This window comes from Pecten maximus, chromosome 1 (genome assembly GCF_902652985.1).
Source record: "Pecten maximus chromosome 1, xPecMax1.1, whole genome shotgun sequence".
Classification (NCBI taxonomy): domain Eukaryota; kingdom Metazoa; phylum Mollusca; class Bivalvia; order Pectinida; family Pectinidae; genus Pecten; species Pecten maximus.
Window position 1 is genome coordinate 25346320 of NC_047015.1, and position 126506 is coordinate 25472825.

The following is a 126506-nucleotide window of genomic DNA, read 5'->3' on the forward strand; positions in this document are numbered from 1 at the left end:
TTAGTGTGACACATCTTTGGGGATGGGCAATAATATTTTATATAAATGAGGCTGATTCGACCCCTAGGGCCAGAGGGGCGGGGCCCCAAAAAGGAAACTTTGGCAAATTTTTGCTATAAAATCCTACTTCTCCTTTACCCTTGGGTGAATTACAACTAAATTTGGTGTAAACATAATTGGGGGAGGGCAATCATATTTTATATAAATGAGGCTGGTGTTACCCCTGGGGCCAGAGGGGCAGGGCCCAAAAAGGGGAAACTTTGGTGAATTGTTGTTTAAAAACCCTACTCCATCTTAACCCTTGGATGGATTACATCCTAATTTGGTGTGAAACATCTTTGGGGAAGGGCAATCATATTTTATATAAATGAGGCTGATCTGACCCCTAGGGCCAGAGGGGCGGAGCCCCAAATAGGGAACTTTGGTGAATTTTTGCTATAAAATCCTACTTCTCCTTTACCCTGGGGTGGATTACAACTTAATTTGGTGTGAAACATCATTGGGGGAGGGCGATCATATTTTATATAAATGAGGCTGGTGTTACCCCTGGGGCCAGAGGGGCAGGGCCCAATAAAAGGGGAACTTTGGTGAATTGTTGTTTAAAAACCCTACTCTATCTTAACCCTTGGATTTTTATATAAATATGGCTGATCCAACCCCTAGGGCCAGAGGGGCAGGGCCCCAAAAAGGGAACTTTGGTGAATTTTTGCTTTAAAATCCTACTCCCCCTTTACCCTTGGGTGGATTACAACTAAATTTGGTGTGAAACATCATTTGGGGAGGGAAATCATATTTTATATAAATGAGGCTGGTGTTACCCCTAGGGCCAGAGAGCGGGGCCCCAAAAAGGGGAACTTTGGTGAATTTTTGCTATAAAATCCTACTCCTCCTTTACCCTTGGGTGGATTACAACTAAATTTGGTGTGAAACATAATTTGGGGAGGACGGTCATATTTTATTTAAATGAGGCTGGTGTGAGCCCTGGAGCTAGAGGGGCGGGGTCCAAAAAAGGGGAACTTTGGTGAATTGTTGTTTAAAAACCCTACTCCATCTTAACCCTTGGATGGATTACATCCTAATTTGGTGTGAAACATCATTGGGGGAGGGCAATCATATTTTATATAAATGAGGCTGGTGTTACCCCTGGAGCCAGAGGGGCAGGGCCCAAAAAAGGGGAACTTTGGTGAATTGTTGTTTAAAAACCCTACTTCATCTTAACCCTTGGTTGGATTACATCCTAATTTGGTGTGAAACATCTTTGGGGAAGGGCAATCATATTTTGTATAAATGAGGCTGATCCAACCCCTAGGGCCAGAGGGGCGGAGCCCCAAAAAGGGAACTTTGGTGAATTTTTGCTATAAAATCCTACTCCTCCTTTACCCTTGGGTGGATTACAACTAAATTTGGTGTGAAACATCATTGGGGGAGGGCAATCATATTTTTAGCCCACCATCATCAGATGGTGGGCTATTCAAATCGCCCTGCGTCTGTGGTCCGTGGTCCGTCCGTCCCTCCGTCCGTCCCTCCGTCCGTAAACAATTCTTGTTATCGCTATTTCTCAGAAAGTACTGAAGGGATCTTTCTCAAATTTCATATATAGGTTCCCCTTGGTGCCTAGTTATGCATATTGCAATTTGAGACCAATCGGAAACCAACATGGCCGACAGGCAGCCATCTTGGATTTTGACAATTGAAGTTTGTTATCGCTATTTCTCAGAAAGTAATAAAGGGATCTTTCTGAAATTTTATATGTAGGTTCCCCTCGGTGCTTAGTTATGCATATTGCATTTTGAGACTAATCGGAAAACAACATGGCCAACAGGCAGCCATCTTGGATTTTGACAATTGAAGTTTGTTATCGCTATTTCTCAGAAACTAATGAAGGGATCTTTCTGAAATTTCATATTTAGGTTCCCCTCGGTGCCTTGTTATTCATATTGCATTTTGAGACTAATCGGAAAACAACATGGCCGACAGGCAGCCATCTTGGATTTTGACAATTGAAGTTTGTTATCGCTATTTCTCAGAAAGCACTGAAGGGATCTTTCTCAAATATCATATGTAGGTTCCTCTTGGTGCCTAGTTATGCATATTTCATTTTGAGACCAATCGGAAAACAACATGGCCAACAGGCAGCCATCTTGGATTTTGACAATTGAAGATTGTTATCGCTATTTCTCAGAAACTAATAAAGGGATCTTTCTGAAATTTCATATGTAGGTTCCCTTCGGTGCCTAGTTAGGCATATTGCATTTTGAGACTAATCGGAAAACAACATGGCCGACAGGCAGCCATCTTGGATTTTGACAATTGAAGTTTGTTATCGCTATTTCTCAGAAACTAATGAAGGGATCTCTCTGAAATGTCATATTTAGGTTCCCCTCGGTGCCTTGTTATACATATTGCATTTTGAGACTAGTCGGAAAACAACATGGCCGACAGGCAGCCATCTTGGATTTTGACAATTGAAGTTTGTTATCGCTATTTCTCAGAAACTAATGAAGGGATCTTTCTGACATTTCATATGTAGGTTCCCCTCGGTGCCTAGTTATGCATATTGCATTTTGAGACCAATCGGAAAACAACATGGCCGACAGACAGCCATCTTGGATTTTGACAATTGAAGTTTGTTATCGCTATTTCTCAGAAAGTACTGAAGGGATCTTTCTCAAATATCATATGTAGGTTCCCCTCGGTGCCTAGTTATGCATATTGCATTTTGAGACTAATCGGAAAACAACATGGCCGACAGGCAGCCATCTTAGATTTTGACAATTGAAACTTGTTATCGCTATTTCTAAGAAAGTGCTGAAGGGATCTTTCTCCAATTTCATATGTAGGTTCCCCTCGGTGCCTAGTTATGCATATTGCAATTTGAGACCGATCGGAAAACAACATGGCCGACAGGCAGCCATCTTGGATTTTGACAATTGAAGTTTGCTATCGCTATTTATCAGAAATTGCTGAAAGGATTTTTCTGAAATTTCATTTGTAGGTTGCCCTCTGTGCCTAGTTATGCATATTGGATTAGGACCAGTCAGAAAACAACCTGGCCGACAGGCAGCCATCTTGTATTTTGACAAATGAAGTTTGTTATCGCTCTTTTACAGAAGGTACTGAAGGGATCTTTCTCAAATTTCATATGTAGGTTCCCCTTGGTCCCTGGTATTGCATTTTGGGACCAATCCGAAAACAACATGGCCGACAGGCAGCCATTATCGCTAAATCTTAAATTTTATATATAGTTTCCCCTTCTTTGAAAAGTACTAGAGGGCTGTTTCTGAATTTACACATATAAGTAAGACTTAGAGGAAGGGAAAAGTAGAGAAAAGATCAATCTGACATGGAACCTATAAATATCATTCAATGGTGGGCGCCAAGATCCCTCTGGGATCTCTTGTATATAAATGAGGCTGGTGTTACCCCTAGGGCCAGAGAGCGGGGCCCCAAAAAGGGGAACTTTGGTGAATTTTTGCTATAAAATCCTACTCCTCCTTTACCCCTGGGTGGATTACAACTAAATTTGGTGTGAAACATAATTTGGGGAGGACGGTCATATTTTATTTAAATGAGGCTGGTGTGAGCCCTCGGGCCTGAGGGGAGTGGCCCCAAAAAGGGAACTTTGGTAAATTATTGCTTTAAAACCCTACTCTTCTTTAACCCTTGGTTGGATTACATCCAAATTTGATTTGAATTATTATAAGAGGATGGCAATCACAATTTTTTATAAGTGATGCCCCTGGGGACAGAAGGGCGAGGCACCAAAAGGAGAACTTATCAAAAATTTTACTTTAAAATCGTACTCCTTCTTAATGCCTTTATTGATTACAACCAAATTTTGTTTGAATCATTTTGATGGAACAGCAATCATAATTTATATAAATGAAACAGGTCTGAGCCCTGGGGAAAGAAGGATGGGGCGCCCAAAAGGAGTATTTAGGTTATATATTGCTTTAAAATGCTACTCCTCTTTAATGCTTTAATTGATTACAACCGTATTTAGTATGAAACATCATTGGGGAAGGGAAATCCCTAATTGATATAAATGAGGCTTGTCTCACCCATTGGGACAGAGGGGTGGGCATGCCCCAAAAATGGGAACTTGGCTGAAATTTTGCTTTAAGATGCTGCTTTACCTTTAAGCCAAAAAGGATAAAAACCAGATTTGATCTGAATGATAACTGCCTGCGTATGAATAATTTATGGTAATGATGCTGGATTGAGGGGTGTGTCCCTGCTGTAAGTGTTTGCCAGATGACCGTTAAGGCCCATGGGCCTCTTGTTCAGCATGATATTGGTAATTTTGTCTTTGCAGTATTCATATTAACAAGGAGGTTTTCAACAATAGAAGTAGTAGTTATGTGGAGTGGATGCTGGTTTCTTTTGATTAGTCATAATGAAATACACCTAGCTTATGTATACACAAGGATAGTATTGCACAATCCACATTACTGCTACTGAGTATATATACATGTACTACAATATAGAAAAGGGTCTAAATATGTCAGATGATTATTAAGGTCCATGGGCCTCTTGTTAACAATGCATAGTACACAATACCATAGGAATTTCCTGTACACAATAAAGAGCTTGTTAATAGAAAGCGAACAGTTTAGAAAATCCACATATTCGATTAATAGCCTTACTTTAATATGCTTCTATTTTGAAGTACCAGGGGTATTGGCATCCCAGCTGTACGGCCATCATGTTCCACACATGCACTGAGAAAATATGGAGGATCACTGGGAACACACAAATTACCAACATTTGGATGTCAACAAGGTATGTCTTTAAAGATTGAAATCAACGATTTTTTAAAACAGATATGAGCAGATGGTTCATTGAATATTATATTAGTAGCATTGAAGGCAGAAAAAAACAGTCTGCCAAGTGATTTTAAGAGTAGACAAAAGACATTTAGTTTTCCCTGTCAGTACAAAGTGTAAAGGAAAGATATTTAGCCTGCCTTGCAGTGTTTATGAGTGGTATTCAAAAGTCAGTAATGTTAGATACACATAGCCTGCCTCAGGTTGGGAAAGCTTGCTGGCCATCAAGTTGATTGAAGCAATTTAAAATCAGATGTGAGTAATGCATGTTCACTGGACTAGGCCATTGACCTTTGGTGGGGCAACAAGATCCCTTTGATCTTTCAGTTGTCTTGGGCTGTAGTATGTACCAGGTAAAGTGTGTGTTCAATCAAGAAATGATCAAATGGCTTGAAGCATATCTTACATATACATGCATTTTGTAAATTCTAATTTACTTTTAGTGCGAACAATGTTCATACAGACCCAGGACACACCAAACCCTAACAGTATCAAGTACATCCCTGGAACGTCTGTGTTGGAACAAGGCACCATAGACTTTCCTAATTACCAAGCAGCTCACTGTTCACCACTGGCCAGGTATACTACAATTAATATTATAGAATGTTGCAATAGTAGACTCAGCCTTCAATGCTCAGGAAAAATGTCTGGACCAAGAATGTTCTGGTGAAATATGAATGATGTTTTGCCAATTATCAGAGCGGCAATATCAAACCCTAGCAACATTCAATTCACATACTTTAAGATTCTGCTTTGCTGATCATGAGAGTCTAAGCATCGTTTCTCACAAAAATACTGAAAATGGAAGCTATGATACAGAATATAAAATACATTTTACCGAAAATGGCAGAATATAAAATACATTTTACATGTTTGATTAAACAGGAGGCCAAGAGGGCCTGCATCGCTCACTTGCATATTTCAGTAACTAATGCAAAATACTCAAATTTAAATCATATTCGGATGGACCAAAATCCTGTCATTCTTGAAAAAGAAAAAGGTTTTTAAAAAATTTTTTTGCTATATTTCCTCTATTCGGCCCCCTTTTTCCTTCCCCAAGAGTACAACATCCTTCATTCATACAACATTAGAGCTCATTTTCCCAGACCATTCAGGCATTCAGAACTAGTAGGGATTTAAAGGAAATGTTGACAAATGCCGGACAGATGAACGCTGCGCCATGGCATAAGCTCGACTGAAAGTTACATACAAAATATTGAGACAGAACACAACAGAATTTCTTTGGGAGGCAATTATTCTATCTGAAGGGCAGGTGCATGAGCATGTGATGTCCATTTTCTGTTCTTTTCTGCATCAACATTTCGATTCACTTTGAATTTAAGTTCAATCCAATTAAAGTATCAAAAGCACATAAACTTCAGTAATGTACATGTACCTTGGTTTAGAATCATGAAATAACAATGCATGTTATTGTTTTGTCTTGTGAAAATGATTTAATGAGGAGAAGTTGGGTCAAAGCGATCGTGATAACCGACTACTGTGGAAGTAGTCTGTATATTTTAGAGTGGTATGCAGGGAGGGGCAATCTGATTGGTTGATAGCTCTATAAACTGTATTAACTATAAATGTCGACCATTCAATCAAGTCTACTTTCTTAATTCTGTTCCACAGTCGATACATCGTAGATCTTCAAGTGTTACACCTTGTTGATAAACTAAGAGTAAGGGATTTTTTTCTTCTAATAATACTATAATCATAAGCAGAGACCTGTGCATGATTCTATGCATGTTATTTTTCAGACAACTGTTCAGAATTGAGGGTGTAAAAGGAGTATTCTTTGGTACAGACTTTATAACAGTCACAAAGGTATGTTCTAGAACTGTTTTTATATACAAAATGTAATACTGGAACAAAAACAAAAAAAAATATTTTAGATACAGTGCTGGCAAAGGTATATTCTCTAACTGTTTTAATATGATAATGCTGGAACAAAAAACAAAATACCGGGTATTTTAGATACACTGCTGGCAAAGTGTGACAACATACAAAACTACAGTAACGTTCAGCTAAAAATATGGATCTTTAAATTTTATTACTTTACATCTCATTCACAATTATTACATACCTTGTCTATATAAACTCCATGCCTCATTGTCATCTGTTAACATACTTTACTTGTCAAACAGACATAGATTTAATAATAAATGTCTACCACGTATGTGTAGGTGGATGATGATGTCGAGTGGAAGATCCTCAATCCTCAGATTTTCGCCACCATCATGGATTTCTTTGCCAGTGGACTACCAGTTCTTACTGATGAGCAACCTTCTTCTGACACAGGTACTTAATCTTTGTAATGATAACATTATCCCCTAGTAGCTGTCCTCTGTAAGTTCATGATATTTGGCCAGTAGCATGCTAGCATGATGTCAATAACTGTGGCCAGTGTTCTTGATCACCAGGTTTAAATTCATTAAACTATTGTTAAGTTATGATACTCAATTGTCATAGGATCATGTTGTTAAAACTATCTAAACAATCCTTCTGAATAGTGATTGGTCAGAAGACCATGGTACTTGGTCTTTTTGTTGTCATTGTTATTAATGGCTTTACTGTTTTTGTGCCTGAACCATATTACCTCACCAACCTTGAAAGATCTTCCAACAAACGTTTCTATCTAAGGTGTAAAGTAGCGTTGTTGTTGTACAAAGGTCTATCATACAAATTTGTGTATGTGCAGTTGTAGACTGCATGGCAACTAACCCCTTAGTTTGTTATTAAGAATTACTCAACTAAATTCTAATACTAGATTATCTCCCCCTAGTTTGAAACTTGAGATAAGACATATCCTAGAGACTAAAATCAAAAAGCTCAATTCTATTTATGACTTTCTAGGGGACCAGTCTAGTAGGTAATGTAATTCATATATTCCATATATTGGTCTTAGCATACAATTTAATTAACAGTTTTTTTTTAGAAAGTGAAATACAGTTACTATAAAGAGAATCATACCAATAGTGATATAATCTCACTTTTGGTATAAAACAAGTGTTTGACAGTTGAAAGCATTTAATATTTACTGTAACCTACAAAAAGTAAGTGTTATAACTTTATCTTTAGTTAAGTGACAATGTGAAATTTTCAGAATGGGGCACCACATCAAATAAAATGTATTATCTTTTACCAGCCATCGATGAAGATGATGACGAAACCGTGCTGATGATTAAGGAGCTCCTAGACACAAGGATACGGCCCACAGTACAAGAGGATGGTGGTGACATTGTATACATGGTAATATTCTGAAGTATCTTACAGGAACATCTTACACACAACTATTTCGCACAGACATAAAACCTGTTTATACAAGAGTATATATATGAATAGTATTACAATGTTGTATGGACTTGCTACTGTTTTTCGTTTGGTGTTTAAGCTTAATTTTTCAATTCAAGTCTAATTGCATACATCTATATAATTTTATAAAATAGCATACCCAGATTTTATCATTTATTAAATTTATTGTTAAACTTTGATCCTTGGATAACTTAGATTGTCCTGGAAAATTGTATTTCTCCTTTAGTTGGGGTGAGGGTCAGAGATCAATGGAGTGTGGAAATTATATCTCTACTATTAATTCATGTGTCCTGTAGTGGAAAAAAGGAAGAAGTCTGTAATTATATGGCTACAAGTCTGTTATCAAGTCCAACCTGTTCTTCTGATGAATTACCAATATAAGTTGTTATTTTGTTGTCCTGTAACAAGTTAATAACAAATTAAATACAATGTACATACCTGTTGAGGGCATCAAAACTAGATATCTTCATCTTTTGAAGGCTTTACTGTTGTCACATTTTTTAATTGAATCCTGTTGGTGCTTTAACATTTAATACCAAATTCATGTATGTAATAATCAATGATAGAAATTGTAGATTTCAGTTTTATTTCTTTTGTTTGAGACCAAAATTTTGAACTGAAGATAGCCACTGAAATGAACTAGAGACTCCAGTGTAAAACTTAACAGTAATTTGTTTATACCAAGCTGTATATTACCGTAATAACACTGCATTGTTTATACAGGGTTTTGAAGATGGTATTGTGAAACTAAAGCTCCAAGGATCCTGCACAAGTTGTCCAAGTTCAGTGGTGACGTTAAAGAGTGGCGTACAGAACATGTTACAGTTCTATATACCCGAGGTACTCGGTGTAGACCAGGTAATCATTATATCACTGTTGTCATATATGCCTTATTGGGTTTAGATGATTAATAACCTTCCAAATAGTCTTTAGTTCACCTATCCTAAATGTTTTAACTTCCTCCACAACTCCTTATAACTAAGAGGTCTGAGACAGTTATAAATAGTATACTGGGATGAAGAGCTATTAGGCTTGTTCATACAAAGGAACTTCACCAAAAAGATCAAACAGCTGAAATCTTATCTATTCGAAGTATTAAGCCAACTTCTTAGGAATAACCAAGGGGCCTTTGATCATGAAATTTATTTTAGTATTATGGTGAAATACAAGGGATAAATTGTTGGAATAACTTGCTATAAAACTAATGGACAGAACTTTGGGTCATGTTACTTGGACTGTATGATAAAAGTCATGAAAAACTTAAATTATGAAATTACCAACTAAAGATACCCTGGTATTGGTATTTGACCTCTAATACGAATTACCAACTAAGATACTTTGGTATTGGTATTTGACCTCTAATATGAATTACCAACTAAGATACCTTGTGGTATTGGTATTTGACCTCTTATATGAATTATCAACTAAAGATACAATGTACCTTGGTATTGGAACTAAAGATACCTTGGTATTGGTATTTGACCTCTAATATGAATTACCAACTAAGATACCTTGGTATTGGTATTTGACCTCTAATATGAATTACCAACTAAGATACTTTGGTATTGGTATTTGACCTCTAATACGAATTACCAACTAAGATACTTTGGTATTGGTATTTGACCTCTAATATGAATTACCAACTAATATTCAGTGGAACTTCGTTAACTCGAACTCGGATAACTCGAATACCCCGCTTAACTCGAAGTACCTCGTCGGTCCCGGCCGAATTCTCTCTTTATCTTAGTAAAGAAAACTCGGAAAACTCAAACTCGGAAAACTCAAACTCGGAAAACTAGAAGAACTCGGATAATTTTGTCCCAACAATAAAATCCTATTTGAAATGATCGAATAACTCGAAGTATAATTTTCGTCGATCGGTGGTAAACGCCGACATTTTTTAAGAGCTAAATTCCGTTTGTAATACTGAACATATCGGCACTACTAACCTACATGCTATTATAAGTGTTTCATAAATTCATAAACGAAATTGTCGGTTGAATCTTATAACAACATGTCTTGGTGATAAAAAGTACTTCTTTACTTACATCAGGTAATTTCCTAAGGGGGTCGCCGATATTAGTACACACGATAGTCAACAACTCATCTACCCGTTCGCTCAAGCGGAACTAATCTCTGACACACCGGTAGATCTACCCGGCTGATGTTTTTACAGGTGTAGAAATGAAACAGTCACTGGCGCCTATTAAATCTTTAAACTGCTGAAACTATAGCGTAATTACTGCCAAGGTGTTCAGAGTACAACTGTAACGGTCAGTGCTGTCTATTAAATTGGATAAAACGCCAGCTCAGTTACAGTAACATTTTATACGCACATACGCAGCCTAACTTCCGGTGCTAATACACATGGAAATGGCGTGGTTATCAATAAAAAGTAAGTAGGCCGATCAAACAGTATTTTATATGTCCAATAAAAGGTAATGGTTCTGTTACGTTTTGCATGCAATCTGTGTTAAACTCAAACGGTTACCGGGTATTTGATTTGACATGAATAACTTGTTATTTTGTCGAATTCCGTTTTATCGTTTACCTTTTGCAAACATGACTTGGACATCAGATCGTTCTTGAAGTGACTAAGTGAAAGAAACTTTATCGTGACTGTTTATCGGCAAAACTACACCAAATTACAAGTAACATAACGAAACATTACATATATATTTACATGTATTGACCAGTCTTCACACTAAACTGATGAGCGACAGAGCGAAGTTATAATGATTATATAATGATGACAAATATGGAACAAACTTTTCACCAAAAATGATAACTCGCTTAATTCGAACACTCGGATAACTTGAAGTTTTTTCGTGGTCCCGTCGACTTCGAGTTAACGAAGTTCCACTGTACTTTGGTATTGGTATTTGACCTCTAATATGAATTACAAACTAAGATACTTTGGTATTGGTATTTGACCTCTAACATCCTTGTATGAAAGGTAATTAGTAAAATGATTTTCCATCAAGGAGACAAGCTTCAGAGTGATAAGCAGTATACAGTGATGTTAATGGTCTTAGTTTGTTTGATTTTTTTGTTATGTTTATTTATATAATTCTCAGACTATATTCAACTTTGAAAGTTACAAACTCAGTGTTTGTTCTGTTTGTCAGTTGAATTATACAACAACAACAACAAATCAACGATGAATATGATCAGGGATGTAAATGTCCCTGTAATAATCTTCTGTTTACTATGTATTTTGTTTGGGATTCGAATATAAGTTGACATTTCCAAGAATTTATTATACCTGTTAGATGCAGGTAATCAGATTTGTTAAACAGTTACCTGACATAGTGTATTAATGATTTTACACATTAATAATTTCTGTTTGTATTGTCTACAGGTGGAAGATGAAGTTGATGATATTAACAATACAGAGTTTGAAAAACTAGAAGACAAACTAGGAGAAAAGTCATGAAATACATAGAACTATTCACATACAACGTTGGTTTCCATAGAACATTAAACAGCTTTGAGTTGATCTTAAGTGTTCTATAATGTGGACCCGTGGATTGCTACACTCTGATAAATATCCAGTATTAAACAGACATTGATTGGGCCTTTCTGAGATGGACTCCTGATATGTACATGTTTATACTATCAATAGTCCATGTTAGGGGTTTTATTTGTGATATTAAATAGTCATTCTGTTGTACCAGAGTTCCTTTTTACTCTTATTAGCTGCTATATAATATATTTGGATTATTTGACCTATTCTAATCGCCTTTTGTCCATCCTCGTCTGTCTGTAATCAAATTATATTTTTGACTTCTGTAAAACTACTGAACCAAATTGAATAAAATTTGACAGGGAGCTTCCATGGCCAAAGGTCAACAAAACTTGTGAATTACGTGTATATGGTCCGCATCCCTTTTACTATAATTGTGAATTTCATGATTCTGGGGTCTCACATTTGCCCCTGGGGAGAGGTAAAGTTTACTATAGTTTACATAAGAAAACACATTTTTGAGCATCATTTGTTCCATTTGCCATTGGAAATAATACAAACTTGGTCAGAATTATCAGTATGGGATGTCTGTTAAAAAGTACATGCATATTGGCACTAACTGATCCCAGAGGGGTTATGGGTGGGGCCTAAAAGGGTCAAATTAAATGAAATTTCAAAAAACTTCTTCTCAAGACCCAAAGAAGGTAGAATCCAATACTCTTCATAGATGAAAGGGTGTTAAGGTTCTTTAACAAACTGTTGATTTCATGGCCTTAGAGTCCCGCGTTTGCCCCTGGGAGGGGGTAAACTTTACTTTAGTTTATACAAAAAAATCATATTTTTGACTATCATTTGTTTGATTTGTATTGGAGTTCATTCTAACTTTGTTATCATCATCAGCATGGGATGACAGTTTGGTGGTATCCACATTTGGCCCTGACTGACCCCCAAGGGATTAAGAGCAGGGCCAAAAATGGTCAAATTAACTAGAATTTCCATTTTTTTTCTCCTCAAGACACAAATAATTTAGAATCATATACTCTTCATGAATGAAAGGGTCTTAAAGTCCATAACCAAAATTGTGAATTTGAAATAACAAAAAAAATTATTAATTCAGAGAGTTTTCCTATGGTACCATGACCTGATATAGGTTTACTGTAGTTACAAAAATCATCACATGCCAAGTATGGATAAAGAAATAACTTTGGGGGAATTGACCATAGCATCTGAGTAACAAAAGGAATGACCCTAGTAGCATTTTTTGATTTATACCTATGGGTGACAATGATTGCAAATTTATCACTACAATATGTACATAACTGTGTGATGGATGATGATTGGTTGGTAAACATGCAGTACAGGTATCGCTCACTAGGCCTGAGTTTCATCAATATTCTTCAGCTTAAAATTGGAATGTTCCTTAAGATCGCCACCCATAGTACACTCCTCATGTCTCAAACCATCAGTCCATCTGAAATGGAAATCGTGTAATGTTGACCATCTGATACAATACCAGTTGGCGGTCGACAGTGTTTTGGTACAATACACCGAATTTGATATTAAGGGCCCAGCAGACATCGATCTATTCAATGAGATCGTTACGGATACTCTAATTACCTGTGCACAGTCTTGTATCCCAGTATCGCGATATAACCCTCGTTTGAAACCTTATTGGAATAATGATGTGAAGGCAGCTCATAAGACTGCTCGTGACAGGCGAAATGGGTGGATCGTTGACGGGAAACCGCGTGGGTTTGAACATTCATCTTACCGACTGTACAAAAACGCAAAACGCGCTTTCAAGAATGTCCAGTGCTCTGCGTATGACGAATATTTACGTTCCCTGCAGCAAAATTTGAATGATGCTGCGGATTGTGACAGTAAAATATTCTGGCGGGCTCTGAAGCAATTTAAAGGCCCCACTCGTTGTAATTATTCACCGTTAAAAGTGGGTAATGAAACTTTAAGGTCTCCAGTTGAGATAACGGAGGCTTTCGGTAAATATTTTCAAACAATTTACATGGCTAATTCAAAACGAGCGGTTCCGATTGAGGTTGAAATATCAGACGGTCCTACTGATGTTCTTGATACAGAAGAACTGAACAGAAAACCAGTGTTTTCTGAAATCGAACGGACAGTTAGAAGTCTAAAGCTAGGAAAAGCCCCGGGTGTAGACAGTATACAGAATGAACATTTAAGGTATGGAGGCCGAACTCTAATACTGTGTATACTGAAGCTTTTCACAAAGTGCATGGAGTTAGAACACGTCCCAACTATCTGGAAAAAGGCCATTATTCTTCCAATATTTAAAGGTGGTACTAAGTCCCGTGGTGATCCGGCAAGTTATAGGCCCATTTCCCTTCTTTGTTGCATCTATAAGCTATTTGAAAAAGTCATCAGTGTTCGCATACAGGATTCATTAGTCACTTCAGATACCGTATTTCCGAACGCACAACAAAACGGCTTCAGAAAATCCCTAGGATGTTCATCTGCCACATATGCCCTGCAAGAAACTATCCATCATAATCTTGAACTGAATAGTAAAGTTTATATAGCATTTTTGGATATCAAAAAGGCTTTTGACACTGTTTGGCACGCTGGACTTCTCCACAAAATTCACGTTCTCGGAATCACTGGTAATCTCTTTAACACCATACGAGACTCCTACACGGACATGATGAGTGCTGTGACGTGGCATGGCATGACGTCACAGTGGTTTTATGTTGGATCTGGTGTTAGGCAAGGCGGTGTATTATCTACGTTTTTATACCAGTCATTCATAGACAATCTTCTTGATCTTCTAGAAAATAGTCAAAACGGTGCGAATGTTGCGATTCTCAATACTGGTAATCCGACTCTTGCCGACGACATTACGTTGATAAGTACGTCACCTCTAGCTCTTCAAAGACTCCTGGATATATGTCAGACTTATAGTGAAAAGTGGAAATTCGAATTTAATAACTCGAAATGTAAAATTGTTGTAGTTGGTAACTTTATTCCGATCCGCCCGAACTTTGCCTGGAGGCTTGGTTCTGACAGAATAGAGTCAGCTGTATCCCAGGTTCACCTTGGGACAATAATCTCATCTATGATGTCCAACATGGAAAGAGTACAAACTGCGTGTGACAAAGGAAGAAGAACACTCCACTCGATAATTGGCATTTGCCCATCTACCGCCATTAATCCTCTTATCAAGGCCAGCTTATATAAGAAAGTCGTTTTGCCGTCTATTCTTTACGGATGTGAACATTGGTTAAACCTTACCGTAAGTGATATTACCAAGCTAACACGCTTCCAGCACTACGCTGCCAAACTTATTCTCTGTGTTCATCGGCGGGCCAGATCGGATATGGTAGAACCAATGCTTGGTTTATTTAGAATATCTGCGGAAATTGACAGGAGAAAGCTGTGCTTCTTACAGAAAGTTATCTCCCTTGACTGCTCTTTTCTGGTTAAAAGGATTTTCTTAGCGCGATTATATTCGTTTCTGAGTGCGCATGCCTTCAAACCTGGATGCCCTCGCGCCAACGGGTACTTCCCAGATATAACCAATGTGCTCCAGAGATATAAACTATTTCCGTACCTTGTTACATATACTCAAACCTACGTCTTTCCTCCGAAACGGCAATGGAAACGTCTAGTAAAGGCGGCTATATCTAGTACCGAAAACAAAGCCTTACAGGATCGCATGGCATCTGATCGCGATTTTGAATTGTTTCGTGCGTGCCACTGCTCATATGGACCTTACGTTATGTGGCAAGTCGCGGAATCTCTACCAGACACCCAGATAATTCAATCGTTATGTGCAACATTGACCTCAAGCCATGTTAGTGCAGTGTGTGTCTTGTGCAACCAGCCCTTCAGCGATGTCATCGTGCATAGCAGCTCCATCTGCCCCCACTTCAGGGAATCACGTGAACGTTTCCTACAAGATATTCTGAACGATTTTGGCCCACGTGTTTTCAACATCGTGACATGCGAGAACAACGCATCATTTGTTCAAGTCCTACTAGGCGCTAGTAAGAACATTCCATTTGATGATGATATTTGCAGGAATCGCTTCCTTATGAAGGCGGCTCGATTCGTTGTTAGCGTCACGCGCTTATTCTCGCCCTGATTATGATGCAAGTACGCGATAGTGAGTAAGCTACATAGTAGCTACTCATGGAAAGCACGCTAAATGAACTCTTCACTTATTTTGATATTACTTTTTTTTCTGTCGATTTTGTTGTATTCCACTTATCTCCTTTGGGAGGAAATAAAGTTTGATGATGATGATGATGAGCTTAAAATCCATATGAAAATATTTGATCTATACCGAATTTAGGAAAAGTTACTTAACTAAGATATTTTAAGCCTATCTTCAAATTCTGGCTATATTGAAATTGCCCTGCTCAGTAACTAAATTTATATTAACAGTATTTCTTGAGAAGTGCTGGATGGATATTTCTCTGCCTTCACATGTAGCCATGATGGAGAAAAAATAGCTGACAAGCAGCCATCATTGATTTTGACAGTAGAAGTTTGTTACTGAAGGGATATTTCTGAAAATTGACGAGTACATTGTAAGTTCCCCTTACTTCATATTTATATTTTTGACAGTTGAAATTTGTATGTAGTTGTATGTAAGGCAGGTAACCTGATACTTTTATTTACTGGTTTATCACTTTAACGCAAAGCCCATAACTCGGGCTATTCAAGAGAAATAGAAATTATTAGATATTCCACGTGAGCAAAAATTGAGCATAACTATGAGTAGACCCATCTTTAAATGTGCTTGCCAATCTAAATACATGTAGAAACTTTATAACGACACTTTTATGCATTATTCTATGTTTTAATTTACTTTAAATTATGTATTTGTGTTACATGTTTTAAACCAATGTTAAACCATATTATTAAATATGTGTTAAAATTTAAGTTGGTGTTCGGTGGGGTTTTTTTCTGTGGTGAAGAAAGTTCAAACATACTAAAGGAATGATCTACAGAAATACTTTGATTTTAGATGTTGTTATTTCCTTCATTATCCAAATACACTGTAGATATCTTCACTTAAATGCACAATATGCTAAAACATGATTAAATAAAACAACAAAAACACAAAAATTCATGACTGTGTGAAAAATGTTACATTGTCATATATCCCAACGTCCAGTCTATCAACCTTTATAAAGATTCGTTCACATGTAGTACCCGTGATGAGGTAATGTGATCTCATTTAATCTGCCGTAAAGACGTATTTATGGCAAGCCAAGTTGTCATTTATTCACGAAGCAACGTTGATCCAGAATTTTACCAAATTATATAAGATATCTTATAAACTTTATAAGATATCTTATATAATAAATTATATATGTTATATAGTTTTCTTTTTAAGATATCTTAAAAACTCTAAATAAGATATCTTCTCATAAACATATAAGATATCTTATATAATTAGGTAAAATACTGGATCAACATTGCTCTGCAAATAAATGACAAGTTGGCTTGCCATACGTACTTCTTACATTCAGTAAAAATTATGAATTAGTCCTAAATTGTCTGTTTTTTTCGTTACCGGTATAAACTCTTGATATATTGAACTTCTCCATTTCTACTGATTGGAACTATTAGACATTTCCAGGAATTATTTTGAGATCGTGGCATGACTGTCCTCTCAAAGAACTCTGATTTTACCAAACTTGGTTAACATTTACTCAAGTTATTGTGTTCACATTGTCCAATAATAATATCATTACAAAGGGCAATGACACTGTTAGTTACGGCTGAATGATTCTGATTTTCGAACTCGATCGAGATCTTATTGATATAAGACAGCATACCAAGTTTCCCCAATCTCGGCTAACATTTACTCAAGATATTGTGTTCAAAAGGAAAAGTTCGCACGACGACGGACAAAAGACTATCGCAATAGGTCACCATGACCTATGGTCAGGTGACCTAAAACAGATAGGAAAATAGATAAAATATTTGCCGGTGGTTCTTACATATATATTTTATTTATCATTAAACGGAAACAAGACAGAGCTGATGGTGATCTCCGTCTAATACGAGTATATATTGCTGATTATAAGTTTTAAAAAACATCTCGCACAGGTTATGATTGGTGTTATAAGGTAACTTGTATATGACTCCCAGTCACTACTGTACTGGTACTGTCAAGTACTTTAATCAAACATCAGCTTTTTCTTTTCCATTACGTGTTCTCTTCCGTTCTTTTCCACAGTGCCGTCCTTTTTGAGGATCACTAATGTAGGAATACCCCGTATTCCATACTCCTTGGACAAGTCTGCCTGAAAAAATCCATTATGCATTACATTGTATATTTATTCCAGTAAGAGAAATCACTACTTTAACCATGAACTTTGATCTAAGTGGATATAAATATATATTAAAGCATTGAAGTATAAAAACCACGGATATACTAAAACTAAATCCGTGTTTTTATACTTCAATGCAGTAAAAATACATAGCCTTATATGATACGGACACTGCAAACCCAACAAACTGAGCAAGGACCTTGTATCCCATAAGCCACCTAATATTCGACTAACTTCTCCAGTTCTTGGTGTAGATATTCTACGTACTCGTATCAAAAGCGTTTCTAATATTCATTTAAATCACACACATTTCATGTGTTCATATAAAATAAGTAAAGGCCATTTTTCAAAAATTCAGAACCTATTATCTATAACATTTTAGGTCTTACATTCGTTTGTCATTTCTGTAACTTATTCGGGGGTAAGTCAGGTCATCGCACAGAATTCTGGATAGTGGGATCTTCCATCGTGAGATGGGCTGCAAATCGGGCCTCAGCCAGACCCGGGGGCCTATCCTTTGGGCTTCAGCGTACAGGTGTTTGCGTGCAATGGCATGGAGTCTCGGGCATGAAATGCGAGCAGCTTAACGCCAAGACGGAGCAGTTATTACAGATGTCAGCACCTCCCCAATATCTAGTTTTACATTTGGGATCAAATTACTCGGTGTCTGTACCATGCAAAGAGCTTTTAACTGATATTAAATGTACTATCTTAAAGCTGAGAGCATTAATCCCCCTCACTACGACAGTGTGGTCAGACATTTTGCCTCGGTGTTATTGGCACGGAGCGAAAAATCTGGCAAAATATAAGAAAAAAGAAAGATGGTAAATAATAAAGTTAAAACAATCCTCATGAAAGAACAGGGTCGTGTAATCCGTCACCCAACTATTTCGGTGAGGAATTGTCGCTATATAGATTAGATGGGGTCCATCTATCTGCTTCGGGTTATGATGTGTTCCTCAATGATATTCAAGGGGGTTTAGAAACATGTGTGTCCCACCCATCTGTAACAGTGTTCCCATTGGTCTCCCAATCTCGTATGTGTCCGGGGGGAGTGGGGAGGGGAACCCAGTTCTAGGTTAGCCCTAGCTACTTCACTGGTGTTAATTACCACCGGGGAGTTTTTTGTCCACTGTGGAAAGGTTATATGTTATATTATTTACCCTAGGGACAGGAAATGAATACATAAAATTTATATACATGTTTATGGAGACAAATGAGGCCAACCCGTGCTACCTGGGTGGCGCTGATGTGCCATATATGTATTGGAGAATACAGGCGGTCAGTTTCTGAATTCTTAGGATCCTGCCAGACATCGCTATGGCCTAATATATAGCAATTTATGTAAATTTATGGATATCCTAATTGGGTAAGTGTAAAGGCGCTAGTCACGGATCACTTTAGTTTATTAATAAATTATAGTTTATCAGATTTAATTCTTATTGTCTTGTTTTAAAAGATATAAAAAAAGTATATAAGATATCTCATTTATTATATTAGATATCCTATAAAGTTTATAAGACATCTTATATAATTATATAAGATAACTTATATAATTTGGTAAAATCCTTGATCAAAGTTGCTCCGTGAATAAATGACAATTTTGCTTGCCACAGTGTCCCCAAATGTGCGGTGTACACAATGAGTCCAGAGCCCTACCCCTCTTCTTAAACGCAAACAAACCTTTTCATTAGCCGCATCAAATGGTAAAGCACACCAGGGCATTTTGCCATAGTACGCATCAAATGATGCTTCGTCTCTGTCGGAACTGATGAACACGACTTCAACATCAGTGCCCTTTTCTTCGCTGCTGTACACCTCGCTCAGGACTGGGGTGAACTGTCGGCAAGGCGGACACCATTGAGCGGAAAAATATAAACCTGTATAACATACATTATTCATACATATTACATTATCAGAATTGTAATATTTGGTATGATTATAAATTATAGGTTGGTGCTATTGGTGCTAAGTGGCTGTGTCTTTTATTTAATATTTCGAAAGAGCCATTCAACTTTCGGTAATACGGGAAATGGCTATAGAAATCAACTTACTATCAATGCCACTGATTTAAAACTGTAAAACAATGTACAACATTGAAATAGCACTCGCATAATGATTATTTTATCTTATGTTGATGAAAATATAGCTAGGTTACTGCTAATCCGAAAACTTGTTTGTGATGTTTTATCGGCCTATTAATGAAAGCTGTTTCTGTGGAATATCGTTTACAGATTCATCAGATTTCCTCTCAGCTCTTTATTTCAGCATTTGTATAAATATAGTGAAGCGTTTTCATTTTTCTTCAATATGATTTCGTTAATATTAGATAAGAAACCCCGAGTACATATCCTAAGGTAAACGTTATTAGCAGCTGGATCATTAGTAGCTAAATCAGGACGCAACATCTCAGGAGGAATACAAATTGATAAAAAACAATTATCGGGAATAAAAACAAATTATTCCCAAATCTTTCTCAAATCGCTATCTCCATTAGGCCTGCGTTTACATCTTTTTATTTCCCTCTACAAGACCACATATCAAGAGTGTACTCATTATATGAAAATATAACTCGAATTAAAAACTACTTTACATGATTACCTAAACACGTCGTATGCATTGGTATAAATGAAAAACTAGTTAGTTAATGGGCAAGATTGTTAGCAGGTATGTTACTAGGTACGATTGTAACATCGTCATACATTAGTTACTTACATAACGTAGTCTTCCCTTTTAGTGCTACTCCAGTGCTAACTTTTCCTTCTTTTGTAAGTAGATGTTTTCCGAAAATTGATTCAAGTTTGGACAAATCCATTCTTATTGGAAACCGAACAAAAGTATCTGTAACGAACAAAGAGTTATAACTATATGGGTATACTTCAGTATGTAACAGCCTATGACATGCTGTGTGTAATAACCTACGACATGTTGTGTGTAATATCCAAGTATGTAACAGCCTATGACATGCTGTGTGTAATAACCTACGACATGTTGTGTGTAATATCCAAGTATGTAACAGCCTATGACATGCTGTGTGTAATAACCTACGACATGTTGTGTGTAATATCCAAGTATGTAACAGCCTATAACATGCCGTGTGTAATAGCCTACGGCATGTTGTGTGTAATATCCAAGTATGTAACAGCCTAGGACATGCCGTGTGTAATAACCTATGGCATGTTGTGTGTAATATCTGAGTATAAACAGTAGAGGATATGTAGCGTGTAATGCCAAAGTGAGAAACAGTCTAGGACATGTAGCAAGTAATGCCAAAGTGAGAAACAGTCTAGGACATGTAGCGAATAATGCCAAAGTGAGAAACAGTCTAGGACATGTAAGGTGTAATGCCAAAGTGAGAAACAGTCTAGGATATGTAGCGAGTAATGCCAAAGTGAGAAACAGTCTAGGACATGTAGCGAGTAATGCCAAAGTGAGAAACAGTCTAGGACATGTAGCGAGTAATGCCAAAGTGAGAAACAGTCTAGGATATGTAGCGAGTAATGCCAAAGTGAGAAACAGTCTAGGACATGTAGCGAGTAATGCCAAAGTGAGAAACAGTCTAGGATATGTAAGGTGTAATGCCTGCGTGTGTAACTGCTTAGGATATGTAGTGTGTAATGCCATAGTGAGTAAAATTCTAGGATATGTAGCGAGTAATGCCAAAGTGAGAAACAGTCTAGGATATGTAGCGAGTAATGCCAAAGTGAGGAACAGTCTAGGATATGTAGCGAGTAATGCCAAAGTGAGAAACAGTCTAGGACATGTAGCGAGTAATGCCAAAGTGAGAAACAGTCTAGGACATTTAGCGAGTAATGCCAAAGTGAAAAACAGTCTAGGATATGTAGCGAGTAATGCCAAAGTGAGAAACAGTCTAGGACATGTAGCGAGTAATGCCAAAGTGAGAAACAGTCTAGGACATGTAGCGAGTAATGCCAAAGTGAGAAACAGTCTAGGATATGTAGCGAGTAATGCCAAAGTGAGAAACAGTCTAGGACATTTAGCGAGTAATGCCAAAGTGAAAAACAGTCTAGGATATGTAGCGAGTAATGCCAAAGTGATAAACAGTCTAGGACATGTAGCGAGTAATGCCAAAGTGAGAAACAGTCTAGGATATGTAGCGAGTAATGCCAAAGTGAGAAACAGTCTAGGACATGTAGCGAGTAATGCCAAAGTGAGAAACAGTCTAGGACATGTAGCGAGTAATGCCAAAGTGAGAAACAGTCTAGGATATGTAAGGTGTAATGCCTGCGTGTGTAATTGCTTAGGATATGTAGTGTGTAATGCCATAGTGAGTAAAAGTCTAGGACATGTAGTGTGTGATGCATAAGTGTGTAACATCCTAGGACATATTATTTGTAATACATGAGTGTGTAACAGGCTAGGGCAGGAAGTGTGTTATGACTGTGTGTGTAACAATGTAAGGCAAGAGATGCATGATGTCTGGGTGTGTAACAGACTAAGACATGTGATGTGTAATGACTGTGTGTGTAACAGACTAACGCAAGTGATTTGTGTTGCTTGGGTGTGTAACAAGACAAGTGATGGTTAATGCCGCCTGAGTGCTTAACAGACTAAGATATGTGATGTGTAATGTGTTATCAATTTGAAAATGCATTTTTACTAACAAATTTGTTTTACACAAGATGTTGTACAAATGTAACATGTATCCTGTATTTTTATATTAAAAAAATCCAAATATAAACAAGCATTGATAAAATTGTTCATATCAGTGATATTAATAAAGCTGTTCAAATTAATGATATTGGTAAAATTGTTCATATTAATGGTATTGATAAAGTTGTCCATGTTAATGTTATTGATATACTTCACAAGGGTTTAATACGATATTGTCTAATTTCCAGAGTATTTACCAGTGATTTTGTTTACTTAATTTAAAAACATATATACTGTATACCTGGTAATTTTCGCCCCAGGCTATTTTCGCCCTTGAGCAACACAAAACATATTCGCCCCGTTTTAAATTCGCCCTAAATGGTTTTTAAGAAATATTCTTTTCCTCGTTTGTAAAATCGGAAAATTCCGTTCGGAATTCTCAATACAAGTTGCACTCGGACCACTCGGGACTTATCGAGTTCCCCAATTGTCTTTTCAGCATGAGATGTAAAATGTGATCAGGTGTCAAACAAAGAACGTTTACCTGTGCTCAGATTTTCTTTTGCTTAAAATTTTAAGCAAACACGATCAAATGTAAGTTCACCGCACCGTGACTAATGACTGACCAGTGTTTTCTCTTGTTCACATGTACATACATGTACATGAATGGAAGCCACAATTAAGCGACGGTGAACTCATAAAATTAGTCTTTTCCATGGCAGGAATTTGATGCCACTCTGTATTTCATTTTTATCATGACTGGACTACATAATTTAAAAAAAAATGACTGAATTTTTAAAATAACTTGGTATGTATCGTTTTTAATTGAAAATGCTAAGCCTAGTACGTGATTTTACAGTTGAAAAGCAAGAGGGTATGTTTGTGATCTGACTACACTTGGCCCATGTACTATGGTTTATAAATCCTTCAACTGAGCTTGAAATTTTCGCTTTCATCTTAAATTCGAAGGGCGAAAATGGCGAAAATTAAACGGGGGCGAAAATTACCAGGCATACAGTATTATATCCGTATTAACAGCGTACCATCACACAAGCATCTTGGTGTGTTCTTCTCTGGAGACAGTCATTGGTTGAATCATGTAGATTATAATATTAATAAAACCTCAAAATCAAAGAGCCTTTAAAATTCAATTAGACAGAAAACCCCTTCAAACATTTTTTTCTTTTATAAGACCACTTATTTAGTATGGTGATATTGTATAGGGAAACATACTTCTTTAGTAGAATCTATGGTGATATTGTCTAGGGAAACATACCGAAATAATTGAGAAAAAAAAACTCGAAAGCCCCTCGAATAGTAATTGGTACAAAGAAGCTTGAAGCGGGATGTTTATTTCATCGTAGACAAAAGAGAAAAGTTAAAAGGCGCTCTCAATATACATCTACATAGTTATCTAACCTGATTCCATGCACTGTCTCGGACGGACATGAAACAAGGAGCTCAGACCACACATTCATTACTCCGATTTTGTGTAAAACTATCCTCATTCTTACCCTCCACCATGCATGGATCAATTGAACATACATGTACCTCCATGTGATCTGTTTCTGGAACTCGTATGGAACGAATTTATCATGCTAGAGTGTGTATGGAGTGCAATTTCGACCATTTATAAACAAAGATATTGTTCCGTCTCCTCGATGCTTATGTGGTCAGATTGAAAACACTGTTAATTTTCGTTTAAGGTGTACCGTACGACGAAACTAGAAGACGGTATTTTACATCTTACGCTCTTTGGGAATGAGACACTACCGGTGCATGAAAATACCGTTATTTTCCGTCCTTCTCCTCTTTCAAACTATTCCCATTATTTCCTTAGTTTAAATGTATTATCAATTTTCTACGCAATTTATATTTTAGGCTGTAGATTTACATACAATCATTTGTATTTCTTTTTTACCATACTGTATCATCTAGTCTATGAATATCTTGAATAAAGAAAGTTTAAACTAAAAATATGGTTCAGCTGTCTTCGACATTATAATACCAATTGTGTACAATTAACCACAATTTCCGTTATCTAAGTAACACAGAATTTGGTGTTGTAGGCGCTAAAAAAATGTGTCCCGAAATTACAACGGTTATCTCCCCCTGGACCATAGCCATCTGTTTTCGGTTTGTTACCACATTCTGGCAACGCATGCGTACACACGTTCTGATGGGTGATTGAAGTGTATATAGTGCTGCAAATTTCGCAGATAAATCATTTCAAGCAGGTTTGAAGCTATTTGATGTAGCTGTAGTATTTCATACAGCTGTCATTTTGACCCTATTGTGGACAATTCATTTATAGGTGTCCCAAAAAACATGTCCCGAGTTTGACGCTTTATAAAAAATGTTTTAATAGACGGAGGAATTCGATGTATATACCATAAGAAAGGTAATGATCTGCTTAGTACAACGATTTATTACATTTTTACCAGTGAAATATCAAAAATTATTCATTCTATAAAAGTGATATTTTTCACTAGTGAAGAATATCATATTTTTCACTAGTGAAAAGTGAAAAATATCACTTTTGCTGATTTGACCAATCAAATTAAAGATTAGAAAATACCAAAATAATTGACCAATCAGAAAGCCCGACATATATGTCAGCACCTGGACAGGGGGAAACTACTTTTTTTGTTTACAAATTATCGCTGTAGTCCTAGTTAGCATACGGGGTAGGGTTTTCGTGGATACAAAATGTAATAAACAGAATATCTAACAGTGTCTTCAGTAATACCAAATATATTTCACTCGTGAGGCTAATATTTTGATATTTTTCACTCGTGCTGCGCACTCGTGAAATATATTTGGTATTACTGAAGACACTGTTAGATACCCTCTATATATAACAACCCTACAAAATATCTTTTTGTTAGTACTTATATTGAAATTCACGAGAAAGTGACATTTCGCTAATTTTGCGATTTGTTCAGAAAATTGATAATGTCAGTCAAAGAATGTGTTCGAGGTGTCCGCCCTTCTTTTCGATGACATGCTGAATTCTGTCCCTGAAATTCCTCACCACCTCCCTGCATGTGTCTGGCCGGATGTTCCTGATTTCCCTGTTGATGGCAGTTTTGAGTTCTTGGAGATTAGATGGAGGAGGAGTGTAAACGCGGTCCTTGAGGTAGCCCCAAAGGTAAAAATCTAACGGGTTCAGGTCTGGAGAATGAGGTGGCCACTCAATGTCAGTACGCAACGATATCAGCCTATTGCCAAAAGTGTCTGCTAGTCAGGTCAACACTCGATTTGCTGTGTGGGGTGCCGCCCCATCTTGCTGATACCACACACCATTTAGTTCATGTCCTTTTCTCCTCAGTGCTGGTATGAACCTCTTGCTGAGGATTTGAAGGTATCGATCTGACGTCACAGTAGCCGTTTCGTCTACCGACTCATAGAAAAAGGGTCCAATGATCCCATGTCTGCTTAAAGCTGCCCATACAGTTACATTGTCACTATGCAGAGGTTTTTCTTCATAAAAGTCTGGTTTGGATGTCCCCCAAAACCTCATGTTCTGCTTGTTCACTTGGGCACTCAATGTGAAGTGAGCCTCGTCTGAGAACCACACACTGTCCAAAATGTCGTCGTGTTCCAGCACCCAGTTCGTGAATGTTAATCTCGACGCAATATCACTTTCTTTCAGGTGTTGCATTACAGATATTTTGTATGGTGTCAATTTGAGATCGAATTTCAGAATCCTTTGCACTGATGATTTACTTGGATGTTGGTTCATGTCAGACAGTACCTTTCTGATGGACCTCTCTGGTGTTTCCTCTATGATGGTCTTCACTTGACTGATGTTCTCGTCGCACCTAGCGCTCCTCCGTCTACCACTGCTTCCTTTCCTGCGATCGGTGACACATCCATGAGCTTCAAATTTTGATACAATTCTGTAAATCTGCTTCCTGGAGATGGACTGCATACCTGGGTGACGTTTTCGTAACATTTCATTCACTAAAGTAGGGGATTTTCCGGTCGCATAGTAGAGTTCAATAATTTCAGCCTGAATCTTCATGTTGCTGGAAAGTCACTGAATTGTGACATCATCGATGACGTCATCATTTCTATTATGACGTCATCACACGTACTGATGATATAATCAGTACATGTGTTCCCAATTAAGTTAAATTAGGATACTCCTGCTTTCCAAAGCATTTTGAATTTTCAAAAAAAGTTTAGTATTGCAAAAGTTATTACCTGTCAAAGTCGGGACATGTTTTTTGGGACACCCTGTACATTACAATTAGATACCTTTGTAGACTGTGTCCTATTCTGACCATTGTAGTCCCGAAACACGTGTAACAAATGTCTATTTATAGACATATTTTTGTACAATAAAGATTCACACATTGAGTTAATATGCATGTAATTATAATATGCTAATTAGTGTCTTCCCATTGGTCAAGGGTCGTTGGAGTCACTGTGGGGCCTCAGTGACCCCCATGCTAAATACATAACTTTCATTGGTCAAGGGCTCAGTCCAGCCCCATGCAACACTAAGGTTATCCTCACTATAGAATCCATCCTTGGAAGTTTATGACGCCATCTTGGAAAGTTTCTTAATAAGTGTAGGCAATTTTGTTATAATGTACTAGAATTCAGTATTAGAATTATTTGAAAAAGGACTTCCCTCCAACCACCCATGCATTCCTCCTTTTATGTGTGGATCTTTATTTCTAGCTTTTCTTTTTGTGCTTTGTTTAGTATATTGTTAGTATTGTTATTTTTATTCATTTTGATAAGACTTTGTTACTTGACGTGTACTTGTCTATTAAAGTTGAATTCGGAGTCCCGGTGCTTCCCTTCTGGTCATTTTGCCAATCTGCCGGGCGCAGGTTTCCTTTTTAAAGATTTATCCTGAAGTGCTTGATGACCCATAAAGAGAGGGGTTAGTTATCTATATTTTTAAAGGCATAGTTCTCGCTCACCTTTGCTAAAATATTACGTTTTTAATTCTAAAATATATGATATATATGTAAAAAGTTTCTGTTTATAATAAACGGCTGCCCCCTTTTAACAAGGGGTATGCCAAGATTTTACAGCCATTCACATTGTTTGGTATTTTATATTCTGTAACTTTAGAGCAAACAGAGCTCGAGGATTGGACCAGTTTTTGTAGTAGTTTTATAATCTTTAACTTTAGCAGAACAAAAATACACAGAGCAGCACATGCATTACTTTTACGATCAACATGTACTTGTGGGCATGAGTAATTTTTTTTCAAAAAACTTTGTAAAACAAATCCTTGTTAATTTTAGGCTATTTCGTTTCAATGGAACGCACAGTATCTTATTATATAAAACAAATTTCGTATCTATTAGCTTATGTCTCTAATGTTAGATTGTCTGCAGGAACTGGATAGCACAATGTTCTTGAGAATAGACATCTCCCTCTCATACACTGAGACACAGAGCTCGAACCCAGAGTACTTATGAATCGTATGCATTAGATGCATATGTAACACACGCGCACGCATACACGCTCGCATTATGGAATCCGATTTTGTGCCATATCCCTATGCTATCATGCATGTTCACCCCGTTTGCAAACGTCAAAACCTGTATAGGTATTAATTTATTCTGTAATCAATATTTGTTTAGCTTATATCTCCAGATATCCCCCCAAATGTCGAAGGTCGTGTCGATGTCGGTGTCAATTTCAATTTCAATTTCATATTGTCCATTAGCACATGTTATAATATACAAAGTCGTAATATACGTGAACAGCAATAGAAATTACAAAGGTGAGAACGAGTTCAGAGTTTGTACATATAGCCAGGATCTTATTGGCTTCGAAAATAAGATTTGCATGATACAATTCACTGACATAAGTTATATTAAATATAAAAATCTATACTTAGTCAAATCATGTACTATTGGTTACAAATAATATTGATATAATAACTGTAAAAGCTATGTATTTGATCCAAATGAATGATCTCAACGGTGAGGGAGATGCGAGAGTGGTTGGGGATACTCCTACCAGAAACTCGCACATCCCCCGTTGAGATCAGGCAGATCTGATTGTATGGTGAAATACTTATGTGTATCAAGTGTCAGTAACCCTTGTCATGCAGGCAAAGTGGAAAATGTCTAATACAAGGATATAGGTATCTTTAATAAGCGCGGGTACATTGTGATTTCGAGAGGCGTTTTTCTATGTTGTCTCGCAAGAATGAAGATTATAGGCCAACTGGAGCCAGGAGGAAAACTCATTTCAATCCATTTTTCTTCTGGTCAACAATGGTAAACGTCATATTGAGATAATTTATTGTTTACACTTTCATACCAAATCCCTCTACTCTCGCAATAATAAAAACATTTTAACAATTACTTCAATTGTTGCAATTTATTTAACAATCGTACGGTGTGTTTTAAATTTCGTCAAAATGTTCAACAATGTTTTCAGCTCTGTCTTTTTTTATTATTATTCTTAATTGTGCTAGTATGTGTTCTAAATTGATATTTTTACGAGTAATTTTAAATAGTATACCCAAGAAAATGTTTTGAAACAGTTCTCTTGTATGACATCGCACGTATAGTTCATTGCTCCTCAATTGTCAAGAACTATTACAATATTTTTGTTTTAATTTAAAGACAGACTGAAGTATATCTGTCCAGAACACACACACCTTGAATGTTTCACGGTTCACCAAGCATCGAGGTCACTACAGGTAAAACGAATCAAAACATGATCAGCGACCAGAGACATATTTCTGAACAAATGAATTATCAATGTTAAAAAAACTTCTTTATACTGATAAAGCAACAGCATTAACAAATATTAATATTTCATTTATCAATATTCATTAATAAGCTATAAGTATTACTATTTGCCTTTCTCTAAAACGGTTGCAATCATTATAAAATTAACAACATAACTACAATATGCATAGAGTCGTGTATACTTTTTTTTACACAGTAATGTACCCATAGACTGAACCAAGGTAAAAGATTCGTCTGTTAATAACCATGCGGAAACAAGAGATAATAAAATGAAAAACTGTTATGATATTACTTCTGTACAGTCTTTGCTTCTTAATTATGAATTATCGTATGCAAACTGTCGTATTACTTACCGTGGATTGTGGCGGTCTGCAGTTACATTAAAGATGGGTTCTAAATAAATATCGTATCCATGGTGAAAAACACGTATAACAGGTTGATCGATTGAATTACACAAAGATAGTATTTCCGGGTCAGGGTTGACGGCAAGTCTTAACCTGGACAGAAAGGTCAGAGATCGATACAAGAATATCGGTATCTTTATATAGCACGAGTACATTGTGATTAACATAGCTCTCACGATATAATGAAGAGTACAGGCCACATAGAGCCAGAGAAAAGCTGAGGTTGCAATCCATTATTATTCAAATCAATAATGTTAACAAGAAAGAAAAGCATTCGTTACCATTGGTGAACAATGCTGGACCACGATTTTTGTGTGCTATCAATCGCTTTTGAGACATGGCGGAAAACAAAACGTTTTGCATCTTTATTTTTTCAACACATTCTAAATACAAAAAATGTATGTAGATTATTTCAAGTACAACAGCCTGTTTTGGAACCGTAGCTGTATCCAGAAATAGAACAACACGTTTCATTTAAACAGATTCGGTTTAATAGGTGAAGGTGTGTTTACATTCACTATACATGTAAATGATAACAATGGAACAGTGGGAAATTATATGAAATATTTGCCGGTGGTCAGTGGACAGTGTTACTAACAGAGATTTACATAGATATTATATAAACCATTGAACGGAAACAAGACAGAGCTGGTGGTGATATCTGTCTAATACAAGTAGATATTGCTGAAAGTATAAAATTGGTGTTACGGTGTAGCTTGTATATGAATCCAAGTGAATATGATACATTTTAGCTTCTGATACTGTCATATACTTTAATCAAACTTCAGATTTTTCTGTCCCATGACGTGTCCTCTCCCATTCTTGTCCACAGTGCCGTCCTTTTTGAGGATCACTAGTGTAGGTATACCCTGTATTTCATACTTTGCGGACAAAGCTGCCTGAAAAAACAATCCACCAACTTAATTCAGTGACTTTTTTATTTAAACATATTTTATTGTGTCTTAATATATACATGGGAATTGGGCACAAGTTATCAAACTTATATTAAAGCCTTTCCCTATATAATTTTACATACATATAATACATTTATTTTTACAAGATGGCATATATTTACATATTTGAGAGAGAGAGAGAGAGAGAGAGAGAGAGATATATAGTTAAATGAAGATATAATTAAAAATATATATATAATTATGACTATAGATTATCAAATGAATAAACAATTCAAGTAAACTATTCCAATAAACTATTCCGATGCCGATAGCAGAAGTTCACACTATTCACTTTTCAAAACACTCTGCTGTTTCTTCAGTGACGTAAGTCCATGATTTAACCAAGCTGAATATGGATAGAAATTTATATCTGAATTTTTAGCTTTAGCATATCTGTAGGCCCGTGATTTTATACTTCAATACAGTAAGTATGACATAGTCTTATATAACATTGACGCTGTATACCCAGCAAATGGAGGACATGCACTATTCAACGACTGGGGGTCGTACATTTTTGATGTTCATTAAAATCGTGGACATTGTATCTGCTAATATTAAATAAATAAAACACATTGACTAATTAATAACTTAGGAGACTAACCTATATTATACAATTGCGGTCGACTCAAATAGCACTTCTGTAGAGTAAATGAGCCCCCCCCCCCCCCCCCCCCCCCCAAAAAAAAATATGTTTTCTTTAATCACATAATACGAGTTTACGTACGTGCATGTATTACGTCTACGCCCAGAGTTAGAAATAGTATTATGTGTCCAGTCCCTTCCTCACCAACCTTTCCCATCGCACCCCCCCCCCCCCCCCCCCCCCCCCCCCCTCTTCAACGCAAACAAACCTTTTTATCAGCAGCCTTAAATGGTAAAGCACACCACGGCATCTCGCCATAGTACGCATCAAATGATGCTTCGTCTCTGTCGGAACTGATGAACACGACTTCAACATCACTGCCCTTTTCTCCGCTGCTGTACACCTCGCTCAGGACTGGAGTGAACCCTCGGCAAGGCGGACACCAATGAGCGGAGAAATATAAACCTGTATAACATACATTATTCATACATATTACATTATCAGAATTGTTATATTTGGTATGATTGTCATTTATAAATGCAATGCTTCTGTGTCTTTTACTTAGTTATTGTTCACCAGCAGATATTGAGCAGGTTAACACAATCACCTTCTGTTGAAATGGAAGTATAGCCAGGTTATTGCTTATCCGAATGGTTCTATTGTTTTATCCACAGGGGCTCGGTAAGGAGATTTTGAGTTGGAGTTTAATACATCGATAACCTCGATTTTTATAAGGTTTCATAATATATGTTAATACTTAGGTTATAGTGTTGTGGTTGGTACCTGACGTACATTGTGTATATGTTATATGTAACTCAAAATCGCGAAAGCGAGCCCCTGTGGTTTTATCGCCCCTTTTAATTGGATTATTGTTAACAGTTTCATCAAATTTCTTGTCAATTCTTTATTTCAGCATTTGAAGTACATATGAAGTAAATGCTATTTTTGAAGCTTTTTCGTCAATATGATATCTTTTGGCGTGAATGTTAGATAACCATTTTGAGTACATACCCGAATGTAAACGTTTTGCTTTCATTTGTTTACTTGATATGTTATATATAGTTGATGGAAATTCTCAAATGAAATACAATTTAAACTAATAAAAACCTTATAAACAGCTGGATAATTAATAGCTCAATCCAACTAACGTTTCCGTTTTTTCCCCCTCTACAAGACCACATAATAAAAATTATGAAGACTGTCTCCTACTTTTAACTCGATCGCATATTTGAAAGCATTACATAAGAATATAATTCGAATTTAAAACGACTTCACATGATTACCTAAATATGCATTGATACAATTTTAATTAAAGATTTGAAGTAGTTAAGTTGCTAGGCACGACTGTTACTTACATATGGTAGTTTTCCCTTCTAGTGCTTTCTCAATGGGCACTTCTCCTCCTTTTGTAAGTAGGGTATCTCCCAAATCTTGTTTTAGGGCGGACAGATCCATTTTTATTGGAAAAGTAATAAAAGTATCTGTAACAAACAAAACGTTATCACTATATGTCTAATGCCCGGGTGTGTGACAGTCTAGGATATGTAGTGTGTAATACCTGAATGTGTAACAGCCCAGGATATGTAGTGTGTAATACCTGAATGTGTAACAGCCCAGGATATGTAGTGTGTAATACCTGAATGTGTAACAGCCCAGGACATGTAGTGTGTAATACCTGAATGTGTAACAGCCCAGGACATGACACAAGCCCAGGAAATGACACAAGCCCAGGACACGCAGTGTGTAATACCTGAATGTGTAACAGCCCAGGATATGTAGTGTGTAATAACAATGTGTAACAGCCCAGGATATGTAGTGTGTAATACCTGAATGTGTAACAGCCCAGGACACGCAGTGTGTAATAACAATGTGTAACAGACCAGGATATGTAGTGTGTAATACCTGAATGTGTAACAGCCCAGGATATGTAGTGTGTAATAACAATGTGTAACAGCCCAGGATATGTAGTGTGTAATACCTGAATGTGTAACAGCCCAGGACACGCAGTGTGTAATAACAATGTGTAACAGCCCAGGATATGTAGTGTGTAATACCTGAATGTGTAACAGCCCAGGACACGCAGTGTGTAATAACAATGTGTAACAGCCCAGGATATGTAGTGTGTAATACCTGAATGTGTAACAGCCCAGGATATGTAGTGTGTAATACCTGAATGTGTAACAGCCCAGGACATGCAGTGTGTAATACCTGAATGTGTAACAGCCCAGGATATGTAGTGTGTAATACCTGAATGTGTAACAGCCCAGGACATGACACAAGCCCAGGACATGCAGTGTGTAATACCTGAATGTGTAACAGCCCAGGACACGCAGTGTGTAATACCTGAATGTGTAACAGCCCAGGACATGCAGTGTGTAATACCTGAATGTGTAACAGCCCAGGACATGCAGTGTGTAATACCTGAATGTGTAACAGCCCAGGACATGCAGTGTGTAATACCTGAATGTGTAACAGCCCAGGACATGCAGTGTGTAATACCTAAATGTGTAACAGCCCAGGACATGACACAAGCCCAGGACACGCAGTGTGTAATACCTGAATGTGTAACAGCCCAGGACATGCAGTGTGTAATACCTGAATGTGTAACAGCCCAGGACATGCAGTGTGTAATACCTGAATGTGTAACAGCCCAGGACACGCAGTGTGTACTACCTGAATGTGTAACAGCCCAGGACATGCAGTGTGTAATACCTAAATGTGTAACAGCCCAGGACATGACACAAGCCCAGGACATGCAGTGTGTAATACCTGAATGTGTAACAGCCCAGGACACGCAGTGTGTAATACCTGAATGTGTAACAGCCCAGGATATGCAGTGTGTAATAACAATGTATAACAGCCCAGGACATGACACAAGCCCAGGACACGCAGTGTGTAATACCTGAATGTGTAACAGCCCAGGATATGTAGTGTGTAATACCTGAATGTGTAACAGCCCAGGACACGCAGTGTGTAATACCTGAATGTGTAACAGCCCAGGATATGCAGTGTGTAATAACAATGTGTAACAGCCCAGGACATACAGTGTGTAATACCTGAATGTGTAACAGCCCAGGATATGTAGTGTGTAATACCTGAATGTGTAACAGCCCAGGACACGCAGTGTGTAATACCTGAATGTGTAACAGCCCAGGACATGCAGTGTGTAATACCTGAATGTGTAACAGCCCAGGATATGCAGTGTGTAATAACAATGTATAACAGCCCAGGACATGACACAAGCCCAGGACACGCAGTGTGTAATAACAATGTGTAACAGCCCAGGACACGCAGTGTGTAATAACAATGTGTAACAGCCCAGGACACGCAGTGTGTAATAACAATGTGTAACAGCCCAGGATATGTAGTGTGTAATACCTGAATGTGTAACAGCCCAGGATATGCAGTGTGTAATAACAATGTATAACAGCCCAGGACATGACACAAGCCCAGGACATGCAGTGTGTAATAACAATGTGTAACAGCCCAGGACACTCAGTGTGTAATAACAATGTGTAACAGCCCAGGACACGCAGTGTGTAATAACAATGTGTAACAGCCCAGGACATGTAGTGTGTAATAACAATGTGCAACAGCCCAGGGCATGCAGTGTGTAATACCTGAATGTGTAACAGCCCAGGATATGCAGTGTGTAATACCTGAATGTGTAACAGCCCAGGACATGACACAAGCCCAGGACACGCAGTGTGTAATACCTGAATGTGTAACAGCCCAGGACATGCAGTGTGTAATAACAATGTGTAACAGCCCAGGGCATGTAGTGTGTAATAACAATGTGTAACAGCCCAGGACATGCAGTGTGTAATAACAATGTGTAACAGCCCAGGACATGCAGTGTGTAATAACAATGTGTAACAGCCCAGGACATGCAGTGTGTAATACCTGAATGTGTAACAGCCCAGGACATGCAGTGTGTAATACCTGAATGTGTAACAGCCCAGGACATGCAGTGTGTAATAACAATGTGTAACAGCCCAGGACATGCAGTGTGTAATACCTGAATGTGTAACAGCCCAGGACATGCAGTGTGTAATACCTGAATGTGTAACAGCCCAGGACATGCAGTGTGTAATACCTGAATGTGTAACAGCCCAGGACATGCAGTGTGTAATACCTGAATGTGTAACAGCCCAGGACATGTAGTGTGTAATACCTGAATGTGTAACAGCCCAGGACATGACACAAGCCCAGGACATGCAGTGTGTAATACCTGAATGTGTAACAGCCCAGGATATGTAGTGTGTAATACCTGAATGTGTAACAGCCCAGGATATGTAGTGTGTAATACCTGAATGTGTAACAGCCGAGGACATGCAGTGTGTAATAACAATGTATAACAGCCCAGGACACGCAGTGTGTAATACCTGAATGTGTAACAGCCCAGGACACGCAGTGTGTAATACCTGAATGTGTAACAGCCCAGGACATGCAGTGTGTAATAACAATGTGCAACAGCCCAGGACATGTAGTGTGTAATAACAATGTGCAACAGCCCAGGACATGTAGTGTGTAATAACAATGTGCAACAGCCCAGGACATGTAGTGTGTAATAACAATGTGCAACAGCCCAGGACATGCAGTGTGTAATACCTGAATGTGTAACAGCCCAGGACATGCAGTGTGTAATACCTGAATGTGTAACAGCCCAGGACATGACACAAGCCCAGGACACGCAGTGTGTAATACCTGAATGTGTAACAGCCCAGGGCATGCAGTGTGTAATAACAATGTGTAACAGCCCAGGACATGCAGTGTGTAATACCTGAATGTGTAACAGCCCAGGACATGCAGTGTGTAATACCTGAATGTGTAACAGCCCAGGACATGTAGTGTGTAATACCTGAATGTGTAACAGCCCAGGACATACAGTGTGTAATACCTGAATGTGTAACAGCCCAGGACATGTAGTGTGTAATACCTGAATGTGTAACAGCCCAGGACATGTAGTGTGTAATACCTGAATGTGTAACAGCCCAGGACATGTAGTGTGTAATACCTGAATGTGTAACAGCCCAGGACATGTAGTGTGTAATACCTGAATGTGTAACAGCCCAGGACATGTAGTGTGTAATACCTGAATGTGTAACAGCCCATGATATGTAGTGTGTAATACCTGAATGTGTAACAGCCCAGGATATGCAGTGTGTAATACCTGAATGTGTAACAGCCCAGGACATGACACAAGCCCAGGACATGCAGTGTGTAATAACAATGTGTAACAGCCCAGGACATGTAGTGTGTAATACCTGAATGTGTAACAGCCCAGGGCATGCAGTGTGTAATACCTGAATGTGTAACAGCCCAGGATATGCAGTGTGTAATAACAATGTGTAACAGCCCAGGACATGCAGTGTGTAATACCTGAATGTGTAACAGCCCAGGATATGTAGTGTGTAATACCTGAATGTGTAACAGCCCAGGACATGTAGTGTGTAATACCTGAATGTGTAACAGCCCAGGACATACAGTGTGTAATACCTGAATGTGTAACAGCCCAGGACATGTAGTGTGTAATACCTGAATGTGTAACAGCCCAGGACATGTAGTGTGTAATACCTGAATGTGTAACAGCCCAGGACATGTAGTGTGTAATACCTGAATGTGTAACAGCCCAGGACATGTAGTGTGTAATACCTGAATGTGTAACAGCCCAGGACATGTAGTGTGTAATACCTGAATGTGTAACAGCCCATGATATGTAGTGTGTAATACCTGAATGTGTAACAGCCCAGGATATGCAGTGTGTAATACCTGAATGTGTAACAGCCCAGGACATGACACAAGCCCAGGACATGCAGTGTGTAATAACAATGTGTAACAGCCCAGGACATGTAGTGTGTAATACCTGAATGTGTAACAGCCCAGGACATACAGTGTGTAATACCTGAATGTGTAACAGCCCAGGACATGTAGTGTGTAATACCTGAATGTGTAACAGCCCAGGACATGTAGTGTGTAATACCTGAATGTGTAACAGCCCAGGACATGTAGTGTGTAATACCTGAATGTGTAACAGCCCAGGGCATGCAGTGTGTAATACCTGAATGTGTAACAGCCCAGGACATGACACAAGCCCAGGACATGCAGTGTGTAATACCTGAATGTGTAACAGCCCAGGACATGTAGTGTGTAATACCTGAATGTGTAACAGCCCAGGACATGTAGTGTGTAATACCTGAATGTGTAACAGCCCAGGACATGTAGTGTGTAATACCTGAATGTGTAACAGCCCAGGACATGCAGTGTGTAATACCTGAATGTGTAACAGCCCAGGATATGTAGTGTGTAATACCTGAATGTGTAACAGCCCAGGATATGTAGTGTGTAATACCTAAATGTGTAACAGCCCAGGATATGCAGTGTGTAATACCTGAATGTGTAACAGCCCAGGATATGTAGTGTGTAATACCTGAATGTGTAACAGCCCAGGATATGTAGTGTGTAATACCTGAATGTGTAACAGCCGAGGACATGCAGTGTGTAATAACAATGTATAACAGCCCAGGACACGCAGTGTGTAATACCTGAATGTGTAACAGCCCAGGACACGCAGTGTGTAATACCTGAATGTGTAACAGCCCAGGACATGCAGTGTGTAATACCTGAATGTGTAACAGCCCAGGATATGCAGTGTATAATACCTGAATGTGTAACAGCCCAGGACATGCAGTGTGTAATACCTGAATGTGTAACAGCCCAGGACATGCAGTGTGTAATACCTGAATGTGTAACAGCCCAGGACATGCAGTGTGTAATACCTGAATGTGTAACAGCCCAGGACATGTAGTGTGTAATACCTGAATGTGTAACAGCCCAGGACATGCAGTGTGTAATAACTGAATGTTTACAGCCCAGGACATGCAGTGTGTAATACCTGAATGTGTAACAGTCAAGGACATGTAGCGTGCAATTTACAACTGTACTTGTATATTCTGGGTGACTCTACAGGAATCGCACATCATAAATAACTAATTGTAAATAATCGCTCGATTGCAGTTCTTCGTTAGCAGTACAGTCGTTTATGATATACATGTACATACATATTCATTTGTAATGTCCATATTTAAAAAAAAAAAAGTGTCTTTTTTCGTTTGAATTTCTATGATTTTGGCCATATCAGCTTCATCTGCATAAACTAGACAAGTGGAAGAATTGATTTAGTTGTTGTTATTTTGTTTTTCTTTTTTCTTTTTTAGTAACTGGTTTATCGCCAAAATGACTCCACCTATTGCTAGGTTTCATCTCACCAACTGTAGTCATTTACACAATATTCTTTCATTGGGAAGACTATTTTCATTGCATTTTATTAAACTCTCCATATTTTAAATATAGTCACTACTTTTTAATACATTTTGACTGTCTGTCCTGTGGAACGACAGTGAAGATATCTCCTGAACACCTCGACATGTTAAGTTTACACTATAACACTGTGTCATGGAATTCAGTTTGGAGGTCATCAGTCAACTATAAATGATTAAGTATGTGGAGGGTATTTTTTTTTAAATTGTTGATGCATCTTTCAATACCAGAGTCTTAACCCTAATACAAATATCCAAACTATCTCCTACATTTGCTAAATCATTTCTTTATTACGTTTACATATTGTTATCTAGTCCCGACCTTCTTCTTTACATATTGCTACATCAACAAGGTGCATTATATGTTTGTAGTGATTTGATGAAAGTGTATATATCCTATATAGTGAAGACATTCTAAACAAATATAGTGTTTACATTTCCATAATAATGTTATGTAATGCGTTGGCCATAACGTTCAAATGATGTTTACGTTTAACGTTTTCATCTTCTTCTTTTTTAAGAAAAGATTCTGTTATGTTGAACTCTCCTGAACATCAAGCAGGAAATCTGCTAAAAATGATATAAGTTTCAGAACGACACAAGTACATGTATTGTACTGTGAAATCATAACTTACTGTCTTCGTTGACGTTCTAACCTAAAACTTTGGGTTCTTATAACATTCATAATGAAATGACGAAACTTTTAATTCATTTTTTTATACTTGAAATATTCCCTGTATACAAGATGTTCCCAAAAACTTCCCGGCACATTTTGACACTTGCGTTAATAATCATCTTGTTTTACCAAGTGAAGTCAGTGTTTAGACTGGCCATCAGACCTTAAGTTCTTTTCGTTAAGAATTGCCAAGCTAAATCATAATAGTAGATTATCTGCGTCTAGTTTGAAACTTAAAATCAGACAAATCCTAGCGACCAAAACCATAAAGGTCAATTTTGTTTATATTTTCAATATTCTAGCCAGTCTAGTCAGTGTTATGTCGACCCTGGTTTATCGCCTACATGATTCATATTGCTAGGTTTCAGCCCAAATAAGCTAAATGTCAATATATACCTTGACCTGCCGCACGGTCATTGTGAAACACACTCACACCTACACTTACACACACACACACACACACACACACACACACCGACCTATATATATACAACAGATTAGGTACAGTATGTGTATAGAGGATCAATACATACAGATGTATATATACATTATGTATTTCCATGTAGTACGGTTTATTTCTCTAAGGGATTAAATGACTCGGGTCCAGCTATACTATGGTATTTCTAGACTAGAAGGAGGGAGGGGGCAAGTCAAATACACGTATCTGTAAAGGCGAACCCCTGAATACCAAAGATGTGAATAATTAAACTGGACATGATATTGTAACATCTAAACTATTCTTATAATAAATTTTCTATTAAGATTGGGATATGTTATTTGTGGTATGATGTTAATTACGGCTGACAGAAAACACGCCCTTTTTCGGCTAAACGAGGTGTGCATAATTATCAACATTTGACAAAAAATATAAACAATACCATCCAAACCTAGCATCATTAATGGCAAAGTAAGACAAATAAAATTTTAAATAGATGAAACATAACATTAGCAAAGAGGGCTACCATATCTTCTGAAGTTATCTTAGGACAGGGACGTCTAGCTTAGGAGAAACGATGCGAGTCAGATTACGTTATCAAACTTCACGATTTGCAGTTCATAATCTTTTTTATATATTAAAATGGAAAATAAATGATTGCATGGTTGGCAATATGAAATAAGATGCACATACAGTGAACATGCAAATCACTTACCTTATAGTATAGGGATCGGCAGCGTCAGTACATACGGGTTCTACATACTGTATCTATGGTGAAAACAAACCTAGCTGGACAAGTTCACACGGGTCAGCGGTCAATATACAGGACATCATAGTGTTTGTGTGCCACCTGGTGGCAGAGGGCAGTATGTACATGTATGAGATATTAGCACTTAGGCACACTATTGTGTGCGACAAGAGATCAACAAAAATTACACCATAATACAATATAAAATATTCTGTACAGAGTAGTGAAACATACATTGAGACAAAGTTTGTAGTGTACACTGCATGAAATTTAACCATACAGTAGTACTTATTATATAACATTATATTTAAAACATATCATTTCAATATTTTTACAATATACACTATATAAATTTTACAATTTGATGTTTGAAATTCACATATTATTTTTTAGATATCTTTCTAGTAATTGGATGAACATAGATAGATTTGATTATACTCCAATATTGCATAATGATAATAATCCTTTCATTTTATGAATAGATGGGTTACATGTATAATAACTAGGTATATACTTTCTACGAATTTGATTTACATATATATTAGAACATAAAAATAAGTAATGGTACTCGCATCCAACCCCAGTAAAACATAGCGGACAAATCCTATTTTGACGAGACGTTCGGTCCATTGCCCAGTCTCTACCGGAAGGAATATATTACTAGTTCTGAATTTACATACTGTTATTCTATCTTTTTGTTTAAGCATGGTTAAATATTTTTCAATCTGGAACTGATTTTTAAATACTGCATATGTTTTAACACGGGAAGATTTATCAATATCAGTATACCACTGTTGTATAAATTGATCTTGCAGGATGGTTTTTAACCATAATTTGAGGTAATTTTTATTCATAGTGCAGCTATTTTGATGTAACCAAACGTAACTTAGCCCTGTACTATTAAGTATATCCTTAATATAAGAAATCCATTTGAAATCAGCAAAACCATTTACATGTAAATTCAACATAAGCTTGTATATTAAACTTGATCATTTATTTTCACCTGTAATTAATTTATACCAGAACATTATCATTCTAAACTTAATTTCAACATTTAGGGGATATCTACCCGTTTCACCACATACCATTATATTTTCTGTGGAACTACGAACATTTAAAACTTTTTTTACAGAATTGTACATGCAACTTCTCACACACCTTAGCATTTTCTAACCCCCAAATCTCTGACGAGTATAAAAGTATGGGGGAGATTAAAGTATCAAACAATTTCAACTGAAGATCTATTGGTAATATAACATGAGAAGTATATATATTTTATCTGATGCTCATCGCGAATATCAAACATACATGTAAGAAATACAAAGAAGAATTTTAAAACAACTTATAATTAAGATATAGAGACATGCAAGACTGACTTATAATAATCCATTTCCTACGGAATACATGGATCAGACACGTATATATACGTGATGTTAGTGAATGTAACCGGAACGAAAATTGACATACATTTATATTTATTCCATTCGTTCCCAAAAGGAAGAAGACGAAAACGGCGTCAAAATCGGTAAAACCGGTCCCGGATACCGACCCCCTAATGTTAGCGATCAGTGCAAGTCATGGACCTGAGAATTTGTACAGTCTACATGAATGTAGACTACAATCACCGTACCGGGTCATATTGCGAATATAACACGGATTTTTAGGAAATGAATTATGATGGAGATGATTGAAATTAAAGTCACAGAAAGTATACAATTGTAGCTTAATAAATTCATGTATATCATCATTTATAATTATACCTTACTTTCGATTTTTTGTAGAAGCGTTTTAGATACGCATGTCAGTCACACGAAAAAAAGGATATATACCAGTAACAAATAAGTTCAGTTCATTTTAACAACAGCATTTAATATGCCAAATATTAGCGAATTTTACTCACCGTTGTGCATGGGTGTGTGTCTCCTTTCCGCCATTTTTTTCTGTGGTATACGATGCCGTGCTGATCCGGGGGGTGGGGGTTGGCGGTTGGGGGGAGGATGCCCCCTAAAAGAAGTGATGTATTGTAAAAACGACCGACCTACCCACAGACCAACAGACAGACAGACAGACAGACTTTGCAATCAAATAATAAATAGATGTCTCCATATCCAATTTCATGGTAAAGGGACACCACTTATCAGTAAATATTAATCGGTTTTATTTATCATCTGTTCATTCTTGGTATATCACTTCACATTAGGTGGGGGACTGTGATTTTGATTTGCTGCGTTTATCGCCCCATGAATAACTAGAGTCATTTTGAGGCGGGGTCTCTTTGAAGTACTTTGTCATAACTTCACTGAACACAGTACGGGAGGCCCCAACTGACTAAATTATGGCGGCTCCTTCAGGTCGGAACCGTCAATATTTTCACGAATTTTGCAATGTTTCTTGTTATAAAGCATATAAATATTCTGTCTTTGTTTAACTCTTTCACTGCCATGTTTTTAATTTTGCCAAAAATGACATTATACATTTGCTGACGCTACAAATCTATGACGCGATCCAATGTCTAGAATATTGACGTACTGTAGTTTTGGGAAGCGTGACTGCTGTTCTCATCTAATTTGCATCGAAGCTTAAATCAGATATGTTTGTGATTTATACTAAATGACTATTTTACTCCCCAGTGACCGTTTTGCTGGGATTTAGTAAAAATAGCACTTATTAAGATTGAACTCATTTGATTACATCGAAAACAATGTGACTGAACACAAATATTTGTGCTCGTTACTTATGGCAAGCCGTTTGGGTTTTTACCTATTAAATACAGATATCTGTATTCAAAATAAAGATGTCATTATTAATATAAAAATTAAAGATATCTTTAATTCAAATAGAGATATCTTTAATTTAAATAGAGATATCTTTAATTGAATTAGAGATATCTGTATTTGAATTAGACATATCTCTATTTAAAATACAGATATCTCTAATTAAACACGAAATAGAGATATCTCTAATTCAAATACAGATATCTCTTATTCAATTAAAGATATCTTTATTTCAATTAGAGATATCTGCATTTCATTGTAAATAAAGATATCTCTAATTCAAATACAGATATCTTTAATTCAAATACAGATATCTCTAATTCAAATACAGATATCTCTAATTCAATTAAAGATATCTCTATTTCAAATACAGATATCTCTAATTGTTGTAGAAATATAGATATCTTTATTTTAAATACAGATATCTCTATTTGAATTAAAGATATCTTTATTTGACATGAAATAGAGATACATGTATCTGTATCTAACCATCAAATAGGAAAAACGACTGCTCCCTTGATTCTCCCTTTTGCGCATGACGGAAGTAAAGCAGTAGTGACGCAAAATGGCGGGAAATGCAGACCGTGTGCTGCTTTCAATGGTACTGCGTATAGCCGCAACAGTTCGCTCTATTTCCCATAGAACAGTTGCCATGTTCTGTTCTTTAGAAATCCCCTCCAAGTAGCAAGTTTCGGTTTAGACCTACACCTCTCAATGCATGCATATGGGATCCGGATAGCCCAATTTAATTACAAGCGTTTCGTTAACACTGATCAGGATTAGGGAGTAATCATTATTTTCTTTGTGTTTCAATATTAATCTTCGCACTGAGCAAACACGTGTAAATACAGATATCTTTAATTCAAATAGAGATATCTGTATTTGAAATAGAGATATCTGTATTGCAAAGTAATTGCAGATATCTATATTTCAATTAAAGATATCTCTATTTAAAATAGAGATATCTTTAATTGAATTAGAGATATCTGTATTTGAATTAGAGATATCTGTATTTAAAATGAAGACATCTCTATTTAAAGAAAATTAAAGATATCTCTATTTAAAATAGGGATATCTTTAATTCAAATAGAGATATCTCTATTTTAAATAAAGATATCTTTAATTGGACAAGAATTAAAGATATCTCTATCTAAAATAAGATATCTCAATTACAATTAAAGATCTGTAATTCAAATAGAGATATCTGAAATTAAATAGAGATATCTGTATTTAAAATGAAGACATCTCTATTTAAAGAAAATTAAAGATATCTCTATTTAAAATAGGGATATCTTTAATTCAAATAGAGATATCTCTATTTTAAATAAAGATATCTTTAATTGGACAAGAATTAAAGATATCTCTATCTAAAATAAAGATATCTCAATTACAATTAAAGATATCTGTAATTCAAATAGAGATATCTGAATTTGAAATAGAGATATCTGTAATTTAAAAGAAGATATCTCTATTTTCAGTAGAAATAGAGATATCTGTATTTAAATTAGACATATCTTTATTTAAATAGAGATATCTTTATTTAAATTACAGATATCTCTAATTAAATAGAGATGTCTTCATTTTAAATAGAGATATCTTTAATTAAATAGAGATATCTTCATTTCAATAGGTAAAAACCCAAACGGCTTGCCATAGTTACTCCTTGAATAAATGACAACATGGCTTGCCATACCTCCCTTGTCAATAAAGAACAACAAAGCTGTTCATGTGAATGATATACATATACCATATATGTAACTTTCTATTACAAGGATTCATCACTTTTGCATCTACAGCGTGATAGAGCGGTTCGCTTACGATAAAAACAGAAAGGGGCAATTTTGGATATATTTACTAATTTACTATAATCAGAGACCTATATATGAATGCTGTTGCGGCCTCTATATGTTCCCATTTTTACCTGTTTTACGACGATGACATTGACTTTTCTTTGCAATATTTTTGCTGTCAAGCAGTCACATTCACAGGGTAGGTATGTGGCAAGTCTTTCACCATCCATCCACTCTATTGTCTTTTCATTTATCTGAAAAAAAAAGAACAAATTTCAACCTTATTATTTTTTTCTGTAAAACATATTAGTATAAACAAAGCTTACTGGATATTGTTTAGGCAATAAATGTCCCCACCCCGTCCACCTCAAAATAGTAACAGTGACTGAGATATTATTGTTCTTTTTTTTTTATTTGTGTGAAGATTGATCAAAATTAAATCCGAAAGAAGCCGCTAGAGCGCTGACAAGGATTTTCTTAAAATTTTCTCTAGGAATGAAACTGCTTCAGTTCATATTCTCCCCGGTTTCACCGGTAGAGGACTAATATTAGATCATGCATTTATATGGACTTTGTCCGAGTACACCAGTGCAAATTCATCTTCTATCAGAACAGCCATAAAGATAAATTAATAAAACAAGAGCTCGATATGCGATCTTACCGCCAACTATATGTGTACAAGATTGATCTTTTCTCTACTTTTCTCTTCTTCCTCCTTATCATTTGAAAACAAACAGAACCAGCATATCAAAAAGATCGACCCATCAAGGACTCCCTATAAAGTAGAGTTAACAAACACTTACAACTAAACACGTCAATGTAACATGTCCCAAATTAACATTCCGGAATTCAATGAGAGGAAACACACACACACACACACACACATACTCGGGTTACTGTAGTTGTGAACCACCAACTGTAAACCAACCTTATGGACACTTCTGTTTATAGTAACGAAAACAAGTGTTATACTTTCGAATTAAGGACAAATTCATTACAGTTGTGTATACACTCATTAAATTTTGAGGTAAAACCATAATTTAAAAAACTACGACACCCGTACTTGTGGACACAAATTTTGCGCTGTGGACACCGTGTCCACAAAGACAGTGATAAATATGCAATACACACACTATTTAAATATGAAGTCACTGACAGAGAAATGTTGTTTTATCGAAATATTTTTGTATGCCATTTCGACTGAATAATAAATAAGCGATGTCGTATCATTAAACGTTCACATCTTTACATCGTATGTACTTGGAACCAAATCATAGTGTCTATTACAGACCGACCATTCCATAAAATGGTGCGATTTAGGTTGTCATTGTTATCAGCAGCATATCTAAATATATTGTTGGTATGGTCCCTGCTAGATTTTGTTTTCAATATGTAAATGTTGCCAGCATCAGTATTGTCAACTGGCTATAAATAATTATTGAATAACAGAGTGATATTTCAAATAATTTACACTATTACCAAACAAGATACAATTAAGGTAAATAAAAATAATAAGATGTAGTTGTATGATTAATGTTCATATGGTATTTTATTCAATTTTACATTCTAACGTTCACAACAACAACAACAACAACAACAACAACTACAACAACAACAACAACAACTACAACAACAACAACAACAACAACAACAACAAAGTTTAGATTCGGTAACTTTTATTCCGAAAATAAAATGATTTCAAGATCACATTTCGATTGACATTTATCGAATAATTAAGAACAACCTCTAAAATTTTTGAGATTCAACTATTCTGTTTATATCGATCAATGAACAAATTAAAATCAAATCATATAATATCATTAACATATGTTATGTCAAAGGAACAAATATGTTTTTTTTACAGTTTTTGTTATGTATTCAAACGTATACCAAATAAAATTCATCGCGGTGAATTGTTTTAACATGTAAATATCATTTCACATCTTTGCTATAGGTCACAATAAAGCATTGCTTTGACATCACCGTGTCCACAATGTTATAACATACATCAAAAACATGGATGCAAGATACAGTTACATATATTTGGAGCACGTAACTGACTAATGTAGATTCCAAGACAGACTTCCGACAATTTAATGATATCTTATTCAGAACACTAAATAAAATTGTTCTCTAAATATTTAAAATCAATAAAAGTCATTTCCATGTAAAGTAATCGTTTCATGTCTTTCTATATATGTATTTCTTTATCATAATGGATGTGACATCACCGTGTCCACAATGTTTTCACACACATTAGTGTACCGCTTTATAACCCTGCCTTGTGGACACCGTGTCCACAATGTTTTCACACACATTAGTGTATACCGCTATATAACCCTGCCTTGTGGACACCGTGTCCACAATGTTAACACACATCAGTGTATACCGCTATATAACCCAGCCTTGTGGACACCGTGTCCACAATGTTTTCACACACATTAGTGTACCGCTTTATAACCCTGCCTTGTGGACACCGTGTCCACAATGTTTTCACACACATCAGTGTACCGCTATATAACCCTGCCTTGTGGACACCGTGTCCACAATGTTAACACACATCAGTGTACCGCTATATAACCCTGCCTTGTGGACACCGTGTCCACAATGTTAACGCACATCAGTGTACCGCTATATAACCCTGCCTGGGAGCCTGAAGTTGGTTCCGAGTTCCGAGTTCCGTTTAAGTAAATGGAACTCGGAACCAGTTCCTAGGTCCGTTTAAGAAAAACTGAAATACTATGAATTAGCTTTATTGATTAAGGTCCCAGTTCCGAGTTCCGTTTAAGAAAAACTGAAATACTATGTGTTACGCCCACAAGTTCATTGTTGATGATTGATTGACCTGGAGAAGAGAGAACAAGACGCTGGTCAATGGCGGCTCAAATGTATCAACCTTTATTCATGTACAGTGTATCAAAATTACCTTAATCAATAAGCTTTATTGATGAAGGTCCCAGTTCCGAGTTCCGTTTAACCAGTTTCGAGGTCCGTTTAAGTAAAAACGGAACTCGTAACCAGTTCCGAGTTCCGTTTATGTAAAACGGAACTCGTAACCAGTTCCGAGTTCCGTTTAAGGTAATGTTGGTATTTATAAGCTTTACGGGTTTTGGTCCCAGTTCCGAGTTCCGTTTAGGAAAAACTGAAATACTATGTATTAGCTTTATTGATTAAGGTCCCAGTTCAGAGTTCCGTTTCAGAAAAACTGAAATACTATGAATTAGCGTTATTGATTAAGGTCCCAGTTCCGAGTTCCGTTTAAGAAAAACTGAAATACTATGTATTAGCTTTATTGATGAAGGTCCCAGTTCCGAGTTCCGTTTAACCAGTTTCGAGGTCCGTTTAAGTAAAAACGGAACTCGTAACCAGTTCCGAGTTCCGTTTATGTAAAACGGAACTCGTAACCAGTTCCGAGTTCCGTTTAAGGTAATGTTGGTATTTATAAGCTTTACGGGTTTTGGTCCCAGTTCCGAGTTCCGTTTAGGAAAAACTGAAATACTATGTATTAGCTTTATTGATTAAGGTCCCAGTTCCGAGTTCCGTTTCAGAAAAACTGAAATACTATGAATTAGCTTTATTGATTAAGGTCCCAGTTCCGAGTTCCGTTTAAGAAAAACGGAACTGGAAACCAGCTCCGAGTTCCGTTTAAGAAAAACTGAAATACTATGAATTAGCTTTATTGATTAGGTTCCAGTTCCGAATTCCGTTTAAGAAAAACTGAAATACTATGAATTAGCTTTATTGATTAAGGTCCCAGTTCCAAGTTCCGTTTAAGAGAAACTGAAATACTATGTATTAGCTTTATTGATTAAGGTCCCAGTTCCGAGTTCCGTTTAAGAAAAACTGAAATACTATGAATTAGCTTTATTTATTAAGGTCCCAGTTCCGAGTTCCGTTTAAGAAAAACTGAATTACTATGTATTAGCTTTATTGATTAAGGTCCCAGTTCCGAGTTCCGTTTAAGAAAAACTGATATACTATGTATTAGGTTTATTGATGAAGGTCCCAGTTCCGAGTTCCGTTTAAGAAAAACTGAAATACTATGTATTAGCTTTATTGATTAAGGTCCCAGTTCCGAGTTCCGTTTAAGAAAAACTGATATACTATGTATTACCTTTATTGATGAAGGTCCCAGTTCCGAGTTCCGTTTAACCAGTTTCGAGTTCCGTTTAAGTAAAAACGGAACTCGTAACCAGTTCCGAGTTACGTTTATGTAAAGCGGAACTCGTAACCAGTTCCGAGTTCCGTTTAACAAGTTCCGAGTTCCGTTTAAGGTAACGTTGGTATTTATAAGCTTTACGGGTTTTGGTCCCAGTTCCGAGTTCCGTTTAGGAAAAACTGAAATACTATGTATTAGCTTTATTGATGAAGGTCCCAGTTCCGAGTTCCGTTTAACCAGTTTCGAGTTCCGTGTAAGTAAAAACGGAACTCGTAACCAGTTCCGAGTTCCGTTTAACCAATTCCGAGTTCCGTTTAAGGTAATGTAAGTATGTAGAAGATTTACGGGTTTTGGTCCCAGTTCCGAGTTCCGTTAAAGAAAACCTGAAATATTAAGTATTAGCTTTATTGGTTTTGGTCCCGGTTCCGAGTTCCGTTTAAGATAAACGGTACTAGGAACCAGCTCCTAGTTCCGTTTAAGAAACTATTGCATGCGTTGTAACTTCTGGGGAAAAGGATAACAACACGACTGGTGTTGTAAAATTACGAGACATTGTTGTGTTGTAACCTCCAAGAGAGAATGTTGCAACGCAGTTTTCGTTCATGGTACATTTCTTTTCTTTTTTTACCCTTTCCTAAATTACAAGTAGCTTGTTAAAGCAGCTTTCTAGATATCGCGAAATATGGGTCCATGGAGGGATATATGAGTTTTTTATTTGTAGTTAATATATCTATATGTGTGAAGTTAAAGTACACAAACAAAGCAATAACTGCAAAGTATATTTCATACACCATTTTGTTTTTCAATATGGCTTCTACTTGTTGAGGTGAAATGTCTATATGACGACTGGGAAAAAAAATCTTTAATTGGTATTACTGAAGTTTTATTCAACACAACTAAAAAATACAATTTCATTGAATAATATTGAACAGTTCTTTCATTGGTACCTGGAAACATAGAAATACGTGGGGTAGCAGGAAACTTCTAAGGAGCTGTTGCCAAAGGCCTTCCTTGTTATTCGCTGTCACTGATTAGACTAAATGATTAGATTAAATCTACAATTTGTGATATCACTAATTCGAATATATGGTTTAACGATATCATGAATTCTAATTTATGATATCATTTAAAGAATAAATTATGTCAACAATTCGTATTGATATCACTTTATTCCTTGAATTAATGATATCAGTAATGGAATTATTCATGTAAATAAATCGAATAAATGCTAACCATTAATTATGTCTCCCCCGTAAGTTTCGGAGAGACATATTGCTTTGTTCCCGCGAGGAGGGGATGCTTGGGATTGCATTTGAGTTTTGTAAGTCAGAGCTCACATGATCTGCTACTGAACATATTAAATGTATTCATACGTTTGTTTCCGTGCGATAACTTGTATTCTTGTTAACAAATCGCCTCCATTTTTTTTTTTTTTTTTTTTGTATTTATTTTATTTTTCAAGTTTTTCAGCATAGTAAAATACAAAAATATAACCCATATACGTTTATCTTAAACGGAACTCGGAACTGGGACCAAAACCCGTAAAGCTTATACATAGTTGTTCCGTTTTTCTTAAACGGAACTCGGAACTTGTTAAACGGAACTCGGAACTACTTAAACGGAACTCGGAACTGGTTTTACTTAAACGGAACTCGGAACTGGGACCTTAATCAATAAAGCTAATACATAGTATTTCAGTTTTTCTTAAACGGAACTCGGAACTGGGACCTTAATCAATAACGCTAATTCATAGTATTTCAGTTTTTCTTAAACGGAACTCGGAACTGGGACCTTAATCAATTAAGCTAATACATAGTATTTCAGTTTTTCTTAAACGGAACTCGGAACTCGGAACCAACTTCAGGCTCCCCCCTGCCTTGTGGACACCGTGTCCACAATGTTTTCACCCACATCAGTGTACCGCTATATAACCCTGCCTTGTGGACACCGTGTCCACAATGTTTTCACACACATCAGTGTACCGCTATATAACCCTGCCTTGTGGACACCGTGTCCACAATGTCTTCACACACATCAGTGTACCGCTATATAACCCTGCCTTGTGGACACCGTGTCCACAATGTTAACACACATCAGTGTAACACTATATAATCCTGCCTTGTGGACACCGTGTCCACAATGTTAACACACATCAGTGTACCGCTATATAACCCTGCCTTGTGGACACCGTGTCCACAATGTTAACACACACACACACACTAAAACAAGATGCGAATTACACATATTTGTGGCACGTATCTGATTTATACCAATTCCAAGACAGGCTTTCCACAATTAAATAATATCGCGATCAGAACGCTAAATAAAATAGATTTTGAAAAAAAAAAATTAAAAAAAAAACCCGACAAAATCTATCTTCAGACACATGCTCTGTATTGTCATGTTAGTCTTCTATTCTAATGTGTCTGGAGCCTGATGCTGTAATGGAAATATTTAATATTGAATTGATATATACATATAAAACCAAATGAACCTCTGCAAGCAATTAATTATTCTCTGTGACGTATGTTTGTTATAATAAAAACTTGCTTGATGGAGTCCTCATTTTTTTTTTAGTTATAAAGCATTTATTGAAGGTAACTGCGACCACATGCACACACTTAAAAATAAACAGAGTCAAAACATCATTTCACATATTTGCTATACATTTACATTTATCAAAAAGGGAGCCTGAAGTTGGTTCCGAGTTCCGAGCTCCGTTTAAGTAAAACTATAAAAATAAACGGAACTAGGAACAAGTTCCGAGTTCCTTTTAAGAAAAACGGAACTAGAAATTAGTTTCCTAATTCCTTAAAGAAAATATTCTACGTACTGTATTTCACCATGAGACCCGAATCTGAAAAAGAAATGATATGTCAAGGAGTCTAGGGACACTTATCAGTCGGGTATAAACTCTACGGGTCTTGGTCCTTGTTCCAGTTCCGTTTAAAATAAATGAAATTAGAATCCAGTTTCGAGTTCCGTTTAAGAAAAACGAACTACTATGTATAAACTTTACGGGACTTGGTCCCAGTTCCGAGTTCCGTTTAAGATAAACGGAACTAGGAACCAGTTCCGAGTTCCGTTTAAGAAAAACAGAACCAGGAATTAGTTTCCAAATTCCTTTTAGAAAATATTCTACGTACTTTCTCTCATTACAAGACCCGAATCTGAAAAAGAAATGATATGTCAATGAGTGTAAGGACACTTATCAGTCGGGTATAAACTTCACATGACTTCGTCCTTGTTCCCAATGTATGAGCTTTATGGGTTTCGGTCCCAGTTCCGTTTAAGAAAAACAAACTACTATGTATAAACTTTACGGGACTTGGTCCCATTTCCGAGTTCCGTTTAAGATCAACAGAACTTGGAACTCGGAACCAACTTCAGGCTCCCTATCAAATATGCATTCACATCCCTGTGTCCATAATGTTATTATACACAATTGTGTATTGCTATATAATCCTGCCTTGTGGACATCGTGCCTACAAGGTTATCACACACATCAAAACAGGATGCAAGATACAATTACAATTATGACATGTGAATGTTCAATTTTACTTGAAATATACACGTAAATAATTGTATTCGACACAGAGACAAAATAATGGCTTCAGTCTATAAGTCAGACAGATAAGTAAAATAGATTTATGATTATTTAAACTCAAGAAAATTGTAAACAAAGTCATGATTATATATCTGTCTTCAGACACATGTTCACTTTTGTCACCGTTATATAATGTATCTGTCAGGATCTTGGTGTTCAAATACAAACATTTAATATTAAATTGAAATATTCATTTCAAACAAAAAAGAACTTTGAAGATTTAATAACATATTTTTGTGCCATCTTAATGCGAATCAATCAGAGAGACAACAAGCATTGCTTCAGTCTATATAACCAAAGTAATAATTACATTTCTGTCCTCATACGGGTGTTTTGTTTTTCACCGTTAGTCCCTGCCTCTAATATACAAAAGCCTATTAGTGTTAATAAGATAAACTACAGTTAATTGATACATCCTAAAGCGCGAAAAGAACACGTTATTACGAAAAAAAGTCGCTTGTTTTCTTTATAAGAAAAAGACGTAAAAACGGCAAAAACCCCACTTAATAACGCAAATCGGAACACGTTATAACGCGAAAAAAAACCGTAATAACGCAAATGGACACACGTTATAAGGGAAATCGACACACGTAAAAAAGTAAATCGAAAACGTAATAACTTCAATCGATACACGTAATAACGTAATTCGAAACACTTATTAACGTAAATCGAAACACGTAATAAAAAAAGTTTGTCATTTTTTGATACAATATCCATTGACATCAAATATTTCAAAATGATCCGTTTGATTTATGATGATCAACAAGGTTTTTTTTTTTTTTTTTTAGAGTTAATTTAGTGGCTGTCGGATGAGTCATATTCTGAATGCGATTCATGGAACAACTAACTTAATAGTGCTTCAGTTGTTGAGATTTTGATATATCAAATGCTATCAATTTTTTCGATTCTAAATTACATTAGAACAAACTTTTGTGTGTGTTTATTGCAAAATGGTCATTGCCGACGAACAGAACATAAAATAGGCACATGCATCATCATTTACAGACTTGGTTATGCCTACGGAATCTATTCTGGAAAGAGTCCAAGATGAAACGGTCTAATTTATTAGTTATTTCCAACATACATTTGTGTATTAGGAGTTCATTTTATGATTTTAAATGAGCCTTGTATACAAGCATCTACATTCACATGTATGTTCTTCTGAAAAAGCTTATAGCAACTCTTTCTGAATGAGCTAGTATTGATTATATTTCCCTTTGATAAACCCAATCGGAAGTACACATTTATGTTCCGGTCCATCTCATCTATCGTCTCTATGACAGAATTTGCAAATGCGTCTTATGGATGAGTTTATAGACATGGAGTACGCAATAATGTGGACTTTTTTCGTTATTACCTGTTTTGATTTGCATTGTTACGTGTTTGTTCGTGTTATTACGCCTTTTCTGCGTTATCACGCCAATAAGCGGCTTTATTTCTACTATAGTGTGGGTTTTTTCGCGTTTTAACGTGTATCAATTAACTATATTCTATCCTATTCACACTAATGAGCTGTACTAATGAGCATGAAGGTTGGTGCTGAATTCTTTTTTTTAAGTTGACGTTTTTTAGCAAACGCATCGAAAGAACATTCGGTATTATTATTTGTGGTTGTTTGATTGTAAATTTTCATATAAAAAAATGCTTTGACATTTTACACATGTTACACTTGTTGACAACGTGTCTACAATGATGCCACACACATCAAAACAAGATGCAACATACAAATGTGCAATCGAAAAATTACTTTGATCTGTATTTTGTTTGTTGTTATGTGAACACTATACTAATATTAATATGTGGTTTGATAAGGTAACATTCAACTGTTGCGAAATATACATTTTTGTACAGTTTGAATTTATGTTATTGTTTATTGTTCCTTTTGTCTTTGTGGCCATTCTGCTAACTATGTACTCATAAGAAAACAAATATAAATCAGTTACTAGTTGTTATTGAATGACATGAAATTGGATGTTATGTCACGTATGGAACTAAGCAAACGAAACAATTTGTCACTTTTAACGGGTAAGTCGCAATTACCAAGCTTAATTTAACAAACAATTTCAAGGCCAGAATACTGTTGGTTATATAACTCGCTCAATTAGTATTTTCCTCCCCGGGTAAGTCATCGATACCGTAGTCATTTCTTAGCCTTCCTTTTTGTAAAATATCAATATTATTTTTTAAAAGAAAGGAATAAAATCTTATGTAAAATGAATATGCCATTTTGAGTAGCTATTCGGTACATCGGTGACACTCGTTTCACGGTCAGTTAAGTTTATCTTTAGAATTCAAACGAAACCAGTTTAAAAAAAAAATGTTTTGAAAACAATGTCAAAAGCTGTGAAAGTTGGTCACATAAATATATCTTATAATGTCTACATGGTTTGGGTAAATCAAAACTGAGGCTGAAAAGGCAAAGACGTGGCTATCCATTTTAATCGACCAGTTTTATCGTTGCGTTTGCTACACCACGTTTAGCATGATTGACAAGGCGACGAAGACTTTCTCATGTGGTCAGTTAGAGTTCCTCCGTGGCATCGATCCTTAAAAAACAAAACAAAAAAATTCAAGATTAATGTTAGATATTGCCAATAAAATATCAAAGTCGGAATCACAATTTACATATTTACTTGAATCATGGGTGCTCGTTTCTATTAATATTTTTGTAATTGTGTTTGATCTATTTCAAGTTGATGTTTTAGCTGCCTTTCAGTATCTACATTTTTTTGTTCATATCATCACTGTTGAGTCATTGAAGGACAAACATCTGAATTGTGCAATCTTATTTAAATGCTGTTTAATATCGTGTGTGCCTTTTGTACAATCCTACAATGTATACCATAGCCCGAAGTTGGTTCCGAGTTCCGAGTTCCGTTTAAGAAAAACTGAAATACTATGTATTAGCTTTATTAGTTTTGGTCCAAGTTCCGAGTTCCGTTTAAGAAAAACTGAAATACTATGTATTAGCTTTATTGGTTTTGGTCCCAGTTCCGAGTTCCGTTTAAGAGAAACGGAACTCGGAACAAACGGAACTAGGAACGATATTCTATGTACTTTATCTAAATATGAGACCCGAATCTGAAGAAGAAAAACTACATGTGTCAAATGGATGCAAAGTCATTTATGAGTCACGTATGAATTTTACGGGACTGGGTCGTAGTTTTCAGTTCCGGTGAAGAAAATCAAAACTAGTAAACGGAACTCGGAACCAGAGTTCCGTTCCAGTTCCGAGTGCCGTTTAACCAGTTCCGAGTTCCATTTAAGAAAACGGAACAACTATGTATAAGCTATATGTAAAACCAATTAAGCTAATACATAATATTTCAGTTTTTCTTAAACGGAACTCGGAACTCCGTTTATCTTAAACGGAACTCGGAACTGGTCCCTAGTTCCGTTTTACTTACACGGAACTCGGAACTAACTTCAGGCTCCCGATATGTGACTACTATATCTGCTTTATAAAGTTGGTATCTGGAACATACTTAGTGGCCTTTCCTTTAATGAGTTTCCCGGCATACTCAAGAAGAAATTAGTAAACAATCTGAGGACGAATACTCCTTTACCTGAGACAAGCGTATCAAATTTGAATATTATACTATCATGATACTTATTTAAATGAAAAACAATACTTATTTTGCATGGTATATGAAAATTCAAACAGCTTTTTGCATTTCCAGAACACCATCATTTGTTTGGTGATATATGTGATTCAACATCAAATTGGAAAAAAAAAGAAACTAGTTCATAAATAGTACTGTCAAAGAAAATTTTGAAGGGTTTTTTATTTTATTTTTAAGGATAAAGGTTTTTGCATTATCCTCTGGTTTATAACGCTTTCTCCGTCTTGGTGTGATATCCACCTTTCAGGTGTAAAATTTGACAAATATAATATATCTCAGTACTTTCCAATTAATAGACCACCGACATCACTTTTTTCATTATATTCTACAAATGCTTAAAAACTTAACGAATGTATTTTCGTTGTAACTAATTTAATATAGTATTTCCAAATTACATGAAATCGCCATAAAAACATTATATTAATCTGAATAAGATAAACTTGTGTTTATTGACATATCAAACATTGCTAAATCCTTAAATATAGTCACGCTAAATATTTTTATAGCATTATTGCATTACATTTGTATATTATGTGGAATTTGTTACTTGTTTTAAATACACAAACATGTTTAGAATTGCGACGTATGTTCTGTATCCTCCGATAATCTCATTAAATACAATGCGCGGCATGTTTTGTTTCATTGTTAGAGAGTAATAATCAAAAATCTAATATGTATTGCTAAGTCAAACATCTTTATATTGAACTATATATGCTAAAAAAAGGGTTGAACAATGACGTACATCACTAGTAGTAAGTATATGTATGAAAAACTACAATATATTTCCCATTTTTTCCTGTTAGATTTCCAAACAAACATGTGTCCAGCCAGAACATAATCATTTGACAAACAACAAAATGGTCGAAATTCATCAAAAATATAAAATTTACAATGCTTCCGCATATAGTTATATAATGCCAATGTTATAAAACAATCAAACAGAATATCATGTTTCAGCTGATAAACTTTTATGTACATCATTTACCACAAAATATTCCGTAAATGCTCTTTTTTTTCTTAGCCATATTAAATCCCGTTAGATTTAGACCCTGTTTATAATATGGGTATGCATATATTCTACTTTAGTAATTACATATAACTTATATTTACACCCTCCATATTCAGTTTTATATATTATATATACAGATATACAACAAAGTAATATACAAAACATTTATCTTGTATCATCATTAAGAAAGTAATAATAGAATAACATCAACTCACCAATGTCCAGGTGTAGTATCGGCAACTAAACTAGGTTTACTGGTGCCTTGGTTTTCTTGACATTTTTGCGGGAAAACTACGGGGTGCTCAGTAGGATAGAATAGTGTTTTTTATATAGATTTACTAATGCAATCACGTTATATACCCCATTGGTGCCTCTCATAGACAGTAAGAAACTGACCCTGCGCTAGCCACTGCAGCAGGATCAGCTGCAGGTGACCCATATAGATAACGTAATTCGCTAGGTGTGTATGTGAGGTGACTTCACACAGTCTACTCAACATATTTTTCCAGCCCTATACACACGGTGTGTATCAGGGTGGTTCACAACGCTGTTATACAGTTTTCCCTTAAATATATTAAGTAGGGTTATAGTAGGCCACTAGATGTGTGTACACTGTGGACACCAAATTATGGTGTCCACAATGTAAAATGTGTCCACAACGTTGGTCTATACACCGCTTATGTGTCCACAACTCCGTAATTCTGAGAGCACACACACACACACTCACACACACACACACACACACACACACACAAAGACAAAAATAAGGGGCAAAAATTAAATAGAATTAAGGAAAAAAAATCCTTTACAATCAGTACGTGTTGTGACCTTGTGGCGGGAATAGTCTACCAGAAAAAAAGTGTTTTCGGACACCATAAACAATTTCAAGAAGATATTTGATAAATACATGGAAGGACAAGAATTCAAGGGTGAATACATTAAGACAAAACTGTATTATACCGGAATTAACAGTCACGTCTTAAGATCGAATGAGTCTGGTGTATAGAGGATGAATCAGAAAACAACGCTATGTAAATGCTATTGGATATCAAGGAATTGATTAAAAAATGTACTAACAGCAAAACTGCGCCAGGTTTATACCATCTATTGTAGGCATAACTTCAATTTAAACAGAGATCTGGCTGGACATGTCGATATATATTTTTGTTAAATGTAACTTATGAAATAAAGACGGACCTGATAATTTCATTTTGTTTTCAGACGAGCCATGGCAAAGACTCACAAGGCCTGTATTAACATTTGCATGTCCGTCAAGATATATGTTTGAAATATTACAATTAAACACTGACGAACCGGTTTGTCCGGCCCTTGGCCTAGAGCTCCTATCGACGGGGAGATAACCGTAAATGAGTTATCGAACTCTTCTCGCTTGGAGATAGGAAAATTTACAGACGCCATATTGACCAAAAAAAGCCGAGGATGGGCTAAAGCATTGTTCTTGTCCGATTTAGGTATTTGTGCATTACTGAATGTGTTATAGATGTCGATTAATTGTTTATTTAATGATTCAGCTTCATGCGATTCATATTTTAAAATGTAGCAACCGCTTATGGCGTATTGAGCTGCTATGAATATGATGTAATTTGAGCTCGTAAATCGTATTCTTGGTTCGTATATATATTCATGAGCATGAGTAGGCCTACTATTCAGCCTTTTCGTGAATGCGGGAGGTTTTCGTACGCTTACGAAAACGGTTGTTTATTATACCGTAATAGTGTTAACCGATTCATTTTTTCGTACTGAACCGACGTTGTTGTTTATATCCAGACCACAGGGGTGAGTTTCGGGATTTTGAGTATCGTACATGACATCAGTTAACAACCACAACACTATATACTGTATATTCTGAAGGCGAAAGGTTGCCGATGTATACAGATTGTAAATCACTTATTACGATAGCCGATCGATTTTTCCATCAAACCATTTCGATGTCGATCAAATCAAATTTTGACTAACACTTCTGTACAGTAGGGGTTAATTAAAAAAGAGTCAATCAACTGTGACAAAGTTCGACTGTCACCAAATTAGGTCACCTTAATTACATTAAGAGTCTATTAAACATGATTGACGTGTTGTATTCAAGACTTTAGTAGATTCTGTATTTATCCTAAAATGAATGTCCATAAGAAGGAGATAAAGGTGGTAGCTATAAGCATCAAAAGTTAAAATCACATATTTTGCTGAAAAGGAATTACAGCTGCCACCCTTCAGTTTCACTTGATGACACTTTGCTGTTTGTATATATTTTAGAGTTCAGAAAGTATTACAATAATGATAAAGTCAAAGCATTCTGATGTAAAGCACATATGGAGTCTTGGTCAGGTTTGCGTTTGTAATGAATGAAATATTCATTTAAGGCTTAATGAATGCTTGTTTTCAACTGATTGAGAAAGTGTTAATATAACCATTAAGTGGTAAACTTAAAATTAAACATTAACCCGAGACCTCGGGTTATTGACGCCTGAGAATTTAATCTGATGCACAGAAAATCCCTACCTCGGGTCATTTTGACGCATGACTTTTGACTCGTGACCCTCGATATTTGTAGATATTATCTACTGTACTAGTTGGTAATATGCTGGTTTATTTCATCAATATTTATCAACACAGTCTGAAACATTAAACATCGTCTTAACTAAACATCACGTTTACTTGTAGTCACTTCATGATCAGTCAACACTGATTCACAAAAGATATAAAAACATTGGTAGTATTTTTCAGGCTAGCTAATTTTGATGGGGCTGATCAGTGGTTAAGGTGTCCCGACACTTTATCACTAGCCCTTCATTTCTGGGTTGCGATTTAGAAACCTACGTGGGACAATTTCCATGAATTGACGGTAGGCCGATGGGTTTTCTCCGGGTACTCTGGCTTTCCTCCACTTCTTAAACCTGGCATGTCCTTAAATGACTCTGGCTATTAATAGGATGTTAAACAAAAAGAAAAGCTATTTTTGATTTTACTAGTTTGATTTTGCTTGTGAAATTTGCATTTAGGCTGGTAAATGATCAGGCAACTAGCTATATATATAGCCCAAAAGACTTGTGGCTTTAAAAGGTTTTAGTCCAGCAAGGGTCAAAATCTTAAGACTTTCCTTAATTAATAAATGTTTCTTTTGGCTATAATAGCATTTATACTTTCAGATATAGCAACAACAATGAATCAGTATCCTGGTGGTTTTGTACCAATGATGATGCCATCTGTACAGTCTGTTCAGCAGCCCTACATGGTGGTACGCTTGCCACACGGGATGCCACATCCAGCTGTGGCCAGAGGAGGAACTGCTCAACCCAGCGCAGCCTTTCTTCCTGGGGTACAGATGCCACTCTCTGCTACAGGTGCCACAACTGCTGCCAGATTTGGTACACAAGGAGGTATTTTAACATCTCCAGCTGTTACATCATTTCAAGGTGCCATTCAAGGTATGCAAGGTGTGGCTGGCCTTCAGGGTGTGCCAGGAATACAGGCATTATCAGGTGTTCAAGGTGTAGCAGGTGTTCAGGGGGCTCCTACACCCCCAATGCTTCCAGTGACCTCAGCAGCATTAGATATGCAGACACTTAGCCAGAAGGCCATGTATGGTGCACCAATAGGTCTCAGGTAAGGAAACATAACTTACAGGCAATATGTCTTCAAATAAATAAGGCTTACATTAAAACTGCTATTATCATATAATTTGTAGGATATTTTGTTTTTCACGGAATTAGTTTTACAGAATGTGATTAAGATACAGAGTATGTGACATACAGAGCTGAAACGAATAGCAGGTTTTGCCATTTGAATATTCGTTTGGTACATTCGAATAGTATTCGAATATTCGGTAGTGTACAGTCGATACTAAAGAAAATGTAATTATTTCTGATAGACGACTGAAAAGCTTTAAATAAGTAACAATGATATATAGAACTGAAGAATGGCAAGAACTAGGTCGGAAGATTACTTTAATAATCGTAAAAAAATCACCAAGTTCGCCTATTGACGACAACGTAAACATGGCTGGCCTACCTGATTGAAGAGCTTGTGTCTGTCATATTGTCAATGTCAAGAGAAGAATATTTGCAATACCAATAAATAATAAAATTAAATCAATGTTCATTACGTTGGGTCCGTATGTAAAATAACATGAAATAAAACGACCACGAACTGTCGACATGGAAAATGTTCCTCTGCCGGTTATGCACTTGTAACCAGGAATGTTGCTATTGTTTCAAAGCGTTTTATTGACACTGACATAATGCATGTGGCACACCACATGGTTGACAGTACTTTACACAGTACGGATATGAAAGATAGCAGCACGGTACATTATTAACAATGTCATGTCAGAAAAATGTTTATATCTTTTCATTCACACCTTTTGGAACATATTCATATCAAAAAAGTTGTATATACATGTATTTTTATGTTAAACTGAATGCTGGATTGGAACGGAAATCTGACATTTGAACACATTTTCAATGAGTTTGACCTGGAGATGATTTGCTATGTTGGATGTATAGAACCTTTGTATGTTAAAATTAACCCCTAAGCATAGCTTACATTCTGCTTAAGAATTTTTGGAATTTAGCTGGAAATGCTCCCAAACTCAAATGGAACGTTTGTACATGATTCAGATCAACAGAGTAAGGGAAGTAAATATTGTACCGAATATTCGAATACGATTCCACTATTCGAATATTCAGGGAATTGGTATTCATTGCCGAACATTCGTTTCAGCTCTAGTGACATATACATTTCAGAGTTAGCATGTTAGAACAATACCTTACCCTTATTGCACTGGATGGCATGCAATGGGCCTTCCATATGTTGTTCAGTGAGGTCACCAACTACTACAAGGTGACCTCGTCTGAAACTGACCCTGGCTATGCCTATGCCTTTAAACACAACTTATTGACTTTGCAGTGAACAGCTTCTCTTAGCTCAACAACAGCAACAAACTCAGCAGCAGCAACTTATTGGTCAACAAGATGTAAAAGAGGCTGCTGGATCTTATGATGTTAATGTTAAAATGGAGCTTGATGATTATAACTCAGATCTCAACCTTGTTATAGATGAAGATGGGTAAGTTCTTAAGGGTCATCTATATAGCAGAATAATGTTGAATTTCAAACACGAATAAATATATAAAGATTTGCACAAAAATAGTCATGTAATATACCAAAATGTTTGTTTGGACATGTAGCTTCTTACAATCACCAATAATTTGCTGTAGATGCTACCAGTTTCTTCTATAGAATAACTTTGTGGTAAGATGTAGCATGGAATAATTCAAAGTCACGCCAATGACCAAACCAGAAAAATAGCCAAGCTGCTATGTTCACAAGTGTCTATAGCACAGGATAGGAGCGTTTGATTGACCGGATTTTACTGTATGTATGTATAAACATTTATTTTGTTTTGACCTTGAAATGAAAATGGCGGCTGTGAATAATATTACACAAATATGGCTTAAAGGGAGTCATTTCAGTTAATAAAAATGCTCCTATATAATACTTTTAAGACATCTGATCATAGTAAGAAGGACCTTTTAAAGTCAAATTGTTAAACTGGTGAGTTTGCGGCCTTTTTCAGAAATAGGCATATTTTACCCCAAACTCAACGGTTGAACATTTTTTCCTAAAAGCAGTCTTCTTGCCACTTCAAGAATTCTTTATATTGTCTAATAAGAGAATTTTTTGTGTTTTAAATATCTCCTTATATGCCATATTTTTGTGATATCATTCATGACCGCATGCATTTCAAGGTCAAAACAAAAACAGCGTTTATACATATAATAACGTCAAAGCTGGTCAAACCAATGCTCCTATTTTGTGCTTTAGACACTTATGAGCAAAACGACAGGGCAAGTTTGTGTAATATATGGGATACAAATGAGTTAATTATGTCCCCCCTGAAACATGCATTTTTCTTATATATATGTTTTGTTGAAATTTACAAACAGCTTAACAAATTACATGTCAACAGCAAGTTCCACGGTTTGCCATGAAACATACTAAAAGTTCAAGTAATTTCTGTGAAATTACACCATAGTAGGAATTTATAGGCCTGTAAAATATCAATGTTTTTACTGGATTTGCTGTTTAGATGCCTCTTAAAGCTTTTTTATAATCCTGTGATTGCGTGTTTTACAAATCAGAGAAATTGTTGTTTAAAATTATGTAAAAAACAACTTTAAACCACTTCAGAGGTTGAAAAATATGTTTCATTTATATAGAGCAGTGAGCTACCAACTAAACAAAAGGGAGTTCACACTAATCCCCAGCATCTGTAATTATTATAACATTTTGACATCTCTTCGTCATCCTCCCAACTTCTATTTCATTGCAGTGATAGTATGAATGATAGACAGTGATTTGTCTCTGTTACAACACCTTTCCAAGATCCGTTCTCAAGTTTTCAAATTCAGGTCACAAGGGTATTCATTGACCTGAGACCTCATGTCAAATTTGTTGCAAAATTTAAAAACTTTTGCATGCCCATCCCCAGAAACACATTAAATTCGGTCGGGACACATGCTAGCTAGGTTGGACAGTGATTGATTGCAATTAAAAGACCTCAAGTGACTTGTATGCATCAGTTGCATTTGACAGGATGGGAAGTGTTAATCATTCATGTTTCTTCCTTTTATCGCCAAAAAATAGAATAGGATAAGCATAATATACAAGCCTTTAATTATTTCCAAAAGATAATTCTACCATTGCTAAAGCACTATAACACACTTCCCATAAAAGATCATCCTTGTCGTGAAAATCATAATCCATTGACATCGTGCAAGATAGGATTAATTATTTTGTTTATACAAACATCTTAGATGGGACAACTCCATTTTGTAAGCTGACTAGGTCTATCACTGTGTAAATTTCAAGAAAAGTTGTATATAAAATTTAATGTAACTTTGATTAATTATATGTTTTTATTGTCATATGCTTGAGTATCAGCTACTATGTAGTTCAAGTTAAAAACAAAAAAAAAACTGATTTCCATTTTTTCTGAAAATAAAACTGAAAATAATTAAGAATTGATAATTAAAAGTTACAGATAAATAAAATGTATAAATAATTTTTTAATCAAGAAAATTGTGATATGCTAATATAATATCTATATCATTTATTAAGAGGTATATTAAGCCATATGAAATTTAGAATCCAAATCATTCCATTCATTTATCGGAATTAATTCTTATTAGCTCACCTGGTCCGAAGGACCAAGGTGAGCTTATGCCATACCGTTGCGTCCGTCGTCCGTCGTCCGTCGTCCGTCCGTCGTCGTCCGTCCGTCCGTCAACAATTGACTTCTTCTTCATAACCACACATCAGAATTTGACCAAATTTGGTCAGAAGCATCCCTATGGGTAGGGGACTCAAAATTGTACAAATGATGGGGCTGACCCCCTGGGGGCCTCTGGGGCGGGGCCAAAAGGGGTCATTTTTGCGCTATTGATATAAACGACTTCTTCTCTGAAACCAAGCAATGGCTATCACTCATATTTGCCTGGTAGCATCACTATGGGGTGGGGATTCAAAATTGTACAAATGATGGGGCTGACCCCCCGGGGGCCTGAGGGGCGGGGCTGAATGTGGTCAATCTGGCTATATTGATATAAACGACTTCTTCTCTGAAACCAAGCAATGGCTATCGCTCATATTTGCCTGGTAGCATCATTATGGGGTGGGGATACAAAATTGTACAAATGATGGGGCTGACCCCCCGGGGGCCTGAGGGGTGGGGCTGAATGTGGTCAATTTGGCTATATTGATATAAACGACTTCTTCTCTGAAACAGAGCAATGCCTGTCACTCATATTTGCCTGGTAGCATCACTATGGGGTTGGGATTCAAAATTGTACAAATGATGGGACTGACCCCCCAGGGGCCTGAGGGGCGGGCCAAATGTGGTCAATCTGGCTATATTCATATAATTGACTTCTTCTCTGGAACCAAACAATGGATATCTCTCATATTTTACTGGTAGCATCACCTTGGGGTAGGAATTTGAAATTGTACAAATGATGGGGCTGACCCCCTGGGGTCTGAGGGGCGGGGCCAAAAGGGGTCAGTTTTACAGAATTGATATAAACGACTTCTGCTCTGAAACTAAGCGATGGATATCGCTCATATTTGCCTGGTAGCATCACTATGGGGTGGGGATTCAAAATTGTACAAATGATGGAGCTGACCCCCTGGGGACCTCTGGGGCGGTGCCAAATGAGGTCAATCGGGCTATATTGATATAAACGACTTCTTCTCTGAAACCAAGCAATGCTATCACTCATATTTGCCTGGTAGCATCACTATGGGGTGGGGATTCAAAATTGTACAAATGATGGGGCTGACCCCCCGGGGGCCTGAGGGGCGGGGCCAAATGTGGTCAATTGGGCTATATTGATATAAACGACTTCTCTTAAACTAAGCAATGGATATCTCTCATATTTGCCTGGTAGCACCCCCTTGGGGTAAGGATTCAAAATTGTACAAATGACGGGGCTGACCACCTTGGGGCTGAGGGGCGGGGCCAAAAGGGGCCAGTTTGGCTAAATTGTTATAAACAACTTCTCCTCTGAAACTAAGCAATGGATATCTCTCATAATTGACTGGTAGCATCCCCTTGGGGTAGGGATTCAAAATTGTACAAATGATGGGGCTGACCCCCCTGGGGGCTGAGGGGCGGGCCAGAAGGTGTCAATTTGCCTAAATTGATATAAACAACTTCTTCTCTGAAACTAAGCAATGGATATCGCTCATATTCGCCTGGTAGCATCCCCTTGGGGTAGAGATTCAAAATTGTACAATTGGTGGGGCTGACCTCCCGGGGGCTGAGGGGCAGGGCTAAAAGTGATCAATTTGGCTAAATTGATATTTTTAGAATTACAATAAAACCAATGTTCATGTACGTCCATATAAAATGCTTATGATATATTGACATAGCAATACCAGTGACAAATGTACTTAAGCATAGTTCTCTTGTTTCATATCTCATGAAACCAGGTGAGCGATACAGGCCCTCTGGGCCTCTTGTTTAGTTCATATTTGAATTGATTAGTTTGATTCAATACAATGAATAAAATATTAAAATTAATCATGTAATTCAAATCAGATAAAAATTTTTAAGATAATCAATTTGGAGAGTAATTATATATAGTAAATCATCTGAATGTTATTGTTTTCATGTATTTATCAGCTGATATATACATTAGTTTTAAAAAATAAACACTTGAAAATGTTTTATTCAGGATTTAGATTAGACTCTCAGGATTACAGAACTGAGTGTCACTGACTCTTTAAAATTTTAATCCTACCATGCCAGAAGCCCTGAAATTTTGAAACTTAAGCAGTCTCATTTCAAGAAAATCCATACATTTATGGCAAACTTTTAAAAATGAAATAAGTTTGTGATCAGGATTGTAAATTGTTTTCAGTATTAACATAATGTTTGGATTGATTTTGAGAGATACTCTTTTACAGGTTTGGTGCTCAACCCATGGTGAATCCCTCAGGTTTCAATTTCTGTTGGGCTGGAGCTAGGGCAACCTATGGTGTTACCAGAGGAAAGGTAGGCCAATAATACTATCATAATACCGTATAAATGAATTAAGTTGAAAGTATAGTTGGTTATAATGGTGCCAATGATATTTTTTGCATTTTGCTGGCCATTGACATGGTCTTGAAATTTTGATCTATGAAATAATAAAACAAAAGTAAATAATACAATTTGTTCAGAACAGAATATATGCTTACATATATATATATTTTCAAACCGGCAAATTCTTCCTGGTAGTGATATATACTTTATCAACATTCATGTATTAAACAGTATGTAATTCAACATGGGAAGCAATACTTGCAAAACATTAGATATCCTTTTATATAGTCAGAGAGCAAAATTTTAATTCTTTACTTTTAAATGAAAATTGTGAAATGTTTGACCCACAAAAATAACCAGCTATATCGTTTGCCATTTTGTCATCCCATTAAATAACCAGAAAACATTTTTTTATCGATCAATATCTTTTATTATTAATTGATAAATAAATAATAAGAAACAATTTATATGTAAAATTGTAATTGCATTTTTGTAGTAATATATTATATGTTGACACATATATATTGAAAAAGTATAAGTGCTTTCAATTTGAAAATAATATGCAGTATACTAATCTTTCTGGTGAAAAGATTGTTTTATAACTAATCTATCATATTGCTCTTTATAAAAGTTTGCTTTTTCATTTGATGTAATACTATGTATGGTTCTGTTGAAATTTGTAGGTATACTATGAAATACAAGTGACAGAAAACCTTCCTACAGACTTTGGAGATGACCACCAAGAAACAAACCCTCATGTACTTCGTATAGGATGGTCTATAGACCGATCATCTTTTCAATTAGGTACAAACCCAGTATTTAGAGAGATACACATACCTCAAATGTATGGTGTTTTTTTATTTGAAAGACATGAAATTTTGATATAAAATGAAAATATGGTCACAAAACAAAAATAACAAAATTATAGGGAAAAAAGATGAATATTGAAAATTATGTCTGCATGGAAAAACGTTTTAATTATCTTTTATGTTTCAGGAGAGGAGCCATATTCTTATGGTTATGGAGGAACTGGAAAATTCTCTGTGAATTGTAAATTCCAAAATTATGGGGAGCAGTTCAGCCAAGGAGATATCATAGGCACATTGTTAGATCTGGACTCTCGACCTCCCACAATTTCCTACACCAAAAATGGACAATGGCTCGGCATCGCAGCATCTCTGCATAATTTCAAAGCAGGAGAAAAAGATTTTGCCTTATTTCCACACATTCTTTCTAAAAATTGCAGGCAAGTTTAATGCTGCTCTGTTTATTTTGCCTTTAGACTAGAAGCATTTGTTACAATTCATACATACTGGTTTTTTATTCGTCACAAATTTGGTTAACAATTGTTTTTGCAGAGATTGCCAAACTCTTACTAATAAAGATATGATACTGATAGTTTTAACTGATATATGCACAGAAGCTCCTTCTGTGTGAAACATCAATTCTGTGCAGTCAAATTAACGTTTTCTGAATTTTGAGTTGAATGTTTTTGTTAAGATATTTTGCAGATTCTCTCGTGCATTTATTAATATAAATGATATGATACTTAGTTTGCATAAGCTACAAAGTCATTGGTATAACATGCCTAGGACTTTCATATTTTATATCATGACAGTTTTGCAGGATAGGTACCAACAAACATTTGAATTTTCATTTATATGTATTCAATTGAAATATTTCAAGATAGAAAATTAGAATTTTCTCCTACTTGTGAATTTGATTTTAGGTTCAGAATAAATTTTGGTCAAGAAGGTCCTTGGTATCCGCCTCCCCCAGGATATAACTACATCAGTCACTTCCTTGCCATAGATAGAGTCAAAGGCCTTGAAGCCCCGGCAAAGAAGTCAGATTGTGAGGTAAATACATACACATAACAAAATCTACATAACTGATGTCTTCTTTCTTATGGCATCATTATGGCTAAGTGTCTTACAGTAGATCTAGAGATATTGTAGCCAACAGATACATTGTCTTCATTACCAGATCAAAATGATTTGATGCTGTCTCTCAGAAATTTCATTTTGTTGTCATGGAGGATAGAAGTTTAACACTTTCGTTTTTTATGCACAAACATAACATGCTTTCTTTGTTAATTTGTTCTGGCTATCGTAGCTAAACTGATATAACATACATTCTACCATGTTTGCTATGCAACGCTAGTTTTGATTCGTTTTAAATCATGTATTATTTGCCAATAATACACGCTCGTGAGTCACAGCTGTTACATTTTTATGTATCTAATATTCACCCATTATAAATACGGTTACTGCAGCCGAGTGGGGTAATAGGTTAGTCTCTTATCTTTTTATCACGACACGAGATTGAATCCTACGAAGGCCGCTTTTTAGCTCACCGGTTACGAGTAACCGAGAGCTAATGCTGTCATGTCGGTGTCGGCGTCCCACCCCAAAACTTTAAAGTTTTTGGAGTAAGTTTTTGGAAAGCTTGTAAGTCCAAAAGTATACACCTCATGCCCTTCTAAATTGGTTTATACATTCATTAGAGGTCTAAGAGTGATGTTATGGCAAAATCATGCAGAAAAAAATTGTGATTTTTTCGCATTTTACCATTTTGTGGACTTAACTTTTTTGGCACCAAAACTCACTTTAAAGTTTTGGGGGTAAGTCCAAAAGTATACACCTATCACCCTTCTACTTTGGTTTATACATTCATTAGAAATCCAGGAGTGATGCTGTGGCAAATCATGCAGAAAAAAAATTGGCATTTTACTATTTAGTGGACTTACTTTTTTTGACACAAAAACTCACTTTAAAGATTTTGGGGGTTAGTTTTGAAAAGCTTGTAAGTCCACACCCTTCTTATTTGGTTTATACATCCATTAGAGGTCTAGGAGCGATATTATGTGACATACAATTTCAAAATGACATGCTTATACATACATAAAAAATGAATGCATAGTGTGATTGCTGCTGCCGGTGAGCTTTCGCAATCATTGATTGCACTTGCTTTTTTTTTCATCCCTATTTTATTTAAATTTTTAAAATCAATGCCATGTGATAGATGTTCTTGATTGTAGTGCATGTAAAGAAATGTATACTTTATCAACAAAATAATGCAATACTCAAGAAATAAATTACAAGGTTTTCCCGGGGTTTTCTTTGCCGTTTTTCTATTAGGAAGAGGTAGATCTCAGAACTAAACAGTACATGGTAGAATAGAAATAATCAACTTTGACTCGTGTATTGTTGTAGGATATACAACTCGGACTTGGATATTTTGCAATTTTAATTATTAATTTAGGCCTGCGGCCTTCGTTATTAGTTTAATTGCAAAATATCCTCGTCCTCGTTGTATATCCTGCAATAATACACGAATCATCGTTAATTATTTCTTAAGTAATTTAAGATATGTAGCAGAAGTAACAATGTAACATTTTATTGCAGATGATAATGATCATTGGTCTTCCTGGTGCTGGTAAAACTACCTGGGGGGTAAACATGGCAAAAACTCAAATAGAAAAGCGCTACAACATCATCGGTACAGACACACTTATTGATAAGATGAAAGTGATGGGTCTCCCAAGGAAGAATAATTATCATGGCCGCTGGGATGTTCTCATCGATAAAGCAACAAAAGCTCTCAACAAACTTTTTGAAACAGGTACTGACCATTATCTCCACAGCTGGCAGACAAGATGTTATTGTACTTATAATTATTTTGACCCCACAACATTCAAAGGGAAGTAGCATCACTGCTATTTTACTTTATATACACCTTTATAAGCCATGTCAACATGATACAGAGTTCTGAGAATAGGAACTGTACTGGACATTGGTCAAGTTCAACGGTCATATGTTGACCATTATAAGTTAAGAATAGATCTAGATGAAACATGAGAAAATACACTGATATTTGGTGCCATTGTTGACTTTAGTAACTTTAAATGTTTGCTTTTGTGTAGGATGTAAAAAGAACAGAAATTATATTCTGGACCAGACCAATGTGTACCCATCAGCTAGGAGGAGAAAGATGAAGAATTTCAATGGATTCTATAGGATTGCAGCAGTAATACAACCAGATGATCAAGAGATACAACGCAGATCTGAAAAGCGGACTGTTGAAGATGGTAAAGAAAAACCTGCACAAAATATTTGTTTTTTTAGCTTTGATACTTAATAAATGATTAAGGTTACAAGGGTTATATGTGTTGAAAGCTTAAAACAACATGCAAAATATTGAATTCTAGATTTGTGACAGCATGTTGCTTCAGGTCACTTAAAGGTTTGTAAATTTTCCAATTCTAAGCTAGGATTTTCTATTTTGGTGCCAGGATTATGATCCTGTACATTTTATACAATCTTTAAAATCTGCACTCTAAACACAAATTCTGTTCACTTTTCCTAGACAAAGTCTTGTTTGGAGCCAATTTGAAATCCAATATGGCCACCATTTGATATTTTATAACAGTTTATACCCAGACATTTTTTAACACATTTGCTAATTTAAAAATGCATTTGAAATGATCAGTACATGGTTTTTACTGAATACCAATTCTAAAGTTAATCGTTCTATCATTTACAACTAGCTGCTGAAATGGATTTGTCTTGAAAAAATGGGTGTACACAATACTATCCATCTTATGACTACAAAAACACCAAATTCATTTCTTACCTTGTTTATTATGTGATCTGAATTTGTAAAGTATTTACTCTGATGTGAACTGGTAAATGATGATCAGTGTAAATTACATACATAGACATCCTACTACACAGATGTTTCATTGACAGGTAAATTTGTACCAGAGTCAGCTGTTCTAGAAATGAAAGGGAATTTCAAACTACCGGCAGAGAATGATGACTTGTTTGATAGAATAGATTTTATCGAATTACCAAGAGAAAAGTGCCAGGTGTTGGTGGAAGGGTAAGTACTCTCTACATTCACAGCAGCGCTTGGTATGTGTGGCAGTGCCAACAATCGGGGAGTCAGTTTCTGGGAAGCATATATAATAAGGTTCTTTGTTTCATTCAGAATACAAGTATACAATAAATATGTTTATTTTCATTAAAGTGATTGAAATCCAATAAAAGTTAAAGGTTACCTGGTAGCTGATTTTGGAATTTACAGTGAAAATTCATGATGGAATACTGGGGTTAAAACCTATGAGATTCTACCCATCCTCAAACTGGTGTTGGGGCATCTGACCTGATCAGGCCCAGTTCAAATTCAGTTTAGTTTTAGTGACTTTGGAAAGTTTAGATAAATCTTATACAAAATAAAGATATATATATTTTCTGATGAAACAAATTAAGTATTGAAATACAATATGTTATACAAAATAAAGATATATATATTTTCTGATGAAGCAAATTAAGTATTGAAATACAATATGCCTGTCCAGACAATGTAGAGAGTGGCAATTTCTGCTTAACATTCTGTAATATGAATGAGTACATATGGCTGATTAGATTATATCATTGAAAACAGCTCCCATATATCAGATAATAAAATGGAAATGTGCCAGGTTGTTATTCTAGTCTGGCTGTAACAAAATCGGGAGATATTATGCATGCATTAGGCTTCACTTTCTAAAAAGTAAATATGTCTTCAGATTTTATCAGTTATTATTAGTAATGTATTTTGGATGTTATTGCAATATCACCTGGCAAACAGAAGCTTGGCCATATTTCAGCAGCTCTTTTTTACCTAAGTCAAGCAGGTGCAGCATGCTTACTTTTTCCAGCAGCTTCATAATAGCTAAATTGATACACACATTATATTTATATAATGTATCATGTCTATTGTGTATTTCACCATACTTTCCTCAATTATTAGATTGCATATTTAAGTTGTGAAATTTAGAAATCAAATATATTCATCAAAATCAATCTTGATACATTGAAGTTTCCTTATGTATAAATAAGTTATAGCTCTAATTACTAAATAAGTCATATAGCATATAGCTCTGCTCATTAATGTGTGGTGTGTATTTGTTGTGCAATTTTATGACCACGGTTTTAGTAAACATAATAAGTTTCTTTATGAGAAAATTGGCTCAAGTCCAAGTTGACCCACTCACAGACTTGTACAAAATGTATTGCCTAAAAGTCTTTAAATGTCGAAGTGAAAAAGGAGTGGAGGTTTTCAATTTTTTTAGGGAGGCCCAAGTTATAACTGAAGTCATGTGCACAAAATCTTTCATTACTTCCCAGCTGATGTTTCAATATGTTCATTTGTTTCAGTCAAATAGCAAGCATGTTAATTGGTTAAGAAATCAATGGTACAATAAGCTATCATATTTTCATTTTCTATTATAACAGAAATTAGTTGTACCAAGGACAATGTACCTAGACAAATATCACTTGCATAATCAGTAATATGAACAAATATGGAATATGAATCTTTAGCATATAATAACTGTATCATGACTGAATGATTTGAAGTTGAAATAAATCTCAAAAACTTGATTGGTATGTCCTCATTAAAAGTCCAGAAATCACCAATACATTTCATTCTCTAGAAGATCATTCATTCATCCTTTTCACAAAACATTCATCCTTTTCACAGAAAATTTGTTGATAACAAATCACGAGCCACCTATTTAGTACAATCCACAGTGTTTTGTTCAGTTAAGACCCCTCTATTCAGAATTTGATCATATACTTCAGTTTAATGTTTATTATAATTATAGAATAATTCTAATAATAAATTTCTTTGTTATTAATCTTAATAAGTTTTGCAGCAGTCTGCACATGTATTGTAACATGCTACAGAATTAAACAAAACTTGAGAAAATTACATAATGCAGGATGTGAATGGAAAATATGTTAGCCAATGATTGAAATAATTATTTCAGATTTGATTGATAGTTAATGAAGTTAGTTTTTGTAGATTTTTTTGTATCTATTTAAAATGCCTCTACATCACCATACATAATATCAAGCTATTTCACTTACTGTTTTTTTTTCTTTATGCGTGTCTTGCGTGATCTTTTTTCCTTGTTGGTTTTATTAAACCCCCAAACTAATAACCAACGTTTTCTGATGAATCCAGATGATGATTGAGTGCTGATGCCAGCTTTATTGAAATTTAGTCCTCAATTAAATTGATATCATATAAAAGTATTTAAAGACATTAAATTACCTGGGGTAATCTAGAATAAGAGTTTGATTCAATTAAGTGGGGTAATCTAAAATAAGAGTTCGATTCAATTAACTGGGGTAATCTAAAATAAGAGTTTGGATTCATATACCTGGAGTTAACTAATTAAAGAGTTTGGATTCATATAACTGGGGTAATCTAAAATAAGAGTTTGATTCAATTAACTGGGGTAATCTAAAATAAGAGTTTGGATTCATATACCTGGGGTAATCTAAAGTAAGAGTTTGGATTCATATAGCTGGGGTAATCTAAAATAACAGTTTGGATTCATATAGCTGGGGTAATCTAAAATAACAGCTTGGATTCATATACTTGATGTAATCTAAAATAACAGCTTGGATTCATATACTTGATGTAATCTAAAATAAGAGTTCAGATTCAATTTCGATACATTTAGTATCACTTATAATAAGTTTTTGTTTTGTTTATATGCACATACAATTTGCAAAATATGTACACATATCATAGACAAATTCAAAGATGTTGAAAAGAAATGACTTATTAAATATATTAAGGCTTCATTTCCCTCAAGACTGATATAACTTTTATATGTTGTTTAAGACATTATACCAGTATTTAAGTTAGTGAATATTTGTAATGGACCATTGATACTTTACTACTGTAACAGTTGTCTATCATTCTACTTTTGTTAGTCACTTTTTTTATGTGTGGGTGTATCAAGCAAATATTTCAGTAAATTGTTACTGTTCATTTCCTGTTATAACTTCAGCTCTCATCTCCTGTTATTATATTAAAAATCAAATTCAAAACTTCAATTCAAACCTAGAGATTTGTATGCATATTTGACTTGATTGTTTTGTTATGCAGTTGTGCAAAACAATTCTTTTTGTAGATTTAGGGTACTTCGTATTAAATATTTTCAAGTTGTTTTGAATGCCTTTTTTTTTTAGCAATTTCATGTGATTTGAATAACAGATTGGCATTGTTTTGACTCTTAGAACTAGACTAAGTGTAGTGGTCTAGTGAAAAGTAGAGACTATCGGTATGAAATTTTACTTTTCAGCCAGATATATAGAATCAATTTGAGTATGAAAATAAATCTGGAGGGTAGTTAGTTAAGTGAAGTATAGTGAGTTACAAGTAAAAGTTGTGCTGTATTTCAGAGGTATAGCTGCTGCAAAAACAAAAGTCAAGATTCAGAATTTATGCTAACAGAAATCGCTCAGAATTACTTTACATTTATATCAGTTGTAAGATCATTGTCTCCATATACATACATGTTAGCTACAAAAAGCTGCATTATAACTCCCAAGTAAATTACAAGAATATGAAAATATTGCTAATACATTAAAAGTTTCCATCAGTCATCATAATAATAGCTTTTAGAAATGAGCATTCAAAGTATCTGGTTATTTTTACTGTTTTTGCAAGGAAATTGGTCATGATACTTGTTAATAAATCTGCATGGCGGGGAGTTTAGGCCTGGCTTAGTTTAACCTGTGAGTGATAACCAAACACTATCCTTTTTTGTGTTGCACCTAAAACAAATCAAAAGTTCCCTTATAACATGTTTAACCAGAAGTATCCTAGTTGTTTGGTAGGAGGATGCAACACAATATGTTTAATTGAATAATACAATAATAACATCATATCAGCATTACACTCATCTTAGAAAATTCATTTTTTCTCCATGAGGCAAGTATCAAAACATTTTAGTAATGGGTGGCATCTCCTTATAGTTGCAGGCAAAAATATTTCATTAATATGAGCCTTTTCTCAGAATTGCCTTACAGATTTTGAATAATATAACCGAGTTAGGTCAAACTGAAATACTTTTGCATACACTTATGTTTTTATTCTTTCCATGATTTCAATTAACAGCAGATTGTAAAAACTCTATTCATCCTATATGTATATCAGCCTTTCTTTCTCTTTTTTATTTACCCTAATTATAGAGGGCAAGGTTATTGAAGCCATAACACAATATTTCTATTTTCCGTTATAATATTCTTTGGACACTTCTCTGCCATTATATTACAGAGAGGAGAAACAATCCTGATGAAGACTATTTGATTTAAAATCATTATATTTGCAGCTGTGGGTGTTTTGATGTACAATGTAGTACGTTACTCACATGTCATTCACAAAAGATTTGGTATTACTAAAGAGCAACCACTTAAAGTATAAGAGGTAGAACAAAGTTTTGCGGGAAAATCATGACTGTTTTCTTACAGCTACAACCAGGAAGGCATTGCTAACAGGCCGCCACGGAAAGGAGGTGCAGGAGGATTTGGAAGAGACAACCGACCATTTCAGCCACCAGCAGACCTAAGACAGGTAAGAGAAGGATCCGTGATGAAGGGAGTGACCACACCTTGGTTTCAGTTCTACATCTGGTTTCATCCAAACCTGTTTTATTGCATTTACTCACAGATAGATATATTTCACATCGTTTACCTCTTTTTTTACATTGATTTAGAGTTTGCCTGTACATGTTGATATGCACTTATTTTGTTATCCGCTTATTATGTCCATGGGTTTTCATGGTATTTTGGATACTAATTATGTTTTTTATACACATATATACATATATTCCATACAATTTAATTTTAGATATAGGTTGTTGGTATTAGATTGGTGGTCTCTTTCTAGACTTTCACATTTATGGGTGTTTCAGTGGGCATTGCACTCACAGTTGCATGTTTAATTTCCAGTTTTGGTCATTTCTCCACTTCAATGTGTAATTTGTGTGTGGTTGTTGGATAACTTACAGACGTTTTGTACGTTACCGCTTCAGACTATTTATGTATTGTTTTCTTACCTGTTGCATATGCTTCTTCCATATACATAGATAGTTGGGACATCTGTGTTGTCAGTTTTACTTAAACCTCTGATCTTAATATGAAGTATGGACTTTTTACATATTTGTTTTTTGGTTGCTTCTCAACTAATATAACCAACAAATAATTACTATGAATGTTATGATTTTGAAAAAAAATGAAATAAACAAAAACTAACACTTCAAGTTTAAATCGTATTTTTGACATTCTGGATTATTGTTTATACTGCTTTTCGTACACCCAAAAGTATTTTCCATTTCAGTCTTCAGTTGTGTTTACTTCTGAAACTTAACAAACTTCTATACAATTGAAAATGTAATATATTAAGCTTTACCATACACTGCATAAAGAATGCACTGTAACCTTGAGTGATAAAAAGTCTAAACTGTTAAATATGTAAACCTGATTTCTTTTCTTTCATTAAAGAACAGGAACAGCTAGCTCCAAATAATAATTGTCATAAATATTCCATTTACATGGCAGCTTCATTAAATTGTCTTTATAATTTAACACATATTCAAACAACACATATTTAGTATTTTTTTATTTCAGTCTGTTGTATTTTCTTTTCAACCATTAGGATGCTGGTAGCATGATTTGTGTTTGCATTTTGATTTTTGTTCTAGCACTACAGGTTCATCTCATTTCCATTGGTTGTAGACTGTATAGATATTACCTCTAGCCTCATTCTATAATGATTGTAGTCATCATTATGCACATTCTGGCTTAAAATTGTAAGATGTATGTCCAGCAATAAAGAATCAGTTCATAGCTATTGGCCTACTATGTCTACACATACAAACTACTCGTGACTAGAATTTCGCTTACAAATTTCACAATCCTGAATTATCAGTTACCAAGATCTTTGCTGAGTGGACCACATTATTGCATATGTAATCACCCATATAGTTGTATAATCACTTCAACATTTCACTTAAATTATTGCTAAGTGTTGATGTGATACTGAAATGGAAAATGAAATATATATGATGTACACACATACATATATACATTATATATGTAGCCTACTGTTCTTCAGTTCATAATTTTAGGAATTTCACATGGTATATGTACCACTTGTTGGTAATATTTATAAACTTGACAAAATGTCTGCTGTAATAGTAGCACCCTTTTCACTAAATATGTTTTCAGCTATGTCATAATATTGATTTATATTGCATAATTATAATTCCATATCAATATATAACATTATTATTCTATACTCCTTCCAGACCAATGTGTACACATTTATACAAGTATTTTATCAATTCGGTTATATTTTAAATCTTCTATGTCATAGCAATGATAATTCAGACCACCCTGAATGAGGCATTATTAGCACTGGGCTTTTATCTGTTCTGGCTTGAAGGGCATGACCATTAGAAATATATGCTCCTTAACTGGTTTATGAACATTTTAGTGAAATATGAAAACAATGTTAATGTTGAGAGTTTTTAACATACACATTTGCTTTCAAAAATAAATTAAGGCACAGAATGTTAAGGAAATGAAAACTAGGGCATCTAATGTTTTTGAGGTGGTTGCTGTAGATGTCATTTTATTTCAGGTAAAATAGTATACTTCATCTCAATAAACAATTTTAAAAGGATATACATTTGAGAAACTAATATAATAAGAAAATATTGATAACAAACTAAATCTGGATCACAAAACAGCCTAATACTGTATACTACTAAAAACAATTTACTTATTTGTTATTCCAGATGAAATAGTTTATATTAAAACAGCAAAAAGGGTTCATCTAAAACTGCAGTAGCTATCAGTATTGTCCTATACATCAGTATCATCTCAACCTCAACGTTTCTGCAATACACATTCAGGTTCTTTTTCAGGTTATAGCAAAGTGTAAAAATTTAATTCTGAACTTGTGTGTTGATTTGAAATATATATATATATATATATCAGTATAACGGAAATATTTATTATTATATTGGTGTGACTGAAATTCACACCAGCTTTATCCTGACTATTCTGATGAATTAAATTAATGAATGTATACAGACAAATGTTATTTGTGTTAAAGCTTGTTACCACTTGCTACAGATCTTTTAAAATTATATCTAGTTACAAACCAATGTAACAGTATCAAATTAATTCCTTAGGAACATATATTACAATACATGGTATATTACGATAAAAAAATAAGTAAGTAAACTGTAATATTCTATAGTTTGTACCTAAAAATATGTGTGGAAAATACAACAAAGTGCCATGCTAGCTAATGACATAAAATTGTTGACATTCTTAGATAAAATACGCATAAACAAAATGTTCACAGAATAAAGGCTGATATTTGATTTGCCTTTACGCATACAAGTATGTATTCATTTTATGTTAGCCTGAAATAATAACTTAAGTTCAATACCAAAGCTCAGTGAGAGACCATGCTAGTTTTAGTGATCAGGGAGAAGTATAAAATAGTACAGTGGAGATGATAAGATGTGATGTACACAGACTTGAGTGAGGTGCACACACATTTGTTTATGCTATATGGATTCAGATTCATTCTAGATTCAGATTCATTAGTAGTTAGGTTTGATATTAAATCATTTTATAATAATTGTGTTTGTAATGTCAGTATTAGCTTTCTCTGGTTATTTGAACAGAAAAGATGTATATACCATTGGGATATGAACGTATAAATTATAGAAAATAAGAAAATATATGTACACTATACTTTTACAACATTTCAAAAGTTACAGTTCTATAACAAGGTAACCATTCAACTGTGTTTGACATTGGTAAATTATCAACATGATGTAATACTCATAAATGTACACTTTGTAGGAGGGTAGTTGCCCTTTATAAGGATGTTACATTTAGTATTCAGGAGGAATCCATACATAACAAAACCCCATAACAAACACCCCCAACTTTCAGATATTTTGCAGCAGATTGTACATTTACTCTGTCACCTGGGCTTTGTTGTCTGTTGGCTTATGTTATTAGTTTTCCCTAGAAAGTTTTCATTTGACTGTTATGTAGAGGCCTCAAACCACTCCTAATATCCAGAAATAATGGTATATTTTCCATGTCTGTAGCCAGTTTATCTGTAAGCTGTTTCTCTTCAATATCTGCAAATCGGAATTCTCAACACACTTACCTATGAACTATACAATGAAATGAGTAATTAATTAACATAATTATGTACTAATGAATTAACTTTTCCTGCACAATGTTCCTAAAAATGGAATAACTCTCTTAATTCCCATCCAATTCATTAAATGTATATAAACCTTATCATCACCATCCTATCTAGTTGGGCATATGTAATGCTTATCATATTTTCTTACAGAAAATTTGTATAAACATTGCCCTTTATATATTTTGCCAAGAACATTCTTGTCTAGATTAGTATCTCAGTTTCTGATTTCCTTGGAACTGGTTAGTGCTTATCATCAGCATTTGAAGTTGTGCATGTATGTCACGTTCAGCTGGTAACTACATTTGTTTTTACAGAACATTGTATCTGTAATTTGAGCATTACAGACCTAACTAATCAGCATGTCCTTGAGTTTTCATCTGATGTCCTTAAAACAACCAATGCACTTTACAGTAATGCATGTGTCTTATTGATCCCTAAAGGACTATGATGTGATGGCAAAACATTCCAACTTCGCCAGGGCAATTAATTCTTTTTTTATTGGGAAAATGATTTGAGTTTACGTTTGATGTAATTGTTATTTGGAACATTTCAAGCTTCTTCATACATCTCTGTAAGGTTCATAGTTATTAAATACAATCTTGGTAAGGTTCATCAATTTTAAATACTTCATCAGTAAAACTATAATAGAAAATAATACAATGTTCTTGCTACTTTAATTTGAATGTTAGTCAGTTAGGCATCTGATATGTGTTAACTTTTTACCTCACTGGCTTACCTCGCTATTTTTTTAATACCTAATAAAATCATATTTTTTAGAAAAATTGTGTAAACTTCAATGTATTTAAAAGCATTAACTTATTTTATGACAAATGCGAGATATATCAAGTGATATGAAGCATTTAGTATGCAGCTTTTAAATACAACTAATCCATATCATTTGATTACTTTTGACCGTTTCAAACACTCACTTGAATTAACATTTTAAGTGAGATTGCTATCTTAATTAAATATCTGATATATTCAATAAGTATTGTGAATAAGGTAAATAGATTGAAAGTAACATCAAATGCTCTCCACACTTCATATTCTGAAGTTAATCTCCAACCCAATGCGTGTTAGTAAATCTCTATAAAATTGTATATATTTTTTTGCAATTTTTGAAACAAATGTGAGCCCTGGTTCTGGTGTCAAGATCGAAGTATTTAGTCGGGTTAAAAGACAAAAGACAATTTTGGTGACATAGTGAAGTTTGAGATAAAATAGTTGGAAAGAGAAAGTAATGAAGGTTGAGATAGAATAGTTGGAAAGGAAGAGATGAATGGAATTGCATGCCCTGTTCAAGTAATTGAATCACAATAACAATTATGTTTTTGTACAGTTATCGCCAGTGTTATCTCTGTGCTAGTTATTATGACATGGCAACCAACAATTAAGGACCTTAACTGCCAAAATAAGCTGGACCACTTTAAGTCATTTAGATGTTATGGCAGCTGCTTATGCTGTTTATTGTAGAAAGAAGTTCATATATTACTGCCATATTATCTTCTTTCTTTTGTATTACTGTGATAGTTCAACACATGTACCTGATAAGCTGTTTGTATTGAATTGTTAAACACTCACTGTTGTAGGTTTAGTTTGTTACATCTTTTGTTCATTCTGATGTTAATGGATGTTGATGTCTGCAAAACTTCTGACGATTTAAACATAGCATGGTAGTACAAATGTGATTCGTATTATGGTTGGTGTGTTTATTATTGAGAAACTTTTGATCTAAATTATGGTTGGTGTGTATATTATGTGGAAACAAAGTTTGCTCTGGAGAGATAATAAGATTGTCTTTGAATTAATCAGCGCATTTATGTAAATATGTTAGATTTCGAACACCATTCTCTTTTTCTTCGCTGTTTTATTGAAGTAGTTTTAGAAAACAATGTTGTGACAACTACATGTCAATTGCATGATACTTTGAAAAAAGTTTCTGAACCTTTCAAAATTGATTCAGAATTGTAAATTATTTAGGACTGATGTGGCAAGAAACTACTTCCTCAAATTATCTTCCACTTTGCATTATGTTTTTGCATGATATTAAATGGGCTTGGGTTGATTACATCTTTAGCATGCTCAGATTTACATTTTTTTAGCAGTAGGTTTGCTTTAAAATCATTGTTAGTTGGTAGATCACCACATCCTCAACTTTTACACTTAGTCTGATTTGTCACCAAAAAAGGCAATTTGAGTTATCATAAAATTTGGTTTCTTTTTATATTGCAAAAAATTACATATTTCAGAAAGCAAAAACACTACAAAACATAGTTTGCCCTACTGTAACATTTTTTCATTGATTAAACATACATATCGTAACATATTTATAGCACAAACACAACACTCATATATCACCGAAGAGGTGGAAACATGTCATTGACTCCGGAAATCATAAGGACATCAATAATGACATGATAAATAAGACACTGAAGAGGTGGAAACCATATCTGTTAATGACACAGGAAATTGTAATAAGTAAAAAATGTTCTTACTTGCAGAAATAATTGCTGTAAGTAGCAACACTTATAGCTTCTATAACAATTTATATGAAAGGAACAGGTGTTTTAAGATAAAGTGCTTTTCTTTCAAATTAGATAAATGTTTTTTAGATAAAATGTTAACTTTGATTAATTTCCAGTGAGATATTATCTACTTGAAAGGTAATTTATTAACAAGCAAAAAAAAGAAGAATTAAAAAAAAAAAAAAAAAAAGATGAAAATATGGGTACAGACCAGAAAGCATTTTATCTTAAAACATGTTTTGGTAGGTAACATCAAGGGTAACATATTTTCGCTATTCTTACAGGGCCAAGGTTACCAAGCTCCTAGTCAAGGTGGTCAGTTTCCTGATCGATACAGAGGTCAGGACCGACCACCAATGCCAGGTCAAGGTCGTACACAAGACACTACTCAGTTCAGGGGAAGTTTTCCGGCAGATGGATCAAACTTTAGAGGTAGGGGTGATCATCATGGTTCTAAAGGCTCTGAACCTACAGAGAAACGTGCAAGGTATGATACTGCTACCAGTGCGAGTGGTTTGGATTTACTAAAGCAAGAGTATGCTGAGGAAGAACAACCTCAGGCTGCAGCTCTAAGTCAGTACGCAGCTCTACTAGCAGCTCAACAGAGACCACAACAAGCTGTGCCAAAACAGGAACATCAGTGGGCAAGGGCCGAGTATGGAGGTGTTGGACTATATGCAGGGTTGGCTGCTCAAGCTAAAGCCCTTATGGAACAACAAACTCTGCAACAAGGTTTGCCTCAAGGTTTGCCTCAAGGTTTACCTCAGGGCTTACCACAAGGCTTACCCCAGGGCTTACCTCAGGGCTTACCTCAGGGCTTACCTCAAGGTCTTCCACAAGGTCTCGGATTACTTCCGCAAGTACCTGGGGAACAGTCATTGTTAGGACATCCTGCTGCTGCCTATGCTAATATGCAGCAATTTGCATTCATGGATCGGGGTGGCTTGAGTCAAATGACTGGTGCAGGTTTGATTGCGGCAGGAGATCAAAATTTTGTGAGGAAGGCTGCAGTGCAACCGCCTCCACCTCCTCCGGAACATGCAAGTGTTGTAGACGTTTTGAGAAGTCAGGGATGGCAAGAAAAAGATGGCAAACCCCAAAGTCAGGAAACTGCAGAATCTGCTTTAAACAGAGGGGATCGTCAGTCCAATAGTTCAGCAGATGGATGGAAGAATTCTTGGCAGCAGCAACAATCGCAACAGCAACAGGCGCAAAAACAGCAACAGCCCTCTCGCCAACAAGAAGGATTTGGAAATCAGATGTCTTATAACAGACCAGGATCTCGCAATCAACCTTCAGAGTCTCAGTTTCCTCAAAAACAACCCCAACAGAGACAACACGATTCGTTTGATTCTCAGTTCTCTTCTGGACCAAGGCAGCCATTTGATTCACAAAAAAAATTTCCACAGGAAAAAAATCAGCGGGAATCCTTTGGACGGCAAGAGGAACAGAACTCTTACAGATCCGATAGTCAGACTCAGTATGGAGGACAGAAGCAATATTCAGGACAGAGACAAAATCAGAACGTTGATAACTCCAGGGGAAGGCCTCAGCAGGAAAATTTTGAAGCGGATAGGGGACAGTTTGGAAATTTCGGTGCTGAATCTTCAGATACAAGACGTGAATCTGGTAGTGAGGGTGGAGGAAGTCAAGATTCTTCTAATAAACCCAGTTTCAAAGCAGAGGAATCTGATAAACCTAAACGTGAAAGGAGGAGACCAAGTAAATGGGACACACCATCAGATGATGCACCGCCATCTCCTTCTCCAGAAGGCGAGTCTTCAGCTTCAAATATTGATGTTCCCGCACAACCAGAGGAAAGTAGTCGTCCTGGCATGAACAGTCCACGATGGCAAAACACTGATAATAAACGAGATGCGTTTTCTTCAAATGATTTCGACGGGCAGCATGAACCAAATCAGCAAAATTTTAATGACCATAGGCCGGGTATGGGGAACCAACGTGGTCCACCTAACCAGGATAGACCTGGCGGCCGATATGGTATGCAGGATGATCGTCCAGGCGGAGGAAGGGGTGGATTTGGAGGTGGAAGAGGTGGCTTTGATGGAGGCAGAGGAGGTTTTGATGGAGGCAGAGGAGGTTTTGATGGAGGCAGAGGTGGTTTTGATGGTGGAAGAGGTGGTTTTGATGGAGGCAGAGGTGGATTTGATGGAAGAGGAGGTCATGGAGGTCGTCCACAACCCTTAATGGGAGGTCCTGGTCCAAGGGGTCATCCAGGCCAGAGGCCACCCTTCAGAGGGCAGCAAGGCCCAGGACAAAGGTTTCAAGGTCCTGGACGAGGCAAGGGTCCAGGTGGTCTTGGGGGTCCAGGTGGACCAGGAGGTCCTGGGGGTCCAGGAGGCCCAGGAGGACCGCGACCGTTCAGGCCTAGAAATCCATTTGATGGTGGAATGAGAGGTGGTGGAAGACCTCCGTTTGGACAACGGGGAGGATTTAATCAGAGAGGTGGAATGATGCGAGGACCTAGACCAGGTGGTCCGGGAGGACATTTTAACAGACATTTATAAAAGAAATAATAGTATTGTTTAAGTTGTCATGCCAATATTTTATCATGCAATGTATATCTCTTATCGATTTTGAGTTATTCTTGATAAGATCTGTTTGTAAATAAGTGTATTACTCAAGATGTTTTAAAGCGTTTTTTTTGCTTTGTTTTGCTTTGATATAGCTTCATTCTAAATAAAGTTTAGGTTTAATATTGAGATTCGCCGGTTCTTTACAGAAATGTGTTCAAATTAAATTAAAAGAGAAACTTTCTTTTCTTTATTATTAATCTAACTATAATCTAATTATATTGGAAATATATTTCAGATAACAATTTGAAAATGGTTTCTTGTCAAACGTTGATAGCAAAAGTTCGCACTTTAATATACCGTTTTCTTTTTTTTAATACGGCATATGCCTATAGATTTTAAGCTGAGGGCATGTATATTTTTTAAACCAAACTTGCGTGATCTTGAAATGTTTCATGGATATCCATAAACTTAAATTTATTTCATCCCAGTCTACACTGCATTTCTATTTCAGATTAAAAGTTGAATATATATACATGTATATAAAAATATATTATGGTACATTTTCAAGTGGTTTTAGCAAAAATCACTTGGAAAAAGAAATGCAACTATTGATTCGACAGTGTACATTGTTTATGTGCATGCATGATAGGTGAAGTAATACGCTAGAATAAAAGATTACATGTAGAAAACTATTGGCGATCGTGTGTCATTTCCAGAGGAAAACGTGATATGTAGATTGCTATGATGCGTATATTGCATACACATTACTTATAGTTTGCGACATGGAAGCTTTATTTTACGGGAAAGGAATTCTTTTTCAGATACCTTCTACAAAACCTGCACATATTTTTTTCAGCATATTTTGAAACAGACTGTGGATTAGGAATGATTCATTTAATTATCAGTAAATATGTATTAACTACACTAGAAAAAAACTGAAAAATTTGGTATGAAGCACGTTTGAATTTCGCTTTGGTTCACTCATAACATTTTGCTGAAGACAGTCTTTATGTATGAATTGTGTACATTTCATGTAACGCTTTCTGTATTATGCGTTTTCAGACACCTGTTTACGAAGTAATTCTCTATATTGTTTGATGTGAGCAGCTAATAATTAGCGCCATAGTACATATGTTGTATTTGCATGATTATTATGATGAAAACATTTCAATTACATTTTCAGCATTTATTAAATCAATGCTACAAGAGTGTGTTTTTCTCTTCAAAAGAACCACAAATGCTCAGATCATGTATTATGTTATTACCTTGTGTATGTTCATGTATTGTGTTTTGTGGATTAAATGTAGAAACTCTTTTATTCTTTCTCATTACTTGAGCTACCATGGTTTCTGATAACTTAGATACAAGGGTTTTCTCCGACCTAATAAACCAATTAATAGCAAATTATTTTCATTGAAATATAATATACCTCTGATAAAACCACTTTGTTCACAGTGTCGGCTATTGAAATTGAAAACAGATATATATATGACATAAAAGCGGATGCAAAAAAATCTCCTTTATTTCAGCAAATACTCCCGATGTAAAAACATTTATTTATGTAGGCATACTATTTGTGTATAGGTATACGATTAGGTTGGAACTAATTTCTGTTTTATTTTCGATTTCTTTTTTCACATGAGGAAGTATGGCAATGGAACTTCTTTTTCAGCTTACTTTAACGCCCTTGTCATCTCAATGTGATATAACATCCATCATGACTTATTGTAATTAAAAAGGTAACATATAATACCACTGAATGAAGTGGATGGAAGGTTTCCCATCCCGTAACAACAAGTAAACATTACCAAATTTTGAAATGCGAAATAACTTGTATGATAGACGATGATATATAAGATAACTATATAATGCTTATTTGTTTTGAAAGAATCTGAGACTGATATTTCCATAGCAACCAACCAGTTTCCTCTTCGCTCGAAAGCACGTAGAGTAAATGTCTTTTTTTCAGGCGTAACAGTTTTCTTCTCGAATAGAAACATCATCTATAGCAATATCTCCTCTAAATGATGATCCGACCTCTCCTTCAAGGATTATCTAAGGAGAAAGCAAGTTTTACGTAGTAATTTTGAATGTATATGCACATAAAATAATCGTAAATTGACAAAGGCAGACCTGCTCTGAATATCTTGGTTGCTTCATGTAAAGATCTCTATTAACTATATCACATTAATTATACCTATCGTCGAGACGTTTTTCACATTTTTATAAACTTACACAGATTACAAGTGATGTATTATTTGAAACGACGAATACTTATAACGGATAATGAAAATGAGTGTTTTTATTCATAGTATAAATATGGGGTTTTTGGAAGGTCTTTATGTCGACGATACGTTTTGTTTATTTCAGGTATAATTTGGTCTTTAGAAAAGATTTATTTTGATGTAAACGAATCCTAATAACCTGTGAGGACGAAGTATGCATACATAAGTACTCAACTTGATACCGTCAGAATATGATGAAGATTAAATGGCTTTATTACATTACAATCTGAAAGCTGTTTAATAAGAAAATAATCGCCAATCATAGTTAAAGATAAGATGTGCATGGGAGCGGTTTAAAGTACAGACTATTGGAACAACTTGCATGTTGCAATGATGAGGTATATAAGTTGGTTTGGGAACTTTTTTGCAGATACAGGGGAAATACAAATTCATGTCGCATGTCACTGCAACTGACGACATCGTTCCATATCTCAACATGGTAGTTTAAGACCTCAAGGCCAGTAATACATGTATATGATATGAAAGAAAAGTTTACAATAAAAACTAATTTGACTTATTTCCTTATACCTATGTATTAACTTTACCTTTCATATTAAAAAAAATGTTTTTCACTTCAATCCCTTTCATGCGGGCCAACATGTAGATCTGTTTTTTATAAGCATAGATTGAGAATAATAATTCAGTATATTCATATAGTACCTATATAATACGTGCTCCTTGATATTTTCTAGCTTAAGCAAGCATAACAACTTCAAGTATTAGTCAAATTAACATCTTTTTCAGTTCTACATTATAAGACCAATCTTGCAATATTTAACTAGCATACGAGTTGTCTAATCTGTGTATTGCTCACCTGAATTGTCAAATGAGACGCTTCTAAAAACAATGAATAAGATTGCCACAGGCTACTTTGTTCGCCAGTTAAACTCCAGTTTACTGTCTCATTGCCGTTTTGATCTCTTGTGATTAGTCGTAAACTCCCAACATCTCTCCCATACATACATAGCCAAAACCTGAAGCAATAACCCCAGGGAGTTGGCGGAAGGAATGGCGTTGTCAGTCTAGCTGTATCAGCTTTAACTTGCGGGGATGATGCTTCCATGTAGATGTAGAAGCCTGTGAACATTGTGTAGTGTCATTGATTAACGCAGTTTCTAAAAGTAGAACATGCTTGTAAATAGGAACTTGACACAACAAAACTGAAAGAGCGATTTCAATGTTTGTATACATTGCTGAGTTTTAAAACAAGAGAGGTGGTGCTAGTATGACAAAGCTAATTTTTTATCTCTGTTTACAAATGCGATTAATGAAAAATGACGATATACTCTACAATAAAACACGTTCGCTATGCTATTTCAAAATCGGATATCGAAGCAAAACAATAAATGATCTATAAAAATGCCTTTACCAAGGTTTATAGAGATGGTCAAATTTGTATTTTGTTGATATTTCGTTATAGCTATTTTGTTTGATAAAATAGAGTCGGCAAGAGATTCAACTGCGCCCTTAGCAAACAAATCCTAGCATATACGATTGCATTTTGTTGCCGAGTTCTGAAATAGTGAGATAAGTGTGAATTTGAATAAGATTTTGATTACAACGCAAGTTTATATACTGTTTTGGTTGTAACTTGAATTGAAAGTATTATTTCCAAGCGTATTTTCCTAGCGAGTACATATTTCTGAAATATTTAAATTTTTCGATTTAACTTTTTTAATGCTTAATTTAATTTGGATGTCTATATTACAGTTATCGGAAAAAATGCTTGATGTGGCAAAAAAAATATGATAATAATATTCATCTACAACTCGGCTGTTCTAACACGTTGGACATTTAATCTGTGCTTGTTTAATTCGACATTTGCAGCCGCGTGCATCATTATTTCATTGTCTTTTGCAGTCAACTAATGATCATTTAGCTCGACAAAAACCCTACTTGTGCTTGACCTTGTCAACGCCGTAGCCAAGCATTTCTTGATCGGTGTCTATCTTAGTAACTTGCATGCTGAACAATAAATAGTAAAAATATCAATACGGCATGATATGACGCATACGCCGTGATAATCTAATTTTGTCCCAGTTAAAAGAAAATTTTAAATATGTTACACTGTAATATACGTCAAGTGATTTACCGCTTTCTTCCTTAGGTAGTGATAAACCTGGTCAGTGAAAGTCGTTAGCCACACTTTTTACTTATTTGTGGTGCACCTTATTCACCGTGCATTTTCTAGGATTACGTGAACATTCCTGCTGACCTGCACATTACTAGTTGAAATGCATATTATAGTGCAATGTAGTTAACTAACCTTTCCTAGACGTGTGGTCCTGTGTTGGGCCAGTCCCAGGGGTATTTGTAGGTCCCCTATGCCTAAGCCAATCAAACATGTCTGACGTATTTTGGTTTTTCCAGGAACAAAAACCATCTTCGAAATCGCATTCTAAAACTAAAACACAAATGTTTATATTTACATCCCAATATTTTTATACAGTAATACAAGTATTGAGTACTAAGCTATCATTCACCAATGTCCCTCCTAATGTTCATTAAGCATTTGACTGATCAAAACTATCGTTAACGATCGACAAATTGCCCTTAATTGCTTGCTTTACTGTTATCTGAAATTGAGTTCTTTTGATGATTCGGATTTAAACTTTTTGGCATGATTTTACTAATTTGTTTTATGAAAATACCTACGAAGCTTTTTTTAAATCTTCTTAACCGTGAAATATCTGTCGATATGTGTCTTTTATCGTGGCTTTAGTTTATAATAATTATTATGTTCTCTCGCTATTCCATTAATGTTATATCATCTTAAATCTCATGATTTCTCCCAAGTTTCACTTTTTACATTTCTTACCTTTCCTGCATTTGCCTGACCATAATTCAAAGTCATCGACTGCGATATCCCCCCTATATCCACGTCCTCGCGTTGCTTGAATCTCCAGCTTAGGTAGACATGATATGTTTTGTTAGTTATGTGGAAGAAATGCAGTGTCGCATATGACTGGATTTCTTTTTTTCAGTAAATTTTAATGCATATTATATTCTTCTTATGTATTGGTTTGTATATCGCGTTATAAACAGTGTTTTGGTTTATCGAAAGCAACGACAATGCAGAAATACTAACCATCTCATTGTTTGATGTGTTAAATTCTACAGATGCTCTTTTCCACCCTTTACCCTGATTTTGCGTCTTATTCCACAGCAATGTTTGATTTGTAAGCGTCCTTTTCAGTACTGATAGTGTCCCTATGCTTTCTCCATACATATTGTAGTAAAAGGAAAAACAATAAAACCAGTTGTCCTGTAAGTAGAATGTGATTTAAATCGAATCTGCGAATATAAACGTTAAAATCGAAATATTATTGATATGAAATCCCGAACAGAAATTGTCAATATCCATGATAACATTTGCATCTTTTTACGAGATTACATGAACTCCCAATGAAGAAGTGTTATTACACAAGAAATCAGTGCATGCTTTTCCTTCTTTGGTACTGTTTTGATATTTGTCATCCTGTAGTTGTATGACTAATTTCACGTCTCTCCCAATCATGTTGGATTAATCAATCCCCGCCTATGATTTTGTATCGCTGCACTTACCATGCTTTTAAGGCATATTTCATCATCATAATTCCATTTTACGTTGAAAGTATAACCTTTACTGCTAGATAACGTTACTATATACTTATATATTTGCTAGTGCAGCTTGTCCATCTTACCCTTAGTAAAACTGAAGACAGTTTGGCCACATCACCTTCTGTGCGTGGTCCAGATGTCTCGATATACATATACTGGCCTACAAAAAACAAATATGATGTAATGTTTCTCCAACTACCCAAGTTTACATAAAATCCTGACCAGGCAACGATATGTAAGTACACCTTCATTAAATATGTAAACGTACATAATTTATCAACGAACAGATATTAAGATTTGTATAAACTATATGCTCTAAGGTTACGCTGAGAGAAAAATCGTTGGCAGCAGAGTGCTCGCATCAAGAGACGTTACCATTGGAGCAGTTTGTCCTATCGCAATCTGGCCCTGTTCCAAAGGTTCGGGTAGGTCCACTTTGTAATGTCCAATCAAAATCGTCATCGCTGTTCTGGATCCAATCGCATAGAGAATCCGTGAAGTTACAGTAAATCGAATCTGAATAAAGTTGAAAAAAAGAGCATCGTTTTAGTGTATTTGTTCCAAAATCAGCAACCAGTGGAGATAGGATACTTTTTCTGTGTGCAAGACTGACCTTCAAAGACTGGTTGAGAGCATTTAACAGGAAAAGGTAAAACTGAAATATACATATACATTATATCTTGTGATATCCTTAGGCTTGTTTTTTGGTTTGCGCTACAAAATCACCGTATTCAATTTAACGTTTATGCTATATGTGTTTAAGGGTATTGGTTTTAAATTACCCGGGACTCATTCGTAGTGGCGATTCGTCTGTCCGGAGACAACGGGTATTCTGATATTTTAAGAAGCTTGTTGGACCAAATAAACACTATGAAGTGAATTTAAAATCCCCAACACTTGGGAGGTGTGGAGGCCTAAATTGGCAATGCAGTAAAAACCGACACGATTAGGTTAGCTGAAATCAAGTACATTTCATGGATGGGATGCTCTTCCATGCTTCAGGATTATGAAGTCAATACACTTGGAATTTTGTTAGTTGGAAACCATTAAAACTGGTAGATCTATAGAATTTTAAATCACATGAGTTGGCGGCATGGCAAAAAATGGTCACATTAGCAAATATACTGGAATCAAATACGCTTCTATGATAGATGGGGTTTGCAGTGATTAATCAAAATTTGTTTATTTCATTACGCTTTTCGTTCTCCGCTAGATATACATGTAGGTGAACATTGTTATAGGTTAGCTCACCATGAACCACTGAGTAGATCTAACAAAATTTGTTGTAGAGCAATCTTCGGTGAAGAAGACACTGTTTGTTTTTTGTTTTTGTTGGGGGTTTGGTCTGAAGCATCCTTACGTGAATGGGAAATAACTTTGTATAAACGGTGGGCCTGATGCATCTGGCCAAATAGGGGAAACGTAGCAAATTCCTCATAACCCTTCTATAGAATTGTAGAGTGTTTCCCCGTCCTTATTTTATTGCCATATCCAGTTGAGCGGTACAGACCAGCTCCTGTTAAATTTAGAGTTATTGGATGAAACGATATTTTTTTATACCAGCACTTCAAGGGTCGAGACCCAAAAAGGGTAAACGTGCATAAAATGTACGAAAATTTCATACCTCTAAATCAGAATCCTATGCTCTTATACCTCTTTTGTGTTGACCAGATATTAGAAAAGGCCATTTAAAGGATTTTAAGGTAACCTGATAGGTCCTTCGTTGATCATATTTAAATGTCTAAGCGAAGACAAGTGAAACAATAGAGGTAAACTGTTCCATTCTTAGGTCTATCCCCTAGGAGACAGGCGGTTCCCAACGGAGGATATCAGAAGTTTTTTCGTCAACTAAATTTGAACTCTTTTTAACTTTGATTTTAAAATGGATAATATAACATGAAAGTGTCATAATAAGCGATGCACTTTACATTGTGTATTTTTTTCATATACAGTGTACCCTCGACCTGCTATGTTTACTTAATTTCTAGCAGTTCATAACAGAAATCGGCTATCGGTATATCAGAAATCGGGTTAACACGAAGGTCCGTCGCCCTTCTTGTTTTCAAAACTTTTTATATATGTAAACATATTCTGTTGTACGATCAAACGGTTTTTGGCATATATTCCAAGGTAATAAGATCGAGTACAAATAATGATATGTCGTTTTGTCGGTCAATTGCACCCGGGAAATTATTCTATCTTCTACTGTTTGCACTGTATATAGTTTAAATATTTCGATGTTTATAACACCCGAGGTCTTGTCGCATTATGCAGATAAAAAATTTTCTCAAGAGGCATATTTATATAATGTATACCAAGTAAGATGTTTTTTTTATCCTCGGATATGTTTAATGAGTGGGTTTCATATTGTCGAATGTAATGTTCTCGTAGAGTAAAATTATTTGTTTGGATGAAACGACAGTAACCAATGTAACATGATGGACCAATATATCAACTTCAAGAGATACAACAGCTTGGTGGAGAATGAAGTTTCATTATGGGAAAAACGCATCCGACAAAATAATTGGAACCAAGTTCAAGCCAATGCTGCACTTACCAACTCGATCCTGACACAGCCCTATACATTCCGTGTCTGCTTCCTCGTATCTGTAGAATGTGCTTATCAAATAATGAGACATAAAAAAAAAAAAAAAATATGATACTTAAGATATTGTTTAAATGGCCGGGATGGTCATGAGCCTGATCGCTTATCAGGAAACCCAATAGCTTAGGGGTAGAATTTCAAATGAAAAATGATTTTCATTTTAATCACTAATGTCTTTTAAAATTGAAACTGAATTATTTGCAGATCACAATGACTTGTGAATTGATTAAGTTAGGAATACGACTGGTATATCATTTTTTCAACAAATAATGTTCCAAGAAGATGCAATAAGCAAACAAAACCACGCCGATATTAATAAGAACCCGTTCTATAGTACCAGAGAAAGAAAGTGCGCGATCAGATTGCAGCATTCATTTAGTTGCAAATGTAGTCAATTGAACAAAGAAAAAGTAAGATGTCCCCGTTGTCTTACGCCGGAAATATTATATTGTTGGTAAAAAATTATATTCCTTTCTTTACACAGACACAGCTTCAACTGAGGCGACATGTAGGCCTATCTTCTTGCATTTTTGACCATTTTGAATTCGCATAAATATATAAGTGTAACTGAGGTGTGAGGAACTTGCTACCTGAATATGATAGATTTTTGAAAAACAAAAATCTTCGGCTATTTAAGAGTGTCTAATTTCGTTGTCAACCATAAAATCACCATTAAATAAATTGAAGCCAAACACATTGCAACACGGGGTGTTAATGGAAAACTAATTAAGTCATCTTTTCGAATGAAGGGGGACATATTGTATAAGTACCGGTTATCATTTGTTGTTTCTTCTAATGATGATATTTTCTTGGCAGGGCCATGCATAAAACGTACAGCACAGTTGTATAATCTAAAGTCAACGTGCAGTGCAGTGCACTGCCGTTGGGGTCTATGACCTCAAGACCAAAGGTCAAATAAGTGCGAATTTTACAATTATCTTATCTGGACAATAACCTCTGAACCGTTGAAGATATTTAGATGAAACTTTGAGGATACCTGCATAACCTAAAGACGTTATGCATTGCACTGTCGTTAGGGTACTGTGATGAATATCAAATGTCAAATAAGTGCGAGTTTTATAGAAATTGCTTGTCCGGGCTATAACTTCCAAGCCGTTGAAGAAATTTTAATATAATTTAGTTGTGTAGCTACGTCACTGTTATCTTTACCTCGAGGTCAAGGTCAAATAAGTGAAAAAAAAATCGAAGCTTAGTAAGGGAGACGGAGAGTCGGATGTTTTTGTTCACAAAACCATTATAGTTTAATTTAATGCGTCTGCTGAATACTACTTATGTATTCACTTTTCATGTTAAAGTACGAGCTAATAATTTACTATCGTTCTCGTATAGGACGTCGCGATCGATCCTAAACACATCAAATAGGAGCAAAAATACATCTTACTAGACACTCCACCTTTTTCCGGTGGAAAAACTAAACCCAAGTGAATACTGTATCGGGTAACCTTTGGCTCTTTGGGACAATTAGACAATACTTCAAATGAACGCTTACTTTTCCTCGATGATTTACGTTAGATTTGATCATAATCGTCCATGAGTAATGCCTATATAATGAATGTTCCAAAACAAGTAGACGTATCTGCTAGGCAAGGGCGAAAACGAGGAAATTCCGACTATCGCTATTTGAACTTTTTTCCTCATTCGCGAAAGGAAACAAAATCATGGAAAATAAGGAAACGAGAAAGTTCAACAAATTTTGAAGGTGATGAAAAACAAAATTAAAGAACAAGAATACATTTCATTATTGGTTTACACCTACACGACTCCGTCAATTGCTAGGTTTCGTCTATCAGAATACAACCGGTGTTTCTATCGGCATGAGGTAATCAGCTGTCCTAGTTTATATAAAGAACAGTATCGTATATAACATAGTAACACAATTGACGAAGGAAGACAACTTGATAACTCGTGCCCTGACCGGGCCTCGAACTCACGATCTACGGCACCCAATCGCCTAGCCAGAAATACCCACAGCTTATACCTTCGAACCACATCGGCGTTCTTAAAAAAGAACGTTTCATTGGTACAGTGATAGCATAGTGGAAGTCGTCTATTAGATGATATGAATACCTGGATCGCAATGTATTTACATACATGGATACGAATTGTACACATATTACAAATATTCATCTACAACTACGACAGGAAAAGCAAATCTACCAACACATAGTGCATATATGATACATTGTGCTAATTATTTGATATATAACATAGTAACACAATTGACGAAGGAAGACAACTTTATGACTCGTGCCCTGGCCGGCACCCAATCGCCTAGCCATGTATAACGAACGATATCGTAATCTGTTTGGCAGTATGACGTCACTCGTTGCATCATCATCTTGCTTTTGACCGAATTTACCACAGAGGGATATTGTTTGTGCAACTTGGGACAGTTCTCACACAGGACCCCGCTTTATGACCCTTCCGACGGACCGAGTGTTTGTGATTGTTGTTCATAATTGTGCCAGTGCATTAAGTCTTTTCCATTTGGTAGCTATTACAATGGTAAAAATTATCTCCACTACATACAATGTAATATCCTAGTGTCGTTTACCATTCTGCATGTAATATTTGTCTTATTTGCTGTTCATTTCCGACGGGAGAATGCATTCGCGATTCCATGACTGTCCATAAGTTGTGCGTTTCGAAAAATAGGTGGCATAATTGTTCCGTGACTGCTCGAATAACATTTTTTTTTTTTTTTAAATTAGAACTTTATAGAAATATCACGAAGAATGTGCGAAGGTATAAATGCTTCTGCGTCAAGAACGTAACACACACGTACACGTTGTAGAGTACTATATACACGGTAATTGGAAAGACAACAATCAACAGTGACGGGTCGTAATTAACTGATATTGTATGATATTTTAAAGTTTATTGGGCATTGTCAGAAATGCTCCCGTTTTTAAGCAATATGATCTTTACGCTAATAGTTCTATACTATTTGCAAAAGCAAAGGACACCAGTTTTGTTTATGCTACGGATTTGTCTCGCAATATTTAAAGAAAGTTAAGCCGAACATGTTACGGGATACTATAGCTGTGATAGAAATCATGTTCCTTAAAAACGGATGTCATCGGGAAGTCTTTCTGACAAAAGAGATTAATATTACGTAGGATTTTTGATCGTCTTATATGAGTAAAAACTCGCACGACATTACCCCTCGAATATAACAGTTCGTTCAACTTTGCGAAGGATTGACAGTCGTTTATGAAATTAACAGGATCTGATAGATATTAAATGTTAACTAATTCGGAGTTAGACTTTGAACTTGTCTCGGTCAGATTGTTCTTGTCTTGTCTTGTCTTATCTTGAAAAGACCATTCCCGAACAGGTTTACACGACGTTATTGGGAATCCAAGGAATAGGCGACACTATCAACGTGAAACTCGTTTTCCCGACCAAACTAATCCAGCTAGACTGAAGATACTCTATAAAATCACTGTTCCTTCTCAGTCTATATATCTACACTGTTGTTAGGGAAACACGGTACCACAACATGGTTCTCAGGAAATTCGGGAGTGGAAATGTATCAAACGACGACCACTTCATTAGATTTAGAAGAAATCAATCGGTGGATCATTCTTATATATATATATACTGTTGGATAGTTGCATGTGTACAAAACTTATTAGACAAGTCTACTTCCTTTTGAATGTTTTAACACGTTTCCACACATTACATCCGACAATGTACCCATTACATATATATGCGTGTCATGTTTTTCAACAAGACTATTGAAGAATCACTTTCTGACCAATATCCTGCTTGATTATGGACCACATATGTTTAATTACCTAAATGATATTGAAGGCGAGGACTTCCTGTGTGCACTTCTTGGTGCAGAGCTCCTCGTCCCAGATCTGGCATACCGCCAAACCCGAGACGCATCGCAATTACCGAGAGTACTGCTAATATATTATACTTGTAAAGAAACTGAATATTAGCTACAGTAGTAGTTGAATACAGGTTGACGCATCCACGACAGGTGTACATGTATTTAAAGATGTATACATGCATGTATAAAAGGGTACTTACCTATGTGTGATTGCGTGTTTGCGTATGTGATGACGAGGATGAAGGTGTGCGTGAAGTGTGATAATGCGTAGGTCTGTGCGTGCGTGTGAGAATTAAGATGCATGGGTGTAACCATTACTCCTTAAAGAAAATATGAAAAAGAGTCGACAATAAGTTTAAATCAAGCGTGTGGATGCGTGCGTGTGTGAAGCAGGCAGGTGTGTGTGTGTGTGTGTGTGAGAGAGAGAGAGAGAGAGAGAGAGAGAGAGCTAGGGTACTAGTTAGGGTTAGTATTCGCACTATATATAGAGTTCGTGTTCTTTTGAAATTTAGTTACTGAACTGAACCAAGGAGAATGCTTTCACCAGTGCGCCCTGCTATTGTAGATGTGTATATATATATTTCTGTATGTTCACTATATGCTTTTGTACAAACTCGTCTCCATATTGGAGGACATAAAGATTGGTGTTCGACATGGTGCAAGACTTTTTGTACTCGATACAATCGTTATTGATATGTATACTAATTATTTTTCGTAACCTGATTACTTGCATGCCAGTGATGTCCGAGAGACGAAATGTATGATAATGAAGGCCTAGGACATGTATAGTGACAATATGGCGATAAAAGTGAGTGATGAAAACGAACTAGCCCGACCTCCATTTTATTGGAATCGACACCAGCATTATATAACAAACACAATTGTTTTCCTCGCAGTACTGATCAAATCTAAACGATGGCCTAAATAGGTACATTCTGCTAGGGACACTATTGAATGGGGCGTGATTAGGTGACTGATGTAACGTCAGAATTAATACATCTAACCATTTCTTTCGAATTCTTTTAATTTTCCTCCGAAATGAAATGGATTTATAGGTGTATAATACCGTCCTGTTTATTTATCCCTAGACTCGATTGATCATCGGAGGTAATGGTTCGATATGTATATCTCGACTCTTGATCATTTAATCCCAAATCATTATTAAGGTAAATTGTAAGATACATGACGCGGTACAAATTCATGTATGAATAGGATTTATTTTATCACAGCAAAAAATCACATTTTTTATTCTAAATATCGAGACGTTTCCATCCTCCGATGAGCAACTGTCGTCTGGGGACTTATGTTGCAGGCCAGGGATTGTAGAGATATTCACGTGTTCCGTCCCTGTTAAACTCCTGATCGTCAAGGAAACTCTGGATGGTGGTGCAGTCGGCTACCAACACGTCATCTATCGCAATATCACTCTCTGTCGATTGACTCTCCCCTGCCTCGAATGAAATCTGAAAATAATTCGCAGTACACTCAGACATTTCCAGTATTACCTTAACATTTTTACATTTCCAGTTTTACCTTAACATCTTGTAAATAATGTGCTATATTTTTGTAATTTATTTCTCTCATTCTGTTTTATTCTCTGAATGTTAATTATGTTTTCAAATATATGCCATCGCCTAACGACGCCTAATAAGTTTCTGATATTACAAAATATATGACATTTAGTATAATCTAAAGTCGATTTTCTATATAAGAAACTTAGTCATTTCTTACATGATTGGGGCAGTGCTTATTGACTAACACTGACATGTAAGTAGTTGCCCACTGCCATCGTGGAAAACAAATTCTTAGTGGGATTTTAATTATTGAGGTAGAAGCTATCATTCTCACTGCTGTAAATGTTTGTAGTAACATCGTTTAGGCTCATTGGCCTCTTAATAGTTTACCTGAAAGTTTTGTGATACACAGGCCAGCTTAACCTCCAGGGTGATTCTGTTCCAGCTGTCGCCATGGTCACCCTGCCACGACTGTAGGTTTACAGTGTCGCCACATGATGTACTACTGACATTCAAACTTCCCATCATTTCACCGTGCATTGATAACGTGAACCTAATTGAACAGAAATAAACACTATTGTAGTATATTTGGGGTCCAAAAGTAAGAGTGGGTCATGCCGACATGCCACTTCGACATTTGGCTTTGCCTGTTAAATGAACATTTGCATTTCAATGGAGTTTAATAATGATACATAAGGGAGGAAATTGAATGGTTTCCCGTTAAATATAACAGTACGACAGAATATTGATATTTTCACGAGTGCGAAGCACGAATGAAAAATATCGAAATATTCTGTCATACGTGTGAAATGTGTTATTTTAAACGGGAAACCATTCAATTTTCTTTTTATTGCATTTTATATACTTTAAAACAAAATTTAAAAAAAAACATCGAAAAATTAATAGTGTCAAAATAAGCTGGAATCAGGAACATAATTCATGACGTCATCTCTTTGTGACGTTACTCCACGTCAACTTGACGGCGCCATTTTGAAAGGACTGATCAACGCAATTTAAGCGTTTTCTGCTGTTATCGGAGAATCTGCATGAATAGCCAACGTCTAGTGATTTTTTGGCAAAAACGAGTCTTAATATTTACCTATCTTCGCTTCGATTGGGAAAAATCGGCAAGTTATATTTTCACTGCAAAATCTTCTATTTTCACCGCTTATCGCTGTGGTGAAAATATAATTTTTATTAGTGTGATAAATTTCTATATTTCACTGGCAAAAATGCAATAAACATGTTTTCTTGTTTTTTACTTTTGCTGAAATGCCCTTTATAGGGCTCTGTAGGCCATGTCGTAAATAGCTTACGTAATACAGTAGTCGACGTTTTCATTAGAAACAGCAGGTGATGTGATGAAGAGAGTGTTTGGCTCTCCTAAGATTTCCCCTTTGGCGTAGACGAATGCCCCTGAGGAAGAGAAACAACATTATATTTGTGGTGTGTTCTGTATAGAGATCTTGGCTAAATCAGGACAAAATATCGACGCCTGTTTCTATTTAATAAGTGCTCCATGGCTTTGGATCCATTGGATCTTTGGATCCATTTGCTCAACCGTGGACTCGAATTGTAATAAAAAGCAGATAAAATATTAGGCTGTTTTAGAATAGTAACGAATACCACACGGTTGTATCGATCATATGATTTTGAATTGATATTATTTTAATATAACGGTAAACTTGTATTGTGTATACGATGTACGTTTTATGAAGTACCGGGGTATTTGTGAGTCCTACTACGCCTTGTCCTTAATAGTGTACCTATGTTACTAGCCCGAGTTTTCTCTGGCCCTGTCACCATGTCTGGTGTAGGGCCAGAGCGCACTACTATATGAAAACGTGGAATTATCCGACACCGTTTGGTGTCGCTAAGAATTTGATGCAAAAACAATAAAATCGGGTGTGACATAACACCTACCTTGCATATATGGATAAATGAGATGTTTATGTACCCCAAAACACCCATTTAGTCTCATCTAGGTGTTTTATTCCGTCCGTATAGACCCTCACTTTACACTAGTCAAAATTTCATACTTGACTCGACGCCATATTGCTAACTATGTAGGTCGCGGTCCGCCTAATTACCCTAATCTGTGCGCGATGGAGCGAAAAGAAAAAAAATACAACATTTATTTTTATATATTTTACCGCTTATAATTTATAAATAATGATTTTTTTAATGGAATATAACATCTTTTGGGAAATAATCAACTTAGTTTTCATAATTTAAACTTTGTAAGAAGAAAAACACAATAAATGATATGTGGTCTTTTCGGTCCATTGCGTTCCGATTTGGGTGGTTAGTCGTACTGTCACTTACAAAATGGCGGGTCAACAGTATGAAATTTTGACTAGCGTAAAGCGAGGGCCTGTACGGACGAAATAAAACACCTAGATGAGACTAAATGGGTGTTTTGGGGTACATAAATATCTCATTTATCCATATATGTAAGGTAGGTGTTATGTCACACCCGATTTTATTGTTTTCGCATCAAATTCTTAGCGACACCAAACGGTGTCGGATAATTCCACGTTTTCATATAGTAGTGCGCTCTGGCCCTACACCAGACATGGTGACAGGGCCAGAGAAAACTCGGGCTACTATGTTACTATCCCATTTGCTATTGCCTAACTAGTGTAAATTATTGAACTATCTCAGAAGCTATTGCCTAAATGATGGTACCTATATTGCTCTCCCAAACACTTGCCTAACTGGTGTTAACAATCTACTGTCCCAGGAGCTATTGCCTAAGTGGTGTTGCCTACACTACTGTCCAAGGAGCTATCGACTAACTGTTGTTACCTCTATATATACTGCTACCAATGAGCTAGTGTTGCCTATATACGTCTATCCATAGAACTATACTTTTATCCCAGGAGCAATTACCTGTCTGGTGTCTTCTTGCACTACTATGCAATAAGCTATTGCCTAAATGGTGTTGCATATATACGTCTATCCAAAGAACTATTGCCTAACTGGTGTGCCTATATACGTCTATCCATAGAACTATTGCATAACTGGCGTTACCTATACTATTATCCCAAGAGTAATTGCCTAACTGGTGTTGCCTATATTACTATCCAAGTAACTATATTGCCTAACTGGTGTTACCTATATTTTTATCTCATGAGCTATTGTCTAATTTGGGTAACTTACATATATACTACTATCAAATGAACTATTGCTTAACTTGTGTTGCCTAAACAACTATCCGTGGAAGAATTGCGTAATTTGTGTTATTCGTACTGCTATTCCTATTACTATTACATTGCTAGTGATACCTATTCTACTTTCCTGGGAACTATTGCCTAGCTGGTGTTACCTGCACTGCTATGCAAGAAGCTATTGCGTAACTGGTGTTATCTATACTACTCTCCCAGGAGCAATTGCCTAACTGGTGTTACCTATACTACTATCCCAGGAGCAATTGCCTAACTGGTGCTACCTACATATATACTACTATCCTAAGATATATTGCCTAACTAGTGTTACCTATACTACTATCCCATGAGCAATTGCCTAACTGGTGTTCCCTATACTACTATCCCAGGAGCAATTGCCTAACTGGTGTTACCTATACTACTATCCCAGGAGCAATTGCCTAACTGGTGTTACCTATACTACTATCCTAAGAACTATTGCCTAACTGGTGTTACCTATACTACTATCCTTATAATCTATTGCCTAACTGGTGTTACCTATACTACTATCCTAAGAACTATTGCCTAACTGGTGTTACCTATACTACTATCCTAAGAACTATTGCCTAACTGGTGTTAAGTATACTACTATCCTAAGAACTATTGCCTAACTGGTGTTAAGTATACTACAATCCCGAGAACCATTGCCTAACTCGTGTTACCTATACTACTGTCCCAGGTGTGGTCCCATGTTGGTCCTGTGTGCTGTAATGGGGTCGGAAAGCTTGTCCATGTCCAATTGCCATGCCATCCACATATTGACGAGTTGTCAAAATTACAGTAATGGTAGTTGCCTAAACGAGAATGGAAGATGGATGATACCTTGAAACTTCGCAAGTTTTACCGTATTTAATGTCACCATATATGTAGGGGATGAACTGGATAGAAATAGGTAGAAAGATACAGGGGATAAACTGGGTAGAAATAGATAGAAAGATGTAGGGATAAACTGGATAGAAATGGACAGAAAGATGTAAGGGATAAACTGGATAGAAATAGGTAGAAAGATGTAGGGATAAACTGGGTAGAAATAGAAAGATGTAGGGATAAACTGGGTAGAAATAGAAAGATGTAGGGATAAACTGGGTAGAAATAGAAAGATGTAGGGGATAAACTGGGTAGAAATAGAAAGATGTAGGAATAAACTGGATAGAAAGATGTAGGGGATAAACTGGATAGAAATAGGTAGAAAGATGTAGGGATAAACTGGATAGAAATGGGTAGAAAGATACAGGGGATACACTGGATAGAAAGATGTAGAAAGATGTAGGGATAAACTGGATAGAAATGGACAGAAAGATGTAGGGATAGAAATGGACAGAAAGATGTAGGGATAAACTGGATAGAAATAGATAGAAAGATGTAGGGATAAACTGGATAGAAATGGACAGAAAGATACCGGGGATACACTGGATAGAAATGGACAGAAAGATACAGGGGATAAACTGGATAGAAAGATGTAGGGATAAACTGGATAGAAATAGGTAGAAAGATACAGGGGATACAATGGATAGAAATAAGTAGAAAGATGTAGGGATAAACTGGATAGAAAGATACAGGCGATACACTTTATAGAAAGATACAGGGGATAAACTGGATAGAAAGATGTAGGGATACACGGGATAGAAAGATGTAGGGGATAAACTGGATAGAAATAGATAGAAAGATGTAGGGATAAACTGGAAAGAAAGATGTAGGGATAAACTGGATAGAAATAGGTAGAAAGATACAGGGGATAAACTGGATAGAAAGATGTAGAAAGATGTAGGGATAAACTGGATAGAAATAGGTAGAAAGATACAGGGGATACACTGGATAGAAAGATGTAGGGATAAACTGGAAAGAAAGATGTAGGGATAAACTGGATAGAAATGGATAGAAAGATGTAGGGATAAACTGGATAGAAATAGAAATATGTAGGGATAAACTGGATAGAAATGGATAGAACGATGTAGGGATAAACTGGATAGAAATAGAAATATGTAGGGATAAACTGGATAGAAATGGACAGAAAGATGTAGGGATAAACTGGATAGAACGATGTAGGGATAAACTGGATAGAAATGGACAGAAAGATGTAAGGATAAACTGGATAGAAATGGACAGAAAGATGTAGGGGATACACTGGATAGAAATAGATAGAAAGATGTAGGGATAAACTGGATAGAAATAGATAGAAAGATGTAGGGGATAAACTGGATAGAAATAGATAGAAAGATGTAGGGATAAACTGGATAGAAATAGAAAGATGTAGGGATAAACTGGATAGAAATGGATAGAAATATGTAGGGATAAACTGAATAGAAATGGACAGAAAGATGTAGGAAAAAACTGGATAGAAATGGACAGAAAGATGTACACTGGATAGAGAGATACAGGGGATAAACTGGATAGAAATAGATAGAAAGATGTAGGGGATAAACTGGATAGAAATAGATAGAAAGATGTAGGGATAAACTGGATAGAAATAGAAAGATGTAGGAAAAAACTGGATAGAAATGGACAGAAAGATGTACACTGGATAGAGAGATACAGGGGATAAACTGGATAGAAATTGGTAGAAAAATACACTGGATAGAAATAGATAGAAAGATGTAGGGATAAACTGGATAGAAATAGATAGAAAGATGTAGGGGATAAACTGGATAGAAATAGATAGAAAGATGTAGGGATAAACTGGATAGAAATAGAAAGATGTAGGGATAAACTGGATAGAAATGGATAGAAAGATGTAGGGATAAACTGGATAGAAATAGAAAGATGTAGGGATAAACTGGATAGAAATGGATAGAAAGATGTAGGGATAAACTGGATAGAAATAGATAGAAAGATGTAGGGATAAACTGGATAGAAATGGATAGAAAGATGTAGGGATAAACTGGATAGAAATGGATAGAAAGATGTAGGGATAAACTGGATAGAAATGGACAGAAAGATGTAGGGATAAACTGGATAGAAATGGACAGAAAGATGTACACTGGATAGAGAGATACAGGGGATAAACTGGATAGAAATTGGTAGAAAAATACACTGGATAGAAATAGATAGAAAGATGTAGGGATAAACTGGATAGAAAGATACAAGGGATAAACTGGATAGAAATAGGTAGAAAGATGAAGGGATAAGCTCGATAGAAATAGATAGAACGGTGTAGGGATAAACTGGATAGAAATAGAAAGGTTGGGATAAACTGGATAGAAATAGAAAGAAAGATGTAGGGATAAACTGGATAGAAATGGGTAGAAAGATGTAGGGATAAACTGGATAGAAAGATATGTAGGGATAAACTGGATAGAAATAGCTAGAAAACATTTATTTGGAGACGAGTGATCTTCGGTACCGTTAACGTCACTCGTTTCTTTCAGCCATTCCTGGTTAGGTTGATGTAAATTCGGCGAATTTGTTGGATTCCTTATTACCTAACTTATTTGATGTTAAACCAAAACACAAGGACACAAAGATACTGTATTGCATGGAGACATATATCGTTATATGTACGGTGGTCTTCTCCTGTACGCTAAACATTGACTATTGGAATGATAGTAACTCGAAACACTTTAAACTGTCACAACAGGAAGTCAGCTACACAGAGAGAATCACGTGTTTGCTTGGTGTAACTAGAAATGTGCATCACACAGTAATGTACTTTTGAGGAGCCGGTTGTGGTAATCTTTAATTGATTTGATATATTAAACAATGTCAGGCATACATTAAAATTAAACAGAATGGTTGATATTAGATGGTAACTCTATACTGTGCGGACTACCTTTGGTCGGATCCAGACAGACTGGGGTGTCGCCTGTCCACGTCCCGTTGTCAGTACAGATCCGCTCGGATGGCCCGATCAAAGCAAAGCCATCGTTACATTTGTATGTAATTTTCGATCCTATAGTCAGATCATCTTTAGATATTCCTCCATTTTTTAGAGTTCCCGGGTTTTGGCATTCTTTTTGATCTGCAAAGCAATTAGACTGTAAGTTTGACAAACTCTGACAAAGTTGTTGATCGACAGATGGAATGAGTTCTAGAATCATAGAATAAAACCAAGCAAAAGGTTCCAAGCAAGCCTTCATGTTTTGTATGAGGGAAAATAGCAGATAAAATGTAATGTAGAATATGCATATTACTTATTATGGTGGACCACATACGCCTGTTACAATTCATAAAAAAAAACAATCTAAACCTAAAGTTCTTTCTTGCCGTTTCTCCAAAATTATAATAGGCTTGGAGTAACTCTTGTCAGATTCTTTTAAATTTTGCTAATGAAGATGAAGATATAGTAGTCTCATGAAGTTCATTCCACAGAGAGGAAGGTAATGAGTAAGATTTGGTAAGATAAAGGGCGTAGCATGGGGTTCTGTAATTGTTGTTATAGTATCGCCAACTTAAGGAGGTAGAAGTTAATGGAGGTAACTGTGTTAACTGGTTATCCATGTCGTAACTCAGACTTAGTTTTCTTCTTTATATCCTATCAGAAAGTGTATTCAGGGTTCATTTCTGAATGTAAAGCTGAAACATTAAACAGATGACGGTAAGCCTGTGATAATGCGGGCTGCCTCATGTTGTGATATTTCTAATTTCAAAAAAAAATGATATTGAACATCCATCCCAAAGTTCACATGTATACTCTAAAATTGGTTGAAATAAAAGTTTTATCAATCATAAATAGTGCATCTATTTGCAATATAAATTTTAACTTCCTTAACACGTTAGTCTTTTTTTGATAGCTAACACCTTTATATCCTTGACGCGTATCTAAAGCTGAAAACTAGTTGTCGATAAATACTTCCTGTTAAATAAATATTATGAAGATAGTTTTCAGTCCACTTACGAAATTCCCCAGTGAAGCCATACGACCGTAATTTAACAAGAAGCGTCGTGTAAGATACGAGGTATCCTAATTTCATTTATTTAAAGAACACATCATACCAGTTCTAAGGGAGCCTTGGTGAAAGCATAGGAGTGAGGATTCTTATGCAACAATACATTTGTAATGTCTAAAGGTACTCACCACAATTGTATAGTTTACGTATTTTGATAATATCTAGTGCCGTGAGGTTGAGACGCTGACCTACTCTGGAAACGTCTACTGAGCTGTCACTCATCTGTATAGTGGGGTGGTTATCGCTGCTGAACGCGTATACTGAGTAGTGCATGATTGAGTAGTAGTCATACCTGTCCAGCAGCACGACGTCCCGCTCATCCATCTTAATGAAATTAGTCTCTTGGTCTGAAAAAAATACAAGCGGATGACCATCTACTTATCTGCGTCCACTGATCTCTGATCAAGACTTAATTATGTTATTTCTGTCAATTCTGGTATTGACTTGATACAGGCAATCTGTTCTAGACAGTTGTATTCTGATTCAATCCCAATTAAATCTATTATTCTCTGGTCTAGACTAAATCTCTTAGTTTACTTACTTTACAAAGTAATTATTTAGAACCTGTTAAAATCAACCAATACGACAACATTAAACTAGCCAATCTGTCCACGTTATGATTGTATGAATAAATATAGAATGGAAGCACGAACGTCAGATCAAAAGCTCCAAACGCTATAATTTATGTAATTATATACCCCAAGACTGGTTATTTTTGCGTAATGACTTCATTGATTCTCTGCAAACTGCATTACCTGTTTATCATTATGCAGATTGAAAGCCATGAATAAATTGGCGCGAGGGTCAGCATTATATTTTATAAATGTAGTTATATACATTATGTTAACTCACATATACAGTATATTATATTTATTTAAGAAATAATTAACGATGATTCGTGTATTGTTGCAGGATATACAATGAGGACGAGGATATTTTGCAATTAAATTAATAACGAAGGCCTGAGTTATTTATTAAAATTGCAAAATATCCGAGTCCGAGTTGTATATCCTGCAACAATACACGAGTCAAAGTCGATTATTTCTATTCTACCATGTACTATTTAGTTCTGAGATCTACCTCTTCCTAATAGAAAAATGGCAACGAAACCCCTGGAAATGTGTCGCTACATGGCTGTTACAATTCACAAGAAACGATAAGGCGCGCGTGCTAATTAATATTCAAAAGCTGACGTCAATTCCAAGCCGTTTCGATAACTTTCGGGGATGTCGCCAAGCAATTCATGTAGAAATGCTCTCCAAAGGTTGCCTGTGGAAACTGACCTTACAACATATTGTTCAGCAAAGTCTGCTCTGGGTGGATAGAAATTAACAATCTGTTAAACTTCTCCGTTGTAAAATACACGGTCTCCGGCGTTCAAACGATTACAAATGCACGATTTCAGAGGGGAAAGATTGTAACAGCTGTGACTCACGAGCGTGTATTATTGACACGAGCGTGTATTATTGGAAAATAATACATGGTTTTAAACCAATCAAAACTGTCGTTGCATAGCAGACATGGGAGAATAACTCATATAAACATTGTATTATATTGATAACTCAGATATATACATTATGTCATATTGATGAACTCGCATATACAGTATGTTATATCGGTTAACCGACATATAAAGTATACTGCATTGATTTACTCGCACATACAGTATATATTATATTAACTAACTCACATATACATTATATTATATCGATTAAATCACATATACATTATAATATATTAATTTACTCACATACACAGTATATCTTATTGATTAACTCACATTTACATTATATCATATTGATCAACTCACATATATATCATTAATTAATGATTCCTCACATATACATAAGCAAAACCACCCATATGTGTTGATCTGTCGAGTCGGATAGCCCGAGTTTCTTGCGCGGAGGAAAAATATCACTCGTGTGCTCCGACAGATCAACACATATGGGTGGTTTTGCTTATTTATCACATACCTATGTAATCTTATAATAGTGATACAACAAATTTCGGTGAATGTTTTCTGTCGGTTTGTATCACACATGTGTGATACAAGATGTTGTATAACCATACAAGCCGGAACTACTTTTAAGAGGAATTCCCTTTTCCATGAAACTAAAAATAGACAGTTCATTGGAAGAAATAAAGTGAAGCTGTATCTTACAACATTGATTAAAAATTATGATTTTAAAAAAAAATAAATGCATTTAATTACAAATCAAAATCAATTACTTGAATATTTTAAATGTACGTTTATTTCTCTTAAATAAATATTGTCCTCCGACATTTCTGTCGCCTGCTAGAGTCTGTTTGACAGCTCATAGTCTATCATCATAACATGGAACTTTCGGACGTTAACTTTGAAATTCTTCATGATATGATATTTGATGAAGTGGATAACGAGGAAGGGTTCGTAAATGACGAAGAAAATCACATTGTTCCTTCACAGCAGCCCGTACAAACATCTAACCCCCCATTACCTGCGTCTTCTCTCCAAGTTATGCCTGTCCCCCACCAACGCCCGTCCCCCAAACAATGACAACACCGTCTGATCATGTATCTACAACTGCTCCCGAGCGTTCATTCACATCAGGGATAACAGACTTGCGTGATTACATAATGAGTAAAAGAAATCCAAACACAGTAAGAAAAACTGAAGGCGTTATAAAGAAATTTGTTGATTGGATTGCTGAAACGCCCCGTTCTGACGTCAGGTCATTGAGTGATATTTTGATTATAATAATTATAATATATATAATTTGACTTTTTTTTCTTCATTGAAAACGAAAATAATACATAGTTATGTGAAGCCACTTGAAACCGCAAATGGATTCCATAATTAAGGAAAGATGTAATTAATAAAGGTATGTGATAAAAGCAAAACCACCCATATGTGTTGATCTGTCGAGTCGGATCGCCCTCGTTTCTTGCGCGGAGGAAAATATCACGAGTGGCGTCACATCACTATGTATTATTTTCGTTTTCAATGAAGAAAAAAAAAATCGTCATCTCGTCATCATAAGTTCGTCAACTGATTAAAAGTGTAGGCCCAGTTGACAGATCTAGCAAGTTTACACTTAATCAATATTTCTGTACTGATTAACTCCCTTCTGTTTTCAAACTGATAATGTAAAGGAAAATCACAACACTAATTGATGCGAAATCATTTATTTGCAATCAGATATATGTTAATAAATTCTCCCAACTGTCAGTGAAAGTGTTCGGCATTTAATTATGATTTAAAATACAACATTGTTTACTTCAAGCAGCAAACTTTACAAATACTGTTTAATTTAATTTGATTTAGCATTTGTTAAGCGTGGATATATTAAAAAAAATCAAATTAAACCTATTAATCGATGGCATCAAACACATTCTCCATACCTAGACATATAGCTAATATGCTGTCGTTGAGCGACTACGTCACAGCACGTGCAATTCATTCACAAAAACAAGCGACATGTCACACCGAGTCATCGTCAGAGTCAGTGATTCGTAGGATTCTACGATATTTCTTAGGAGGAGATATAACTTGAGAGGAAGTTGGGAAGATATTTGAAAGGAAATGTTAAATGTGCCGCCAGTAATATTTGCCCCAGAAAACATTCCCGTGGCAAGATTTTGACATTCTCCAGATCAATCTAATTAAAATATAGATGGTCATTATCACTACGGTACATGAACATCTAATAACATCCCATAACGGGTCACGTCAGGGTGAACTTTTGGATTAGCCAATCAAATGACTACTTCCAGAATCTTGGAAGTGAATTTTATATGTACGAATTAGCATGACTAGAGTGCATAGCTTGTATAATCTGTCAATTTGTTTCAAGTCATTTCGTCCCATAAAGCATATAGCTATATACTGTGCCGAAATGGTTTGCTTCAGGTGTATGCTGTGACGAAATGTTTTGCTTCGATGACATCGACAAAATGCCAATTCGCCCTGAAAGTGAAATACACACATCTCAGATGTCATCAGAACGTGACCCGTTATGGGATGTTGTTAGATGTTCATGTAACGTAGTGAGAATGACCATCTAGATTTTAATTAGATTGTCTCCAGATGACCTTGGCATTGGATTTTTAACTGGTTCGACCGCGTTTTCATTTCTGGAATTTCTCTTTGCCACTTCACTACGAGAAATTGTCGATCGGGCAGACTTTGTTGACAAAGATGTTTCGGGGACATTTTGTTGAAGTTCGCACATTTCTCATTGCTGCTGCATGGATGCCACTGCATAATTATTCACACTGTTGACATTTTTATGGCCACTCAACTGCATGATTGTTGTCGGTGCTACGCCAGAATGCAAAAGTTTTGTGCACAGAGTTTTTCGGAGGGATTGGTTGGTCTTTTTTCCAACAAGACCGGCATTGTTTGCCATGGTTTTCATCATATCAGAAAGCTTATTTTTCCCCAATGGCTAATTTTTAAAACCAACGTTTACCGTTCTCGTTGTGATTGACAGCAAGATAAAAGGGATATTCTGCAGTGTTTATTTCGTGTGGCCTGTGTTTCGCGTAAAGTTTAAATGATTTGATTTGACATCTGGATGAATTCTCGGGATTTACAAAAAGTTTTGGATTAAATGACCTCTGGTGAGTTGAATTGCCTCCACGAGTTTTTGTTGATCTTTCATTAAATTCCAAATATTCTTGGCCGTTTTCGTCAGTTTTCAGTTCAAAATCCCCCCATTTTAATTGCCTGTTTTCGTCGCACCCCTTGAACCCCAACAAGTTTGTATTATGATACCATACAGTGTTGAGTAGAGACTGCGGATGGTCTAATCCCAGCTGACCACTTTGCCATAGAGCGTTTTCCTCATTTTCACTGACCGGCTCAGCCCTGTTCGATTTATTTCCCAACCCTCGTTGTTTCAGTTCTTTCCTACGGGACAGTAGCACCTGACGACTGGTGCTAAATAACTCTGATGTCATTATGTTGTATGGATAGTTTATTTCACGTAGATAACGGTCCATTCCGCGATGAAAACTTGTCAGTGTATCCGGTTCATACTGGGAACCGTCATTTTTCCGGGCGCCTAATAAGAATCCCCCAATGAATGTGTCCATTTCAAATGGTAAAATATCACTCAATGATCTGACGTCAGAGCGGGGCATTTCAGCAATCCAATCAACAAATTTCTTTATAACGCCTTCAGTTTTTCTTACTGTGTTTGGATTTCTTTTACTCATTATGTAATCACGCAAGTCTGTTATCCCTGATGTGAATGAACGCTCGGGAGCAGTTGTAGATACATGATCAGACGGTGTTGTCATTGTTTGGGGGACGGGCGTTGGTGGGGGACAGGCATAACTTGGAGAGAAGACGCATTTAATGGGGGTTCGATGTTTGTACGGGCTGCTGTGAGGAAACAATGTGATTTTCTTCGTCATTTACAAACCCTTCCTCGTTATCCACTTCATCAAATATCATATTATGAAGAATTTCAAAGTTAACGTCCGAAAGTTCCATGTTATATTGATAGACTATGAGCTGTCAAACAGACTCTAGCAGACGACAGAAATGTCGGAGGACAATATTTATTTAAGAGAAATAAACGTACATTTAAAATATTCAAGTAATTGATTTTGATTTGTAATTAAGTGCATTTATTTAAAAAAAAAAAATTCATAATTTTTAATCAATGTTGTAAGATACAGCTTCACTTCATTTCTTCCAATGAACTGTCTATTTTTAGTTTCATGGAAAAGGGAATTCCCCTTAAAAGTAGTTCCGGCTAGTATGGTGATACGACATCTTGTATCACACATGTGTGATACAAACCGACAGAAAACATTCACCGAAATTTGTTGTATCACTATTATAAGATTACATAGGTATGTGATAAATAGAGGATATCTAACAGTGTTTTCAGTAATACCAAATATATTTCACGTGTGGGGCTAATATTTTGGTATTTTTCACGAGTGCGCAGCACGAGTGAAAAATATCTAAATATTAGCCACACGAGTGAAATATATTTGGTTTTACTGAAGACACTGTTAGATATTCTGTTTATTACATTTTTTTTATCAACGAAAAACCTACCCCGTATGCTAACTAGGCTTACAGCGATAATTTGTAAACAAAAAATGTAGTTCCCCCAGGTGCTGAGATATATGTCGGGCTTTCTGATTGGTCAATTATTTTGGTATTTTCTAATCATTAATTTGATTGGTCAAATCAGCAAAAGTGATATTTTTCACTAGTGATAAATATGATATTTTTCACTAGTGAAAAATATCACTTTTATAGAATGAATAATTTTTGATATTTCACTGGTAAAAATGTACTAAAGTATATTATATTGATTTACTCACATATACATAATGTCATATTGATTTGCATATACTGTATATTATATTATATTTAAGACATGTCAGAAAGAACAAATTACAATGAATATTGATTAATTAACGTATACAGTTATATTATGTTGAATTATTTACATACTACAATATATTTCATTGATCAACTCACGGTATGCTATATTATCCCAAAGAACTTTGATGTATTGGTCCCTGTCGGGTCTCGTGTGTTCATGCCAGAATCCCAGTGTGTGCATAAGCTCATGGAAAATGGTACCTCTGTTAAGACATCTAGGAGCTAATGACAGTCTTTGGACCCCACCATTTCTCCCCACAGCACTGATACATCTAGTACAGACACAATGCGTAATTCATTCGTTTCTGTTCACTGATATACAATATCTTCAGGCTTTCTTTTGGTTTTTCGTTTACATTATACTAGTAAAGAATACAAGTCTTGCGTAACCTGTTCACGTAAACCATTGATAATTTGGTACGGTACATAATTTCATTTTTTTTCAAATTGTCCGCATATGTTTCAATGAAAATCCAATTTTACGAAATAAACCTTATATCAACGTCATTTCCATCAAAATGCATTTTGGTAGCCATGACAGTTCATTTCATTGAATAATGTTCATGAGTATTTGGTATGTTCATTAATTTAAACAGATTTTTTAAAATTGATTAATACAGGAAACACAGCAACATACCCATTATTTGTGTCTTTCAGAATGGTGACAAAATCACGGTCACTGTCTATTTTCGGTCGGAAGTTGATGCAACCATCCCCGACGATATCGTGTAATTCTGCCATAACAGATGTTATAACGTTGCTTTGTTCCTGATCTGATGTAATATAGAGCATTGTCATTAGTTATTATGTCTCTTTCTGATGTTTGATACAAGATTTTACCTTGCTTTATTGTCATAAGATACGTGCTATAATATTTTATATTTTTATGAGTTTTTCTTTGTACTTTCTTTTATACCAAATAGAAAGATTATCTGTATACCGAGCTCAACTGCTGAAACATTTAACAATAGGAAGATCGTGAAACCCCATCACGCGATACAGGAATTAAGGTAGGTAGATGGGTGAGTGTTTGGTGATAGTTACACGAGAGTATATGATTAAGCCTTACGGTAAATTCTAATATATTTTGAATACTTGGATGGTTTTTTTTCTCTATTTCCTATGAAATCGACATATCCTGATATGTTTTCCAATAGTGTTCACATTGATTTGATCGAATATAATATTTGAAGTTGGCAAGAACCGGATACTTTCATATTACGTTTTGCTGTTTTCATGAGAGTGATCAGTTTATTCTATTTGCATTAACCGCATTATCCCGACTTTTACGATGTGTTCCGAAATCTTACGGTGTGTTCCGATCTGCTGCGATGTGTTCCGATGAGTAACGTTGTGTTTAAGTGTATACTGTATAACAACCAGTAATCGAACCCTTACCGAATCCTGGGTCTAATTCATATGGCACGTGGCGATCCCTCCATGTTAATCGCGGGTTTCCAACAGCGTGGCGACTCTACACAATATAAGTATTTATTTTTAGATAACTATAATTACGTATAACTATTATTGTACATGGTTAAATAACAAATAACTTGCTTAACTATATCAATGTATTCTACAGTAGACATTTTTCTGTTTTAATGTAATTTTGATGTATTTTTTATCATTAAAATGTTAAGCAGCACATAAATTTTATTTTTTTATCGATCACCTCATTGTTATAGATAGACGCAATACCTGTTGCTCGACATAGATGTCACCTTCTTTTAGGACCCCTCCCTTTACTTGAACACCTGATATAAAAGGGAAAAAATATCACATATAGGCAGATACAGTTCAGTTATTTTGATTAAACGAATTCCGTTATACGTGCATTTTATATGTCATTGTCTGTAGGTATGCATTATTTGTACACTTTATACCTCATTGTCTGTAAGTGTACATTATTTGTACACTTTATATGTCATTGTCTGTAAGTGTACATTATTTGTACACTTTATATGTCATTGTCTGTAAGTGTACATTATTTGTACACTTTATACGTCATTATCTGTAGGTGTACATTATTTGTACACGTTATACGTCATTATCTGTAGGTGTTCATTATTTGTATACTTTATATGTCATTGTCTGTAGGTGTACATTATTTGTACACTTTATATGTCATTGTCTGTAAGTGTACATTATTTGTACACTTTATACCTCATTATCTGTAGGTGTACATTATTTGTACATTTTATATGTCATTGTCTGTAAGTGTACATTATTTGTACACTTTATATGTCATTATCTGTAGGTGTTCATTATTTGTATACTTTATATGTCATTGTCTGTAGGTGTACATTATTTGTACACTTTATACGTCATTATCTGTAGGTGTACATTATTTGTACACTTTATATGTCATTGTCTGTAGGTGTACATTATTTGTATACTTTATGTCATTATCTGTATGTGTACATTATTTGTACACTTTATATGTCATTGTCTGTAGGTGTACATTATTTGTACACTTTATATGTCATTGTCTGTAGGTGTACATTATTTGTACACTTTATACGTCATTGTCTGTAGGTGTACATTATTTGTACACTTTATACGTCATTATCTGTAGGTGTACATTATTTGTATACTTTATACGTCATTACCTGTAAGTGTACATTATTTGTACACTTTATATGTCATTATCTGTAAGTGTACATTATTTGTACACTTTATATGTCATTGTCTTCAGGTAAGCGTTACATGTACACTTTGTATGTCCCTGTATGTAGGTATGCTGCGTTACTTGAACACCTTGTATACCTACACCTTATATGTCCTAATTATTAGGTCTTAGTTATTAGTTCATATTGTATGTCTTTATGATTAGATAATAGATATAAGTACAATTTTAACGTCTCTATCTGGTGGTCAGCGTTATTTGTGCAACTTGTATGTCCCTGAGTGAAGATATTTTTTGTGCCTTTTGTATTTCATTTTCACATAAGGGGACACACTTGGATGTTTTTTTTAAATTCTTACCGATATTCTGTTCCAAAAGGCTTAGGATTGGCTTATCTAAAGCAACATCTTTGTTGACAATCTTAAATAAAATTTTAAAAAATTAACTATTAATCGACCATGTAATACGTTATGTATAAAGTTATGTATGGAATAGGTAGCTTTGCTCCAGCGTTTCTTAATTAATTTTCTGTATCATTATGTATTTCAAACAAACTTTTCTTATTTATTGCATTCGATTTTCAGCAGAGTTATTGATAGTCACTAGTCCTATAGAATACTGATTGATACCTTGATAATATCATACATTCGACCTCTTATATTTCACTAGTGCAATATATCCGAGAGTGTTTGCCATTTGCTGCGCACATCAGAAATCGATTGTGACGTCCTAATATGGATAAAGACGTTACTTCATCAATTGAAAATGGCACAGCAAAAAATGGCTGACTCAAAAACCAAATTGCAAACTAAGTGATCGTAAATGCGCTATGCGCATTCATGTAGTCTGCGATTTTTTGTCTTTTTTTCTTTTCATATCAGCAAACTAAAAATGTTCCCATCAATCCTAAATAAGATTTTAAGACACCGTCTTCAATTTTTGCTCACGAATCTTTGCAAATAAGAACATCTAGGACTCGTTTCATAAAATCTCTTATGAAATGAAAACTCGTTTAAGTTCTTCTATAAACCTTATGAATACATGTAGTTACATTCAATAAATACATTGTTAGTGAATATTCACACAATAACATCTGCCAACAGAATATTGTGCTTAGTCATTTCCACACCATGCTTGATACGGGTAATAATGAGGGTGACTTGGAGTGTCTAATTACCAGCGAAGACAAAGGTCAGATTTATTGCTATAACACTTTTACTTAACCTCACGCAACCATAATACAAAGTAACGGTGAAATGAAATATAAATGGACAAAATGAGTAAATATTTACAATTTAACCTTCAGAACACGTGACCACGAGCTTTCTCAATTATTGTGTCTAGGGTATATGTCAAAGAGTGTGTCTCAATTATTATATGTCCAGGGTAACTGTCAAAGAGGGGTAATCTCCACTGGTAGACAGTCCACTTGGCTGGCTCTAACGTTATCGCCGGTGGTTTACTTTCCTCGAGTTTTACATAACCTTAAAGCTGGTTTATTTACACGATTTACATACGATACTAGTTTGAAGAAATCTTTTACAATAAAATGTAAATATGTACCGTTGTTACAAGTTTTTATGAATTTCTGCTGTTTCGCAATTCGACATACAATACAATTTCTCATTTAAATCAGTCTGTATAATAAATAAATAAATATTGCTTTCTGCTTTGAGAAATGTCACTCTAGATGCAACATCAAAGTAAATAAAATGTTTAAAGTTACTTATACATACTGCGCGTGAACAAAATTTTTCTTGCATAACATCAAATTGTAATTAACTTACCCCCCCCCCCCCCCCTTCCACCCCAAAAAAAAAATCCGAATAATTAAAAAATTAAAGAAAATAATAAACTTACCTCATCCTCTATCGGAAATCCTAGTACAGCATTGAGAATGAAAACTAGAAAACACCATTGTCGAGCCTGCATCCTCGGGTGACGGGTTATCGATGTTTTTGTTTTTACTGTTTGATTAGAAGGTTGTATACAACACAACTGGTGAAACATGGCTATGAGCTGTAAAACCGTTAACTGATATCTTTGTTTTGAATCATACGATAAGAAGAAAATGCGTAGCTGTATAGTCCTACCAGAATGACCTGTCGCATTGCCTTTTCGTGGAATATACTTAGAAGGCGATCGTAGGTATACCATTTGTTCATTGATGTCTCCGTGTATTGAGTACATAACGTACGTGTGCATGTTGTGGGTAAATGTGATACTCCATATTGTTTCACCAAATACAAGCAATTTGGATAAACAACAATGAATAGTAAAGTCGTTATAAAAATATCGTAATAAATCAATGTTGTATTACACAATTTATAATAGTATACAATTTTGCTTACTGAAACTGGTAAAACGTATATTTACGAGTACGTTCATTTGAAGAAATAAAATAGCATTAAATAGTAGTTAAGCTTACCAAACGTATTTACATATATTGATTATTAGTATTTCTATAAAAGCTAAAGCTCTCGGTCGGGGGGGGGGGGGGGGGGGGGGGGGGGGGGGGCAATACAGAAATTACAAAACAAAATATTAGAACATATAATGATAAATAAAATAAAACAACACGAAAAGAATAAGAATTCCTATAGGGGATATCAAAGCCCTTCGATATTCCAGCCTGTTACACTATCTTTGTCATTACGGCCGATTCGTTTTTTGTAAACGATTTAGTACATCGTTTTCAACTGATGTATATATAAGTATGCAATACACTTTTGTCTCTATATGAATATTTATTCCTCTGTAATTAAGATGCAATGTTCAACACGACAGGTCATTCTGGTTGGACTACATCAGTGAATGTAATGTAGCCTCTGGCCGTTGCAACATTACAGAAACTTATAGGCGGCCGAGAAGTTATTTCATAAAGGTGTGTTAAAGAAATATACTGCATTGTAATCATCAAGATCGATGATATATTCAACCATTTGACTTTCGTCATATTTTTTTCAGTTTATTATGTATGTTCGTGACTTCGATTGCAACCATTTGACACGCATATAGAAAATAATTAGAGGTATATTCATCTAAATGCACAAGCTATCTTACCTTGATTCACTGGCTATATGCCACTGTGGGTTGGGCGAGTTCGACTAATTCATCCCTGTGGTATTGTGCAAACACAACAAATCATGTTCTAGTGAACGAGAAATTATCTGTCAGCACGCGATAACATATGGTTAATAGGTCAAACCTACAGCTGTATGTATTTACCTTTTATCTGGTTCCAGAAGAATGTCGGATAGAAGTTTAAGGTGTCTACTCTTATAATAATCTGTGGACCTGACACTAAAAGTCTAACACATTGTTATACCCGTCAGGCCATTTTGAATATGGTAAATGGTGGACTATCACGTAAAGAATATATTAATAAATGATCATTCTGAAATGATTTATTTTCAATAAAATTTATGATAACTGAGGTAGCATATACCAGTAAGTCGAACTTCTGTTCAAATGCATCCGGAATTAATTGGAACCTTCTTGATCTATCCCTTATCAAATATAAAAGTGACGTTCACTAGTGAGTCCTTTGTACGACCTTTTACGATTGTTGCGTGGTAAACTGTCTGTGGATTGTTGTATGGTAGACTCTCGGTGGATTGTTGTATGGTAAACTTTCGGTGGATTGTTATATGGTAAACTGTCGGTGGGTTGTTGTATGGTAGACTGTCGGTGGATTGTTGTATGGTAAACTGTCGGTGGATTGTTGTATGGTAGACTGTCGGTGGATTGTTGTATGGTAAACTTTCGGTGAATTGTTGTATGGTAAACTGTCGGTGGATTGTTGTATGGTAGACTGTCGGTGGATTGTTGAATGGTAGACTGTCGGTGGATTGTTGTATGGTAAACTGTCGGTGGATTGTTGTATGGTAAACTGTCGGTGGATTGTTGTATGGTAAACTTTCGGTGAATTGTTGTATGGTAAACTGTCGGTGGGTTGTTGTATGGTAAACTGTCGGTGGATTGTTGTATGGTAGACTGTCGGTGGATTGTTGTATGGTAGACTGTCGGTGGATTATTGTATGGTAAACTGTCGGTGGATTGTTGTATGGTAGACTGTCGGTGGATTGTTGTATGGTAAATAGTCGGTTGGTTGTTGTATGGTTAACTGTCGGTGAATTGTTGTATGGTAGACTGTCGGTGGATTGTTGTATGGTAAACTGTCGGTTGGTTGTATGGTAAATTATCGGTGGAGTATTGTATGGTAAATTGTCGGTGGATTGTTGTATGGTAAACTGTCTGTGGATTTATGTGTATGGTAAATTGTCGGTGAATTGTTGCGTGGTAAACTTTCGATGAATTGTTGCGTGGTAAACTTTCGGTGGATTGTTGCGTGGTAAACTTTCGGTGGATTGTTGTATAGTAGACTTTCGATGAATTGTTTGTGTTGTAAACTTTCGGTTGATTGTTTTATAGTAAACTTTCTTCGGTTGATTGTTGAATGGTAAACTTTCGGTGGATTGTTACATGCTAATTTGTCAGCTGATTGCGTGGTAAACTTTCGATGAATTGTTGCGTGGTAAACTTTCGGTGGATTGTTGCGTGGTAAACTTTCGGTGGATTGTTGTATAGTAGACTTTCGATGAATTGTTTGTGTTGTAAACTTTCGGTTGATTGTTTTATAGTAAACTTTCTTCGGTTGATTGTTGAATGGTAAACTTTCGGTGGATTGTTACATGCTAATTTGTCAGCTGATTGTCGCGTGGTAAACTGTCAGTAAATTGTTGTAGGGTAAACTTTCGATGGATTGTTGCTTGGTAAACTGTTGGTGGATTGTTTAGTTCTGATGTTTGTTGTTGCTCCGCTTTTCACGTCTTACTTTGGGACTCGTTCAGACCTGCGTTTCGTGTTATTTTAATATTTAGTATTTAAAAGTTATAGGGTGAGTGTACCTCTTCTATATGAAAACATTTTGTTTGATTCAATTTCGATGTTCCCTTTTGGTTTCGAGCATCATTTATAAATCTTAGAATGTAATTGATAATAGTTATTGTATCTGTTATGTACATTCGTTAGTAGGATAATAAGATTGATGACAAAGCATGTTAAAACCTTGAATCATAATGGTGTACGAAGCAATTAATTTCGCTATTGATTAATGTGTTGTGATGTTGCATGAGATAAATTATGCGTGTATTACTTTTGAACTGGTTATGTTGTGTGGGATAAGTTACATGTATATATTACTTAAGGAATTTGTTATGCTATGTAGGATTACATATGATTATAACTTAGGAATAAGTTTAAACGAAAGTTTTTCTTTGTGATGCAATCATTCTAATTTGTTATTCTTGTTTCACTGTCATTAATAATTGTGATCAATTAATCCAAATCTTCCCTGTTTGTATTCTTTATGTAATCTTTCCTTGAACAAGAAGTCAACACTTCAAATCAACGTGTTTGAAGTAACCTTTAGTTTAATTGAGTATAATGATTGTATAGCGTCAAGAAATCTTAGTTCTTGATGGATGTAAAATATGTTTCATGAAATATTTGTTTTTATATCATCCTTTGTGATAGTTGCTGGTAAGCTACTGGAATGAAAGTCCCTGATGATTACAGTAACCTCAAAATTCTTATGAATAATGACACCTATTCATGGTTTATTTCTTATTTTGGAAAATATTCACTATCCATAATTCACCATATTGATCGACTTATGGGTACTATGGTTTAACCAATGTTATTTAGATTTTTCCCAATTCCCATTTTGTTTTTCGTTTTAGTTTGGTTTCATTTTCTTTAATCATGGTATATATCAAGATAATCAAAATCATATAACATATATGGTATCATAATATAAACCATATACATTATGTAACATAATTATTTAAATCATTAACATTATATCTTATTGTTATATAAACCATACACATTATCTATAAACCATATATATTATATATACAATGGTAATCTAATTCATATACAATATAATTATATCATAGCAATATGAGTCATATACAGTATGTATCATAATGATATACGCCATATGCAGTATATATCATTTTGATATAAACCATATACAATATCTATCAAAGTAATATAAACTAAATACTGCATAATTCATATTAATATAAACCATATTCAGTATAAAGCATGGTAGTATAAACCAAATACAGTATATATTAGTAATATAAACCACATACAGTATTTATCCTGGTAATATTAACCATATAAAGTATATACCATGTTGATATAAACCATATAAAGTTTAAAGCTTAATAATTTAAACCATAAACAGTATAAAGCATTGTAATATAAATCATATTCAGTATCATACAATGGTAGACTAAACCATATAGAGTATATAACATAATGATATAAACCATATACTGTATATTTCATTATTTAGTAAATCATATACTGTATACATAAACCATATACTGTACATACCATGGTAAAATAAACCATACACAATATAATATACAATGTAATAATGAAACTCATACACAGTAAATATCATTTTAATCTTTAACATATGCAATATATATCGAATAATGAACTTAAAACGTGTTTTCTTCTGTTTGCTTCATTAATTATCAAACGGACTCGGCACAATTTCTATAATCAAACCTTCTCCCTACCCCTCTCATGTTTTAGCGATTTCATTAAACGTGTATTCCGTTGTATGCAAGCATCTGATACTTCAGTCACGACGAGGAGATAATTAATCCAAAATTTAAGTTATATCATTTTTTTCTTTGTTCGCATAGATCTGTTGATTTATAAAATATATTGGGCAACAATAAAAAATATTCATGTATTTTATGTACCAGCTGACCTGGCAATTCACTTCCTGGTTGAATAAATAAAATCATGAAAGTGTACCGACGGAACTCTATTCTTATCAGTCTATATTGATTTCGGAGCGTCAACGTACTGAGATCAACCTGATAAATACGTCGTTATCTTTATAACATTGTGTTGATCCCGGATATGACCAAATAATCTTTAAGACTGACAAGCTGATTTATAAATATCTTTATTAGCTCACCTGGTCCAAGGGACCAAGGTGAGTTTGTGCCATACCGTTACGTCCGTCCGCACATCCATTCGTCCGTTCGTCCGTCAATCATTACCGTGTGAACACGGTAATAAAAACCAAAATAAATATCAACCAAGTGTGATGAAACATATGCAGCCATATATCGACAAGATCTCGGAGGAGTTCGAAAATGAGAATTATTCGACAGTTACTTACAGAGTTAATGTCCTTTGCAAAAATATTACCATTGTGTACATTGTGAACACAATAACTAGAGTAGATATTAGCCAAGTTTGATGAAAATCTGTATGCAGCAATATATCAACAAGATTAAGGACGAGTTCGAAAAATGAGAATTATTTAACAGTTACTTACAGAGTTATTGACCTTAGTACATGTATTAATATTATTATTAACAAGTTTTTAACTCATCTGGCCCGTCAACATTTCCTTAAATCCCCACTAGTGCTAACGCATGAATGGATTTTGATGGTATTTGGTCTTAAGCCTTATTGGACAAAAGAGCATTTGTAAAAAACAGAGAGTGTGGCTCCTCTGGGGCCGGAGTAGGGGGGCATATTAAGGGAATTTGACGTTTATCTTTAAAATCCAAACTGTAGATCTGAATGCCAGAATGGATTTTGACAAAGTTCGGTCCGGAGTATTATCTAACATTGTATTAATGGAGGGTGTCGCTCCCCTGAGCTCGGAATGGCAGGGCCAAATAGGACAAATTCAGGTAAATCTTTTAAATCGCTACTAATCCTGAACAACTGAATGGGTTTTGATGAAAATTGGTCTGCAGCATTATTTTGCAAATGAGATCAAATGTTGTATAAATGAATGATGTGGCACTCTTTGGGCGGGAGAAAGGGAGCCCAGTAGGGGAAATATTGCACAAAAAAACTTCTTTAGAAGGACAGGATTTAGTCCATCTGTAGCTTGAACCATTGTTGGGAGAGACAGTTCAAAAGTAGGAAAATATTAAAAAAAAAAAAAAAAAAAAAGGAAAAAAAGGAAATGCATGAAATGTAACTTAGATAAGAAAATGTTGCCATAACTAACGAAAAAAAAATTAATGTTAGCGATGCAGGCCTGGGCTTCTTTTAGTATGAATACAATTTTATGTATTGTATAGTAGCTTGCAACTATAAACAATGCATACATATAAAACTGTTAATCACTTAGATTTCGCGAATACTTTATGTCGCGAACTAATTTTATCACAAGAACGCTGATCTAGAAATGACTAAATTTCGCGAATGATGAACTATTACAGTCCTGTACTTTGCAAGACTCCTATATCGGTCACCGATAGCTTGGCTGTCATTCTAAGGTGTTATTTTCGTAATATTATCGCGAAGCATTTGAATTTACGATTTACTCTCCTCGCGTATTATCGCGTATCAAAGTGATTTACAGTACTTATATATCAATCTAACATATTGCATATGTAAATGATATTATCTTGACTGTACTAATGTATGAATAATAATCATGAGAATGTAAGAACTATGCTAGACTTGTAATTTATGCTTGACGGATATTATCCTCATATTGGTATTTAAGGATCACATTATGTCGTTTTGGTTTGTAGGAAGTTTTATTTGTGCCTCTTAGCATAAAAATATACAGCAGAATGTTGTACATATTACCTTTAGAATGGTCAGATAGAGTAGAGATAAAGGATGCGATGCCCTTGTGGAAAAAGATGACCAATGAAGAATAAAGCTATTCCGAACGATTAGATCACTCAAAATCGTTTGGGTTTTTTTTTCGGCTCAAAGGCAATTTCTTCATTTTATATCAAATCGTTGGCTACAATTTTCTGATGTTATCGAATGCATTGAATATGAATATTTAAATATCGATTGCATACTATATGTGACAATAAAGATACATAGTAATTCATGTTAGTTTACTTTAATCCTTTTTGTTCTGTTTTCATTTATATAGATATTCTAATTTACCATTCCGGATAATGGGAAATAAATACTTCCTTAAAATTGTATGTATTTTAGGGGGATAATATGCCTCTTAGGACTTCGTCTAGATATTGATGTTGTTGTTGAACAGGTGGTAACCTCACTCTTGGTTCCAGAGATGTTCTCCAGGATTCAGTGTTAAGAGAAAGCGTCCACCTCTACCCCTGACCCGGATAAATATAAACCGGTCAACGGGGTATAACTCTGGGTATATATATGGCACCGGTCAACGAAAGCCCTCTTAGAGCGCATTGCGGTCGCCTCCTTGAGATTGTGGTCAGCGGGACCTAACTTTGGGAAGGGATGTAACTCTGTTGTCTATATTGTTTTTTTTATATTCTGGTTATTTCACTAAGGATTAATTGTATTGGTCGTCTACGTTTTATGTCACCAAAATGTGTCCCGGAACGTTTATCCTTTTCTCAACCTCATGACAATCATATTTCTCCAATGATGCTGTGGTATATCATATAATTGTTTATTTAGGCTCGCTAGCTGGGTCAGTGTCATCATCCACAGATATCCGATGGTACAGAGTATATAATACAGCTGTCTTATAATATAACGCAGATTTTAAGTCTCACACAGCTAAATGAGCATAGCTGTTGTTTCTCCTGAACTAAGTCCCTACAAATGTGTTTTTGAGGTTTCTACCTATTTTGGGGGGAAATTAAGATATGATAATGAGTACTTCCTACACACCTGTACGTGCATAAAAAACTAAGGCCTTAAGAATAATAATAATAAAAAAAACATGCCATAGGAATTTTTTATATTAAGGTTACTGTCTTTTCAAGTATCGATTTACTCTTATATGCCATTAAATCCACCTGAGTTCATTATTTTCCAGATAGCGAAACTTGATTTGATATAAATTTCACATCATTTTACTTCAAAAGAGCGAATGTGGGATGGCATCACCGGGGTTAACACGCATACAATAATTAGTTGCGTGAGAACGGCTCTGTTGCAATACAATATTTTGTCCAAATTGTCCAAATTGTAAGCACGTAAGGATTTATTGCAGCAACAATATATGACCATCCGAATGGACAATGTGAGATGACAAAGTTATCTAAAGGAACTTCTAGAAATAAAGAAAAGATAAAACACATAAGGTAGCACACTACAGTAGTACAGCCTGGCCATGGGCGATTTTTTTGTTAAGCAAATAACTCCTGTATTATGATATGCATAAAAAATGAAAAAATAAATGTACACTATAATTTGTATATTCAGTATGAAGTAGTACAGACAGGCTTCACATTTGTTAAAACAAAAATTAATAAATTGGTTCCGGATTTTAAATTTTCGGATTTTCCGAAAGTGTGTTTACACAGGAAATTTAGTTTTGCCTACAGCGAAAAATGGAAGCCCACCGAAATGTAAGATAGCAGGAAAACTTAATTTACAACATATGTCAAAACAAGATT

General features: G+C 35.5%; 7 protein-coding genes and 1 long non-coding RNA gene across 8 annotated transcripts in view; 2 read left to right on the forward strand and 6 right to left on the reverse strand.

Annotated features, from left to right (window-relative positions):
• The window catches only part of LOC117328662 (NFU1 iron-sulfur cluster scaffold homolog, mitochondrial-like), a 14225-nt gene extending 2413 nt beyond the window's left edge, over positions 1-11812 (forward strand). The window contains exons 2-8 of the mRNA XM_033886107.1: positions 4670-4782; positions 5270-5405; positions 6587-6653; positions 7013-7127; positions 7975-8078; positions 8865-8999; positions 11503-11812. Of these exons, the coding sequence (XP_033741998.1) occupies positions 4670-4782; positions 5270-5405; positions 6587-6653; positions 7013-7127; positions 7975-8078; positions 8865-8999; positions 11503-11577 (745 nt within the window). The 3' untranslated portion in view covers positions 11578-11812. The remainder of the gene's footprint in view (positions 1-4669; positions 4783-5269; positions 5406-6586; positions 6654-7012; positions 7128-7974; positions 8079-8864; positions 9000-11502) is intronic.
• A 5764-nt stretch (positions 11813-17576) lies between these two features.
• On the reverse strand, positions 17577-30018 carry LOC117328684 (tryparedoxin-like). Its single transcript, XM_033886142.1, has 4 exons — positions 29632-30018; positions 20643-20768; positions 19611-19807; positions 17577-17900 (listed from the first exon to the last, which is right to left on the reverse strand). Exons 2-4 carry the CDS (start codon positions 20740-20742, stop codon positions 17775-17777), a joined length of 423 nt encoding a protein of 140 aa, XP_033742033.1. The 5' UTR covers positions 20743-20768; positions 29632-30018; the 3' UTR covers positions 17577-17774.
• On the reverse strand, positions 25343-28395 carry LOC117328670. The gene has a single exon (XM_033886118.1). The coding sequence runs from the start codon at positions 26566-26568 to the stop codon at positions 25786-25788; it is 783 nt and encodes a 260-aa protein (XP_033742009.1). The 5' UTR covers positions 26569-28395; the 3' UTR covers positions 25343-25785.
• Positions 30019-30150: 132 nt separating the features above from the next.
• Positions 30151-40491, reverse strand: LOC117328677 (tryparedoxin-like). Its single transcript, XM_033886130.1, has 4 exons — positions 40365-40491; positions 32574-32699; positions 31487-31683; positions 30151-30581 (listed from the first exon to the last, which is right to left on the reverse strand). The coding sequence occupies exons 2-4, from the start codon at positions 32671-32673 to the stop codon at positions 30456-30458; spliced, it is 423 nt and encodes a 140-aa protein (XP_033742021.1). The 5' UTR covers positions 32674-32699; positions 40365-40491; the 3' UTR covers positions 30151-30455.
• On the reverse strand, positions 32676-34319 carry LOC117336183. The gene is made up of 3 exons (XM_033896639.1): positions 33814-34319; positions 32969-33774; positions 32676-32699 (listed from the first exon to the last, which is right to left on the reverse strand). The coding sequence occupies exons 1-3, from the start codon at positions 33971-33973 to the stop codon at positions 32676-32678; spliced, it is 990 nt and encodes a 329-aa protein (XP_033752530.1). The 5' UTR covers positions 33974-34319.
• Positions 40492-54612: 14121 nt separating the features above from the next.
• Positions 54613-57751, reverse strand: LOC117328685. Its single transcript, XR_004533005.1, has 2 exons — positions 57575-57751; positions 54613-55273 (listed from the first exon to the last, which is right to left on the reverse strand). It is a non-coding gene; the product is annotated as an uncharacterized LOC117328685 (long non-coding RNA).
• A 1013-nt stretch (positions 57752-58764) lies between these two features.
• LOC117328686 lies at positions 58765-86423 on the forward strand. The gene is made up of 12 exons (XM_033886168.1): positions 58765-58831; positions 60524-60980; positions 62283-62441; positions 66842-66929; positions 67643-67763; positions 67956-68205; positions 68689-68818; positions 70367-70583; positions 70885-71049; positions 71711-71843; positions 76277-76379; positions 82858-86423. The coding sequence occupies exons 2-12, from the start codon at positions 60538-60540 to the stop codon at positions 85099-85101; spliced, it is 4053 nt and encodes a 1350-aa protein (XP_033742059.1). The 5' UTR covers positions 58765-58831; positions 60524-60537; the 3' UTR covers positions 85102-86423.
• Positions 86424-86831: 408 nt separating this feature from the next.
• On the reverse strand, positions 86832-119268 carry LOC117336240 (MAM and LDL-receptor class A domain-containing protein 1-like). The gene is made up of 19 exons (XM_033896752.1): positions 119149-119268; positions 117946-118052; positions 116445-116505; positions 115158-115213; positions 114858-114933; positions 114097-114232; positions 113556-113731; positions 107194-107412; positions 105949-106137; positions 102845-102976; positions 100293-100392; positions 99367-99529; positions 98766-98925; positions 91079-91155; positions 90484-90678; positions 90214-90301; positions 89662-89799; positions 88210-88472; positions 86832-87165 (listed from the first exon to the last, which is right to left on the reverse strand). Exons 2-19 carry the CDS (start codon positions 118015-118017, stop codon positions 87076-87078), a joined length of 2391 nt encoding a protein of 796 aa, XP_033752643.1. The 5' UTR covers positions 118018-118052; positions 119149-119268; the 3' UTR covers positions 86832-87075.
• Positions 119269-126506: the final 7238 nt, after the last annotated feature.

What these genes read in the sequence shown, in the direction of transcription:
- LOC117336183 (XM_033896639.1), bottom strand. Translation starts at nt 33,973, where the DNA reads ATGTCCTGGGCTTGTGTCATGTCCTGGGCTGTTACACATTTAGGTATT. An exon ending in CTGGGCTGTTACACATTCAG is followed by an intron (nt 33,775 to 33,813) that starts GTATTACACACT and finishes TTACACATTCAG; the next exon opens with GTATTACACACTGCGTGTCC. An exon ending in CTGGGCTGTTACACATTCAG is followed by an intron (nt 32,700 to 32,968) that starts GTATTACACACT and finishes TGTTTGTTACAG; the next exon opens with ATACTTTTATTACTTTTCCA.
- LOC117328677 (XM_033886130.1), bottom strand. Translation starts at nt 32,673, where the DNA reads ATGGATCTGTCCGCCCTAAAACAAGATTTGGGAGATACCCTACTTACA. An exon ending in AGAAGGGAAAACTACCATAT is followed by an intron (nt 31,684 to 32,573) that starts GTAAGTAACAGT and finishes TATGTTATACAG; the next exon opens with GTTTATATTTCTCCGCTCAT. An exon ending in TTAAGGCTGCTGATAAAAAG is followed by an intron (nt 30,582 to 31,486) that starts GTTTGTTTGCGT and finishes TTGTTTTTTCAG; the next exon opens with GCAGCTTTGTCCGCAAAGTA.
- LOC117328670 (XM_033886118.1), bottom strand. Translation starts at nt 26,568, where the DNA reads ATGAAGATTCAGGCTGAAATTATTGAACTCTACTATGCGACCGGAAAA.
- LOC117328686 (XM_033886168.1), top strand. Translation starts at nt 60,538, where the DNA reads ATGAATCAGTATCCTGGTGGTTTTGTACCAATGATGATGCCATCTGTA. An exon ending in ATTCTTTCTAAAAATTGCAG is followed by an intron (nt 68,206 to 68,688) that starts GCAAGTTTAATG and finishes ATTTGATTTTAG; the next exon opens with GTTCAGAATAAATTTTGGTC. An exon ending in CACCAGCAGACCTAAGACAG is followed by an intron (nt 76,380 to 82,857) that starts GTAAGAGAAGGA and finishes CTATTCTTACAG; the next exon opens with GGCCAAGGTTACCAAGCTCC.
- LOC117328684 (XM_033886142.1), bottom strand. Translation starts at nt 20,742, where the DNA reads ATGGATTTGTCCAAACTTGAATCAATTTTCGGAAAACATCTACTTACA. An exon ending in AAAAGGGAAGACTACGTTAT is followed by an intron (nt 19,808 to 20,642) that starts GTAAGTAACTAA and finishes TATGTTATACAG; the next exon opens with GTTTATATTTTTCCGCTCAA. An exon ending in TTGATGCGGCTAATGAAAAG is followed by an intron (nt 17,901 to 19,610) that starts GTTTGTTTGCGT and finishes GGATTTTTTCAG; the next exon opens with GCAGACTTGTCCAAGGAGTA.
- LOC117336240 (XM_033896752.1), bottom strand. Translation starts at nt 118,017, where the DNA reads ATGCAGGCTCGACAATGGTGTTTTCTAGTTTTCATTCTCAATGCTGTA. An exon ending in TGAATTAGACCCAGGATTCG is followed by an intron (nt 114,233 to 114,857) that starts GTAAGGGTTCGA and finishes ATATTACATCAG; the next exon opens with ATCAGGAACAAAGCAACGTT. An exon ending in CTGAAAGACACAAATAATGG is followed by an intron (nt 113,732 to 114,096) that starts GTATGTTGCTGT and finishes TGTCTGTACTAG; the next exon opens with ATGTATCAGTGCTGTGGGGA.